At 36.6% G+C, this 120,410-nt stretch overlaps 8 protein-coding genes and 1 long non-coding RNA gene across 10 annotated transcripts; 3 read left to right on the forward strand and 6 right to left on the reverse strand.

Annotated features, from left to right (window-relative positions):
- The first annotated feature begins 6,571 nt into the window (after nucleotides 1–6,571).
- Nucleotides 6,572–10,379, forward strand: LOC147484939 (O-fucosyltransferase family protein). Its single transcript, XM_086571774.1, has 6 exons — nucleotides 6,572–7,396; nucleotides 7,470–7,638; nucleotides 8,247–8,336; nucleotides 8,610–8,893; nucleotides 9,024–9,282; nucleotides 9,705–10,379. Exons 1-6 carry the CDS (start codon nucleotides 6,879–6,881, stop codon nucleotides 9,933–9,935), a joined length of 1,551 nt encoding a protein of 516 aa, XP_086427900.1. The 5' UTR covers nucleotides 6,572–6,878; the 3' UTR covers nucleotides 9,936–10,379.
- A 5,603-nt stretch (nucleotides 10,380–15,982) lies between these two features.
- LOC147484940 (linoleate 13S-lipoxygenase 2-1, chloroplastic-like) lies at nucleotides 15,983–25,646 on the reverse strand. Its single transcript, XM_086571775.1, has 9 exons — nucleotides 25,207–25,646; nucleotides 20,377–20,648; nucleotides 19,860–20,091; nucleotides 18,812–19,126; nucleotides 18,596–18,681; nucleotides 18,112–18,222; nucleotides 17,733–18,034; nucleotides 17,036–17,302; nucleotides 15,983–16,859 (listed from the first exon to the last, which is right to left on the reverse strand). Exons 1-9 carry the CDS (start codon nucleotides 25,568–25,570, stop codon nucleotides 16,100–16,102), a joined length of 2,709 nt encoding a protein of 902 aa, XP_086427901.1. The 5' UTR covers nucleotides 25,571–25,646; the 3' UTR covers nucleotides 15,983–16,099.
- Nucleotides 25,647–28,741: 3,095 nt separating this feature from the next.
- On the reverse strand, nucleotides 28,742–35,311 carry LOC147484941 (linoleate 13S-lipoxygenase 2-1, chloroplastic-like). The gene is made up of 9 exons (XM_086571067.1): nucleotides 34,871–35,311; nucleotides 33,609–33,877; nucleotides 31,976–32,213; nucleotides 31,489–31,806; nucleotides 31,261–31,346; nucleotides 30,761–30,871; nucleotides 30,360–30,661; nucleotides 29,993–30,259; nucleotides 28,742–29,667 (listed from the first exon to the last, which is right to left on the reverse strand). The coding sequence occupies exons 1-9, from the start codon at nucleotides 35,232–35,234 to the stop codon at nucleotides 28,908–28,910; spliced, it is 2,715 nt and encodes a 904-aa protein (XP_086427193.1). The 5' UTR covers nucleotides 35,235–35,311; the 3' UTR covers nucleotides 28,742–28,907.
- An 8,986-nt stretch (nucleotides 35,312–44,297) lies between these two features.
- Nucleotides 44,298–47,002, reverse strand: LOC147484942 (Thioredoxin superfamily protein). The gene is made up of 2 exons (XM_086572970.1): nucleotides 46,760–47,002; nucleotides 44,298–44,774 (listed from the first exon to the last, which is right to left on the reverse strand). Exons 1-2 carry the CDS (start codon nucleotides 46,902–46,904, stop codon nucleotides 44,521–44,523), a joined length of 399 nt encoding a protein of 132 aa, XP_086429096.1. The 5' UTR covers nucleotides 46,905–47,002; the 3' UTR covers nucleotides 44,298–44,520.
- Nucleotides 47,003–48,053: 1,051 nt separating this feature from the next.
- On the reverse strand, nucleotides 48,054–52,758 carry SYN3 (Rad21/Rec8-like family protein). Its single transcript, XM_086571072.1, has 14 exons — nucleotides 52,539–52,758; nucleotides 52,131–52,395; nucleotides 52,004–52,050; nucleotides 51,858–51,907; nucleotides 51,708–51,775; nucleotides 51,283–51,629; nucleotides 51,070–51,181; nucleotides 50,833–50,969; nucleotides 50,268–50,740; nucleotides 50,059–50,088; nucleotides 49,893–49,957; nucleotides 49,653–49,788; nucleotides 49,050–49,192; nucleotides 48,054–48,289 (listed from the first exon to the last, which is right to left on the reverse strand). The coding sequence occupies exons 1-13, from the start codon at nucleotides 52,657–52,659 to the stop codon at nucleotides 49,097–49,099; spliced, it is 1,947 nt and encodes a 648-aa protein (XP_086427198.1). The 5' UTR covers nucleotides 52,660–52,758; the 3' UTR covers nucleotides 48,054–48,289; nucleotides 49,050–49,096.
- Nucleotides 52,759–53,610: 852 nt separating this feature from the next.
- On the reverse strand, nucleotides 53,611–56,110 carry PSRP2 (RNA-binding (RRM/RBD/RNP motifs) family protein). The gene is made up of 4 exons (XM_086573234.1): nucleotides 55,726–56,110; nucleotides 55,056–55,157; nucleotides 54,627–54,926; nucleotides 53,611–53,817 (listed from the first exon to the last, which is right to left on the reverse strand). Exons 1-4 carry the CDS (start codon nucleotides 56,047–56,049, stop codon nucleotides 53,779–53,781), a joined length of 765 nt encoding a protein of 254 aa, XP_086429360.1. The 5' UTR covers nucleotides 56,050–56,110; the 3' UTR covers nucleotides 53,611–53,778.
- Nucleotides 56,111–65,209: 9,099 nt separating this feature from the next.
- Nucleotides 65,210–65,752, reverse strand: LOC147484945 (uncharacterized). Its single transcript, XM_086571075.1, has one exon. It carries the CDS (start codon nucleotides 65,750–65,752, stop codon nucleotides 65,210–65,212), a length of 543 nt encoding a protein of 180 aa, XP_086427201.1.
- A 2,629-nt stretch (nucleotides 65,753–68,381) lies between these two features.
- Nucleotides 68,382–107,467, forward strand: TOP6B (topoisomerase 6 subunit B). 2 transcript variants are annotated; one of them, XM_086571946.1, is made up of 19 exons: nucleotides 68,382–68,654; nucleotides 68,733–68,785; nucleotides 69,140–69,237; nucleotides 69,361–69,466; nucleotides 69,639–69,776; nucleotides 69,972–70,023; nucleotides 70,206–70,270; nucleotides 70,561–70,667; nucleotides 70,773–70,875; nucleotides 71,050–71,135; nucleotides 71,234–71,430; nucleotides 71,591–71,706; nucleotides 72,653–72,738; nucleotides 72,913–72,985; nucleotides 73,678–73,769; nucleotides 74,034–74,172; nucleotides 74,271–74,365; nucleotides 106,879–107,054; nucleotides 107,178–107,467. In XM_086571946.1, the coding sequence occupies exons 1-18, from the start codon at nucleotides 68,561–68,563 to the stop codon at nucleotides 107,039–107,041; spliced, it is 1,863 nt and encodes a 620-aa protein (XP_086428072.1). In that variant the 5' UTR covers nucleotides 68,382–68,560; the 3' UTR covers nucleotides 107,042–107,054; nucleotides 107,178–107,467. The 2 variants fall into 2 exon arrangements, with proteins under 2 accessions (XP_086428072.1, XP_086428071.1); XM_086571945.1 differs by lacking the exons at nucleotides 106,879–107,054; nucleotides 107,178–107,467 and adding exons at nucleotides 75,112–75,283; nucleotides 75,407–75,847 and having other exon boundaries at nucleotides 68,393–68,654.
- Nucleotides 88,869–90,099, forward strand: LOC147484947 (uncharacterized). Its single transcript, XR_015201647.1, has 2 exons — nucleotides 88,869–89,534; nucleotides 89,658–90,099. It is a non-coding gene; the product is annotated as an uncharacterized LOC147484947 (long non-coding RNA).
- Nucleotides 107,468–120,410: the final 12,943 nt, after the last annotated feature.

A 120,410-nucleotide genomic window follows, 5' to 3' on the forward strand; every position in this document is an offset into this window, starting at 1 on the left:
GCGTTGAAGAAGGTCATTGTGGATGACTTAGTAGGAACTTTATGGTTATTTGATTGAATTTTTTAAGGGTAATTATGCTGTTTCCTTCAGAGTTGCCCAAAACACTACATCAATAAATTTGCATGTTTCATAAAGCGCTTCAAGCCTTCAAAGGTATATTTTGGTTTTGAGAAATGGGGTTGTATTTCTTGATGTCCATTTGTTCTCAAGATCAGTATCAAGTGTTCAGTGTTCTACGTGAATTCCTTTGTTAACAGCTCACATGATGCTTTCTATTTTACATTGAATTTCTAGTATTTCATAATTGGATCTTTGCAGTAGAAACCCAATCTCCTCTACTTTTGCACTTGGTTTAATGCCATTTTTATAAACTGTTATCAATCTACCAAGAAAATTCCTGTTAACTGATCTAGCGTTTTCTGTCTTTTCCTTTTGATTAGGCACTTTCGATCTTTTGAGCTAAATGAACTGTGATGCTGACTGCTGTGCTCACCACCTTAAACTTTAGTACACGAGGACAGTACCACTGATTATTTCTGATTTACTAACAAAGTCAAGAAAGAAAGTGATTAGCAGGTTGAAAGAAAGCGAATGTAATAACTTATTCAAAAGAAAATCATATAGTGTGAAACCTAACTCAGCTACTTTTCTTTAGCCAAAAAAAGAATGGAAAAACCTAACTCCTTTTGCTGCAAAATTCCAAAGAATGCTCACTGACTCATAACAACTAGATTACGAAGACTATGCGAGGTATTTGAGCTAGACATAAATCTCGAATAGCTCAGCTAGTTTAGCATACTGACCCTGTAGTGGTAAAAATCGTCATTCTACATTTACATAAGGACATAAGTCAAAATGTTTCAGATACAGAGTTCAAAGACGCAAGGAAAATGATGTAGTCACTTTCAAATAAAGTAAATTTCTAACAAACACGATGTTGTTTAGTTGCTCAATCATCTACGGAACCTAACCAACAAAAGTTTTAGCAAAGTTTTATAGTAGGCAGGAACCTTTGAACCTGAATGAACTAATGAAGTTTTCAGCCATGATTGATCACTTTGAAATTATTGGATTCCATTTTTCAACTAACTTATTTGAAGTGCATGAACCTTGATACACACACTAGAAACACATTAAATAACAAGCATGATCTTAGTATATCAACGTATTATTGTAAGATATCATATTATAGACATATGCTCTATCGTAGTATATTGGGTTCTTAGAAAAGAAATCATATTGATACACTTAGTTAACACTTAAGACATCTCTGATGATTGAGATATTTTATAAAAGTAAAACAGAAAGTCAGCTTATATTGGATACCTTACATGGAGCTAGTGGTCATAAAATATGGAGTTCCAACTCCTGATTTCTAATTTTAATCAATTATAAAAAGGAACCTCTATATATATTTTACTTGCTGTATACTGAAGCTGAGGTGTTGAGGATGTTGTAATATAGTTGAAGTCTTGAAGACAACACACGAAGGAAAATGGCGCCTTGTTATGCTGCCAGTGTGGCATGTGTTTGCTAGTAGTGCCGTAGTGGTATCAAACAGTAGTACAAGTATGGTACTAACTTCCTTTGCTAAATTTAGTTATGTATAAATGATATCCCACTTTTAACTGAGAACAAAGCATATGATATTGGGACCGAGAAGGAATTATAGGATCATGATACTTCAGGTCTTCGACACTATCATGATACCTGTGTTTCTTGCTGTGGTTTTGCATGTTAAAGAAGGAATTATAGTAAGTATTGAGGTGACCCACTTCTCAACAAACCAAACCCACTGTGCAATTATGCAAAATGCTCTGTATATATATCTTCTTTGTTTGTTGCATCTGACTTCTTGTTTGTTCACTTGTTGGATGGATATGATATGTCAATGTCCATACCACAGGAATGCCAATATCATCATGATTTACAAGGACAAATTAGTCTGTTTATGTGTTACCTCGAAGATACGTAAATTAAATACCAATGCAAGGACAGAAGTTTTAATTGATTTTTATTTCGAATTCAATTATTTCCTAAATAAAAACCTGCTAACCCAGGATCGTGCTCGTCATTTGAAAAGGCTAAATACTTGGTACCTAAGCTGGAACATTATTTATCTTGAGCTGGTAATTAGCAATTGTCAGTGTTGAAAACGAATCCAAAGTCCGAACTCCAAATTCCAACACTCAAACCCATGTTTTGGTTGCGTTTTGTGATGACATAAATTATCAAAGATGCCAAAAGCATGCTCAGTTGAGCAGAGTTGTCACATTCTTTAACAACTCAATTACCCAAAACAACGCCAGCTGTTTGACAGAGGTGGAGTATGACTTGCTATACACGCCAAGTAATTTGCGTAAGATAGCTTCAAGCTTCATCCACAACCAACAAAGTGTCATTACTCATAACTCCTGAATTATCAAACAGATTTGCTAATTAACAGCTCATGTACCAATGCCACTGCTGAACTAACATAGTATAATACTAACATACGCTGATAGAGAGTCAATTTTGGTGTCCAATGATTCGGATTATTCTACGCCACTTTAAAGTAAAATAATTTTTGGTCATAATAAATTTGGTGGAAAATAAAACGCTACTTGTGATGTGCCAAATCATCAAATTTTGGAATGCAATATCTTTTTTAGGCTGAGTTTTCAATGGCCCAACAAGAATGGTGGATCATCGAAATATTTCTTTATCTCAAATTTTTTTTTTGAAGTTAATTTTCTTTAAAAATTCATTTTCAATAGATGTTAAAAAAATTCATTTTCAATGAAAATTAGCCCATTTAGTCTTTCTTGTATACTTCAAAGTCTCCCGATATGCTTAATACTTAAATGAAGATGAACCATAGTGGTATGTGTCTGCCTTGATGAAGTCACTGCACACTTCACAATTCACAATTCACGCGACAATTTGTAATGTCTGCAATTAAAATATATATACAACACTAAATTAGATTAGATTTGGAATTAAATTGAGTTATTAAAATAATATTTAAGAAAAAAAAAATTGATTTTAATCTCTAACTTACTTGAAGAATAATCAAAAGTTAGTTGAATAATCAAAGTGAAAACTAATACAAATCCACAATTGTAAAGAGAAATTTTGAGAATGAGAGGATACTAGATGATCAGAAGATGAAATGGTGAATGAGGGTTTTTTTTTTTTTTTTTGGGTACTCTTTCTTTTGTATTTGAGTAATTGAGGCAAATAATTAATGAGGTATCTAGTCATTGAGAGAGATATCTAGTTGTTGAGAAGATCTATTTTTTCGATAATGCTTATTTATTATATATCTTATTTTCTATTTTTACGAAATAATTAATGAAGAAAGAGAATATGATGAGATATTTCCGTTGTTTATTGTGATTTGTGAAATTTCTAGTTTTTTTGAGTTTGTGATTTGCCAAATAGATTTTTTCTACTAATATTATTTTTTTAGACCTTGTATATTGGGGGCCATGTGCAGTCACCCACATTGCACCTGCTCAGAGACGGGCCTACTCTCTATATATAGAGTTATATTGAGATAGGGAGAAAAATCACCGCTACTGTCTGTTTTTGAGGGAATGAAAAGCGAAAATCACCGCTACTCTCTCTGTTTTTGAGGGAATGAAAAGCCATTGCACCCAGCATTAAATATCAGATAGACCAATGTCTCCCAGCATTAAATATCAGATAGACCAATGTCTCCCAACGATATTTTACAAGTCTCAACTCTGGTTCACGAAAACCGTCCATTTACAATTCTTGAAGATATGGAAAATTTTACATATTGTATTGCGAATGCAATTCATTATATGGTCTGAATTATGGGGGTATTCAGATTCCAGACCAAACTAATAATCCAAACATGTACTATTTTGTTATTTTGGTTACCCAACCAAAGCAACTGATTGGTGGGCCGAACACATCATCCTGAAATATTGGTGAATAGTGATGAGTCGTCATCTAACACGGGGCAAAAGCAGCCAGCGTGTAAGCTGGGAAAGAATAAAATGGATAAAATAAAAATTATTGGGAGTTGGGTCGACCAAGCTGTCGGAAAAGAGGATTGGGATGGCGGCAGGTCACATGGAATAAGTCAGCCCTGGCTTTAAGGATAGCTTGCTACTGAGAATACGACATGTTCTTGTTCCTCAATATATGCGGAAGACAGAAATGAAGAAAATGAATTTCAAAATCTTGCTTCTGGAAGGGTAATATTAGTCACACCCAAATAAACTGCCACATAACCCAAATGTTTTACAAAGTGCCAATTCTATGATTCCTATCGTCTCTTGTTTCTCTTCTCCACCAATGTCTTTTTTATTCAATTTCATTCTAATACAACTATGTTTAACCCCATTCAATCAAAATTTCCAGTCAATTTTATTTGTGGAGAAACTTAGAAGAAAAACACTTATAAATTAATTTATTGGGCTGCAAATGAGAATTGAAAAGAATAATATTTTTTTGTGGAACTAAAAAACCATATTTCAAGATCCATTTAAAATAGAATAAAGTTGAGAATGAGGAAATAAGAATAATGGATATTAGTGTACGTAGTCCTCGAAATTGGTTAGGTAGGACAAAAAGCATAATTGTAGAAGTGACGGTGCTTTGAAAAAAACTTTGGTGGAGAAATAAAAAACAAATGTATAAATAAAAGAAAAAAATATATTTTATTTTTATTTTTGGCCACATCCCAAGAAATAGAAGATAGAACTGGTAGTTTGTAAAACATTTGGGCTATGCTACAATTTCTTTAGGTGTGACTAAGATTACTCTTCTGGAATTTGAGAATTGAAGAAATTAATTTTTAAGCAGTCAAAACCTTGGTCAACTTTCTTCTTTTCTTCCCTCTTTGATAAATTCACATAATTCGAGAATCTGAAAACCTGTTATTTTAACCTAAATGCACATATATCTGTTTTTTTTCCCCCTTTTGAAATATTAAAAACTTAAAAAAAAAAAAAAAAAAAACCACTTTTGGAACTAAATATAAATAGCTTGGTGAGTATTTGAAGGGTAATCTTGGACACACCCATAAAAAACACTCCCGTACCTCAAATTTAAAATAAATAAATAAAATTATTTTAAACACGTTTAGGTTCCTAATCTTTTTTATTAAGCGTATCCAAGGCAAAAACAAGTCATTTATTAGAATATACATCGTGGGACTATTAACTATCCCATACTAAATCCTATATACTCTACGTTTTTCTTCTTCCTCTTTTTAAATTTAAAAAAAAAAAAAAAAAATCCTTATAATTTACCTCGCTCTGTAACAATTTTTTTCTCACCAATAAGCATGAGCACGAATCAACTATACCAAAGTAATGAAGATGAAGAAAAAAAAAATCAAAATCAAAACCAAATTTTGACGAATAAGATAACTCAGAAGATTATTATACTTTGAATTACTACAATAGACGAATACAAATACCCATGTTTTTTGTCCAATGTAACTTAAGTTTCAATTAACAACTAATGATTTTGAATTATGAAGTGCAAGATTTCAAAATTGTGTGTTGTTGTTGTTTGTTTGTTTGTTTGTTTTGTTTTTGTTCTTATTGGGAATACCCCAAATGAATTTTGGAGATATTATTAGATTGAGGTGGTTATTGGGGCATGACAAAAACTTTAGTTAATTATGGATTTATGGGGTATAGGAGTGTTTTTATGGATGTGTCCAAAATCTACCTATTTGAATTTTATTTTCATACCATTTGGCGAATTGAAATGATTATTTGAGCATTTCTTAACAATATATACCATATCCTAAAACACAAAATTATATGGACAGAAAAACTCACACATTTCACTCTCTCTATATAGTCCACACTTGGCATCTCTAGGCTCCAACTGGTGTCGAAATAAAACGTGCAAATTGTTTTGTTGAAAAGTAAATACTAATTAGGGGGGGCCCCCATATTTTGGCCCCAAAAAAAACCCTAAACTTTAAGTCCATTGGACACAAAATTATAAATTTCACACACCATTACCATGTTAAACAGCTAAAGCTTGTTTAATAATAGCATTGTTACCCATAATAATTCACCTTCAAATCCAAAAAAAATTTAATTTTAATTTTTTCAGTTTAAAATTAGGCCCCCACTTTCGACTAGCCCGTCAACTCAGGGACGCCCCAAATTAATTAGGGAGTTCCAAATTAATAACTAGAATTTATCTCATCGATGGTAGACTTAGCCAATGTTTCTACCTCCCAAAATTATGATAAATTTTATAAGGTTTTAACTTCTAGATAGGCTAAACTTTCTTTGTTGGACCTTTGTGTTATTTACTTTGTCAATGTAGTTTAAAGCATCAAGAAGAAAGATAATTTTGTTTTAAAAAGCATAAGAAGTTTGTAGCTTCAGAATCTGAATTTGGCAAGCCATCCTATTTTTCGACCAAATGGAGTATCACTCATTTTGGCCTTTCTAATTATCTAATACACATTAAATGTGTACCATATGTGTTTATTTTTTCAAATATCCTACAACAAACAAAGTTTCTATTTGCAGAGTATAATAAACTGGCACCCATAAAAACACATATATTAACACCATTCTTCCAAATGATCAAATCCTTATAATAAAAAGTCAAAAAAACAAACAAAAAATAATCCCATAAACTGTCACCTTTCTAGCTGGTGGACTTGTTGAGTGTTGGAGAAAACTTCCTTATTAAAACGCGTTACATTTTCTTTAGTTCCCGCCGCAGTATCGAGACCGCAACTCCACACCATTATTATTATTATTTTTTTTTTCTGTTGACTCATTTTCTCGTTCATCACAAAGAGCTTCTGGGCTTGTTTACACTAATGGCGAAATCTAAAAACAACAAATAACAAGAAGCTTTCGTGTATAACAATATCATCACAAATGATTCCAGCATTATCATCTTCATCTTTGCAATCTCTTCTTCTATCTCCTAAAAAGCCCACACATAATAAACATGCAAACAAATCATTCACAAGCTCTTATAAATACTTGTTCTTTTTTCTTTTCCTGTTTTCATTCATTGGTATGTTGAAGTTAAGCCCTTTAGTACCATTTACACCATACCCTTGCTTTATCTCACCACCTTTAATGCAAGAACCCCAACAAGTTTCATTTCCAAGTTCAAATAATATAGAGGAAAGGGGCAGTGAAGAAGAGGAAGAGTTTTGGAAACAACCTGATGGGTTGGGATATAAACCATGTTTGGGATTTAGTGAAGAGTATAGAGAGATGAGTGATGGGATTGTGAAAGATAGAAGGAATTATTTGATGGTTGTTGTTTCAGGTGGAATGAATCAACAGAGGAATCAGATTGTTGATGCTGTTGTTATTGCTAGAATTCTTGGTGCTGCTTTAGTTGTTCCCATCTTGCAAGTCAATGTGATTTGGAGTGATGAAAGGTAAATTTTTTTTTTAGATGGAATTTTTGTATGTACTACTTTTTTAGATGTTAATTTTTATTTTGATGGGCAGTGAATTTGCTGATATATTTGATTTGGAGCACTTCAAGAAGGTTTTGGCTGATGATGTTAGAATAGTTTCATCATTGCCGTCGACACATTTGATGTCTAGACCAATTGAGGAAAAGAAGACTCCACTTCATGCTTCTCCGCGTTGGATTCGTGCGCGGTACCTCAAGAGGGTATGTATTTCTATAATGATAATTGATTTAACATTTCTAGTAAACCTACAATGTGTAAAGATCCTCACAATGTGAATGCATCCAGACTTACTTATCAATACCTTAGATGTCGTTAGTCTGTTCGCATATTTAAGATCATTAAAAGACTACTATTCTATTTCTCTGTATGCTAGATTCAATAATAAGCGATAATGAGAACCCAAAGATGTTTAGTCAAAGAAATGAATTTTGAGGAAATTTCATGAACATTGGTTAAAGTACTTGAAGGCAGTTCGGGACATAAATATACATGGAAATGTGAATTTCTACTATTTAAGCTAATACTTGCATTCGCTAATCTACTAGTATTTCCAAATTATAACCCTTTTGTAATATCTATACAAATTTCAATACCAATGTGTTAAGTTTAGTGAAGTGGACTGTTGAATGACTTGGCCATCGTTGTGGGACCAAATACAAAAAATCAATTGCTTGATCAGATGTATGCTTCTGCTTATGTTGGTATATAGTTGAGGCTTCCTAATTTTAGAGTGTTTGATTAGATTGCTTAATGGTATTGATCAGTGATTCATTATTGACCTCTTTTTGTTATGTTTTGTTTTTTGCAGCTAAACAGAGATGGTGTCCTGCTATTACGTGGTCTGGACTCTAGGCTCTCCAAGGATCTCCCTTTTGACCTTCAAAAGCTTCGATGCAAGGTAAATTCCAGTTTTATTCGCTTCCATAAGTATATGTAACCATCAATTTATTAGTTAAGAACATTTGCTTAACTTGCTTAACATCTGGTTTCATTTCACACATTTTATTATTATTCTCTAATTGATTCAGTAGAAACTAGAAAGAGATTGTTTTGATCCAAAGACCAAACACTTTGGTTTTTGAGTTCTGAATGGAAACTCAGTTGGCCACATGGCCCTTCATCATTTTCAAGTTTTGATTTTGATATAGTATTATATTAAATTGTGTTATAGGTGGCTTTTGATGCGCTGCGATTTGCCCCACCAATTTTAGAACTTGGAAACAAACTGGCAGAGAGGATGAGGAGCAAGGGCCCCTATATAGCTCTCCATCTACGCATGGAAAAGGACGTCTGGGTGAGAACTGGTTGCCTTCCAGGGCTTAGCCATAAGTATGATGAAATCATTAGCAACGAGAGGAAGTTACGGCCCGAGCTCCTAACAGCAAGATCAAACATGAGTTATCATGACAGGAAACTTGCTGGGCTCTGCCCCTTGAATGCTTTCGAGGTTACGAGGTACAGTTTGAAATATTTATATATTTTCTATATTCAGCCCTTACTCTGTCAGTACTCAGTAATCCAGTACCTATATATATTGTTCTTCTGCTAACCTGCTTAAATGCTTTCTCTTGCTATACGTTTTTAGGCTACTTAAAGCACTTGGTGCCCCAAGATATGCAAAGATCTATTGGGCAGGAGGGCCACCATTTGGTGGACAAGAAGCATTGATACCATTAACCAGAGAATTTCCCCATCTCTACAATAAGGAGGACATTGCCTTCCCTGGTGAATTGGAGCCATTTGGAAACAGAGCCTCTCTTATGGCAGCCCTTGATTATATTGTTTCTGAGAGCAGTGATGTGTTCATGCCATCTCATGGTGGAAATATGGGCCATGCAATCCAGGTATAGTTCCATCTTGATGAAGCACATGGTTTTGCTTGCTAGATTATTGTACTCGAGTTAATTGAATATAAGCATTAAAGAGGAAGATACCTGATAAAAGTTTACGGTTAATGATAGAAGTACTTAAAAAACATTCCACTTTTCCGATTTATGCCCCAAAAGCACATAATCTCAAAGTACTACTTAAATTGAGTGATACATAACTTAAATATCCAAAATGGGGCTCTTTAGGTTAGAAACAGAATCGAGTTTCACCACATTTCAATCTGATTCTGTTTTGGATTAATCATACGTATATATTGATTCTTTTCTACATCTTGAGAAGGTTCCTTGACACATTCGTAGTTTTTATTGAGTTTTTTTTACCAAATGACACAAATTTGTTCTTTTAGCTGACAACTTATACTTTTTTATTTACACAGGGCCATAGGGCTTATGGAGGGCATAAGAAGTATATAACACCAAACAAAAGAGAGATGCTACCTTATTTTATGAATTCCTCCCTTTCTGAAGCAGAGTTTAACAATATCATCAGAGACTTGCACCATGAATCATTAGGGCAGCCAGATCTTCGAACACGCAAGATTGGGAGGGATGTTACAAAGTATCCTATTCCTGCGTGCATGTGCAACGATTCAAACCAGTTCTCCTGAGTCCTGATTGAAATCACAGAGGTTTCTTCACTACATATATGGTGTACACTATAGCTTCATAAGAACTCTGACTATGGCAACCTTGAATTTGTATTGCCCTTTGAAGGAGGAAATGGCATCATCGCTTTTCTCACAGGCATTCTGGCTTTGGACAGCCACTGCAGAAGGCAATTTCTTTCTGAAGACATGCTAAGATGTGCATGCACACACTTCACCATCTATTGAAGTGCATGTGTTACAGGATCTACGCCAGGATTGGAGACAAAATCATCAGTTCATATTCTTTCCATTCTTTACACAATTATTATATTACATTCTTTGTAGCGCCCAGTATGTATATAGTTGTATAAAGAAGCATTTAATTTTATGTTTATATTACCAAGTGTGCAAAGCGGCAGTCATGTTGGATACTTGCTAGTTGCTACATGTTGGTACTTCCTTTTCCGTTCATTGTGTAGTAGTAGAAATGTAGAATACCGTGTTCAACAACTAACTTTTCTACCATTAGTCAAGCCGCCACCATTTTACATCCATCCAGTGGTACTTTCAGATGGTCTAGTGGTTATTTCGAAGTTCATGCTCCTCACCACCTCACCAGCACATGGGACCGGCATTTAGTGTTTCGAAGTCAAATTAGATTTTTAGAAGCTTTCTGTTTCTAATATATAACTCACCATATCTTCTCAACAACGAACCTTGAAAGTTGAAACCCCATTATCTTGTCTTTTCTCATTGTTTAGTGTTGTTAAACAGAGAAACGAAGATATTCTCTACGAAGAAGAAATTTTGAGAAACCCACACAACCTAAAGCTCTGGTGCAATTACTTGAACGCTCAACGCAAAGCGCCATTGAAAAAAGAGAACAGTGATTTATGAGAGAGCGTTGAAAGCCTTACGAGGGAGCTGTAAGCTTTGGAATTCTTATCTACGCGAGCTTCAAAAGACGATCATGGTAAGAAATCTCAACTCAAAACAAGAATTCGAGTTTCTAAATAACACTTTTGAACGTGCACTAGTCACCATGCATAAGATGCCTAGGATTTGGTTAATGTACTCAAAGGCCTTGACTGCTCAGAAACTTATTATTCGAACGCGTATAACTTTTGATCGAGCTTTACCCCTCTTCCTGTTACACAACATGAAAAGATTTGGGATGCCTATATATCTTTTGTTAGTCAGAAGGGAGTCCCTATTGAGACTTATCTTAGGGTGTATAAAAAGGTTTTTGAAATTCGATCCTGGGTTGAAGAGTTCATTAAGTTTCTTTTAGATTCCAAGCTTTGGCTGGAGGCTGCCGATAGGTTAGCTGGATTGCTTAATGACAATTGAGTGATTTAGTGACTAGTTATCCCGAAGAAGTATCTGCTTTGAATGTGGATGCAATTATTAGGTATATGATTAGTAAGTTTACTAATGAGGTGGGGCGGGTTTGGACCTCGTAGGCATATTATTATATTTGTAGAGGTTTGTTTGTGTTGAGGAAAACGATACCAATAGATTCCACTAACATAGTTTGTATTTGGATAATTTACTACTCCAATAAAAAAATATAATATTTCACTACAACTAACAACCAACAACCACAATCTTAATCTATAGACAAACAAGCAATAGAAATATAAAGCAAGTAAAACATACTACAATACAAATATGTACCGTGGTTCGGCCAATAATGCCTACTTCCACAAGATCTAATCCTTTTATAAGTATGAGAAAGAAGATTACAATAACTCCTCTCAAGTCTCTCCACCTTACTAGATCACTTCTCTATCTTTACAAGCTTTTCTCTTTGCAAGAGTTTTCCCTCAATTTTGATTGCTTTCAAAATTGAGTTTCTATTCAAGATTTGGTTTTCCAAAACCTAAATTTTAACTTATAGAAAGGAAAATTCAATAAAATGGGTGGTTCTATGGAAAAAATTAGAAACTGGAGATGTTCGAATGAAAAGGAAATAATTTTTATCCCAAAACTCTAATAGACATGTTTCGTGAGAGGTTGAAAAAAAACTATCTTCTTTTTCACGAAAACTATGCGTGCGGCATCTCAAATTCACAAAGGAAAAAGATTGTTGTTTTCTCATTTTCTTTCATCCTTATGTGAGGGATAACTCCAACAATCTCCCTCTCCCGAACAGTAAGGGGGGATACCTCCCTGCATTCTCAAATCAACAGAAAGAGTGTGCTACCATTCTAGCGGTAGCATAACAAACATAAAACTTACCTTTCGGTAAGATTTTGGTCATCATATCCGACCCGTTCTTGTCGATATGGATATTCTCAATAAACAAATGCTTGCTTTTGAGAACTTATCTAATCCAATGATAATGCACATATATGTGCTTGGATCTAGAATAAAAACTTGGATTCTTGTTCAAATGGATGACGCTCTGACTGTCACATAGAAGTACAAATTGTTTCTGCTTTTGCCATAGTTCATCGAAGAACCTCTTCATTCATAGCATCTCTTTACAACAACCTTTGTGATTGATCTAACCTGACTTTGATACCACTTGTTGGGGTAAACGATACCAACTGATCCCCACTAAGATAGTTTGTATATAGACACTCTAAACTCCAATTGAAATCTAAACTTTCACTATAACCAACAACCTCTATTCTAAGCAATGAAATTAATTATTACAAACAAACAATAGTAATCTAAAGTAAAAACATAACACAATAAGACAAGATTTACTGTGGTTCGGCTAATTATGCATACGTTCACAAAACTCAATCTTTATATAAATATAGGAAGGAAGATTACAGATCGATGTTTTGCAATAGTTTCTTTTCAATTTTTATTGATTGCATTCAAAATTGGTTTCTCTCAAAAACTTAGAGCATCTTTAGCAGAGCAACTTCAAAAACACCAAACAACTACGCTGGTTTTGCAAAACCGCTTTTTCCCACGCGGTTTTGCCAAAATCGCATACCAAAATAACCATTTAACCAATGTTCTTTTTCATTTTTCATGTTCCCTCTCATCTAAACTCATTTCCTTGAGCAAAAAAAAAAAAAAAAAAACACTTGAAAAATCTTCACTATCTTAAAACTTCTTTTTGGCTATTGCTCTATTTTAGTTCGACAAAGCCGAAAAAGCGAGAGTCTTCTTATATAGACCACATGGTGGTTCATATAAGCCTCGTCGGTCTGAGGCAACACCGCTCGTAAAATGCTAACTTATATTTCGTGGACCAATGATTTTCGGCGCCGATTTTCATTATTTACTCATATTTTCAATCATCTTAATCATAATATACCATATTTTCAACAAAAAGTTAATTATCGCGGGTAAGTTTGGGATTAACCCAAAAATAAAAGTAATTGGCGCTATAATTCCTTGCTTTTGCTTGCTTATGGATGATTTGCCATATCTAGTAGATGATGATATGTTACATGTTGTTGAGCCAATTTTCATGAATGCATCGCTATTTCGCGTGATGAAATTATTAGAATTTTTGGAGGTGAATACTTGCGCAAACCAAATGCCGCAGATATTCAACGCTTTGCTTAAAAGAGTCCGAGGAATGCGGATGGCCCGGAATGCTAGGAAGCATTGATTGCATACAATCGGCAATGGAAGAATTGCCCATCCGCGTGGCAAAGGTCTCACACCGCCCATAAGCATAAACCAACAAAGATTTTGGAGGCAATTCCCGATCGTGGACGCATGGATTTGGCATGTTTTTTGGAATGACGGATTCTCCAATGATCTTAATGTGCTTGACCGCCACCAATATTTGATGATATAGTCAAATGAAGCTATTCCTTTGTAACTACACCGTGAATGACCATCATTATGATATGATATTACTTGGTCAACGGTATTTATCCTAATTATGCCACCTTGATTCAAACGATTGCTAAACCGATTGCACAAGATAACATTTTGCAAAGAAGCAACAAAAAGACATAGAGCGGGCGCTTTGGTATATTATAGTCGCGTTGGGCTATTTTAGCGAATCCGTTTGGTATTTGGAGAATATGGCTTATTATTTTACATAATGTGATTGGAAGATGAACGATGAACGGATATCCCGCAGTATATTCCCCGATTTGGAAATACCAAGTATAGAAGGTGCTCTTGAAGATGAACGCCACTTTGTTCTATCTCGTTGGGCATCCGCATCGAGATTGTTCATGATAAATTGAAAATGACTTGGTCGATTTTGTGGAGTAAGAGTGGGACTTGATTTCTATTTTTATTTGCATTCATTTAGACTTTGTGTTTATTTATCGCTTCAATTTCTATGTATTTGTGTTTCAAGTTTATTTCTATGTATTTGTGGTTTTATGAAAGGATTTTTGTATATGAGAATTTTGAAAATACAAATTTTTTAGAATGATAAAAAGTATCAACTTTAAATTTAAAGAAAATATTCAATTAAAGTACATTCTAATTAAAATTAAAATACAAACTTAAATTAAAGTACGTCATTAATTAAAAGACATAAATTAAAATACAAATTAAAATACCAAATTAAAAACATACAAACTCAAATTAGAAGACATATATATATGCACTACTTTGAAACCACTTATTGCCAAGTCGATTCTTCATTTTTTAAATTACGCCCTTTTGAGTAAATTTTCATAATCCTTCTAATTTCATTCCTAATATTTTAGCAACATTTTCATCTTCTCGATTTTCTTCAATTGAAGTTTTTTTTTTTGATTTGAAATTCCATCGAACTTTCTTCAATTGAAAATTCCATCTCATCTTTTTCAATAATCTTCTTTGGAAGTTCCAGTAAAAAATCATCAAGTTTCTTAATTCCTCCAGACAATCACCTTTTCTTTTTTTTGTCTTCTTTTTGTCTTCTTTCTTTCATCCACAAAACCATGAACTTTGTGGATCATAATCCATTGATATGTTGATATTGGAATTGATGAACCTCCTTCCCCATTGATTCAACTTTTTGGTGGGATGCAAATCATTTCTCAATCAGAAGCCTTCTATTTGGGTGAACCATATTATAGCTTGCATCCACTTCTTATGCATCGATATGCACTTTTTTCCTTAACCTACCAATTAAGCAAAAACTAAATTAGAATTGAAAAATTTTTGTTAATCAAAATAACAAATAAAAAGTTTACTTTTCATCATTTTCATTATAGCCATTGCAATTTTAGAAAGAATAGCAAAATTGGTTTATCTCAAAACCTTATGTTGCTCAAAAACCTAACTTTGGTTTTATAGTATTATGAAATTTCAGAGCTGCAAAATTCCAGTTCCATTTGACATGTCAATGTGGAGATATCGACTTTCATTTGTCGCAGTGGCATCGAGCTGCTTCCTTTGGGTTCGATATGCTCAGATCGTTCAAGCTTAATTTCAAAAGCATTAGGTTCAAACGATGTTGGCAGATCGGTCAAACTCCTCAGAGCCGATCCCATGTGGTCGTCCAACAATACACCAGTTCGATGTCACCAGTTCGTACCAAATATAGTGAGGGACCCCAACACATTACTATGTCTGCCAATCTGGTACGGTGTTAATGTGTAGTCAATCGAAGCACTGTGCTGGGTGTTGGTTACTACAAATTTCAAAGTTGACATGTATAAAGCAAATTTTGTGCGTTTTTAGGATACAAAATGTTCTTATTACAAATTTTGTCCCATGTTTTCGTTTGCTACCAATTGGAGTGAAGCAGTGGTGGGCAACGAGGCAGTCTGAGAGTCTGCGTGACTCGTTCATTATTTTAAAAGCATTAGCCAAATTTGGCATTTCTGTCAAGTTTAAATGGGTCGAATAATAAGAGTTCGATGGACCAGTTCGCAAATATGGGGGACCCAACACAATGGGCCATCCATCAGCTGCAAATGGATAGTCAATCTACCCTTTTGTGTTCAGGCAGACAAGATTATCCCTGTTCTGATTTAATGGTTATTAATAATATATTTGGTATTAGCAAAAAAAAAAAAACTAAACTTCCCTTTGTAACAAGAGTTGAGAATCAGTACATACCTTACATACTACAGATTTATTTTTTAAGCATTGTAAAGTTGCTTGGAGACCCTACACAAGGTTCTCAGATGGTGCATCAGTGCATGTAAACATTATATTTTTTCTTGCTATTAATACAATTACCCTTTAGGGAAAAAAAACGTTCTCGTTTGTTGATTACTTTCTTATTACACAGACATTAATATCAATAAAAAACTTTAAATGGAGATACTGTTTGGGACACCCATCCCTGTTACCCCAGGTTCAGATATTGGCTTCAAAAGCTCATATGGCACAACACCAGCTCCATTTCTGTTTCTTAACATTGGATCAGCATTTCTTGCATCAATTATCGCATCCATTTCTTTCAAGGTGTTTGCAAATCTCTCATATGCCAACTTAATAACAGGATTCTCTAACCACGACGGCTCCAATGTATCACCGATATACTCTTCATCTGGTGAGTGACTAGACAGCACGTCCAATACAACCATCACTATAGTTGCTTGGATTTGTGAAGGGAAGCATTCCAAGAGGGCTGCCTCGGGTTTAGCTAAGAAGTTTTTGAAGTTTTCTTTAGAGGGATCTTCATTAGGCATATTGGTTCTTACTATTGTAGGTCTATTGGGGAAGTAACCTGCGAAATGATATTGTCCAAAGTTAACAGCAGCATGATGACCAGATGGCACCCAGATTATAGTTGACAATGTTTGGATTAAACTGTCTGCAGTGTCTAAAACCGGCCACCAAGGTTCATCTTTCTTGTCCGCGTGACCTTTTGTTCGGACTTCTGTCCACCATGCTTGAAGTTCTGTATCGTTTTCAATACTCTTGTCGTCATGATAGTAGTGATTTACATAGTCGGTCACCCAAGACTTGATGGCATCCCAGAGTATAAGGCCGTCGTTGGCAAATGGGTAGTCCTCAATTGTCAATCTTAAACCATGTTTAGCTGATGGATCCTCAACTGCCAAACCCCTGATAACGAGATAAGAATTTGTTAATTTGTTGGATTACAAGTGTGCGTGCGTACACACAAAAGGTCTGTGAAGGACAAGTATGGCCATAGTTTTAACATCACCATAATATGCACTTTTATTAGTAACGAACTATTATGATTTGTACCTATTGTTAATATATACAGGTTATTTTACCTCCTTATCAAGTCTGCTGGCAATGCCTCCATGTCGAAGCGCCAAAGCTTGTCATAGGCAGCAGAACTAAGCTCTGAGGAGTACTTTCCGGGAGCAAAGCAGGTCTCAATAATCCCATTTCCGTTGATAAGATACTCGCGAGCAAGAGCGTTAATCTCCATTGTGTACCGGAAATGAGGATGTAATAATCTAAATATCGGATGCATAGCACTTAGCTGTCTATGTGCCGCAATTATGTAAGGTTCCACGCAGCAATGTGTTCTCAGCCTACGGACACAATGCATAACATGTAAACTTGATTTGTTAGTTTGCAACTTTGCACTCAGAAGGCAGGAATTATGAGCAGAGACAAGTTCGCCATTTTCAAATAATAATTGTTATTCTCAAGTACAATCAGAACTTCAGAAGTCCAAAACAAGTCGATTCGAGGCTTATTCTTTTTCTGTTTGTAATTTTATTTTAGTTTTTTTTTTTTTATTTTCTCATTTTTGGAACAAAACTTAAGGTAGCACACAAGTTAATTCTGTGATTTAGAAGATTTTAGAGTTGAATGTGTCGGTATTTGAATTAAACTAGATTTTCCCTCTTACGCTTGCTGCTAGAATGAATTTGTTCACACTCCTGGCAGCAGCAGAACCTGTACCACATCATGTGAACAAATTCACTCTCGGTTTAATATACGAAAAGGAAAACATACCAATGGGAAACAAGCTGGTGAAAGCCTGCGTCATGAGCAGTAACATGAGATTTAGCAAACTTCCATAACCACGAATTGGTTGCATCCCAGGAAGGGGTGTAGACATGTTTCCACTGAGGGTTACCATCAATAACTGGGCGAGTGAGCTCAATTGCTATGGGCCTTAATGTGCTGTCTTCATTTAAAAAGAATAATGTCCTTGACCCATACAAGGTGCTGTCTTCTAATTCCCTCACTTTTTGGACGTATGGCAACAATAAATCATGATAATCCAGGATAAAAAGTTTCTTCTTCTCCATGGCCTGCAATCCCCCATTATTACAATTCAGATCGAATTTGATATTGTCTACGTTAAAATTTGTGCAAATTTTTACAGTACCTCTTCTAAGGTCATGAATCCTTTGATCTCTCTTTCAATAATTTCCGTTGTGATGGCTGATTCGGATGGACCATAAACTTTTGGGTCAAGTTTACTCTTCAACGGCCATTCCTGGAAAATTCAAATGAACATATAATCAGAATGTAGAATATTCATATTCTAATACTAAACTCTTTGATAATTCTCCATTTGTACCGATAAGTTTACTTTGAAAAAATCACCTAACCCTCAATGTGCAATGGGACACCTTCTAGCTTGGTGCATGTTGTTAGAAGTGGTACACATTAGATGGTAATCATTTTGTAATCTTCACATCTCGGCATTTTGAGGGGCATTGGCTGGTTACTAAACAATTGGCATCAAAGAGAACGCAATGAATGCTGATAGGCGACCTAGAAGCTAAATGAAAATTACTTGGTGCTAAGTTATTGCGTACTGATTGACGTGAGTGGTGCAATGTCCTTTAATCGATGTAAGTATGTACCTTCACCAACTCAATGCTATATGGATTCAAACCAGCGAGAGTCTGACGAGAAAATTCCTCGTCCCGGAACCATGAAAACTTGTCTCCTAAAAAATAAAAGAAGAAGAACTAATGTCATATACATCTTCCAAGACCTACACATAACACATCAGATTGAGTAAACAATAAATTTTCCTAAAACGATATAGGGAAATATAAGAGTAAAAAGAACAGTACTGTTGATCAGTTCAGGAGGCTCAAAGAGCACTAACGCCTCGCGTCCTTCAACTACTGCTTTGATCAACCGTGGCAATAATGCCTTGAAAATCCCTTGTTTTTCAGGTATTTCAATTCCATCATCAAATAAAGAGTCAATTTTTCCGAAGTGTGGGAAGCCAAGGTCAGGATCAACTAGAGTTGTTTGGAGAATGGGTATTATTGCTTTAAACGCTGATCTAACTGTTTTAACCGAAAATGTTAGCCCTTTCACGTCTGAGAACGACTCATCCCTTGGCACATAAGTGGCAGGCGTCCTTTTCTCTGACAATGGATCTGCAACAAGCCATCAATGCATGAGAACATATGGTGTCTCCGTATCAATAATTAAGGAAAACATCGAATAACAACAAAATTTTAAAGCGAAATTATATTCAATTCCGACAATGAAATGCAAGTGCCCATGTAAATCGATACAAATTAGTAGTGATCATTGATCCATTCAGGCATCCCTCTATATATGTATGTGTGCAAATTAAGCTATTTATGTAGGAATTTTTTATATATATATGCTACATTCCAAATCTATCTTAAGCTGAATGCATTAATCGCAGGTGCCGCTAGTCCGTAAAATATAAAAAAATAAAAAAATTCTGATAGTATCAAAAAGTTACTAATCTCATTTAAAACAGACTTACCAATAATAATAAAAAAATGCGTTAATCTAATATGGTTATGGGTTACATCGTAGAGTATACCATATCAAGGTTCAAATAGGAAAGAAGGAAATGAAAATGTCTCTTTTTACTGCCTTCTAGGTCTAATCTACCGTGAATGGTGACCCTTTCGAATGTTTCCATTTGAGGGTGGTCCAAATTTTGGTTCCCATGAAGCCTTGACAACGGAAAGATATAAAATCTCTTTAGATTTTGTAAGAGGCCCACTAAGTACCAGGGGGCCACCTTGATTCCTCTCCTATTTGAACCTTAGGATATGATGTTTCACTGTCACAGGTGACATGACTACAGTGCTTGGACAAAATGAAAACATGGATGATTTTGCCAATTACCTGTCTCGGTTGGACCACATCCTGTTCTACACCGCCTTGGGTAAGGATGGTCTGGGCCACCTAGCACTGGTCTCCCGTCGCCTTTGTCTGGTTCACCGAGGTCGTTGTATTTGTCATAGTCATAAATTCTATCGGGCCTCTTTCGCTCTCCTTCTCCATTCCCACGATGATTCTCAAGTTCTATCTCTCTCAGATTCTTTAACCCACTTGGTGTCTCTGATGGCAAGTAGGACTGACCAACATTCATAGGACCATTAGGAAATGTATGTTGATTATTAAAAATCTTCATTCTACTATGAGTCTATTAACGGTCATAGAGTAGAAAATGTTTAAAAAATTTGCATAGTCCTTTTTCTTTTCCTTTCTAACGCACATCACGTTAGGTGTACGTTTGAAAAGACAGTCACACAACCAACTGAAAGTTTTGGATGGTTTTGGCATGTCCGTAAGTCCATATTCAATTACTCATCATACTGTTCAATGTGAAAGAAATGTAAAGATAATTAAAATAAGTAACCTTATTGGTAAAGAATATCCTGGCTTCTGTATCATCCAACTTGGCACAGACCCAAGATTCACAAGTGAAGGTCACGGGGTCATTAGGAAAGCTATCAATAACAATGTTATTGACGAACATCTCCTTGTGGTGCTCATTCTCCACCAGAACTGCACCTACTTCACCAAAGCTAGGTGGAACTTGAAAAGTGCACTCATACTTTGCTTCATCTGAGTCTTCGCCTGTCTTGCGTGCATATCCCTTCACCCTTTGCGGTTCTGATCCATCCTGATCTTCATTTTTTTACAAGGAGAAACAAAATTTTAGTATACTACTAACCATGAAGATCAGAAGATGATAACAAACTAGTTATCTAAAACTAATGGAAGTTTAGTTGTATCGTTAAGGTTGGAAAACAAGCCGAGGCGCTAGGGGTGATAATTTGGCCCTCAGGCCCTCAACCCTGCTCTCAAAAATGTTTGTCAAAACCTTCAAAAGTTGGCCCTCACAGATTTGAAAGGCGGACTGGCCCGGCCCTCATACTTGTTAGGGGCAGGCTAGGGTCTAGGTTCTGGAGCATGGGCCCAGCCCTCATTTGGCCCTTCCAAACCCTCACTTGGCCTTCAGTACTCATAAGATATATTTTATTTTTTAACATTATATATGCAGGGTACCACAATTATCCCTATTTGAACTAAATATTTTCATTACAAATGATGTTTAATAATGGTAGTTTACCACATATCATATGGGGTATTTTATAATTTGAGTAAAAGAGGTTAAATATAAAAAAAAAAAAATGAACTATGATTATTTTGTGTAAACCCAAAATAGGGGTGATAATTTATGTATTATACTATATATTTGTGTAAATCCTAAAAGAAAACCACGTTTTCTTGTTATTTTATATTATATTTATGTATTATACTATAATTATTTAAATTGTATAAAAAAATAATTAAATTAGTTTTCAATAGGAGATAAATTAGAACATAATATAACATATGCGTTTTTGTAATTGATTTAATGATAGGTAATTAGGTATATAAGTTATACATAAAAGTAAATTCAACTTAACATATCATCTCTTCCACCATCTCTATCTATTTTTTTTCTAAAGACATAAGAATTAGTTTTGTATATTTTGTTAAAATTGATATTCATAATCAAAATATAATAAAAATAAATAAAAAATCACAAAAAAAAAAAAAACTAGTAAAATATAATTAGACCGAGCTCGACCCGGCCCTCATTTGGCCCTCAAAAATGAGGATTGAGAGGCGGGTTAAGGGCTTGAGTTTTCATACTTGACCCTATTCGACCCGGCCCTCAATCATGAAAATTTTTATGGTTTGAAGAGCGAGCTAGCCCGGCCCGCCCTTTTATCACCCCTAAGCCGAGCTACTCGCCCTTGGGGATAGTGAACAAACCTTAAATAAAAAAACGAGCCCAGTTTGGTGATACTGATTACTGAAGCTAGACTTGAACACAAATCCTACTAGTAAACTAAACCAGGCCCGGCCAACTCGTTTTTTGGCTTGATCATATCGTGTTGAAATATGGGTAAGTCATAAGCCATAACAAATTTTAGAAGTTGTTTAAACAAGTCGAGCCTGAATATTAACTCAAGCTCGAATTGTATCAACCTAATGATATTTTGGAAAAAACTTGACAGATAGATAGACTAGTTCATATCAAATTCAACCAAATTATTAATATTTTTCATGCAAGCACAAACCATTAAAAATAGCCGGAAATTGAACTTGTGGAGGCCCATATAATACCATCAAAATTCTTAAATCCCCATGGCCACTTAATTTGGCAACGCAATTGTCATGAGAAGAAAACGACGTATGTGGTCACCAGCAAAATTAGAAGAACTGTCTCATATTGAAATTTCGATCAAGTTAATGTTCGTTTGCATGCCAGAACATGGTCGAATCTAGTTTGTTTGTACTAGCTGACGTCATACTTTTCACATTTTAAGAAAATTTCTCACATGAAAATCGTTTGCATTGCGGGATCATATCTATATTCATTACCACATTTTTTTCACTTTCACTTTCACATGAAAATGTTTGTTTCACTATGTGGGATCATAACTATATTTATGTGATGTGACATATATGATCCTTGATATATGATAATGAAGTTTTTAATCAACTTCAACTAATCAAACACAAATTATTCTACAACCTACAACACCGTACCACATCATATTTTTGGTCTCATATTCATTTTTTATTTATTCATGGAATACATCGGCACATAAAACCTAATAACGAAACTTTTGAATTTTATTATCTTACAAATTTTAACCAAATTATTAATTAAGTACATTAACCAAAGTCAAGATTGAGAAAACCTATTATATAAACGTGATAATTAATTTATTGCGTATCAATTTAGCAAGATTATACTGTAAATAAAGAATTTAAGAGAGTAATCAAACCCGGCCTTCAATTCTCTAAAGAGAGGGCTGACACAATTTTAGCATTGGCCTTCATAGGCCTGCCCCTCACTACATGAGAGGGCCGGCCCAGCCCAACCCTAAAGTCATGCGGGTTTTATGGTTTGAGGGCCGCCCCGGCCCGTTTTACACCCCTAGTACGAGTATAGTATTTTAGTCACACTATTTTCGTATGGTTGAAGCCAGTCACTCTTTTATTGTTTTGTTAAGAGTCGTTAGTCAACATGTTTCACTTCAGTTGACCACTTGACTGTATGTGGACCATAAGTCTACAGTGCTCCAAAAAATGAGTCTCGGTGACTAGATTTATGGCGGTAGTGTGAATAGAGTCCTTATTCAGGAATTGGTGACGTGGAAGTCATGTTTATCTTGTATAGGTGTTTGGTCAGTCTAAATCATTGATACTCTAGTAAGTCTCTTGAATTGCGGGAACACAAAAGTGTGGATAAGCAAATCCAAAAGAAAATGTCAGATTCGCTAAAACGTGTTTTCTATCCATGAGAGAAAAAAAAAATTAATAATAAAAAAAAAACACATCTCTCCTTTTCTCTCTTTCTCTCCTTTCTCTCCTTCCTCTCTATTTCTCTCACTCTCTTTTTCTGGGAATTTTAGTAATGGAATCATAAACTTTATGTATTTTCTCTTTCTCCGTCTTATTTATTTCTTTGCATTAATTTTTTTTTCTCTAAAAAATTGTGTTTAAATCTTCACATTATTCATCAAATTGGGATTTTCCTTTTTTTGGGGATGTTTTTTGTATAAATCAATTGGGTGTTTATGTATTTAATATTTAATTAGAGTTTTTTTTTTTTTTTTTTTTATTTGTTTTTAAGTTTTTATTTGCAAATTTTGTTTATGAGTTGAGTATATAAGTGTGAATGTTAACCAAACAGTAGCGAAGTAAAACATGTGACAGGATAAGAGGCAGTTTATCTCATGACTTGTATTACCTAATCATAGTTAATTAATACAATATCTCTTGCAGCCAAACAGAGCCATTATGATATTGGTTTTAGGTAACTATTTATGGTAAATTCTTTTTTATTTTTTATATTAGCAAACGTATTTTAAGTAAGATTAGTAACTTTGCAATGCTGGCGGGGTTTGAGCCCCGACCTCATCATCCAATGGTTTTAGGAACACATTAAAATAAATAGATTTACCTTTGGTAGTAGATGTTTTATCGCCTCCTCCCATTTCGAATTTGTGTTAGTCGAATTGAGGTAAGCTAAAATAAGGAGACGTGCAAAGGCTTCGCCAACGGATTGGTTTTTGGTCAGTTGATTTCAGTGTGGTGTTACTGGATTATAAGATAATGGCAAAACTTCAATATTAATAAAAAAAATAGATGTATCTGGTTACTTAAAGTCTAAGTAGTTAAAATCGATTTTCGAAACTAATCGGTCGAGGAGCGATATGCGATTAATCGGTGCTAATTGGTAATTTAATCGGTTATAACGGATGTATATATTTGATGTTTTCAAAATATATATTAGTATAATCATACCAAATATTTCTAAACAGTGATCCGAGATACAACAAAAAATATCAAATTCTCATAATCACATCTAACTAGCTCAATTTTGGAGTACTACATATATGTCAAACACAAAAATTACGTTAAATATTTAAAGGAATAAAGGGATTGAGAAGCGATAATATTTATTAGAGAGATAATACAATAATTTGTATATTTAACTTTCGTTAAGGAGGGGAAAATAAGTAAACTCTTAGCTTTGTGTATTAATTGGGTTTTATTATTGTTAATACGGTTTAAGAATCTAATTCGTTAATTTTACGTATTTTTTTGGATGGGAAACCGATATTTTTAATAATTTTTTTTCTCGGTTTAGCGAGAAATCGGTCATCTCGGCCGATTAATCGGTCAATTCGGTGATTAAATCGGTTCAGTGAGAAAAAATTAAAAATTGGTAAAAACTAATCGGTTTACGACCGATACACGATTAATCCGATATCGATAGCATAGCTTAAAGTTAAATAAATTGTCTAATAACCCTATTCAAATAAACAAAAATAGTGTGACTAAACTAAATATCTAACATAACTTATCCAATATTTATATTCAGAAAGGTATTGTAGCTCATTGGGACGCTTGACCTCCAAATTCTTTATATAATTTATTTTAAAATTTTAATAAAATATAATCTTTTGCTAAAAAAAAATTGTTAGTTACACAAATAATTATATTTTTCTTTTCTTCTACTGCAAATGATATTTAACACACAAGTCACAACACAGCATAGCAGATACATGCACGTACCGAAACCTGAAACACACACAACTATGAGTATCGATATGTATAAATTATTTTATATTTTTTCCCTTTTGGACTGAATAAATTTATGTAACAGTATACTTACTAGGATGAACCTCTGAGCTAACTAGCTGTAAAATGAGACTTCTACCAAGCAGGTCAGTAATATCATCTAGTCCTCGGGTCAAACTGATGTCCGATAACGCGCCTCCAATTACTTTCACACTCACTACAGCCTTAATAGCAACAGTTTGTTCTGTACTTGTTGCAAACTTAGTCCGATTTGAACTGGCCTTGGCATTAACTCGAAGAATGCCACCCTTAAACTTCCTAGTAGTGGTAGTAGTTCTAGAAGTACCAGTTCTTGGTCTAATTGGTACTCTTGTGTTTCCATAGGTACTGAAGGAAGGCTGGTTCAAAATCAAGAGGGATAGACCAGACTGAGGCTGATGCACCTGAGGCATCTGCATTTTTTCTGCGAAAAAGGAACTAAGAAGATAAGTTTGGCTAAGAAAGACTTGCTTAGTGAACACTTTGATGTGAACTGGTAGAAGGTTTCATGTGATTTTATAGAAGAAATATTTCGAGATAGATATTATCATTGACAGTCGAGATAGTAAACGTGAAACAAATGAGAACCTCCCGTCTTTTAATTGCAGTGCATTATAATTTGTACACCAAAATTTTTTACCTCTATTTCAAGAAGGGTTCTCTTTCAGAGAGTACGTATAGGTTTGTAATGTTGTGCGCGCTCTTGAATGATTGTAAAGCATGTTAAATGAAACATAAGAAAAAGGTTTTCGAAGGAGAATCTACTACAAAAACATTATCAACAACGAAGGACATATGTGGGCCATAGAAAATGACTTTAGCTTTCCACAACTAATGGTGATCTTTTTTTTTTTTCGATAACCACAAGCTAATGGTGATCACACAAGTCACAAAAATCTCCGATTATATTTTTTAAAACATGTGCGTAGAAAGTCTCCAAATGGGAAATGATTTTTCTAAACGAAGAATAAACAGGACAACTGTACAAGTCTCCAAATTTCTCGATATTTACCAATTTTAGCAATTTTTATGGTGATGGATATGGCCGGGATCGGGTCGGATATGGCTATATCCGAATCCAACTAGTTTCATAATATTCGAATCCGAACCCGATTATATCCCGAAATTTAATATCCAAATCCGATTTGAACCCGGACTAACCCGATCGGATAACACTAAAAATTAAAATAACCCAAAAAATATATCCGAACCCGAACTCGAACCCGACCCAAATAAATAAACGGATATAAAAATCGATCCAAACCCGAACTATTCGATTCGGGTCAGATCGAATTCGGATCAAATCCGACCTAATTCCCTGCCCTAGTGATGGATAGCTTTCTATACAAGTATTTTAATTTTTTTATATTCTAAATTACAAATATTTGTAGGATATTGTAAAGAATAACAATATTTTACACGCATAGTTACAAAATTTGAATTTGATATATGTTCAAAAAAACCCTAACATGATGCACAATCACAAACTTCATAATATTTTATGTTTTAATTACTTATGGTTTTTCCGATTTTTTATCAAATTTGTACAAATTTTACATTTTCATTCTTACTAAATTGACATCAGATTCCAAATTTGTGACTATGGCTTTTTTTTATAAGATAAAATTTATTGATGAAGCCACAAAAGGGCATTAATACAAATTAGGTGAGTGAGCTACTCAGGCCACTACAAATCATGAAGTAGCTAGCTCAAAAAGAGAATCGTAGTGAACCATTAAGTCTTCAAATCAATAATCACAGTTCCTGATCCATCCCCCAACTCAATACCAGACCAAAGCCTTTACACTAGTACACATGTGATCCATCCTAGCTAACATGTTTTTGCCTGAAGACCACATCGTTCCGAGTATTAGTCCATATGGTCCAAATTGTTGCATATGACAAAATATTCCAAATCTTTTTACCAAAGTTACCACCACTAGAGGCGGTTGAATGAATGAAGTAAGTGCTGTAAAAAGTTTGTATTTAACAATACCTTGTATTAGACCAAACAGCTTTCGCCGTGTTGCATTCGAGAAACAAGTGAGAAATTTCTGACTATGGTAATCACCAAACTATACTATACCTACTATATTTAGAAGAACGGCTACTTAGCTATAGAAAATAGGCATTTATACAACTCTGTAACAAAGTGTATGGTAAGAGGGGTGTCAATGGGTACCTGTTTAACCGGAACCGCGAAAAAAAATCATGGTTAAGGTTCTTATTTTTAAGAACTATATATTAATACAAATAGATACTAAAAAAACGAACCATTTAGAACTGGAATTGAGTGTTTTTTTTTTTTAAATAAAGACTTGAATCATAACCGAATGTATTTCATACTTTAATTTTAGCATAAAAATTTTGAAAAAATATATGTAAAAACTTTTAATACATTCATTTATATTTTATAAAAAAAAAATTGTTAATGCGCTATGTAGTTTTCATGGTATTTAACATTATAAATAAGTTAAAATTATAGCTAACAACTTTAAAAATGTGGTTTACTTCAAATTTTATTGAATGCTATAATTACGTATATCAATCTTTGAAAAGTGACGTGTTCATGCGATATTTTTTTTGTTTTTAGTACACATTTTAATAATAAGTACAATTAAAAAAAAATGAGCAAGAGTGGATTTCTTAAGGATCTAGATAAAGAACCAGGACCAATAGATACCCACTAGAAATCGATAGTTATGGGTAAGGTTGTACATAAAAATTGGAATCGCAAGATTAAATGATTTTTTGTTCTTCCATCAATAAAAGCTAGACCATTGACACTCATACTCTAAGTAAGAGTACTTGAGATACATAAAGATCCTTGTCAGTTATGGTAACTGGTAAGGAGGTGCTACTTAACCATGAGCTTTGGGAGCAAACTTCCACTCCTTTACAATTTGTCAATATGGTCTCACCTTTCGAGCTCACAATTCTGTTCCACCCAAAAGAACTGTAAAATGGAAGAGAATTTTGGGTTTGATTTTTTAAGTAAATTTCAATTTTCGATTTCTCTACGAGGAAAGAGAGAGAGATAAGTGCGTGGGGGTTTGATCGCAAAATTGAAAATGAAATTTGGGAGAGAAACAATATATTTACTGATACCGTGAATATTTTACTTGATAATAGGTTTGGGTTTTAGATTTGTTGAATTTAGATTTAGATACAACGATATAAACCGGTTGTAAAATGACAAATGACTGTATGTAAACTGTCAACCTAGCCGGCCTAAATAATCCAACGATATATATATATGGCTTGCCAAAAATAATTGGGCTCAAAGCTCAATGCCCTCAATCACATAATGTATTGGGTTGCCAAAAACTAATATAATTGGGCACAATGCCTCAATCACATCATGCATTTTAAACATGCTTACGAAATCCTAGCGTCGCCAGATGCTCAGATAGCCTAATAATTATTGATGCTCGTTAGATAAATGTAAGATATATAATAAACTAATAAAAAATTATTCTCTTTCTTTCTTTTTGTTTTGGGCACGTGGCTCGTTATCCCTATAAAGATATCCTCGCTAAAAATGTAGAAGTGTTCCTTTCTCCATAATCACTCACTGTAGAAGTGTAGAATGTGTTGAAAAAAAACATCTCATTCAAGCATGTCTCTAAAGATATTTACAATACCATTATTCAACTTGCTGGTACAGACACTGACATTTATTTTTCTCATCAGACACTGACAATTATTTTTCTCATTATTCAACTTACTACTGGTTCAGAGAATGACACATCAGATCTATATGGAGACACTGTTTGGTACACCCTTCCCTGTCACTCCGGGTGCAGAAATTGGCTTCAAGAGCTCATATGGGACTACACCAGCTCCATATCTGTTCCTTAAGTTTGGATCAGCATTCCTTCCATCAATTATCCCTTCCATTTCTTTCAGCTTTCCTTCAAACCTCTCAAATGCTCCTTTTATAACTGGATTCTCTGACCATGATGGCTCTATTGCATCACCTAAATACTCCTCATCTGGTGAGTGACTTGACAACACATCCAATACAGCCATTACTTTAGTTGCTTGAATTTGGGAAGGAAGTAATTCCAAGAGCACTGCCTCAGGTTTGGCCATAAATTTCTCATATTCAGCCACTTCTGGGTCTTCATTAGGCACCTTAGTTCTTGCTATTGTAGGTCTGTTGGGGAAGTAACCTGCATAATGATATTGTCCAAAGTTCACAGCTGCATGGTGACCAGATGCAACCCAGATTATGGTTGACAATGTTTGAATCAAATTGTCTGCAGTATTTAAGACCGGCCACCATGGTTCGTCTTTTTTGTCTTCGTGGCCTTTTGTTCGGACTTCTGTCCACCATGCTTGCAGTTCTGTATCATTTTCAATAGATTTGGCATCAGGATAGTAATGGTTAACATAGTCTGTCACCCAAGATTTTATCGCATCCCAGAGTACAAGGCCATCGTTGGCGAATGGGTAGTCCTCAATTGTCAATTTCACACCATGTTCAGCTGTTGGATCTTCAACTGCCATACCCCTGAATATTACATAAATAACTCTAGCTTGTTAAAATACTCTAAATAAGATTTTCAAGTGTAAAGGGAGAAAAGTCTCCCGAATACATAAATAACAATCATCCGTGAATGTGCATTATTTTTTCACTATTAAAATGAGCTCGAAATTTTTTTCCGAGGTTTATTTAATAAAATCATTCGACAAATAGTGCGAAAAGTTTTCACTTATCAAAATATTTTTTTGTCTATAGTTCCACGTTCTTTGCGTGCATATTGTAACCAAGGGCAAACTCCAATTGGGTTCGCTTGTGGATACAGAATGTTAAACACAATCTAATGCAAATTTACCTCCTTATCAAGTCCGCTGGCAAAGCCTCCATATCGAAACGCCAAAGTTGGTCATAAGCAGCAGAGCTAAGTTCAATTGAGTACTTTCCTGGTGTAAAACAGCTCTCAATAATCCCATCTGCATTGATGAGAGCCTCTCGGGCAAGACCATTAATCTCCATAGTATACCGGAAATGAGGATGCAACAATCTATAAATTGGATGCATTGCACTTAGTTGCCGATTTGCTGCAATTATGTAAGGTTCCATGCAGCAATGTGTTCTCAGCCTGTGGAGATCGACAAAGTCACAAACCAAATTTGAAGACATAAGTTGTTAAAATATAAGTGAAATTCCTGTGTTAGACTTCAGTGGAAAAGCATATATACCAATGAATAACAAGTTGATGATAGCCTGAATCGTGAGCAGCAGCATGAGATTTGGCAAATTTCCATAACCATGCATTAGTTGCATCCCAACAAGGGGTGAAGACATGTCTCCATTGCGGATTACTGTCTATCTGTGGGCGAGTGAGCTCAATAGCTATGGGCCTCAAAGTGTTATTTTCAGAGAGAAAGAACAGAGTGCGTGACCCGTACAAGGTAGTGCCATCTAATTCTCGTACTTTTTGCACATATGGCAGCAATAAATCATGATAATCAAGGACAAAAAGTTTCTTGTTCTCCATGGCCTGCAATCCGCAACAATAGGGACATTATTTTATGACATAAAGCTAGCTTGATATGTCTAATTTTGCAAGCTGGAGAGAAATGCAGAAGATCTAGAATACCTGTTCTAAGGTCATTAGTCCTTTGATCTCTCTTTCAATAATTTCCTTTGTGATGGCAGACTCAGATGGACCATAAACATTTGGGTCAAGTTTACTCTTCATTGGCCATTCCTGGAGAATTGAATATATTCACAAACCAATTATAATCACAACAAAATTATTGCGGGGTGACTAAAAGTATAATTTGAACTAGTTAAGGCCATCTCTTGCCAATTAAAAAAGGGTCTTGTTCTTCTCTATAACTTCCAATACGGAGAACCTTTCGCCACTAACAGTTCTCAATGCACAATAATGACATACACATATGCACTACTCTGAGTGGCTTGTGCCACTTGAAACCAAAGAATGATAATTGGAGATGGAACTTCTTTCAGAGGGCATTGTACTTAACTTCAACTCTGAAGCATGAGTTCCAAATGCTCTTGGAATTGTTATCCATTATCTCTTTAGTGTAACATTCCATATGATTAACAAAAATGTTCATACATGTCCATACATACCTTGACCAATTCAATGCTTAAAGGATTAAGACCAGATAGAGTCTGGCGAGAGAATTCCTCATCGCTGAACCAAGAAAACTTATCTCCTACAAACAAAACACACGGGCAAAAGAAATTGTGGAATATAAATTATGCGGCCAATATTTTAAAAGTAAGTTGAGTTGTTGATACTCTGACAGTGATATTTTAAATAATAGAGAAACTAAAAACAAAGGGTTAGAGCTGTACTATTGAACTGTTCTGGAGGCTCAAACAGCAATACATCGTCCTTTCCTTCTTTTACCGTCTTTACTAACCTCGGCAATATTAATTTAAAAATCCCTTGATTTTTAGGTATTGGAACTCCTTCATTAAACAAAGTGTCTATTTTTGTGAAGTAAGGGAATCCAAGATTGGCATCAACAAGGGCTGTTTGAAGAGACGGTATGAGTGCTTTTAACACTGATCTAAGTGTTTTTGCTCCAAATGTCAACTGCTTAACATCTGAGAAGGCTTCATCCCTTGGCACATAAAACAACAATGTCCCCCTTTTCTCTGATAAAGGATCTACAACAGTGCATAAAAAAGATCGGTATTAATCTTAAAATAGTCTAACATAATTTTTCATAATTCCCACATACACACATCACAGAACTTTACACGCCACAATATAATTTATGATTTAACAACCATGCACAGCATATATATAGCCTATAACGCATATCTATGTGGTCACCTGTACGGGTTGGACCACGTCCTGTTCTGCAGCGTCGCGGATAGGGATGTTTTGAACCACCTAAAACAGGTCTTGCCGAATTCTCACCCTGGTCTGGTTCACCAAGATCGTTGTACTTGTCATAGTCGTAAATTCTATCATAGCTCTTGCGTTCTCCATCGCCATTCCCACGTAGACTCTCCAATTCTTCCTCTCTCAGCTTCTTTAGCCCACTCGGTGTCTGTGATGGCAAGTAGGACTGGGCCAACATTCATGAAACCATTAGATATTATAAAACCTTAAAATGTATTTTTGACACACCGGCACCATTCTACTACTAATGGGATTTTTTTTTTTTGGTGGTATTTTTTGAAGTCACCACAACTTGATCCCATGACCAAATTAGCCAATAGTCAACCAAACACACTACCAACAGATGAATGGGGTCGTGGTACTAGTGGGATTTCAATATTTCATACCGGCTACAAACAATTTTCAATAAAACTTCTTCTGTTCCATGCAAGAAATTTATTTAGTGTCGTTTAGTTCAAAGTTCAAACAACACTAAAAATATGCATAACAACATTCATTTTATAATAAATAAAAAGATTTTTTAGGTTTTGGTTTTACTATTAGTTGGTTTATTAGGTTTTGACCCAGAAAAATTTAAATATTAGTCTTTAGTTTACTTTTGGTATTTAACCGTCAATGGAAAAGACTGATAGTCCAAATACCAAAAATTGAACTAAATACTAATATTTAAGTTTTTCTTGACCAAAGCCAAATTAACATACTAATAGTATGACCACCTAAATAAAATAATCACATGTGACAAAAATATAAAATGTGAATAAGGTTATGTATCACTTATCAGTATCACTATTACTTTTCTTCTTTTCTTTTTAATTACAAAATTTCCTTATTATAATGGTAGATATTGGTCATGGGCGAAATGTGTTGCAGCACGTGTCCTAACGAAAGTTTTTTTTTTCCTCTTTATTAATTAGATCGAAATATTTCTTAGTTGGCCGCAGTCACAGCCATGTTATAAAAATATATATAATATTTTCGCCTTCTTGGTGATCAGAAGCTATCAATTTACTGCGATATGACATGATTACATAGATTATGTTACATCGATAATGCAATAATTATTAACTGAAGTTTTCTCTTTCAAACCACAAAATACACCATTTTTTTTATGTCAACAACTCACTCAGTAACAAATAGTATTATAGGGACTTACTTTTTAGATCTCCTATTGCAACTCACTATTTAGATAACGGTAGTTTGTATTACAATATACACGGACACGTATTTCTATGTAAATCAATAGTTACTATTAGTAGGTCGGTTAAGTCGATCAAATTAGTAGGTTGGTGTATCATTACTGCTCGGTGTATCATTACTGCCCTGCCCAGTAACCCACAACACTGCCGTTGTCTTGTATGTTGGTAATGTAGGAAAGATGTATAGATTGTCCGAACTTATATAGTATGAATACTTTTGTAAATTATGTCAAATATTTTAAATGCGTGTTCCTTTCAAACCAAAAATACACCATTTTAGACTAACATTGATATAGAGTTCGTAATTTTAAATAAAAAAAGGAAGAAGAATTATTAGGAAATTAATAATATGAAATATGGTTTACCTTATTGGTGAAAAATACCCTCGCCTTTGAATTGTCGAACTTAGAACTGAGCCAGGATTCACAAGCGATGGTAACTGGGCCCTGAGGCAAGCCACTAAGAACAATGTTGTTAAGGTACACCTCCTGGCCGTGCCCATTGTCCACTTTAACTGCACCCACTCCACCAAAACTAACTGGAACTTGAAAGTGGCACTCGTATTTGGCTTCGCTAATGTCTTGGCTTATTTGATGTGCATATCCCTTGACAAGTTTGGCTTCCGATCCATCATCTTCAAATTTCAGAAATGAAATAAATTAACTTGTAGATGTTTAAAATAGTTTTTTTTTTTTTTTTTTTCACTTTTTAGCTAGTATTCTTTCATTACGTGAAGGCTATATCGTTAGGGTTGTTGAGGTGTTCCTATAAGGAAACGGAATTGCAGTAACTTTGCTCTAATTTTGGGAACGTGCGGAAAACATGAACACCTCAACTTCGTAATCGAAACCAAATTGAAGAAGAAATGGTGTAAATGAATAATGAGACATGGTTTACGTCATTGGTGAATTAACCCTGACAGGTATTAGCAAAACCTATATAGCCGAAAAGGTCCAAAGCCTAATCGACCCATGGAGTAACTAAAAACAATGTATGTTATGTACCGTTAGGCCGTATTTTTTGTCCACTATCAACTTAGCATCCAACCACCAAAACTTCACTGGAAAAAATTGGAAATTGCATCGTATTTGAAAAACACCAAAAACACCTTATTTGAACACCATATCCCTTGAATATTTGGTTCCGTTTTGGTGTTCCATCAAATCACTCATCGGTTTTCCAAATGAAATAAATTAACTTGTAGATGGGATTAAATTAGTTTTTTTTTTTGAAAACCACTTTTTAGCTAAAAAAAAGTTTATTACGTGAAGGCTATATCGTTAGGGTTGTTGAGGTTTCCTAAAGGAAACGGAATTGCAGTAACTTTGCTTTTATTTTAGGGGTTTTGGAAAAAAATGAACACCTCAACTACTTTATCCAAAACAAATTGACAGAAATTGTAGTGAATAATGAAACATTTGATATTGCCCCTAACAGTTGTTTGGTGTTTTTAGTTCAAATTTTAATCGACCCATTTTTTAACTAAAATCTTCTAAAATGTGCTCTTAGGCACTAGCACCCGAAGTATGTAAACACCTGACTAGCGCATTAGGTATTCCTAAACATCTTTAGGAAATCACCAACGTCGTCGATAGACTATATAAAATAACTCACTCAAAATACTTACTAGCTTCAGAGCTAACAAGCTCCAAACCAAGAGTTAAACCAAGCAAGTCCGTGAGGCTATCGAGCCCTCCGGTCAATCCTACTTTCGAAAGTAAACCTCCTGCAATCACTTTCACACTCACTATTGCCTTAACGGCAACAGTTTGTTCTCGATTTGTTAAGATCTTTAATGGATTTATAATGGCGTTAACACGAAGAGTGCCACCCTTAGTTTTTTGGGCTGAACGATTGGTGGTAGTCGTAGTAATACTTCTGGTTTGAATAAGTGGGTTGGATGTGAGACCATTGCTAGAAAAGGAAGAAGTTTTCAAGATCAACAGAGCTCGACTAGACTCAACTGAAATGTGCACCTGAGGCATCAACATTTTTCTGGGATAGGTACAAATACAAAACTTTGGCTAAAGAAATCAATGAACACTTGCTTAGCGGACAAGAGTAGACTTATGCATGCCTCCTTTTATAGAAGAAGATTGGGGAATTTTTTATTCAAGTGTTGAAAACTTGAGATAAACGTGAACATAAATAGTAAATAGTAAAGTCAGTCTACTTAGCTTTGTCATTTGGTTTCTTTGATTTAATACAATCGGACAATGGGTGTGATTTAATACAATTGGTGTCGTCACACATTATAAAACTCTTTTGGAATAGACTTTTTGTTCCCCCATGCTTCAAATGTCTGATATCAATCGCGTTGATATATATTCACAATTAATGTCTTTGATTAGCATTGAATGTCTTTGATTAAATTTATATACAGGCGGAGACAATTTCTACAAAAAAAAAATCAGCTCTTTTGAATGCCCTACCAAAAATTGAATTTAAATTAGAAATTTATCTGACGGTTTATAATTTAAATATTTTTTTTACAAGATTAAAGACATTCGATTGAATTGATTTTTTTGTGGAAATACTATTCCATGATAAATAAATCATTTCTACCAAAAATTAGCTCTTAGTTTAATGTGCAATTCCATTTTTAAAATACATATGTCATTTCCATATGTCAATTATGTATATTCGACATAACTAGCCCAAGTAACTATATAAAATAATGAATCCAACGTGATAGTTTGGAACACGTACATAATAATATATATCCAACAAACACAATTAAATTTCGCTTTTAATACCACCACTGACCAAGTAACTATACACTTATTGCTAGTATAGTAGTATGTCATTTTTATTTATTTTTTCGATAACCACAACTTGCCAGTATGTCATTGAGGGTATCAATGGCGTCATTACGTGGCAACCCGTAGACTGCCGGTACATGTTTTCTCACATGGTAATGTCCCGACGCCCATAATTTGGGGCTGAAATTGCAAATTTTAATAAGCTCGTGGGCGCCTTAATCTTATCTTACAATTACTCCTGTAAAGAAAACGTGGTGACACCACCGAAAAATTTAAGACACCACCAAATTTCTGTCGTCTTTTATACTCTTATCTGACCGTCTTGAAAATCCTAAATCCTAATGTACATTGCGTATTTACAAAACTAGACGTCCATTTATCAACCATCTGTTTTCTCTCTGACTTCTGAACTGGATTTTCTGGTAAACATTTTTGTTTGCATCATGCTCTATTTTTTTTTTCTCTTTTTTTTTTTGTGGGAGCAAAAGGAGTTAGCCCTTAAAAAAGGCCAACTCTCTAAGATTACAAAATAAGGGTATTATGCTCTGTTGGCATTGGTATTTGTGTATTACCAAGTACCAACTCAAGATAAAGAAAATTTGTTCATAAAAAACACTTTGGTCTTGTGTTCATAGTACAAAATATCGTAATATATCAAGATAAATATTGAGATTTTAACAAAAGATATATAAATATCGTAATAAGTTTAGAGATATATACAACTGTAAATATCGATAATATTTTGATAATATTTTTGATATTTTAGAATATATTGTGATATTTTAGGATATTTGGTGATATTTTGTTTAGATAACAATTTTATTTAATATTTATCATTATATTTTAAATAAATATAAATGATATATCGTTATATATCAAGAAATATCCACGATATTTTAAATATATCAATGATATTTGTATATCAAACAATATAAAATATCCTCAAAGAGGGGGATATATCCACGATACATATCACAAAATTGAATATCGATAAACACCTATATCTTGATATTTTATGCTATGCTTGTTTTAAGATTTGACAAAATTAGGTTGATATATTGGAATTGTGCTGAAATCTACGTTGACACTAGGGCTGGCAATGGGTTGGATCGGTCCGGATATAGGCAAATCCAAAACCGATCCGCTTTTCAACAATACAGACCCAGAATCAGACCCGACCCGAACGGATATTTGAGTTAGAGAACCAGAACCGAATCGAAAACTTTTTTTTGATTCCGGATCCGATCCGTTCCGAACCAATAAGCTCAATTTCAACCCGGTGAACCGAGTTTTTAATAATTTGATCCTAATTTTCGTTATATAAATATTAAATAATTTTTTTTTGCTAAACACAAAAACAATGTACACAAATCAAAAAGGCATAATGAATTATTTGAAATCCAAATTTATAAGAGAGGATTTTCCTTTAGATAGAAACCATCTTTTTATTATGTAAAAAAATATCGTAATATTATATTTTGCATATCTTATTTTGGAACTTTAAATATTGCAATGTTGTATAAGGTAATAGAAATATATGGTAGAGGAAAATTAGAAAGAATAAGACTAAAAATTTTAATTGGATTAGGCCCATAACGGTTCGGTGCATACTTAATCCAGAACCAATCCAATAAGAGTCCGGTTCTGATTTTCAAGATCCAAAACCGGTCCAGTATGCTAACTATCTTTTCCAGACCCGCTTTTATTGGTTCGGACCGGATCGGGTATCGGTTCTTACCCTACCCATTGCCAGCCACTAATATTCTGATGTATGTCTAATACATTCTGAGACATCAACTACATTTGTCCACGACACCACGGTATACCGCTACATTCTTTTACTTTTATGTTTTTGATAAAATATTTGATTTCCATACTATAAAGCACGTTCACGTGGATTTGCAATAATTTGATTTTGTATATAGACAGAGTAGGGGCGGGGTACCTTTAAGTTTTGGAGAAAAAAATAAAAAAATAATACTTATATATACGTTTAGGTGGGTCATTGCATCAACAAGTCATGCTTAAGATTTGAGATCGTAGTAGTAACTATAGTATTTTGTTTCTGCAATTGATTGACCACATGCAAATTTAAGTTATTAGCAAAAGTCACCTACTACATTCACGTTTGCAACTGTATAGGCAGCTATTGTTAACTAAGTCTTGAATGGAATAGGATTACATATATATATTCTGAAAATAAACAAAATATGAAAATAAACCAGAAAGTATATTTGTGAAAACATATTTTAAAATAAATTTATTTATCATTTAAAAACATCATAAAAAATATAATATATATTTTGTTTAACAGAAATCAAGTTAAAAATAGATATAGAAAATTGTCCGATTTATATTCAAAAATTCTAACGACAAAACAAACATCATAAAATTCAAAGATTCAAAGATTCATAGGCCTCGGAAAAACAAAACGACCCTAAGTTTTAGAATGGAATAGAATTACATTAGGTAAATAACCAAAAAATATAGAAACAAAAACATCATAGATACATAAAAAATATATTAAAATACTATTGCAGGACTGTAGCAAAGGGTTACGGATTTTAAAGTATTTTAGATATCACTCTCTCTCTCTTCTTACAAATTATCCAACTTCTATAGCAACCATAGGTCTATAGTACTCTTAAGTGGATAGTTAAGTACACAAACATGTTAGAGATCACACATTTGATTTTATACAATCAAAATAATGGTTTTTATCGAAAACATCAAACAATTTAATTAAAATTGATGTTCCAATCCTACATAAGCTAGATACAATATAATATCGTTAATAACATGGAGTGACTCTCAAGGACAAAAATGCCGAAAAAGTAACTCTCAAGGACACCTTTTTATTTTTGTAACTCACAATGACCGGGTAGATAAAGGTCAAGTATACCCTTGACTCGAAATAAAAAATGGATTGGATAGATGAAATGTCAAGTATACCCTTGACACAAAATAATTAATGTCCCGGCCCAGACGAAACGACCCGGTGTATTTAGTATGAATATTGAATGTTCATAGTCTTTTGGATATGAACATTGAATGTTCATACATGAATATTGAATGTCCATAGTCCTTGGGTATGAACATTCAATGTTCATACATCAATATATATTGTATACGGTACATTCACCTATTTGGATATGAATAATCATTGTTCATACACCAGCAGAAGGTATGAACATTCATTGTTTATAGTAAAATGACATAAAGGGTAAAATCGGAAAATATTTATTTTAAATCCGGACCATTTGTCTTTGAGGGTTATTTTCACAGAAGAGTATAACTGATATTTTAAAAAATATAAAAAGGCGGGGCCAACTTATTTTGTCTTTGAAGATTACTAATTTTGAAATAGTGGATTCGTGAGTTACTTTTCTCCAAAATTTGTCTTTGTGAGTTACTCACAAAAAACCGTGTCCTCTAAACTTCATTTTCCCCAAAATTGGGCCTTGGGAGTTGGGACCAATTTATTGTAATTTAAAACACGATAAATAATTACAGGGCTCGGCTATGAACTTTAGGGGGCTCTAGGCGAGCTTCCTTAAAGGGCCTATATTATTATGAAAATTAGGTCTTTTACACAAGTGGTCGTGCGTCCAATGTTTAAGTGGTCCACTGTAATTACCGGACTAGCTAGACGGACCAGACTACCTTTGGTTGTAGCCCATTGGGTATTACCCTATTAAGTTCTAGTCCAGGAGCCTAAATTTTGACCAAAACATTGGGCCCTAGGCTGCCTAGTTGGCCTGTCCCAGAGACTTGTTGGTCCCTTGCTATATATCACCACCTTTAAAGAAATTTGTTGGTCCCGACTCGACTCAGGACAATAGACTAAATTAATAATTTTGCTAAATTTATAAGATAATAGATTTCAAAACAGCACTTGAAGAGTTTAGTGGGGCTCATTTATCACATAAATAAATAAATAAAAATAAAAATGATGCCAAATATTATCCCTTCCTAAAATATGAGTCCAGTGTTGTTTGTCATTTGGTGAAATTTAAGTCTAGTTGGATCTTATCCAAATCTTTCAAACCTACAAAGAAGTTCTGGTGTTGTGTTTTCATATTGCAAGAGAAAATTATTTAACGTCGTTGTCGCCTCAAATGTTAATTTATTTACATGAAACTAGTTCCATGGTACAACACCATAAACACCATAGATAATTATTTGCAGGACAATCTTTAAAACTCCATAAATATTTGGATAATTGATTAATTAATATCATTATTAATTTACTGATTAATTAAAACCCCACTTAATTAATAGATTTTGCCCCGTGCTAATGGTATTAACTTATCGAGGTTCTACTGTACTTGTTAATATAATGATGCAGTTATACAGATAATAATTTATTTGTCAAGAAGTAATATACTCACCAACGATAAGCTGCCTTAGCATAAACTTCAGCTCGCCTAGTAAATTTTACATTTTTTCTGAAGTTTTTGCTCATCAAATTTTATCAAAAAAATGTTAAAAGTTAACAAATTTACAAATAATTTTAAAAGTGAGTAAAACTACCAATAAATCGAACTATTCTTGGGGATTGAGACCACTTTGCCGGTTAATTTCACTTTTGATTTGCAAAAGTTTTATAGTTGATTAGAATTTTTCTGTACTGTCGAGAAAAATCTTGGGTCCTTCACTGTAATGACAACTAAGTATATTGTGTTTTTGAAGTCCATATGCCACTCCATGACGTTCATATGAGTTTTCGCCCGTGAAACGTTTATCTTCAGCAAGATAGTTTATTTTACCCCAAAAAAGGCAAGGTAGTTTAAAATTTTAAATGTGCTATAATTTGGATTATACTATGAGATAAACTGTGGTTCTAGAAGTGAAGGTGAGAACGAAATACTTTCATGAGTTTCATCAGTGAGTCATTCTGAAAATGCGGTAGGAGCTAAAATAAGTTAAGCGTTTATCACGTGCTATTGCTCTCATGTCAATGACGTGGAATTGTGGAAAACTGGAGGAAAGATATATAGCTCCAGCAGCTACCCCGAGGATATCCTCACAGACATAGTTAATGAAATTATTTTTAGTCTGATGTCACATAAACCATATGGGAATCTATATTGGATAAAACGACACATCAACCATTTATTGGAATGGAGTTAACTTACCGGTCAGTACCGACAAAAATCATGAAAAGGATTGTTTGTAGTAAAGAGAAATAATAACGGTTAATTCCAAAATCAGACGTTGAATGAATAGAAGATTAATACAGACATTAATGTAGTTAATGAAATTGTTTTTAGTCTGATGTCACATAAACCATATGGGAATCTAGATTGGGATGACACTTCAACCATTTATGGGAATGGAGTTAACTTACCGGTCAGTATTAGGGGTGGGAATTTGGCCCTAATGACCCTAACCCGGTCCTGACCGATCCGACCTTAAGTCCTATAAAGCCCTCACAACTAAAAGCCCTCATGAGTTTAGGTAGGGCCTAGTACCCTAAACCTCATGTAGGCATAGCTGTGACTAAGATTCTAAAACATAATTCCAATTCCCTAATTGATCCTCGTTAGCCCGACCCCTAACCAAGCCCCTACCTCTAACCACACTTTCACTTTAAATACAATAAATACATCATAATTGTCCAACTCTTTTGTTAAATATTTTCAATTAAAATAACATTGTCCTTTGTAATTTATCACTTACACCAAATGGTACTTCCAATAACTTGTTTTATATAACAAAAACTTGTCAACTTAATGTGAAAACAACAACGAAGCACTAAAATTTAATAAAAATAAAGACTTTATTCCTTTCGATCATCAAGTCAAAGTCATAACTTATTATTCCAATTTCTTTTCTCACTTATTTCTTATAAATTATATTTTTATTCACATCCAAGCCAAGTCTAAAACTAAAGATTTCCTTCCACACCATTAAAGAAAAATCTGTAGCGGACATTTTTGTAGAACATAGAAACCAAAAACAACCTTTGTTTAAAATGACATTTGTAATCTCAAACCTTTCTCCATCACTGTTTCAAAAGCCAATATTTTCATTTCCATATACAAAGCTTGAATCACTTTTAAATTAGAAGAAAGGTAATATTATATTTGTTTGAATCTATTATAGAAATAATTTATGATATTACAAATAGTTTAACAACTTCCACGACCCTTAACCAAAACTATTATGTTTAACTTTATATCTATTACTTCTTCCTTTTAAAATGATAATATAATTATTTGTCTACATGTATTTCAATTTAAAATGTAATTTTAGTGAGGTTTTGAGTCTGAGGAAGAACAAATTCGAACTCTCGATGTCTTGATTCATTAGATTGTGGATGTGCATTTTAAATTTTTGGACTTATACTGAGATTATTACTTAGATTGGTTGGACTTTGAGTTTGTAGATTATTATGACATTTTGTAATATAAATGAGTTTTAAAACCTGATGTAGTAAAAAAAAAAAAATATATATATATATAGGCCCGGCCCTAAAGCCTTTAAAGAGGGCTTAGGGTAGGGTAAGGGCTTGAGGTTTAGACTTGTGACCCGGCCCGACCCGACCCTATACTGACTTTAGGGCCAGGCCGACCCCCTAAAATTTGAAAGGCTTTAAATGTTTAGGGCCGGGCTAGCCCAACCCGGCCCATTGCCCACCCCTAGTCAGTATCTACAAAAATCATGAAAAGGATCGTCTGTAGTAAAGAGAAATATACGGTGGACGAAAATTAGGAAGAATAAGACTAAAAAATTTAATTGGATTAGGCCCATAACGGTTCGATACATATTTAATCCAGAACCAATCTCATAAGAGTCCGGTTCTGATTTTCAAGACCTAGAACCGGTTCAATATGCTAACTATCTGTTCCAGACCCGTTTTTATTGGTTCGGACCGGATCGGATATCGGTTTTTACCCAACCTATTGCCAGCCCTAGTGAGATACAATATCTTACTATGATCATATTTAGTTCAGTTAAACGTGTATTTTCAGGTTTTCCAAATACGAATGTTACATCACTACATAATGTCGTATATATGAGATACAATATATTTATATATATATATATATATATATATATATATATGTTGTAGAAGGGTATTAGAGGTATTTCATACTAATACTATTATCAAGTGGGGGCTACGTCCGGAAGTGGAATAAATCTTCTTTGCCACATTTAATGGGCTACTCTATCCTAATCTTTAAGTCAATGTCCGATTCAGGAAAATAAAGTTTTGATGTCAATTCATCAACAAATTATCCCAAAATGTATCGAAAGATATTTGTGCATGCAAAAAAAATATATAATTAAAAAATAAATAGGTGGTGATTATGATATGAGAGAAGTACAACCTAGACACCTAGGGCTGTCAATGGGCGGAGACAAGCCCGAAGCCCGATTGAATCTGAACCGATAAGATAAAGACTTAGACTTTAAATTTAGCCCGATAAGATTATTAGGCTAGGTCTGGACTATGTCCGATCCAATAATAGCCCGGCCCGAAATCTATAATAGTTTATGTATTTTATATTTAATATTATTAATATATCTATTATATTTATTGAAAGTTGATATAGAAAATTGGAAGCCATATTGGTTAATATTGTGCCTGTCGCACGAGTTGTGGGTTCAATTCTTGCCACATACAAATTTGATTAAATTTTAGACAAAAATAATAGTTCCTATGTATTGCTAACGGACCTAGGCCTAGCCCGAATCCGAACTTGCCCAATAGGACCTAGGCTAGGCTTGGACTCAAAATATCAAATATGATTTTGGCCTGGCCTGGACCTAGGTGTGTCATGTTTAGGTCCAGCCCGTTTACAGCCCTACAGACACCCAGTAAAGATCATGGTTCATTAGCTCAAACCATTAGATCTCAAGAACTTTTTATTCCATCTCACATCTGCATTGCGCAACTCCTAGTAGTTTCTCACCAAGAATGCAAGAAGGTAAGAATGAGAGGAAATAGTCATATGTAGAGGTACTAAGTTGCTGCTTGCATTGGGAAGTTGCTGCTTGCATTGGGAATGCTCTGAGTGAGCTGTGTATTTCTGCGAGTGGTTGCGATAATATAATATAGAAGAAAAGAAAATATAGAACTTACAAATGAAATATGGAGGTTGATATTGTCATATTGCGCAATGATGTAAAAGGAGTAGATTATTTCGCAATGCAAAACTTTTAACATATCACCTTGAGTTGATTTGGAGACGAGCAAAACGTGAACCAGACAGACGTAACACCAAATACCAGAGAGATGCAGCGCTCTCTCTATTGCAATCGCTGGGACAAACAGAGCCAGAGTAATATTAAGAGGGACACTTCTTTAATGCTGAGACAATTCTGATTGTCTGAATACCAAGGAAGTTCACCAATGGTGACCTCTTTAATCCAACTGAGCAGTAAACATACAAATCCCAATGGCTTGCTGCTATTAACTAATTTGAAAAACAATAAAAAGATTCAACTGTAATACCAAGCTTTCAATCATCCTCTAAAACATGAAAGCGAAAAGTACAAAGAGCACTCAGTTGCCACTAATAAGGGTGTCAATTTTGTGTTCCACATGAGCTTCATGATCTTCAAGGCGGCCAGTGATTGCCTCATTCTCCCATCGAACAAGTGTTGGAACTCCTGTGAGCTTGAACTTGGAGTCAGTCCTCAAAGGGTGGTGTGCATTCCTCCATGTCGGTCGATCTCCAACAAAAGCTCTAAGGAGTGCAACATCATCTGATGACGCTTCCAGTTTCTTATATATCACAGGTTCAGCTCTCACACAATCTTTGACATTCAAGGAAGTAAACAGAGGATTAAAATAAATATTATTACGATATACAATGTAATGAGAGTAAGGTATTTTCAATGAATAACTCAAACGATGGTTGATTGACGAAAGGTTTTCAAATAGGAGACTATTTGGAAAGGAATTATATCTATATTTACTTTTATCGATTATTTAGAAACATAACCAAAGGAATCTAACGATATTAAATTTCTTCCATAAGCATTCATATCCATTATCCAGCAACACAACTAAACTGAAAACACAGATCTGAACTCTTATTAATTTACAGGTGGATGAGTGATGATGTTATGGACGCATGATAAAAAATCATTTGTCATGGATTCATGGTCACCGGTGGAAACTCAACTAGGCGGCTTTTTAACTTTCAGCAATGGTTATTCCCATGGTAAAATACTCTACTGATTAGTACATTTAAGTAATTTATCAATTTATCTGGTTGGACATCGCATCTGTTCTGTATTATGATAAACTTTAACCAGAAATTCAACCCACAATTGAATATCAAAAGCAAACAATTTTGTTCATAAGAAGAAAGTATTTAGTGAAAAATAAATAAATAAAATAAAAAATATTTAGCACAGCAGAAAAACTGATGATGGAAAATAACAAAGATGATACACATGACCAAAGAAAAACACTCAACTGCAATCACATGATAACATTAACCAACTAGAAATGAATGAATTGAAAAAGGCAGAGCACTGGCTAGACCCTTAGAACAGAAAAATTCTACATATGGATTCTAATATGGTCTGTTGGACACTTGGACATGGACATCATAGAAGCTCCTTCAAAGTGTGATTGCACCTACCCTAGTAAGGAGATGAAACTCCACAGCTGCTTCTTCAAACAGTCACATTCTCAAGGATGGTCAAGAGGGACTACAAAGAACCTGAGCATAGCCAGGCCAAGCCAGCCCATCCCACAAAGTAATGCCATATATACCAGGAAGTTGCACCAAAGAGCAACACGGGAACATGAGATTAGGGCAGGGAATCAGGTCGGGTAGACCCGAATCCGACCCGACCCGATTACCGAATATATCAGGTTTGGGTCGATTTTCATATCCGTTTATGTATTCGGGTCGGGTTCGGTATGTCGGGTATGTCGGGTTCGGATTCGATATACTTTTTGGTTTTTTTTTAATTTTTAGTGTTATCCGATCGGGTTCGATATAATCGGGTTCGGATACTGTTAAATTATTCGGATTCAGATTTGGATATAGCCAAACCCGACCTGATCCCTGCCCTACATGAGATGCTGTATCACACACTAACTCGCACAAGAGATGGTAATTATGGTTTCATTTTTTCGCTTCGACAGACTGTCAGAGTTAGAATCTTTTCCAGCAAGCCCTACCATTCGGATTGGTAGTTTGAAAGGCACTCTTGTACTTCAAATCCATTTTCATGGAACAGGGAATCAAAAGGACAATAATTACATGTCTATGGGTCCTGAAAGCTACACTAAATAATGGTATGTCAATCTCACTAAGACCAGACATTCCCCTCCATGGGACAGACCTGAATAGCCAAGGAGTCTATCACCTAGTCATAAAAACCAAAGCCCTAAAACAACTCCTTCCGTTTACTAGGTCCTGAAAGGTACACTAACTGATGTGGGTTTTAGCACTTTGGCTAAATTCTCAACTGATATGGAACCATCGCCTCTTACAAGCAATAAGAGCCTTTCCAAGATACTCTCTTTGGGCTATACTCATGACATATCAAGCTCAGCTAAACTGGAAAAAAAGGTCCTTTTTCTGTTTACTGATTATTATCAGGCTAATTTCATCAAGTATCCTCACCACTGACAAGACAATTAGACAACCCTTTGGATTGGAAAGTACCTTGTCAACTCATTATTCTTTCAAACACTCTATATACATAATAAATGATCAATCCTCAATCCTCAACAATTCTAGTAGTTTAAATAAACAAATACATAAATGAAAATATACCAGGGCACCAACTGAGAGAGGTAGAAGGTTCTTTATCAGCCAAGAAAAGGATGAGATTCACTTTGTTATTCACTGCTTCTGATTTGAACTTCTCAAACACATCATTGAAGTTTGAGATTGTTGCGTCTACAATCTTCACCGGCATTTTTTTTTTTTTTTTTTCCCTCGACTGTTTTTGTTACGAGGGAGGAATGAGGAACGCCTAAAACCTACGATAAAATACAAAAAGGGTCCCACCAAATCCCTGTCTTTTACCGAGTAGTTCCGTGCAGTTCCTTATCTTGGTGCATCTCTAGTAACAGAACACACGTTACACCTTTTAGTACAGACTACAGACATCCACTTATCTTATCTTGGTGCATCTCTAGTCACAGAACACACGTGTCTTAAATTTGTCCACGCTCTTATATGGTTGGGAAATGGTTACTACAGCACAGCAAAGTTATACCACAGTTTCTATTGAGATACACCTAATAGCATTTCCAATGCAAGTCACTATGACCAGGGAAACTTTTGTGGACCGAAAAAGACACGAGAGTAGCATTGCTATTGAGATTGTCATTGAGTTGTGAGCTTTCGGATAGAACCTTTTATTTCGTTTCGTGTGTTTTTTTATATTTTTTTGGTTTTTTTTTCTCTGCATATTTTTTCATTTTCAATTTTTTTTTTTTTTTTCCATCCGGTTATTTTTCGATTTTACATTCCAACAGTTTCAGGATTTTTTTTTGTTTTTAAATTCAGAATATTTGGTTTAAAGTCATTTTTGCATATGTTTAAAGTCAATTTTTCAACGTAAGATACTAAAGTCACCTCTGCATTCACACAAAGATAATAAAGAGGGAAAATAGTCCAACAATCCAACATAGAGGTGAAAAAAAATAACTTGCATTGGGAATGCTCTAAGAGTTGCAAGAACATCAATTAATTAGTTTTGACCCTCAAATGATACTTGTTGTCGACCATTGTCAAACCAGCCAAAGCCAATACAGGTGCAAAGGGTAATGTTCTGTGTTCTTACAGAAGATGCTTTATAATGCCGCAGCTGCAAACCATATTTTGACCCCGCTGAACAGTTTCAGTGGTAGTTGTGAGTAGTGAACCTGTGACTTGCATTGGTCACTCTGTGCACTACAACTCATGAACCTAAACCAAGCAGCCCGGACCACGTCACTGGCAAGTTGCAAGGTATCATTTTCTACCGTTGTATGATGCCACTGAATAGCACAACTGATGTAAAAGAAACGATAAAGAAATGCTCTAAAACAACACCATTGCCTTTTGCAAACACAAAACAGAAACAAAAATTGCCTTTGGCAACAATAAGAGCAAACTGAACCTGTTGCTCCCGTTCCAAGAAAAAGAAAATACACTTAATAAAATTATAAAGAAAAAAGGAGAGAATAATTACAAGCCTTGATTTAGATCTATATAATAAATTACTATGTACGACAATTTCCCTTTCCAGAGAAATGCACGAAGTTCCTCTTGATGAGGGTGAGACCTCCCCTTGCTATCTCTGTAGAAATCTCACTGCAACTCATAAAACAAAGTAGGTAAGTAAAAAATAAAACTACTTGAAGCCACAATTTATACAGATGTTTTCACAACCGCATGCATAAACAAGTAAAATAACAAAAATAAAAATGTTTAAAGCTGCATTGTTCATACATATGCTCCCATGCTCATTGCCCAGATCATGCCAGGTGAGACCTTGTACTGTACCCAAGGACATAAACTATTATACCATCTCTTAGTCTTCTATTACGGATGTTGCCAAATGTATGCTGGAATGCAAGAAAAGAATTGCAAACCATACATCTTTAGCAAGGACAATGTCACCGCCATGGACACTATTCACCAAAAAATCCACCAATTCCATAATGTTGGAACATATGAATAACCACAAGCCATTTCCGGCATATGCTACCATATTGTACAGGAAGTGCTATAGATCAATAATACATTGGTGTCACTGACATTATGGCATCTATTTCAAATATCAACAACATTTTACCTTCAAAAGATGCTAAATTGTAGTGCATAAACATGCACAACAATAGAAGAGGCATAGATCCCATGATAGTTGAGACCATCTTCAACAAAATGTCTAAGTTATATACCAAGTAGGAAAAGTATGTTCAGATATCATCCAATCATAGAAGGGAGCATTGTTTGTCATGACAAAAACAAAGATCCTAACAAAATTATAAGCAGACATAACCCAAATCAATCACACCCAGCAAAAGATTAACAAAAATCTGTGATTCATAGGACTGTCTTTTAACCTTACCTAAGAACATGAAGCCCCGACAGGCTCATTAGAGAATGAATGAGAACTCAAAAAGTGGCATTTGAAAGTGGAGCCAACAACAATGTGATGTCACCATAGGCTTCTTCCTGTTCTACGTCAATAAGCCCGTGACTCTTCAGAACCTGCCATCAATTAGAAGTAAGCGACTGCAAACAGACCTAGAATGCAAATTTTCATAATGAGTAACTCTTAAACCTATTGAACAACTAGTGATTATTCCAATACGTGACTGTTCAAATAAACCAAAAAAGAAAGTGTGTTTACGTCTGTCTGTGCGTCTGTGTATAGAGTGGCTATAGAAGATATCTGATTCTGTCCAAAATCAGTATAGGCACACAGGTGAAAAGACTATTCTTATGTGCAAAATTGATATAGGTATGAGGTGCACTAACTTAAAGTGAATTACACACACGTGTGATGCAAGATGCATTTACAAATTTCAACCTCAATCAGATCAAAGAGTACACTGATTATTACTAGTCTCAACTCTCGAATGCAAGCAGACACAAGGACGGCAGAAAAGTAAGGAACGGAATAGATGCCAATATACACGAGGTAGAAATTAAGTGAATATAAAATTACCAGTGTTTCAAAGAACATCCGGGCACATTTTCTTCTAGTTTTTCCTTCTAGAATCTTGTTCAAAATGAGTTTTTCTAACGGACCTTTTGAACCTTCAGTTGTAGGAGATTGATCTTTTAAATATTGAGCCACAGCCCTGCAGAATTAATATAAATTTAAATCAAACAAGATGCACTGAAGTACCAAATAAACTACTTGAAAGATTTAAATAAATAAAAAATATATAAACCTATGCAGTACCTGGTCCTCACAGACAGCGTATGCACTTGAGACGATGTGCCCACTTCATTTTCCATGCGTCCGTGCTATAAGTACGGAGACACATATACCAGATATTTAATTTGACTCAAAAAAACAACAAACGAAAAGAGGAAAAAGGACAGGAAAACTAGAGCTGCTTACTAGCAGGAGTGTCTGCATCCAGAAAATACAGGTCCTACATGAGGGAGATAAAAGGCATCAAACAAAAATGTTCAAAGTAGAGCCTAACATAAGTATTCTTTTCTATATTCCATCATCAAAAATACAAAATCAGGAAGGTTGGAAACTGGCCAAAAGACCAGTAGAACAAACTCGATTCAAGCTTCTAAATTTGCATTTAAAAGAACTCCTCACCTCTCCTTCAGTAGAATTCGACCGTTCTGGAATATCTGAGAGACCACTTCTCTCCAGATGAGATTGCTGCTCCAAATGAGTCATTGGCGTTTCCATCTCAGATGCAATGGATAGGCTGGGAGTTGTTCGATCTAATGATGGCAGAGGTTCAGTGTCCAAAATTGTAGTACCCGGCTCTGTGTCTATGTTCCCTCCAGAAAAAGGAGTGAAGTCATCTCCCCGGAATGGGCTACCATAATCATTGCCTCTCTCAAATAGAGGATGTTCAATTTCAACCATGGAAACAGGAGAATTTGCGCCCCTGGTTTCCACATGAGTATCATCTATAGGAACTGTATTATCCACAGGAACTGTAACCTCTACATGAGTATCGTCTACAGGAACTGTGGCCTCTACATGAGTATCCTCCACAGGAACTGTATGGGCTTTGGAAATTTCCTTTCTGAATATATCTTGAAGATCCGGACACAACCCTACAAAATGTTATAGAGACACGTTTCATTCCCAGGTCCTCATATATGAATATCTCATTGTTTTCTGTGTTGCAATGGAGGAATCCACTCACCAGAGATAGAAGAGTCGAGAAAAATTTGTTCCTTTCTTGCTCGCTTTTTGTATTTCCAAACATCTAAAGCTGAGCAAGGAAGATTCTTCTGCCTGCGTACCAGTCCACTAGTATTGTTCAGCCCTTCCCTAATAAACCTGTGAAATCCGTATATGTCATTACTATCCATGTACCAAAATTGATATAGGAGCTTGGAAAAACATCACATAAAACACGAGTTAAATCACTCATACGTACTCATTCAACAAAACTACTGATGTATCAAAGAATAATTTCCTTTTCCTTGGATTTGCTTTCTTCTTCTCAACGGATGGAGTTGGCTGAAGTACCAGTCCAGGTGATACATATCCTATTAACAGAAAAGAAAATCTTTAAATTCCAAAATACAACTGATGCTTGTCCTAAGTAACAAAACACAAGAATGTTTATGATAATGAGAAGGTTTCTCACCCAGTGAAGCAGAGGGAACAAAATTGTTGAGAGACTGCGCTAGTGCACCAAAGCTCAGAGGATCTGTGTCTATTCTAGGTGGAAGAGAGTGCACTTCAGCATCTCGTCCATCCTCCATAATTGGAGTAAGGTTCTCCTTCTCGATAATGTTCCGATTCGATGGCCCACTGATATCATCCATCAAATCGTGATAGTTGTCTGACCCATAATCACGACGAGGATCATTGAGCATCGTTTCAATTTCAGGGAAGTCTTGGAAAGTTTCATTTTGATTTAGATCTTCTCCCTGATCAACTGGAACATGATCTGAAAGGCCCTGACCACTACCAGCATGATTTGTAGGGACACTGAAACAATAAGAAATACATTATTTCAAGCTTATAAAATAAAACAAAAGAAAACTTCTAGGAAAACAAGAAGCATACTCTTCATCCATTGGTTCAACCCCAGCATCTGGAATCTCTCCTGGACTTGATACGTCCATTCTAATTTCCTGCACCAAACACAAACTAAGTTAATTTGACAACGACAATGCAAATATCTAGACAAGGTATATGACTGAAAAAACATCTCACCCCGTCAAGAAAGATAGGAATGTAAGGATCCACATCACCAGGAATCTGATCTGTGCACACATCAAATCCCAAATACACAACCATAAATACCTATTCAACAATTCATATAAATGTATATCATGAACGCAAACAAGTTAGTGTAAGACCTGTCATTGTAATCTCCTCAATTGTCCTTAAATGATTATCTTGAACCCTGAAAACCATAAGTTACAAAACATCTCAAATAGCCAGCAACATAATATATACAACCAATAAAGCAATATCAAACCATACCCCTCATTATATGATCCATCATCCAAATCGAAATTATCGAGATCGAAATTCTCTGGCAAAGTGATAGTATTAGACGGTGCACACATTGCTTCTTCTGGTAGATTAATTTCTTGCAACGCCGCAAAGGCAGTTACAACATAGTTCCGGAATTCATTGCAGTCTTGTAAAAGAAACTCTACTTTCTTTGAATATATTCTAACGACACCCAAGAGAAGGTGTGCTGACAATCTCAACGCAATCGGCACTTCCGGGAACATAATTTTTTCTTTACACACAACAAAAAAGCACATCTTATTAGCAACCAATTCAAGGAAACAACTTGCAGTGACTTTACACAAATGAAATTTTATCTTTTAAGGCTTAAAAATTAAATCTTTTTTACATTATATGAGATACAGAAAAACGTACCGACTATATCAGGGATAACTGCAGCAGAAACAAGTGGTTTACGAAGCTTTTGAAGATGAGCAGCAATCCAAACAGTACCTAATGGGGTCTTTCGAGCAAGAAACGCGTGTGAGTAAAACATCTTGGTTTCTTCTTCTTTATTTTTTTTTTTTTTTTTTTCTTCGTCTCCTTTCCTTGATTTTTGTTTTAGCTTCTTTGAGAAGATTTAGAATTTGTAGTGAAAAGTAAAAGAGCGGGAAGAGCGAAGAGGCGCGAAGTTATGGAAACAAAGAGTTGGGTTGAAACGGGAAAGTGAGTGTGTAGTTACTAAAAGAGTATTTAGAGTATTCCCAATGCAAGCCAATTTTTGCCTCTCTTATCACCTCCACCTAGACAGTTTTTCCTAAACTGTCCAATACAAATGTGGAAAAAAACTCGGATGGGATATTAGATTTTGTTTTGATCGAGACGAAATGTAACATTCCGTCTAATATTTTATCTGAAATTAAAAAAAAAACGAAAACGCAAGACAAAATGAAACATTCCATCTGAAAAAATACCGATTTTTTTTAAAAAAAAACACACGAGATGTAATCCAACATCCCGTCCGAAAGTTCACAAATCAGCCACTATCTTGGTTGAAAGTTTCACCCTGTGAATGACTTGGGAAAATAATCACCATTTTTTCGCCTCTGGATTGGACACTGGTTTTGAACCAAAAGGAGGTGAAAATTTTCACTTATCCCTCTTTTTCACCTTGTTTTCAAGGAATGTGTTGATAGAAGGGTTTTGTTGTCATTTAGAACGTGATCGGTATATTTACGCGTTTTTTACCGAAGATGTGAAACGACGTGATGTTACAAGCTTACCGCGTAGAGGCAGCGATATTTCGGATACCAATAATTGATATATCATAATTCTGAAGTACATGTGGATTGTCTCTATCTTCAAGAATCTCGTAAAGAACAGTTACCACTTATCAGCACCAGATACAGTGACTGCTCATGCCAATTCTTAAAAGCAGCCAGTATCATCCATGGAACACCTGCTATAAGTACTTAACAACAACATACTAATAGTTCTAATTCCTAAATAAACTAAAAACCGAATTTATTCACACTGAATAATGGACCTTTTGGTCATGGTAAGGAAAATTAATTTGATTAACTGAAGATTACAACAAAAAGCTATTGCTTGTTTGGAAAGCACTTTCATATCTTCCTAATTGTTACCATCCTAATCTTCGCTGACTTTCCTGACCTCAGGCTTTATTTACGCGAATCTTCTGCCCTTCCAATACCTGCAAGAAACAACAAACAACATTATATGAGAAACAAATCTATTCAGTCTTCACTTGAAAGAACATTACACTCTGAGTCTTATTTTTTAGATCAATAAAATTTGCACTCACTGAAAATAAAATCTACGGTATAATATCCTCTGGTAGTCTGGTTCATATCCAAGTGCACACCACAAAATATTGAAATTGGTAACTGTGTACAAAGTGTGTGCGAGTGTATTAAGATGGTATAAGTGCTTCATATCCTCAATCCGAGCTTATACAATAATAATGATTGTACTAATTATTCGAACTTGACAAATTTACACTCCAAATCCAGCAAGGATATATTGATGAGGGCAAACCACAGGTCAGGATAGAAACTTGCCACTCGCTACAAAGGGATTTTAAATCGTAGGCAAGGGTCAACCTGCAGCTGCGAGAGCTTGCATTTTTACAGAATGGCCATAAACAACTCTCGATCATAGAACATAAATGTGAATAGGAGTGAGTGCTTGGGAGGTATAAAAATAAGCGTATACCAAAATGGCCTTTTGTTAAGGCTGAATGAGCCCTCGTGGTCAAAACCATGGGGCTCTTTTTGTCACTAAGTTCCGATCTCATCTGAACAAATGAGAGGCATCATCCATTCTCCTTGCATATACTGATGTACTCATTCATAGGAATCATAAAGGGCAAGTAAACATGCAGACAAATAAAGAAAACAAGAAGCTGGCATGGCTCCCATGAGAATATCCAATTGCATCTATATATAAGCATGTCTAGTACTTCCAGTTGAACGCAGCCCAGATAATGGAAGAAGAACTTACAGCATTGTTCAGTGATGAAATGGAAGCTTCTACGTCTTCATCTGAAGAGAATGAAACAAACCCGAATCCACTGGACTTCGAAGTCCCTGGCACCCGTGAAATTCTGGCACCAAGAACCTTTCCTTTCTCAGAGAAGAACTTGCTGAGCATATCTGAAGTCACCGTTTTTGCAAGATTACCAACATACACTTTATAAGGACTATCTACAAATTCAGATTCCTCGGCTTGCAGGAGAGACGTATCGACACTCGACAAAGGTTTCTCGGTTATATTTACTTTGATTGTTCGACCTCCGATTTCCTGTTAGTTATTTCAAAAAAGATGAATTAAACCAATTTCTAGTCCCTTACTTTACAATATAAGAGACGTCTGTAAGAAGTGAAAAACGGACTACAACTACTTGTTGCTTAATCTATAATTATATCTTACCGTTCCATTCAGCTTCTCAACAGCTGCATTTGCATCCTCAATTGTTTTCATTGCAACAAAAGCAAAACGCCGACTCCTTTTAGAGTACTTGTCATACATGACCTGCCAAAGAAACCAACATTGTCAACAGTCCTCTGCAACATTAGTAGGTTTTTCAAATAGACTCTACAATATTGACACTTTACAGTTTACACCTACTTTGGATTTGCAAAAAAAATACATTTGGTTAGATACTTCCTCTTTACTTTATTAAATGAAGTAAAACAATTTTAAGCAATGCCCACGAGGTAAATTCAGAACAATGCAAACAAAAGCAATGTGCCTATTAGAATGATATTCAAAAAATCAAACTGTTCCAAATTGAAATCAGATTTAGGCCATTTCAATATCAAATCAGAAATCGACCGGTATCACTCTAGAAACAAGTCATTGTGCAATTCATTTTCAATAACATATCTATCCAATAAAGTTAACTACCCATTTCATCAGATTTTAACTCTTTTTTTCCCTGTGAAAATACCATCAATTATATAATAATTACTCTTTCCATAGTAGTACTTGCATTTGCTCAAATTCTTCAAAATGAACAAATAAAAAATTAAAAAAACACATCTTTACTCAAAAGAGTGTGAAAATAACTAGTGGAGTAAACAAGTTGAATCATTTATACCTCGGCTTTCTCAACAGCACCATGCTCTTCAAAAATCTTCTTAAGTTCATCATTACCAACATTTCTCGGAATGTTCCCAACATACAATCTCCTTGCCACTTCAGAAGAAGGGTCTTGAGTAGACACTGAAGTTTCTTCAGCAACAGCAGAGACTCTTGAACTCTCTTTATGGTTGAAGAAGAATGGAGAAACAGATAAGCCATTTCGAAGAAATGTTTGTTTGGAAAGTTGTAAAGAAGGTTTTGAGGATAGGACTTGGATGTTGAATGAGTTTTTGGGTTGTGTCAAAAGATTTGAAGTTGAGAAGTAAGAAATTGTTGCCATTTTTCAGGAAAGGGTTTTAGAAGAGAGAGGTTTTAGGATAAGACATTGGCACTCCCGTTATCTTGTTTCTCTGTTGCCATAAATACCGACTTGTTTGGCATAGAACGAAATGCCGGATGTCTCTAAAACCGATTTTTTGTGAATAATACTTAATATGGTCTTTTCGATATTTTGTCATGATGCAAATTTGCAATGTTTTACTGATAGTCTTTGTGGATTGTGGACTGTAGGGGTGGAATTTGGGTCTGGTTATCCCAAGTCAGATGGACTAAAATCTGATTTTGGTTGGTATTGGGCTAACATGTCAAATCTGTGGTCTGGGCTTGATTTTGTAAAATCAAAACCCGATTTGGTTTTGGGTTGGACTCGGGTTAGAATATCAAAAAACCAATAACCCAAGCCCGTTTGCATATATGTACGTATATCTTTTAATTGCTCTAATATTGTAAAAAATAAGGTTGATAATCTCTATTTTATAGAGAATAATGTAATCAACAATGTTAGTTTCTCTTTCAAACAATTAAATATATTTGATTTCATTATAAGGTTTCAATTTTGGTGTTTTTTATCTCGTAATTCCAAAAAAATCTAAGAAGTTTGACCAACCCGACATAATCTGACCCAACCCGAATTAGTCGGGCTAGAGTTTGAACTGAAAATTTAAGTACCAACTGGGGCTTGGGTTGAAACATTTTAAACTCGAATTGGACTCAGATTATGCCACGACCCGACCCAACCCACCCAAGTTCCACCCCTAGTGGATTGTGCTCCGAGCAGCACCTGCATATGATGTTTCTTCCTGTCCAAAAACTAGTATATTGTAGTGGCAGTGGGGCGTGAGCGGGAAAGATTTGCTCATAGTGAGTGAGGAAGAAGAGGTTTTTTTAGACATAAACAAATTGTATTTAGTCTGATAAAATATAATTCCAAGAGTTTATGGTGCTTACTGTGTTGACAAATTTTCTGATCCTCTCTGATACAATCTCTCTCCTATAGTCTAATCTCCCTTCTTTCGTTTTTTTTCTTCTCTCTCTTCTAAACTCCCTCTCTTTTTATACTTCTTTTTCCCTTTCCTTCAACTGCCTCTTGTCCGTCGTTCATCTCTCCTTCATCTTGCGTCCTCGGTACCTCCACTGTCCCGGATTCCGTGCGATTCGAATCTTGTATCACTCACCCCTCTTATTCTTCGTTGATCACTCCTTGATCCTACGGTTGTCATCCTCCCAACCGTCAGCGGTAGTTTCTAGCGGTTCCCGGCCAGTTGGCATTCCGGGCGTGATCACCCGGCATCGCGTCTCCTCCACCTTAACTTACTTACGGCCCATTTATCACCTATAACCTTCTATGTCATGAATATGACCCTCACGATGCCCCTCTCGGTTCCTTTGCCGTCGTGGGAACTCTCTGTAATGTTCGGGGCGACCCAATGGGACCGAAACCTCTCCTCATTCCTCTCTTCCCTTCGCGGTATTCTGCATTGTGTTAGTTCAATTAACTTCCTTTTCTTCGTTGGCTCAGGTTTCATCATGGCATCCAGCTGTCCCACGTGCACGCGCATTTGCTCTGACATTCACCATTCCGAGGCCCCGTGTGTCTTCCTCTCTATGGTCCCTTGTGCTGAATTTACTTCTTTACCCCACCGCTTAGACTCCGCTTAAACCGCTTCTCTCTTCTCCAAATCGACCATTTCAACCTTTCATTTTCTTCTCCGGCCTCTCCAACTTCTTCTCTTTTTTGTTATTTTCACCTTGGGCGATCTTCAAACTCCGATCGGATTTCTTTAGAATTTTGCTCTTTGTGCTACCTTGTATTGAGTTTTGTTTCCTCTTTTTCCCTTCCGCTTCTCTTGTTATTTTCTTTGCATTCACTTGCTTCCTTTGTTTCACTCTACCCTTTATCACTCGTTCCCCATTGTTGCTTCCACTTCCTTCTTTATTTAGTCCGTCATGTCGGCGTCGAATCGGCGGATACCTCGACCCACTCGATCCGAAGTTCATATTCGGATCTAGCCGACACACTTCTGAATCCATCGAATCCTCGAACCCTAACTCTTACGATTACGCGGCGGAACCCTCTACCTCGGGCGGAAGATCGCTCTTCCCCAATCATCATACCACCTGTGAGACCTAATCTCGATGCCATCCGCGGCCTTTATGGCATTCCGATGATTTGGTCCTAGAACATGTTCCCGGTGTCACCCATTTTCCACATCTGGTAAAGCCCCGGCCTGGTTGTCTCATTGCTACTGTAGGTCAGATAGCAGCAGGCTTGCGCTTTCCTTTAACCCTTCTAGATGTCGAGGTGTGTAATCACTTCAATATTCCGCCCTGTCAAGGCATAGGCAATTTTTGGCGTGTCATGTATGCCGCGAACCATTATAATGAGACTCAATCCCCTAAAATCCAACTCCGCGATATAATTACTCATTTTTATATCAAGAAGAGCACCAAATTTGGTAGTGTAGGGTATCGGTCATACGTACTTTCGTCCACGAAAGAAATCCTTTATTCTTCACGACCACCTCGACAAAGTGTGGCATTACTATCCACTATATGTGTTGCGGGAATTTTCTCTCCAGCGGATCTCCCCTCAGACGTTTCTCTAAAGGCATCTCGGTTTTCTTTCAAATTAGTGCGTCTGCCTTTTTACTTCAAGTTGTGCTCCTTTCTAACTATATTTTTAACTTGACTTTACTTGGTGATCCGGGTTGGAGACCCGATTCAGCGATCTCGAATCTACACCGCCTTTCTTCGAAATTTTTCAACGCCTCCGCGATTTGGGTAGTGCTCAATGTGCCCTTCTCGGTATTGATCCAGAAAAAGGTAACCCTCTTTTACTTGATCCATCCTTGAAAAACATCGGTGACTACCAAGGTCCCCTCTATCGTTTGCCGCCACCCAAAGAAAGAAAACCCAAATCCTCTCCAGTCCCTAAAAGAAAACCCCACAGATCTTTCAAATACACTACCAAGATCTCCCACTCTAAAGGCTTTGTTGCCTGAAAGGGCTGCCGCTAAAGCACCCTCCACCGCTCCCCTACCGCCCCTCTTCTTATTACTGCGCTAGCGGTGGGAAGACGACATTAACCCTCATCTTACCACCACTTCAACCGCTGATATGGCCGCCAGCAAACTCAAGCTTTGGGATAGTGACTCCGACGGTGATGACTCCGTGGAAGTCGTTCTCAGAAGTCCGCCCCCAAAGAAAGCCAAGTCCGCTCATCCCTCTGTCTCTCAGGTTACCAAGCCACGGCCCCCCGCTCCAGGGCGTCGGCATGGGAAGGAAACTACCGCGTCTGGTTCCTTGCCCTCTGGACCTGTTGAAGTCTGGCGACCTCGATTCAAGGTAAAGGACCGCGAAGTTAATACCCGAGATTCAGCATTGGACAATCCAGCTGTTGCAGCCTCTCTCTTCTTTGGTTCCCATCTTCCGAAGGATCAAGCCTACGGCGATGCTGGTTCTCTAGCTTCTCACAAAACCTCTATATATACTGGTTTGGAAAAGGTAAGTTCTCTTCTTGTATATCCACATCGATTTCCTAGATGCGCACTCTTTACTCGAGTTTTTTTTTTTTTTTATTTAAGCTAAGCCTGGATATTGGACATCTGGTCCGCGGATTGACTAGCACTCTGGACTCCTTGGAATAACGAAGCGAGGAGATTAACGGTCACGATGGTGGAAAGTGAAATATGCCTGGCCCGAAAGGGCCGGGATGATCTGCGTCGTTGCCATGAAGTCGCCTAAAGCACTTCAGCAAGCGAAGATCAACATAAAGACTCACGTAGCTGGGGTAAACCCGGCTGGAAAGCCAACGGGAGGCGGATAAAGCGGCTACTCAAGCTGCGTGGACAAAGCGGCTGCGAGGAAGCCGTGACGCTTCGAGGCTTAGCCGAAGAAGATAAACCGTGCATTAAAGCATCAACTTGATGAGCTCACTGCTTCGGGCCGACTTCTGCCTCCATCACCTCCGACTATTTCGTCTCCACTCATTGATATCCTTCCGATGGTGCCCAGCTGAAGGCGATATGCACCTGCCTGACCCATTCACGCCCATAAGCGGTTACTTCCCCCATGGCCGAGGATGGTGATCCTATACTTGTCGGGGAGGCGCCTGAAGTTTCTTCTCAGAAGGATGGGAATGACAGCCAACCTAGAAGTGATAACCCGCCAATGGGCGAAGTTGCCTCTGAAGACATGAACAACTTTTTTGAATATCATTTGCATTCTATGAATTTGCTCTGTACCATAATACAATCTAAATTTCTCTGTTGGCGTCGTATATGTGAATGTATCACGGTTTTCGGGTAAGCCCGGCGGGGTTTTCTTTTAAACTCTTTTTATATGGGGTTGCTACTCGTTTCTTCTTTAGTGTTTGATATGGAGGCATAAGTCCATTAACGAATGTAACTTGTCGAAATCCTTTGCTTTCTTTCATTTGTCGTTGTGTGGCTATGAAGCTTTGTGGGGGCAGATCTGCTTGCAACCAGTTTGATTAGGACTACTGTCCGCGAAGGCTTCTTCCCCATTTGTCTTTGGCGGCTGTGAAGCCATGTGGGGGCAGCTCAGTTTGCCCCCAGTTTGATTTGGACTATTGTCCGCGAAGGCTTCTTCCCCCCCGCTGCCTTTGGTGGCTGTGAAGCCTTGTGGGGGCAGCTCAGTTTGCCCCCGGTTTGATTTGGAGCCTTGTCCGAAGGGCTCTTCCCCCGTATCATTGGTGGTCTGTGAAGCGCTTGTGGGGCAACTTCGGTTTGCCCCGTTTTGATTCGGACCATTGTCCGCGAAGGGCTCTTCCCCCTTGTCTTTGAGTCTTTGTGAAACTTTGTGGGGCGGCTCGGTTTGCCCCATTTGATTTGGACCGTTGTCCGCGAAAGGCTCTCTTCCCCGGCTGTCTTTGATTCTTTGTGAAGCCTTGTGGGGGCAGCTCAGTTGGCCCCCGGTTTGATTTGGACCCTTGTCCGCGAAGGACTCTTCCCCCCCGCTGTCATTGGTGGCTGTGAAGCCTTGTGGGGCAACTTCGGTTTGCCCCGTTTTGGTCGGACCATTGTCAGCGAAGAACTCTTCCCCGCTGTCTTTGATTCTTTGTGAAGCTTTGTGAGGCGGCTTCGGTTTGCCCCGGTTTGATTTGGACCGTTGTCCGCGAAGAACTCTTCCCCGCTTCTTTTTGGTGGCGGTGAAGCCTTTGTAGGGGCTCGGTTTGCCTCCGGTTTGATTTGGACCGACCGTTGTCCATGAAGGGCTCTTCCCCCGCTCTTTGGTGGCGTGAAGCCTTGTGGGGAAAACTCGGTTTGCCCCGTTTTGATTCGGACCATTGTCCATGAAGGGCTCTTTCCCCGGCTGTCTTTGATTCTTTGTGAAGCTTTGTGGGGCGGCTTTCGGTTTGCCCCCAGTTTGATTTGGACCGTTGTCCGCGAAGGGCTCTTCCCCCCCGCTGTCTTTGGTGGCGGTGAAGCCTTGTGGGGGCAGCTTAGTTTGCCTCCAGTTTGATTTGGACCGTTGTCCGCGAAGATTCCCCAGCTGTCTTTGGTGGTTGTGAAGCCTTGTAGAAGCGACTCGGTTTACCCCGGTTTGATTTGGACCATTGTCCGCGAAGGGCTCTCCCCCCGGTGTCTTTGGCGGCTGTGAAGCCTTGTGGGGGCTGAGTTCCCCCCTCTGCTATGCGGCGGCGATATGCCTATCGAGGCCGCTTTATTCCTTTATTCTCATTCATAAGACATACACTTTAATATATGACAAGTAACAAAAGATTGACAAAAACTTTGATTCATACATGGAATTTCTTTAACATTCTAATGTTCCACGGTTTCTCAACATTTTCCCCTGCTAAAGTTTGCAAGCGATAAGTTCGGATGTACCCTTTTCTCTCACAACATAGGGTCCTTCCCAGTTGGGCCCTAGTTTTCCTTCATTTTCCTTTCTCGTGGCTGGTGTAACGCGCCGCAGAACTAAATCCTCCACCTCGAACGTCCGCGGTCTCACTTTCTTGGCATATTGCCGCTGTAACTTCCGATGATACTCTTCCAACCGTATGCGTGCAATTTCTCTTTTTTCTTCTATCAGACTCAAATCATCGGCTAATATTCTTTCATTTCTTCCTGTTACTACTGCATTGGTTCTGGTGGTGGAGACTATCATCTCCACTGGTATGACTGCTTCTACTCCGTAAGTCATTGCGAATGGTGACTCCATAGTCGATGTTCGCGGTGTTGTCCGGTATGCCCAGAGTACATGGTTCAGTTCATCGGCCCATGCCCCTTTCCTTGCTTCCAGTTTCCTCTTTATATTATCCATTATGATTTTGTTGGAAGACTCGCTTGCCCATTTCGCCGGGATTATATGGTCTTTGAGAACCCTGTTTCACCTTAAATGCACGAAGGAACTCTCCGGACCTTTTTCACGTAAAGCGTGTTCCGTTGTCTGCGATGATCGTATGTGGTAAACCCGAACACGCATATGATGTTCTCCCATATAAACTTCTTTACATTGTCTTCTTTCACCTGCTGTAGCGCCACTCCTTCTACCCATTTGGTAAAATAGTCGGTAGCTTTGCCAACATAAATCGTCTTTTGCCGCTCGGCGTGGGCGGTATTAACAATATCCAACCCCACATGGCGAATGGCCAAATTTGAATCGTTATGTAACGGCTCTCCGGGCGTGTATGAGTGGCCCAAATCTCGACACTTCTCACATTTCTTGGCGTATGTGGTGGCGTCTCTCTTCATATGTGGCCAAAAGTACCCTGTGATATCAATCGTGGGTTGTCGTTAAATACCGCCGGTGACCGCCAATCTCCTTCGTGTATCTCGGCCGAATTTCTTGTATCTGCTGCGACCCTACGCATTTCAGCATAGGTCCGTTGAAATTTCTTTTTATACAACTCTCTCGCCCGAAGCAGCGTGTACCTTTGACTAGTTTGTTCCATCTTTTCGTCTCTCTTGTTTTGTCTTCTATTTCACGACCCATCGGGGAAGGTTTTAATGGGCATCATCCAACCCCGCTCCTGTTCACTTGTAAAGGCAAACAACGTTCTCTTCGACCACAGCGTGATTGCAATGTCTTTGGGTATGCTTAGGACTCTCACCTCAATTGTCCGTCCCTCGTCCCGGCAGCGACTGCCGCCACATAAACCAAAGCGTCGGCGTGTCTATTCTCACCCACGGCCTAGATGTGCAAAGCTAATTTTCTCGAACTTGCTTGCTCTCTGTTGCAGGACCTCTAAGTATCTCGCCATCCTTGGGCAACGGGCCATAAATCCACCGTTCATCTGACAAATTACTAAGTTCGAATCAGAGAAAACAGACAATTCTCTCACCCCCAAATCCCTTGCAAGATCCAAACCTCGCTATTACGCCTCATATTCGGACTCATTGTTGAAGCCGAATCCGGTTTCATCGGCTCCGGCTCCTATTGTTCTCCGGGCGTTACGGGGCGACTCAATTCCATTCCACAATATGCATCAGGCGGATCCATCTGTGAACACTCTCCACCCGTTCAGCGGATCCCGAGGATCGATGGATCTTGACATGATTCCCCTTCGGTTCCATGACCATTTCTTCTCCCCATGTTGGGTCTTGGTAGGGAACTTCGGCTAGGAAGTCAGCCATGGCTTGCGCCTTTTCGCCGCGATCGAATCGATCTTTGGATCTCATAACAAGCGAGCATCAAAACATTCGGCTGATTTATCTGCCTTCAACGCTTGCTTTAATGGTAAATTAGTTATTACCACCACTTTAATGTGACTCGAAGTAAAGCCCGGCCGGTGTTGAAAATATTAATGCCAAAGCGTATTTTTCAATTCTGCTGTATCGGGTTTCCGCGTCCAGCATGGTCTTACTTTGGAAGTAAACCGGCTTTTCTACTCTTTCTACCACCCGAACTAGAACTGAACTCACGGCGTATTCTGACACTCCAAGATACAAATCTGACTTTTTTCCCCGATTCGGCGGCGATAGTAAAGGTGCCTTTCCCAAGTAACTTTTTAATTCTTGAAAGGCCCCCTCACATTCCTCTGTCCATTGGAAATCCGGCGTTTTTCTCAACAAACGATATAACGGTCGGCACTTATCCGAAGATTTTGAAATAAATCTGTTCAATGCCGCGACTCTTCCAGCCAACCTTTGTACTTCTTTTACATTTTGAGGGGACGGCATCTCCGTCAGTGACCTTATCTGTTCGGGGTTAGCTTCTATTCCGCGATGGGTTACTATGTATCCCAAGAATTTGCCCGAAGTTACCCCGAAGGTGCATTTCTCAGGGTTGAGCTTCAGTTTGTACTTCCGCAGTATGAGGAACGTCTCTTGCAGACCCTCTAGATGTTCTCGTTCTGACATGCTTTTTTCCACCATGTCGTCAATATATATTTCCATCCCCTTCCGAATCTTGCCCTCAAACATTTTTTCTCCTAACCTCTGAAATGTGGCCCCAGCATTCTTTAATCCGAATGGCATTCTCGTGTAGCAATAAGTTCCACCTTCCACCACGAAGGTTGTCTTTTCCTGATCTGGTCCGTACATCGCGACCTGATTATACCCCATAGAAGCGTCCATAAAAGAAAATAATTTGAACCCCGCGGTTCGGTCCACCAGTTCATCCACCCGTGGCATTGGATAGCAATCCTTAGGACATTCTTTGTTTACGTCTGTAAAATCCACGCACATCCTAACCTTGCCATTCTTCTTTGGCACCGCGACTACATTTGATAACCATTCCGTGAATTCAATTTCCCTGATTATCCCTGCCCCTTTCAGTCTGATCACCTCTTCGCGTATACCCTCCGCATACTTCGGCCTGACACTTCTCATCTTTTGTCTTACTGGCTTTGCATTTTCGTTCATGTGCAAGCGATGACATGCAAACTCAGGATCTAACCCCGTAATATCTTCTATCGCCCAAGCAAATATATCTTTGTTTTCTGCCAAAAACTGTATTAACTTACTCTTCCATTCATCCGGCAATTCCGAACCCACCGAAGTAAATTTCTCCTCGTCTCCTGCCCCCAGATTCACAATCTCAACTTCATCCAAAGTTTTCGGTCCAAGTGGCGGCTCGTACATTACTGTCGCAGCCGCCTCTTGTAATTGCTATGCCGCCCCCGGCTCCTGCTCTGCAATCTCTCCTTTAATTCCGCGGACCGTATTTCTCAACATCCCTTCTTTGAATATTACTCATACGGCTACTTGATCTCCTTTTATCTCATACGTACCTCCCTTTGTGGGGAAACGGATTACCTGATAATAAGTTGATGGAATTGCCCTCATCTCATGAATCCACCGTCTCCCTAGGATTGCATTGTATTGGGATTTAATGTCCACCACCATGAACCTTGTGAATACGGTCGTCGGACCAGCAGTTACTGGTAACACTAGTTCGCCCACAGGCTCGGTCATACTGCCGTTGAATCCAAACAAATTGGTTCGCGGTGCTTTCATCTGGTCTCTATCGATATTCATTTCTTCCATGGCTCCTTTAAACAACAGATCTACCGAACTTCCGCAGTCTATCAAAACCCTCTTTACCAAATAATTCCCCATTGCAATGGTGATTACCAAGGCATCTTCATGTGGCGAAATGGTGACTCGGTCGCCCGGATTGAACGTTATGGTTTCCTCTCCGCCCGCGGTTCCACTAACTAACCGCGGAATGCTCACCACTTCATTGACACTGCCGCCAAACTTGCCGTCTTTTCGGATCTTATCCGCGGTGTACATTTCTCCCCGGTGTTTCCCGCTAAAAATAATGTTGATGGTTCCTAAGATTCTAGGCGGTGCCGCACTCTTTCAACTTAAGCCCCTTTTGATAAATTCTCTAAGCATCCCCTTTTCAATCATCCTCTCCAACAACCATTTCAAGGCATAACATTCATTGGTTGCGTGATTCTGGACCTGATGATAGGCGCAGAATGGCTTTCCCTCTATTTCTCCGGGCGTATTTCGCGGACCTTCATAGTACTGAAGTCCCTTAATTAGTGGCAAGATCTCCTCCAACGGTCTGTTGAGGGGAGTCTGCTCTATTTCGCGGTACGGCTTCCTTTCCCGAACTTCTCTCCTACCACGATCCCCAGTCCTCTCTGGTCCGCGATTCTGCCCACTGTATGATATCTTATCCCTTTCTTCTCGACTGCTCTTACCCCTCCGATCATCTTTGTCCACTGCCTGTATCGCCTTCCCTGATCTCCTCTGTTCCTTTGCGTTCCTCTGCATTATGTCCTCATATCGTATGTACTTTTCCACCTTCGGATACAAAGCATGTAACGTGGTGATTTCAATCTTGGATACCGACTCGTGGACTCTAGTTCCTTGTCTCAAACCATGCTGGAATGCTATTACTGCTGTATGTTCTTCCAAATTTTCTACCCTCAACGTCTCTTCCTTGAACCTACATAAAAACTCCCTTAACGATTCCGCTGACCTTTGCTTGACATTGAATAGAGCCGCGATATCGACCACTCTCCGCTTCTGATGTATGAAATGATCGACAAAGGCACGCTCTAGTTCTTCAAACTTGTTGATGCTCCTCGACGCTAATCTATAATACCAATCTGACGCTCCCCCTTTAAGGCTAGCCGGGAACATCATGCATCGGAGTCCATCATACTTGCTTTCCTGCCATAATGGCATCTGTTGTCGGAAGTGATGTAAATGATCCGTCGGATCACCTTTCCCATCATATCTTTCAAACCTGGGTTGACTGAACCTTTTTGGCACCTCAGAATTCCATACCATATCTGCCAGTGGATTCTTATTGAGACTCGCCACCTCTTTCTGCGCTGCGCTCTGGTTCACTTTCTCCACCCCTTTATTTGCTTCCCTATCTTTCTCAATCATCGCCTGCACCACTTCCATCGTGATGCCCGCTATTTGTTCCTCCCTTATGGATGGAAAATTTTCATTCTCTCCCTCCATTCCACTATCTTGTAGATCCCTCCGCTCTGTTTCCACTTGGGTGTCCTCCTTTTCTTTTCTCAGATCGTCGTTCTCATTGCGTAACCTGACTATCTCCTCTTGCAATAGTCTAGTGGTGTCCGCCGCTACCTCGGATGTTTCTTCTTCCCCCACTCCTTCTATCTCTGCGCTCGCTTCTTCTTCTTCTGGCTCTCGAACTGCTTCTTTTCTAGGTCTCCCTACCGCTCTTTTCGCTATGGTGGCCATTTTCTCTCGGTCCCCACAACGGGAAAATGTGTTGACAAATTTTCTGATCCTCTCGATACAATCTCTCTCTATATAGTCTAATCTCCTTCTTTTTTTTTTTCTCTCACTCTTCTAAACTCCCTCTCTTTTTATACTTCTTTTCCCTTTCCTTCAACTTGCCTCTTGTCCGTCGTTCATCTCTCCTTCATCTTGCGTCCCTCGGTACCTCCACCTGTCCCGCAGTTCCGTGCGATTCGAATCTTGTATCACTCACCTGCCTCTTATTTCTTAGTTGATCACTCCTTGATCCTCTTTGTCTGTCCTCCCCAACTGTCAGCGGTAGTTTCTAGCGGTTCCCAGCCAGTTGGCATTCCGCGGACGTGATCACCAGCATCGCGTCTCCTCCACCTTAACTTACTTACGGCCCATTTATCACCTATAACCTTCTATGTCATGAATATGACCCTCACACTTACCTTACCAAGGGTTCAACCTAACTTCATGGAAAGTTTAACCATACAAACATAAAAGAATAAAAATATTGCTCAACTGCAAGTGTACCAATAAACCCCAAACATAAGGGGTTTATGTTGTTGCGCTACTATGTATAAAGAGTTGATTGAGTTGATTGTTATTTGTTATTATCTTAACACATTGTATCCCACCTTAGACATTTTGTTTTCAAACTAACACGAAGATCCATACGATTAGTTATTGTTATTTGGTTATAATGGTCTATTCTCTCTATTGATACAATATGAAGAAATATTGTATATGTACACTACAAGAGATTCGTTTGGATAGCTTCAAAATGTATCAATTGGTCGTATACACAAAGAGATTTAATGAGAGATAAAAGTTTGATTGGTAATGAATATGAATAATTACCAATAGTTGATTTACCACATTTCCATTGTGGTAGTCCCTATTATAAGGATTTCAAGAATGGCCATTTCAAATGTTTATAAACCATATTATGTTTTCAATTGAACATTTATAACTAACTAGCCTACGAAAATTTATTTGATGCGAAAATAACAACATCCACACAATATTTTTTTTCATTCAGTATCCTATAATTCTTCACATATTTTAAAAATAGCCCCATTTAATCATCATCCCTACTTACCACTTCTAACAAATAAGTAAAAGGTTATCAAATCCCTTATTAGTTATTTGACTTATTTCCATGGAAAAGAAAAAAAAAAGTTAAAAGGGGAAAATACGCATTCCACCCTAAAAAATACGAGGGAAAATGAAAAAACAGACACCCGCCAAGTGTCGTCTAACCATTGCGCCTCTATTAATTTCCAGACACTCTCACAAGTCACAACACCAAAAAAAAAAAACCTAACTTATTTTCGATCCTTGAGTTTAACTTTTAAAAAAATGGATACTGCTGGTAGCAGCGAAAGTCCAATTGAACCGAAGAAGAGAAATTCCAAGACACCCAAAAAAGCTAAAGAAAGCGTTCTCAAGCAGAGTTAATTTTATTACTTTATTTGCCTATTTTTTCCTGCATTTAAGTATTCGCCCGTAACTTTTTTTTTTTTTTTTTCAGAGTCACCCGCGGAGTTTTTTGCAGAGAACAAAAACATTGCAGGTTTCGATAATGTGAGTTTTATTACAAGCATTTTTTAGAATATTGTTTTTAGGCCCGAGGATTCTATATTGTAGTGTTGACATTGTTTCAGCTGAATGCCGATTGAAAGGGTTGGCTATTTTTAATAATGTATCAATGTTGCTGCCTTGGTTATCGAAACAAATAAAGAAAAGCAGTGTTCTTTGGTAGTAATGCCGGTAGCTTTGATGTTTCAGACTATGGCGTTTAGTCTGAAAATAACTTCTGTGTGATTAAATATTATAATTATGACCACTCTGCTCCTTTATAGAAGTACATACAGAATGGTTACCTTATAGTTCGTGGTTTGATTACATGGTTTTAAGTTAAAGTATTGTGAATTGCAGCCTGGGAAATCTCTTTACACGACAGTCAGAGAACTTGTTGAAAATTGCCTCGATTCAGCAGAATCAATATCCGAGCTTCCTATAATTGAAGTAACAATGTGAGCAGGGTTTTCTACAACGTCTATGTATAATGTGTACATACTGGATTAGATGCATATGCATATGTTATGGTTATGATGCATGTTCTGATTATGATGAAATGGTGGAATTTTTATTGACAGAGAGGAGATTGGGAAAATCAAGTTTAACTCTATGATTGGTCTTGTTGACCGTGAACGTGTTGATGAGGCACTCTATGACGATTTCGAATCTGTCAAGGCTCGTGAGGTGCGTGTAGTATGCAGTCCTCATTAACTATATTACGTCTTGTTGTTGTTTTTAGTACTGTTAGATAGCTTTATCATCAGGATAAAGTAATTTATATTGTTTGATTACAGAGGTAAACACCTAGTGGATGAAATTTAACTGTTTGTGCCTGTGTTAAACTTTTCCATTGTAGAAACGTCTTGCCAAGGAAACTCGAAATCAAGAAATTCAAGCAAAAAATGCTTCTCTTGGGAAGAAGACCAAAGAGCCTTCAGCTCTAAAAGGAATAAAGGGACGAGGAGAGGCTTCTTTTTTCAGGGTCACCTGTAAGGTCAGTTTTGCTATCCATCCCAGGTTTTTAAACTGTGATGTTTGTGTTTAACTGTTTATGAATGGGAATAGTTATTTTTTACTGATCAATTTTTTCCTATGATTTCCTATAGCTATAAGATGAAGATTGAAAATTAGATTTGTAGTGTTCTGATATGATAATCTTACTTTATGTTATTGTATAATTGTAATGCAGGATAATGGAAAAGGAATGGCGCATGATGACATCCCAAATATGTTTGGACGAGGTCTCCCGTTGGTTCATTCTATTCATCTCCATTTGACATTATTTGGTCCATTGTGCATTTGGATAAGCGTTGTGATCCAGTAATAAGGAAATTGCTTGCATGATAATAAGAGTTGCAAAAGATGTAACGTGTGTACGTTTAGTTTCACAAATTTCTAAGTCTTCTTATGTGTGTTTGTGCAGTTCTCTCTGGCACAAAATATGGCCTGAAACAGACCCGTGGAAAATTTGGACTTGGTGCGAAGATGGTATGTCATGATTTCTTTGACTGTGGTATAATTTTTTCTTGTCAAGGATGTTGATTCAAGTTTGTTAGAGCCAACAATGGTGCTAATTCTTAATTTTAAATTAATTAATACTTGTTTGGGAAACAAATAAAGCTGATACTGGTTTATTTGTTAAATTGGATGCATCTTACAAAATCTGCCACTTTATGCCACCATGTCTTTGACGTCCACAATTGATGTTCACCTAAACTTATTTCCTAGATGCCTTTGGCCTCTTTTATTGTGGTTACTGACTATGAACTATTTTGCAGGCTCTGATTTGGTCTAAAATGAGCACAGGACTTCCTATAGAGATCTCATCATCCATGAAGGGCCAAAAGTATACCACGTTCTGCAGACTGGATATAGATATCCATCGGTATAATTTCAAACGAGATATACATACAGTAGTTTTACCATGCTTAATGAGGGTTTTTCATCATCATAAAAGTAGGTCTAATTATTATCTCTTTTGATCTTTAAGGAACATTCCACATATACATTTACATGAAAAACGAGACAACAAGGAACAGTGGCATGGAGCAGAAATTCAAGTTGTTATTGAGGGGAATTGGACAACTTACCGTGTAAGTGGTACTTACTGGCCAGATCTATGCGCCTATAAAGCTTTTACAGTAGGCCATGGTTGCTTGAAGTTTGATATAAAAGTGCATTAGAATAGCCTTTTGGTCTTGAATAATCGTAGTTTACACTTATCTGTTCAATTGTATTGACCTAACAGATTTTCCATTGTTGTGTAGTCAAAGATATTACATTATATGCGTCAAATGGCTGTAATTACCCCTTATGCACAATTTCTCTTCAGATTTGTTTCAGATGCAGTTGAGTAAGTTTTTTTTCTAAATAGTTTTGGTAACTATTTAAAAAAAAAAAAAAAAAAAATTGTTTGTATTTTTGTTTTCTGATCACTTTCTTTTGCTGCAGCAAAAATGTTACCATACGATTTGCTCGAAGAACAGATGTAATGCCCCCCATTCCTGTTGAGACAAAGTACCATCCTTCTGCTGTGGATTTACTACTCATCAAACGCCTTATTGCAGAAACTTCGAAGCAGAATCTTCTGCAGTTTCTTCAGCATGAGTTTATAAACATAGGCAAATCATATGCACAGCGCTTAATTGGTCAGTGTTTATTTGATAAGTAAATTTGTTATCCAAGAAAAATATATCTACCCTGGGAATTTCTTGTATAGTTGTAATACTTTCATAACTCAAGTATTTGAGCATCTATTCACACCAAGCGACTGTATTATTCACCATAAGCACGGTTTTTCTTATGTAGAGGAAATGGGACCAGATTTTAGTCCGAAAACTGCCGTCAAATCCTTAACGTCTCAGCAAATTGTTCGTATTCAACAGTTATTTCGTCAGGCAAAGTTTGATGATCCTAGTGGTGATGTAAGTTGATTTTTGCTTTCCATTGTTTCCTTGTATTAAACTATACTAGCTTAGTTGGTAGAACCTTTGGGTGATGATTACCAGATGTATAGGTTTGAACCCCGCCACCACGCCACCATTACTGAGTTACTGGTCTCATTTAAAACAGGTTTGCCAATCAAAATAATAAAAATAAAAATAAAAACAAAATAAAAACAAAATAAAAATCTATACTAGTCCATGGGCTTCTCACAAAAAAAATTCTTGAGCAAAGTAAGGTTCATTTGATGTGTCATGGGCCATTGGGCCTTACCAGAAAAAGGCACTAAATGCTGTATAGAAAATGTAATAATTACTACACAGAAAAATAGTTTGATCAAGCAATTGCATGAAAACACCTGTCAATAAAGTCAAAGTTTGTTAGATTTTTAGTAAATACCACAGTTACCCCCCCAGCCCCCCAAATGACAAATTAGTGTTTTTTTTTGGCAAGGGGCAGAAACGTCCTTCAAAGACAAAAAATATGGTGGGAAATCACTGGAGCTCACTGTGATCCTATTACAGTATTACGATATATGCCCATTGTGAAAATTATAGTTTATCTGTGCAGTTGGTTATTGCAACTACAAAGATTATCTGATAAGAGATGGTTGGAATTGCAAATCTTGAATTAACAGTAATTGGACGGCCGGGAGTTTCCGATTTCAAGCAAAACACAACCTAGATGTGTAAGAAACTAAGAATGAATCAGTAATAATAGGCATGACATATGAGTACCAAAGACGGGATGAAGATACACCGAACACTCCAGTGCATGCAGTTTATAAGCCCGGATTTTTTTGGTAAAAGAAGAGGGGTGAGAAAGGCACTCACCAATACAAGAACTCCACACTATATATTCCTACTATATGTTCATGCTGTTATATATATTGCATTGGATTTTTAATATTCACTTTCTTTTTTCCAGTGTCTAAGTCCTGCTGGTGAATACAATCTTCGCCTGGGAATCGTTAAGGAGCTGCATCCTGACATGGTTGCCACTTATTCTGGCAGGTCTGTGTGTAGAATCTCATTTTACAAGATCTAACAGGAACCAAAGTTTATAAAATTCGGGATTATTCGAAAGTTCATTTTTTTGTCTTGTTTTTGAAAACACATAGTTGGTGGTGTTTGTTGATATACATGGTTACTGTACATGAATGTTGTTTTGCTATCTTCTGGATGCAGTGCTCAGGTTTTTGAAGGCCACCCTTTCATTGTGGAAGCTGGTGTTAGCTTGGGAGGAAAAGATGTTAAGCAAGTAAGTACGATCATCCTAATGTGAGTAGTTGATTTTTAAGTGCTACGATTTATATAGAAGTCTTCTTTGCCTTCATTTTGAATGGTTTCTTCAGGTGCTTCCTATTTTATATTGAGACGTGTTCTTCTTTTGGGATTTTCCCTATAGATTACATTGATTTTGTTTTTACCTTTACAATAAAATTGAAGAAGACATCTCTGTTCTTACCTCTGGATCATGATTGCACTACACCTACATAAATAAGTAGCTTGTGATGAGGTCTGCTGTTCCTTATTAAATAGTACATAACATGGTCACACCACTTGCTGTTTTTGTTTCCATGTATTCAGAGTGTGCACCTACCGAAGCGTATAAACTTACCTGCCGATGCACACATTGTTTAATGAAAGTAATTAATCACGTAGTTGTAAAGGATCAAACTGCATTACTTATAAAAGCAGTCTCTGTTTCTTCCCTGAACTAGTATGATAAGCACCAGAACAGTAGTTGCGACGGTGAGAGGGCATAGTTCCAACAAGACTGGAATCATATATATTCTCTTAATGTGGCATCCATTGCTGAATCATATTCACTAGCTTGTGCACTTGGCCAAAATAATAGAGAGAGCAAGGTGTTCTTGTCAATGTTCTGCTCATTTCAGTATTACTGTCAAGACGAAATTTTTGTAACATGATATGCTGTCTAAATTGCAGGGACTAAACATTTTCCGGTTTGCAAATCGAATACCACTTCTTTTTGAGCAAGGGGCTGATGTTGTCACAAGAACTGCCCTAAAGAGGATCAAGTAAGAGAGGAAAGTTAGATTTTACTTTTGTTTTTTGTATATGCCTATTCTAAGATTATTATTATTATTATTATAGTGTGTTTACGATTTTGTAAATAATAATAGCAATAACAATACGAACAATATTGTCATAATGTTTATTATTATTATTATTATTGCTGTTGTTGTTTTATTATCATTATTGTTATTATTGTTAACATTATTATTTATAAGAGAACAAATTTTGAAAGCCTGACCGTGATGAACATTTTATGAGCTTGGCAGTTGGAATAGCTACAAGATAAACCAGACACAAGATAAGATTGGTGTGTTTGTGAGCATTGTAAGCACGAAAATACCCTTCAAGGGGACTGGAAAGGAATATATTGGAGATGATATAAAAGAAATAGCTTCTGCAGTCAAGGCGAGTGTTTCTTAGTAGTTAGTCTAACTGTTTCTCAATGTTGTGAACAAACAAAAAAGAAAAGAAGAGATTTGGCTTACAACATTAATCTCTTTCAGACATCAATTCAGCAGTGCTGTGTTCAGCTAAAATCCAAAATAGTGAAGAAAATTCAGGCGCGTGAGCAACAGGAGAGAAAGCGTAACTTAAGCAAGTAAGTTATACTTCTCAATTTCTCATTGTTTAGTATATCCAGTAAATCATACTACTCATTGTTCTATCTACCTAGACAATGTAATAATGATGTATAAATAGTGCACTACTTTTCTAATTTTGTTATTTGGACGGAGTGTTTCTCGGCAGAGTATTTCTCCCTGAGTAAATCTCTCTGCCTGTGAGCGTTAAGATCTTGTTGGTGGTCTCATACTCGTCAAAACAAGGTGTTAATCAGGTTCAACCAGCATAAATTTCTGCCAATCACTTGGATCTGAGCTTGTTAATTTTGAGAATCACAGAACAGGATTCATGTTAACTGTGAACCCACTATCCCATATTCATCAATGAGAATCTCCTTTTCTTGGAATTCATTGATATCGTATTTTCCGTACTCAAGAAAATTATTATTAGATAATACCGAGTTATGATATAATTTTGTTTGTGATTCCATTGCTGATCTGAATGGATTTCTCTGACCTAACTTCGAGTTGGTGGCCCTTTGAACACCCCACTGTATAGAACTCTTCATGCAACCCAGAATGCGACCACCATCTCTCCCCCCCCTGGTTAGGGACTTGTCCCGTCAAGTAGGTCAGAACCATCTAATAGTGTAGTGGTGTACTGGTGTCATTCTTCCCTTGGTTTAAGTATCATATATGAAGGTGACCGGTGAGCCCATGGCGAACATTTTTGGCGGGCGTACCAACAGTTTGCACACTATTGACGTGTAACTGCTATCTGAAGGTACATACCTGACGTCACGAATGCCATACACGGTATCTTGAGTGATACCGCTCAGCAACATGCAAAGAAGAGACGCTATGTGGGAGAGGAAGCTGAAGTGCTAAAGAAAGTGTCGGCAAAGGTCCTTACTAAAGAAATGCTAAGAGAAGAACTCGCTAAACATGTTGAGCAGGTGACTTATTTTGTCAACTCTTATGTATATCTAATGCAAGAAAGTTCATCTGTCTTTATAGTCTGTAGAAGAGATAGGATAGACATCTGTCTTTACTAAAGTATCGGTTTCTTGAAAATGCAGGTGGATTATGAAATGGCATTGGATTATGCTATGCAGAGTGGAGTAAGTGAGGAACCCAGAGAAGCCATATATATACAGGCACTGGAAGGTGGACATAACTTCACTGATTTACACAGTTCTGTCTGTGTCTTGAGACTCTTCCCGACACGTTTAAGAGTTGATTCATTATTCTTTCTATGGTCTCCACTGTCCAAGATTTCATTGATACTGTAGGTTTAGAAATGTAGCATTACAGTGCCAGTGAGCCATATATTTCCCATTAAGATTTCCTCGTTTTTTCAATTAAGGGAACTTGAGGTTGGGACAATCCAAATTCATTGTTGTATTTCTTATAGAGAGATTTATTGACCTCGAATTCATGTAAACATTCAATTACTTTGTAAACAAAAACATTCAGTATGGTCTATCGAAGAAAAATAAATCAGTATGAATTTCTTGCCATTGCACTATTGCACCTGAACTCTTCTATTTGTGCAGCTACTTTCTGATGCAAGATTTGGTTAAGACTCGCCCATAAAAAACAGGAAGAAAATTTGGAAATCAAACGCGCTTTTCCATCTACTACGACCACACTAACCGTTCGCAAATTAGTGTATCTCGAAGCATCTCAAACACAAAGACGAGATCAATCTAAGTTTTACAATGCTGGAGAAGAAGCATAGTGGCTTCGAAATTTCTTAGAGGATATTCCAAACTAGGCTAAACTTATGCCAGCAGTATGTATTCACTGTGATAGCCAATCTGGTATTGGTAGAGCACAGAGTAGCATGTATAACGGAAAGTCTCGACACATACGTCCTAGACATAACACCGTTAGACAATTGCTCTCAAATGGAGTTATCTCAATCAACTGTGTAAGGTCTAAAGATAACATTGCGGATCTGCTTACAAAAGGTTTAACAAGAGAGCAAGTGAAACGATTATCTAGGGGAATGGACTTGAAGCCTTTGAGATATTCAACCAGAAGTCCTCATAATAGAAAAACCAACCTAGTTGACTGGAGATCACAAAATCTAGGTTCAAAGAGCCAACTGAATTATGTCTGTGACTCAACTAGCACTGGAGAGTAATATTATACTCTAACCTATTCCTATAATAAGAAAGTGCATATATCTGTCACGCGAACCAGGATAAGTTATGCTTTTAATGATTTACTATATCTTGAAAAGTTATGTTATCCAAGTAGAGTATTACGGGATAGTCTTTAAAAGAAATCACCTATGTGAGTGTGAAGTGGGGCCACTTCTATGAGAATGTTAAGACAAATGTGTCTCAAAAGCACTCACCTTTGAAACCAAAAAAGTGTTCAAGGCCAATATGAACACAAATGTGAGAACCAACTGTGTTCGAGAAGGTATTACGTGTAGATGATTGTCTAGGTTTATATAAATAGCTGACAGTTCAAGGACATTAATTGAAGTCTACTGATCGTCTAATTAAATCCGATCATTTTTCACTAAGGCAAGTTCAAGGCCTCCCCATGCAACTTGACCTGATGTGGTAACTTTTCATTTGAAATAGAACAAATATCTGATGTTTATAATAGAAGAAGCCAAATCATCATTCATGTGGGGAATTGTTAGAAAAATGGATATGCAATTGAAAGTTTATAGTGTAGTGAACACATGGAACTTGGATTTGCACAAATCCATTGAGAAATGAATGAGTAATTTGTCTCCCAAGTTACCCCACTTGAGATGAAATGGGTTTCACTTGAAACAGTACGTAAAGAGAGAGAAAGAACCTTTGGAAAGAGGCAACGGTTCAAAATGTTGTTTTATGCCGAAAAGATGTGTTCTTTCGAAAAGTCACTATGGTGTTTCGAAAAGACATTGTGTTACTTCGAACAGTTGTTTCGAAAAGTCACTATGTTGTTACGAAAAGACACTGTAAGTGTTGGTTCGAACGATTCTTGTTGGTTCGAAAAGACAATTATGCGTGTTGGTCCGAATGATTCTTGTGTTGTTTGAAAAGACACTATATGTGTTGGTTCGAAAAGGCACTGTGTTGTTTCGAAAAGACAAGGTACATGTTGGTTCGAAAAGACACTTTGGTTCAAAACGTCACTGTGTTGTTTCAAAAAGGCACCACTCTCATATAAATATCGGACGTTTTTGCATGAAGAAAGATTTCGGAAAAACCTCTCTTCTCCTCTTTGTTCTTAGTCAAAACACAATGTTGAGTTCGCTGATTCTTTGGAATTGAAGTGTTGCTTTCCAAAAAAGGAAAAATCCATTCTATCTTGGGATTGGGAGACAGTTTCCCATCCAACCTTGAAGCACCGTGAGGGGGAAAATCTGTCTTAAGGACATAGTAAATCTTCACTAGACTCGGATTGAAGTTTTCGTATTTGGTACATAAAAGATAAAGTTTTGCACTATTGTGGTAATTGGTAAAGTGTAAGTATAATTGGGTTGTGGCTCTTAACAATCAATTTGGATATTTGAACTTCCCAATCAAAGAATTTCTGACATGCTTATTTATGATATTGAGTTGAAGTGAACTAGGAATCTTTATATAAGATAAGGGTTGTGGTGGTTAGTGAGCACTTGTATATGCTTGATTGATGTGTAGGTAGAAATAGAGCATAATTGTGTGAATGTTGTGGTGCTGATTTTTGGTTTTTGGAGGAAGTAATATGCATATATACTTAGTGAATGACATTTCAAAGAACTCAAGAAAGAATGGACCGTAGTGGCTGGAAATATGGCCTGCAGTGACTGAAATAAAAGCCTAGAAGTGGCCTCGGGCCTAGAGAGGCCTCGGGCGGTCAGGCAAAGACCTTGCAAATGGCCTATGAAGCAGTTTAGGACTTCAAATTTTATGAAGTATGAAGCTTGGGTATTTTGTACCATTCTAGAACTATTGTTTGGAACCATAGGAACTTTAGAAGCTAGTTTCTTAGTTAGTAATCAACGCACAAATTTATTAGCGGGATATGAATTGGATTTGGATATGAGTAAGGCTTCCAGATGCACCTCCATACCCTTGAGATATGAGTTGGATTAGGAGGCGTTACACTTTTCCAACCTATTTTTTTCTTTGGCATGGTGAAAGTATCCAACAGATCGACTAACAGAGTATAGGAGACACATTGGTTTGATTTGCATGCTCAATAAACGCGGACAAACATCATAGTTTCATCTTATTTTAAAACCAAAGTGTATATAGAAACACAGTACATATTGCGTTACAATACAACGAGTGACACAATCTTATTTTATTGTCCACAATCTTATTGTATTGCGCTACAATATAACGGAATGTTGGCATAGAGCTGCCGCTGCATATCAGCTATAGTGTGTAGTAGGCCTAATTTTTTTTCATATCCTACTACGCACTGATATGCAGCCGCAGCTACATACCAACATTCCGTTGTATTGTAGCGCAATAAAATAAGATTGTGGGCAATAAAATAAGATTGTGTCACTCGTTGTATTGTAGGCCTAATGCGTTTACTAGCGGTGCGATTATTTAGCAATTACGAAAGAAACAGACGCATCTATGACTCGGAAATCTATAGCGACAAGTTCCACCAAATGCTCCCTCAACTGATTTGCATGCGCATTAGCCACGGACACACATCATAGATCATAGATCATAGATTCATAGCTTCATCTTATTAGCACCAAAGTGTAGTACAAACAAAAGTCCATGTAATAGATGGGTCACTGTGGAGTGACACAAACTTATTTTATTGCGATACAGTACGTACGATTGTACGAAAGTGGCATATAGTTTATGCTGGCTGCACCACAGCAGCTTACTAACGGTCCGATGATTTAACATGGTTTGGTACAGAAGCATGCAAAGCTCTTACATGTTCCACGAAGGGCTGCCTCAGACGCAATGCATTGATTGTTACAAGCGAGAGAGTTGAAACAGGGTCCAGACCACGTCCCGCTTGGCCTTTCACATTCAGCCGCTTCCACCATAGTTGGTGTCTCTGCATCACAAACAAGTAACAATTTGATACATGCACACTTCAAGCTAGTTAACACATACCAGTTGATAAAAATAAAAAAATAAAAAAATGTAGTAGTACTTTTATCACATGTACCAACTACAAAGTATAGTAGACAGTCCTACTTGTTTTGGTATATTCATCTTTTCTTTCTTACAACTGCGTGTGTTCTCACGCAAAATTTGGCCACAAGTACGAAGAAGAATAGAGGGATGAAACGTTCTAAATATAATCTAAAATCTATTTTTTTCCGAAAGTCAGGAGATGTGGCAACAGGGCACAGTATATCACAGGGAACAAAAGAACCACGTATACCGTATTACTAAACTTTTCCAATGTATCAAGGCCGGTAAGTAAGCATATATATATATTATTTGTTACTTGTTAGTGAGATTAAACAATTGTAGATTGGTGTTGTGTACGTGCAATGGAAGCAGGTTGCAAACTAGCTTGCATGTCCTAGCTAGAAACTTGGGAATACGTACTCACCAAAAGGGTTGGACAGGACAAGAAATATTACAAAGAGAAGAGCAGAGAGTGAAAAAGCTTGTAAGAGACTTGGCCATTTTTGTGTGCAGTGTATTTTCTAGCTAGTTTCTGTATGAGCAAGAGATTGTGATAACCTATTTATAGCAAGAGATGATCCAAATGATCGATTGGTCATATATTCTAGTGAGTTCGTCTACCCGGATATTCTCATAGAGACGACACCGATCCAACGGTTCGAAAATCAAAAACATATTCACATTTTCTCTCTTTCTTTTTATTTTTGATTTTCGAACCCTTAGATTTCGGATCCAACCATATTAGCACACTCGTTCTTATGAGGATATCCTCGGATAGCCCAGGCTTATTCTAGCAGGTTGCAATCTTGGGTGACCTTACATAGTACAAGTATCAACATCATAATCATATCATGTATGTGCGTGGCCTTACATAGTTACATCATGCATGTGTGTGGCCTTTGATTTTTGTGCCGTGTTTTTTCTAGCTAGTTTCTGTATTATTGAGCTGATGATATATATAAATTAAAGGCCATGGTTAACCCCTATCTATAGCGGCCAGGGGCGGACCCATTTTTAGTGCTCTTATTTGTTAAAGTTGTACGGATTATATTCTTGTTTTTCTTGTTTTCAGCTTGTTGGCCCGAATGTAATGTTTTTATTTTTGAATGAATATAATCAGGCAATTATCGAAAATAAAATAGTAGCCGAAGGGGGCGGACTCATAATTGCCACTCAAGAGAATTACTACAACTAATATACACCACAAATATCTAGAATTGCTTTTCAAGGAGGGCTGCTATAGCTAATATACACTATAAATAAATTTTTTGGGAAAAATTATATACACTATTATAATTAGTATTTATTTTTTGACGGAAAAAAAATTAGATGTGCTATACCACACCCCCACCGCCGCTTAGATCCGCCCCTGTATGGCAGGAACTAGATGATCAATTGGTCTTCTGGTACTTATCGATCGAATAGCTGGATTAATCTTGGACTTTGATTTTCGGAACGTATACCATACATTCATAACGATGTAAATATCTAGTGCATGCGCTGCCGTCATTCATGAATACGATCCGCATATTCGATGTTTCGATGGTTCGATGGTCATATTTTCTAATGTCAGCTAGTGTCAAAACCTTATACGCACTTTAATATAGATTTTCATCATGTGGTGCCGCACGTTCGTTTCTTTTCAATGGAATTGGAGTTGCCATCAGGACAATGAGTTTGTCTTTAGACGGTTTGTGTGGTCCAAATATTGTACATACCGATATTTGTCATTATTTTATTAATTTCTAATATAATATCGGCTAAAGAGCGATATATTCATATAAATTTCAGGTACAAAGGAAAAGAGACAAGAATGGATACATGTTTTTTTTTTTGCAGGCAAAATGTGAATATATTAATATTAATATAAAGTTACATAGAGAGGATTCCACCATAAGTAACAAAAGGAGATCTTTCTACTCTCTAGGGGATCTAAAGTATAACTGATCCGATTTTCCAATTAAGCAGCAAAGGTAATAGGATATTCATTTCTTATGTGGTGGAGGTTTTCGTGCCCTTGTGGATGGCGGAGAGTAGTCCTGCAGCATCCATTGAGGTTTGGATTTTTTTTTTTGGGTATCGTCTGCCATGGTTCATCACCATCCTCCGATATATCCTCATCATCGGCAAAGTCTGCCCAATTGACCGCTCTCGAAATAAAGTTGGTTTCGTTCAATACATTGGAGAATGAAGACTCTGCTCTTGTTGTCGATGAGGAAAATGAATCTAGCACTCTCCTGGCCTGAGCTCCAACATCCTCTTCATTCCTAATAGCCACTGGGGAAACAAATGTTTCACCGACTGTAGATACATTCAGGATCTGTAAACCCACCGTCTCTTCGTCAGGTTGGAAGTTAGACACTGGGTTCAGTGTAGAGCCATTTGAGTCTCGAGAGATTGGGATCCCCTCTACTGGATAGTTTGTCGGTGTTGTTTGAGTCACTTTCTGCACCATATCCTCATCCAATAAAGCCACTGTTTCAGTCGCTGCTGGACTCACATGTACAGCTAGACTCACAGGCGCTGCTGACTTCCCATGCCCTGGTGGGCTCACATCCAATGGATGCAAAAGCTATTTGATGAAGCCATGTGGAACAACTATAAAAATTGGATGCAAAAGAGAGAGGACCAGATTCATTTCTCGCACTTTATTTTTCTATTTCTCAAATGTAAACCAGAGAAAGAAATGAGAGAACATTGTAAAACAGCATTAATGAATAAAAAACTTTAGTGATCTTTATCTTTCTCTTCTTGTATTTCACATTGGCGTCGTCCGTTCTTTAAGAAACACATTCAAGTTTTCTTGGTTGAGCGAAACTGATGAAGAGGAGATTGATTTGTCAATTGAGTTTTTTCTTATTTTCCACCATTAATGCTTCATGAAAAAGCTTCAAACATGAAGTTCAAAGAGAGAAACGAAAACAGAGAAGAAGTGATGAAGATGTGCTCGACCTTCGAAACAACCGAACTATCGAGATAAGTTTCTTGAACTCATTTTGTTATAAGTTTCTTGAACTCATTCTTTAATTCGTTATTGATTTTAATTAGCTTATCTTGTGATGATGATTCTTGGATGAGAAAATGGGTATTGAAAAATCCGATTGGTTATATGATTATTGGTGGTGAAGAGGGGTATATGATTGTGATTATAGTAGCTAAACTCCATGTGTCGTTGGTGCTGGGTGCATGATGTTTGTGGTTGTCATTTGATTGACATTAAATTTTGAGGAGTCTTTGCGTGCTAGGAGTTCTAAAAGAAAAGAACTAATAACAGACCAATTTCGATACCGAGGGTCGAGTTATACAACCCAAGTTCGATACAGATACCGAGTCAAGTAGCAATAAAAATTTCGATACCGAGGTCGAGTGCGACAACAGAAACCAACCAACCAAACTCAACAGAACACAATTATCCGATACCAACAGCACAACTTCGATACCCAACCCGACTTCAATACCGATACTAATATTTGGATACATGGATATTCCGATACTTGGTATCGAAATTGATCACTTGGAGGTACAATAGATCATTTGGGCTGACATTTCATTGCCGAATTAGAGATAATCACTTGGGGGGTTGATATGTCGATATCCGATATAAACAAACCATTTGGAGCCAATGGTAGAGAAATTCGTGGAGCCTAATATCATTTACATGGAGTGACTCTCAAGGACAAAAATGTCGAAAAAGTAACTCTCAAGGACACCTTTTTATTTTTGTAACTCACAAGGACCGGGTAGATGAAAGTTCAAGTATACCCTTGACGCGAAATAAAAAACGGATCGGGTAGATGAAATGTCAAGTATACCCCTAATCTTGAAATAATTAATCCAATGCATCGAAACGACACGGTGTATTTAGTATGAACATTGAATGTTCATACATGAACATTCTTTGGGTATGAATATTGATTGGGTATGAACATTCAATGTACGTTCATAGTCCTTTGGGTATAAACATTAGATGTTCATAGTCCTTGGGTATGAACATTCAATGTTCACAGTCCTTGGGTATGAATATTGATTGGGTATGAACATTCAATGTTCATAGTCCTTTGGGTATGAACATTCGATGTTCACAGTCCTTGGGTATGAACATTGATTGGGTATGGACATTTAATGTTCATAGTCCTTTGGTATGAACATTCGATGTTCATAGTCCTTGGTCCTTTGGTATGAACATTGAATGTTCATAGTCTCTTTTGGGTATGAACATTCGATGTTCATAGTCCTTGGTCCTTTGGGTATGAACATTAAATGTTCATAGTCTTTGAGTATGAACATTGATTGGGTATGAACATTGAATGTTCATAGTCCTTTGGGTATGAACATTCAATGTTCATACATCAATATATTGTATAAGGTACATTCACCTATTTGGATATGAACAATCATTGTTCATACACCAGTAGAAAGTATGAACACTCATTGTTCATACACCAGTAGAAAGTATGAACACTCATTGTTCATAGTAAAATGACATAAAGGATAAAATTGGAAATATTTATTTTAAATTCGGGCCATTTGTCCTTGAGGGTTATTTTCACGAAAGGGTATAACTGACATTTAAAAAAAGTAAAATGGCCGGGCCAACTTATTTTGTCCTTGAGGGTTACTAAATTTGAAATCGTGGGTTCGTGAGTTACTAATTGTTAGAACTTGTCCTTGTGAGTTACTCACCAAAAACCGTGTCCTCTAGACTTCATTTTCTCCAAAATTGGGTGTTAGGCCCAATTTCTTGTACTAATTGCTTGGAGCTGGGCTGATATAGAAAATTCACTTGGGGCCACAATAGATATGCCAATCAGGACCAACATAAATAGATCACTTGGGGACAAAAAATTTATTGATGATGTAAGGCTATTCACCTCGATATTTCATTGATGATTTAAGGTGAGGAAGGATATTTTAAATAACCGATATTTGCAATTATCACTTGGGGGCGACATATCAAATACTGATATGAAATTATCGCTTGGGGGCAACTTTTTAATGATAATATGGATCGATGAATTGGAGATTGGATAAAGAGCTCAAATTTTTTTTTTTATCAAAAATTTTCATTTATCAAATCCTATTTTGAATTCAAAAAATTTCATTGCCAAAATCCTAATTTTGGATTCAAAAATTCCTTTGATCAAAATCAAATCCTATTTCGAATTCAAAATTTTCTTTTATCAAATTTTATTCCAAATTCAAAAAATTTAATTGTCAAAAATTCTTTATATCAAAATTCTACTTCAAATTCATAATTTCCAAGTTGTGGAGAATCCTTGTGAGTGCTCTACGCATCGTCTCTTATGTTATTCAAGAACGATGTATGGCCAAAGGCAAAATCCTAACTAAAGTTCAAAAAATTTGTTGAGTTGTGGAGAATCCTTGTGAATGCTCTACGCATCGTCTCTTATGTTATTCAAGAACAATGTATGGCCAAAGGCAAAATCCTAAGCTCAAAAATAAAAATAAAAATGGCATCTCGAATTTCCAAAAATAAAAATAAAAATGGCATCTCGAATTTTCAAAAATTAATTGCAAAAATTGCCATCTCGAATTTCGAAAAATTACTTACAAAAATTCCCATCTCGGATGAACTGTGTCGATGAACAATGTCGATGCACAGTATCGGATAAATAGTGTATCGAGGTACAGCTAGTATCGAATGAACAATACCGATGCGCAGTATCGGATAAATAGTGTATCGAGGTACAATATCGAATGAACAATGCTGATGACTAGTATCATGTGAACGATTAATCGATGGACGATGTCGATTACGCGATCGGTCGCATAATCGAGGTGAACAATGTCGGACGAACAATAAAAAATCAAATCAAATCATCGATTTTCAAGTTTATTTTCTATTGCTTCTCGAAATCTTCAAATTTTCACTTATAATACAATTTTCACCGATATTCGCCATTATTTCACTAATTTCTAATACAATATCGGCTAGAGAGCCAATATATTCATATAAATTTCAGGTACAAAGGCAAGATACAAAGATGGACACATGTCACAAAATTATTGGATGAAGCCATGTGGAGCAACTATAAAAAGATTGGATGCAAAAGAGAGGGGACCAGATTCATTTCTCACACTTTATTTTTCTATTTCTCACAGGTAAACCAGAGAGAGGAATGAGAGAACATTGTAAAACACCATTAATGAATAAGAAAAGCTTAGTGATCTTTATCTTTATCTTCTTGTATCTCACACTTAGTTTGACAAAAAATGTTGGATATTGGTCGATCAAGATCTACACTGCTCCAATTATCGACAAAGTCAGAGATGAGGACCAACGTTTGAGTTGTATGCCTTGTTAGCAATTCGGGATACGGCAAAAATATGGTATGGGAATAATTCAAGAATTATTCGGTGACTCAAAAAAACGGTACGGTCAAACATTCGCAATACGGCATTTATGCGGTGTTTAATTAATACGCGTTTTAAACATTTGGTTGCAAAAATTCGAAAGTCAAAAATTCATGATATTATGTTAGTAAATATTAATAATAGTTGTCATTCTCTACAACATAACAAACATATCCAAGCAATTTAGCTATGAAAACATTGAAACCAATTGAACGGTCTATATAGGTACCTTCATTTATTTGTTTTTTATTTGAAATTACAGTTCAAACTTCAAAATACACACACCATGGCATGACAATTTAAATATTGCTCAAAAAGTATAAAAACAAAGCTTTTGGATTAATTTATCACTAAGAATGTAAGAGTAGGGGACTTAAAGTAAGAGTTAGAACATAAAGTACATAAAAAATAACAAAAGCGCAACCGAATTTTCATTCAATTTTTTATTTTTTATTTTTTATTTGTAAAAAACCGTATTATATTTTTCAAGGCAAAAAATCGCAAATTATTTTAAAATTTTCAAACATTCGGAAGTATTAAACGTATGACCCTTCAAAAATTCGATTCGCGAATAATTCGACAAATTACTAACAAGGGTTGTATGTTGTCCCGTCAAACGTTTCCCTGAACTACTACTACATTGTCATTGTCCAGATACTTCCCACCATGTTACCATGTTACCGACTCTCTGGCATCATATTATATATATGTGACAAGACATATGTGCTTAGAACCATAAAAAAAAAAATACGTATGTCCTCATCTTTCCTTGGTGGAATTTTTGGTATGATCGATGATTTTAGCTAGCTTTAAGAAATGAAGTCAATTGGCAAATTAAAGAACTTCTTGATCTTCCTTATTTGTAGTCTTGTTAGTATTTGCCCGTGCCGTACGACACTGTTGCAAAAAATCCATCCCAAATCCACCGCTTAAAAAGCCCAACAATCCAAATGGTGTAAAGAGGCTAAAAAACAGTGTTCTAAAAATCGGTCTGAGTGGCCGCCAAAGCAATCTCTAGGCCCTAGGCAGTGCCCAACCGACTTGTCTATCTAGGTCCAAAGTCGTTTAAAAAATCGGTGGACCGATTAGGCGGACTAATCGGCCTCTAGGCGGTCCAGTCATTTTTTTTTCCGAATGATTAAATGTCAAAAATTAAAGACCCGTGTAGGCTTAAGATTTGAATGAATTTAAAAAACTAAAGTCTAATGTGAATTACATGTGACTATAAGAAATAATATGTTTTTATATGAAGTCGATTTTCTTCAAATATTACGCATTTTTGTAATAAGTATATTTGTCTGTGTTTATTTTTTGAGTTATGGTAAATGATTTTCTTCATTTCTTATAATATTAATATAGATGTGTATTATTATATATATTATAAGATATATTAGGAAAAAAAACCCGCCTAGCCCGTCTAGGCGCTCTCCCACCGCTCGACTACCGCCTAGCGTTTTTTACAATATTGCTAAAAAGCACATCCCAAATAGTTAAGAGTGTTCAGGTCACAATGTAAATGGCCTAACGTTAAAAGCCTAGCCCGCGCAGTAGCCTTTGTTCACCAAATGGTTATGGATTGACTTAATAAAATTGCACACACCCATCATCCTTCAGATTTTCCATGTCGTAACTTAATCCAAAAGTTAGGGGGGTGGTGTGGTATATATTGTCGACCACACCTAGTTTGTTATAGAGATGATGTCCGTGATCTATGGAAAATATATATCGTAGAAAAGGAAGATGTGGATATCAGTCAACAATCTATACAATTTTAAAAAAGATAAAATCTAAAGATGCGCATGTTGTACCGGTACTCTCTCATCGGCCCGGGCCTACATCGAGGCGGGGATTCGTTATTATTGCATGGCAGAGTCTTTATTCAAGGCTCTAGATGCTAGCACACGACCATACAAAGAAAGACTCTAGAACTGCTATTAAAAAAAAGGGAAGGGTTCTATGGACATATTTTATCTTGACGCGTAAACAAACTCAAAATCGTTAGGGCATTTATAAGTTTCGGATTAGGTTAATATTTTGTAGATATGATCTTCTAACTATTCTAAATATTGTCACAAATAATAAAAAATAATAATAATAATAATAATCTAAACTTACCAAATATAGTATAAAAAATGGTGAAAATGAACGATCTATAATTAGCCAAATTCTGTAAATTGTTAACTGCATTTGGCAAGTTTGGAATTTTTTGATTTTTTTGATTATTTGTGACAATGTTTAGAATAGCTAGAAGATCATATCTACAAAATATTAGCCTAATCCAAAACTTATAAATGTCCTAACGATTTTGAGTTTGTTTACGTGTCAAGATAAAATATGTCCCTAGAAACCTCTCCCTAAAAAAAAACGTATTTATAGATTGTCGGCAATAGTATTCTAACTTTAGTGACTATAGTATACGACAATCTATCAGTCCACAATAGTATTCTCACGTTAATGACCACTAATCACTGTACACGTGGTACCCACGTGGGGCATATTGAAGTTTTTTATTTTATTTTTTTTATTAATTTATACATTTAAAATTACTATTGTACCCTTAGGTACGAACAGGACCGACCGAAGCCCACATATTTATAAAAAAACTATTTTTAAAATAGCAAAATTACCATTTTATCCCTCCAAAAAACAAAAAAAAATTAAAAAATTAAAAAAATTGTAAAATGACAAAACTGCCCCTGTAACATACGTGAAACAGTATTCATCATACCCAATCTTTTTCTATATAGTAAGATACATCTCGATGCAAAATCAATGGTTGGCTACAACTTAACCTGTACTAATTCCCTCTCGAGTCTCAACTTGACACTTGCCAAATCCCATTTTCTCTCTCTTGTCCCGCAACATTATTTTTTCTCTACTCTCTCTCATCTAGGGGGTATAACGATGTATAAATAGTGCACTACTTTTCTAATTTTGTTATTTGGACGGAGTGTTTCTCGGCAGAGTATTTCTCCCTGAGTAAATCTCTCTGCCTGTGAGCGTTAAGATCTTGTTGGTGGTCTCATACTCGTCAAAACAAGGTGTTAATCAGGTTCAACCAGCATAAATTTCTGCCAATCACTTGGATCTGAGCTTGTTAATTTTGAGAATCACAGAACAGGATTCATGTTAACTGTGAACCCACTATCCCATATTCATCAATGAGAATCTCCTTTTCTTGGAATTCATTGATATCGTATTTTCCGTACTCAAGAAAATTATTATTAGATAATACCGAGTTATGATATAATTTTGTTTGTGATTCCATTGCTGATCTGAATGGATTTCTCTGACCTAACTTCGAGTTGGTGGCCCTTTGAACACCCCACTGTATAGAACTCTTCATGCAACCCAGAATGCGACCACCATCTCTCCCCCCCTGGTTAGGGACTCGTCCCGTCAAGTAGGTCAGAACCGTCTAATAGTGTACTGGTGTCATTCTTCCCTTGGTTTAAGTATCATATATGAAGGTGACCGGTGAGCCCATGGCGAACATTTTTGGTGGGCGTACCAACAGTTTGCACACTATTGACGTGTAACTGCTATCTGAAGGTACATACCTGACGTCACGAATGCCATACACGGTATCTTGAGTGATACCGCTCAGCAACATGCAAAGAAGAGACGCTATGTGGGAGAGGAAGCTGAAGTGCTAAAGAAAGTGTCGGCAAAGGTCCTTACTAAAGAAATGCTAAGAGAAGAACTCGCTAAACATGTTGAGCAGGTGACTTATTTTGTCAACTCTTATGTATATCTAATGCAAGAAAGTTCATCTGTCTTTATAGTCTGTAGAAGAGATAGGATAGACATCTGTCTTTACTAAAGTATCGGTTTCTTGAAAATGCAGGTGGATTATGAAATGGCATTGGATTATGCTATGCAGAGTGGAGTAAGTGAGGAACCCAGAGAAGCCATATATATACAGGCACTGGAAGGTGGACATAACTTCACTGATTTACACAGTTCTGTCTGTGTCTTGAGACTCTTCCCCGACACGTTTAAGAGTTGATTCATTATTCTTTCTATGGTCTCCACTGTCCAAGATTTCATTGATACTGTAGGTTTAGAAATGTAGCATTACAGTGCCAGTGAGCCATATATTTCCCATTAAGATTTCCTCGTTTTTTCAATTAAGGGAACTTGAGGTTGGGACAATCCAAATTCATTGTTGTATTTCTTATAGAGAGATTTATTGACCTCGAATTCATGTAAACATTCAATTACTTTGTAAACAAAAACATTCAGTATGGTCTATCGAAGAAAAATAAATCAGTATGAATTTCTTGCCATTGCACTATTGCACCTGAACTCTTCTATTTGTGCAGCTACTTTCTGATGCAAGATTTGGTTAAGACTCGCCCATAAAAAACAGGAAGAAAATTTGGAAATCAAACGGCTTTTCCATCTACTACGACCACACTAACCGTTCGCAAATTAGTGTATCTCAAGCATCTCAAACACAAAGACGAGATCAATCTAAGTTTTACAATCTTTGGAAGAAGCATAGTGGCTTCAAATTTCTTAGAGGATATTCCAAACTAGGCTAAACTTATGCCGGTATGTGTGTATTCACTTTGTGATAGCCAATCCCGGTATTGGTAGAGCCGCAAGTAGCATGTATAACGGAAAGTCTCGACACATACGTCCTAGACATAACACCGTTAGACAATTGCTCTCAAATGGAGTTATCTCAATCAACTGTGTAAGGTCTAAAGATAACATTGCGGATCTGCTTACAAAAGGTTTAACAAGAGAGCAAGTGAAACGATTATCTAGGGGAATGGACTTGAAGCCTTTGAGATATTCAACCAGAAGTCCTCATAATAGAAAAACCAACCTAGTTGACTGGAGATCACAAAATCTAGGTTCAAAGAGCCAACTGAATTATGTCTGTGACTCAACTAGCACTGGAGAGTAATATTATACTCTAACCTATTCCTATAATAAGAAAGTGCATATCTGTCACGCGAACCAGGATAAGTTATGCTTTTAATGATTTACTATATCTTGAAAAGTTATGTTATCCAAGTAGAGTATTACAGGATAGTCTTTAAAGAAATCACCTATGTGAGTGTGAAGTGGGGCCACTTCTATGAGAATGTTAAGACAAATGTCTCAAAAGCACTCACTGAAACCAAAAAGTGTTCAAGGCCAATATGAACACAAATGTGAGAACCAACTGTGTTCGAGAAGGTATTACGTGTAGATGATTGTCTAGGTTTATATAAATAGCTGACAGTTCAAGGACATTAATTGAAGTCTACTGATCGTCTAATTAAATCCGATCATTTTTCACTAAGGCAAGTTCAAGGCCTCCCCATGCAACTTGACCTGATGTGGTAACTTTTCATTTGAAATAGAACAAATATCTGATGTTTATAATAGAAGAAGCCAAATCATCATTCATGTGGGGAATTGTTAGAAAAATGGATATGCAATTGAAAGTTTATAGTGTAGTGAACACATGGAACTTGGATTTGCACAAATCCATTGAGAAATGAATGAGTAATTTGTCTCCCAAGTTACCCCACTTGAGATGAAATGGGTTTCACTTGAAACAGTACGTAAAGAGAGAGAAAGAACCTTTGGAAAGAGGCAACGGTTCAAAATGTTGTTTTATGCCGAAAAGATGTGTTCTTTCGAAAAGTCACTATGGTGTTTCGAAAAGACATTGTGTTACTTCGAACAGTTGTTTCGAAAAGTCACTATGTTGTTACGAAAAGACACTGTAAGTGTTGGTTCGAACGGTTACTGTGTTGGTTCGAAAAGACACTGTACGTGTTGGTCCGAACGGTTACTGTGTTGTTTCGAAAAGACACTATATGTGTTGGTTCGAAAAGGCACTGTGTTGTTTCGAAAAGACAAGGTACATGTTGGTTCGAAAAGACACTTTGGTTCAAAACGTCACTGTGTTGTTTCAAAAAGGCACCACTCTCATATAAATATCGGACGTTTTTGCATGAAGAAAGATTTCGGAAAAACCTCTCTTCTCCTCTTTGTTCTTAGTCAAAACACAATGTTGAGTTCGCTGATTCTTTGGAATTGAAGTGTTGCTTTCCAAAAAAGGAAAAATCCATTCTATCTTGGGATTGGGAGACAGTTTCCCATCCAACCTTGAAGCACCGTGAGGGGGAAAATCTGTCTTAAGGACATAGTAAATCTTCACTAGACTCGGATTGAAGTTTTCGTATTTGGTACATAAAAGATAAAGTTTTGCACTATTGTGGTAATTGGTAAAGTGTAAGTATAATTGGGTTGTGGCTCTTAACAATCAATTTGGATATTTGAACTTCCCAATCAAAGAATTTCTGACATGCTTATTTATGATATTGAGTTGAAGTGAACTAGGAATCTTTATATAAGATAAGGGTTGTGGTGGTTAGTGAGCACTTGTATATGCTTGATTGATGTGTAGGTAGAAATAGAGCATAATTGTGTGAATGTTGTGGTGCTGATTTTTGGTTTTTGGAGGAAGTAATATGCATATATACTTAGTGAATGACATTTCAAAGAACTCAAGAAAGAATGGACCGTAGTGGCTGGAAATATGGCCTGCAGTGACCTGTCAAAGCCTAGAACTGGCCTCGGGCGGTCTAGAGAGCGGCCTGCAGCACCTTGCAAATGGCCTATGAAGCAGTTTAGGACTTCAAATTTTATGAAGTATGAAGCTTGGGTATTTTGTACCATTCTAGAACTATTGTTTGGAACCATAGGAACTTTAGAAGCTAGTTTCTTAGTTAGTAATCAACGCACAAATTTATTAGCGGGATATGAATTGGATTTGGATATGAGTAAGGCTTCCAGATGCACCTCCATACCCTTGAGATATGAGTTGGATTAGGAGGCGTTACACTTTTCCAACCTATTTTTCTTTGGCATGGTGAAAGTATCCAACAGATCGACTAACAGTATAGGAGACACATTGGTTTGATTTGCATGCTCAATAAACGCTGACAAACATCATAGTTTCATCTTATTTTAAAACCAAAGTGTATATAGAAACACAAGACATATTGCGTTACAATACAACGAGTGACACAATCTTATTTTATTGTCCACAATCTTATTGTATTGCGGCCAATATATAACGGAATGTTGGCATAGAGCTGCCACGCATATCGGTATAGTGTGTAGTAGGCCTAATTTTTTTTCATATCCTACTACGCGACCGATATGCAAACCGCAAGCAGCTACATACCAACATTCCGTTGTATTGTAGCGCAATAAAATAAGATTGTGGGCAATAAAATAAGATTGTGTCACTCGTTGTATTGTAGGCCTAATGCGTTTACTAGCGGTGCGATTATTTAGCAATTACGAAAGAAACAGACGCATCTATGACTCGGAAATCTATAGCGACAAGTTCCACCAAATGCTCCCTCAACTGATTTGCATGCGCATTAGCCACGGACACACATCATAGATCATAGATCATAGATTCATAGCTTCATCTTATTAGCACCAAAGTGTAGTACAAACAAAAGTCCATGTAATAGATGGGTCACTGTGGAGTGACACAAACTTATTTTATTGCGATACAGTACGTACGATTGTACGAAAGTGGCATATAGTTTATGCTGGCTGCACCACAGCAGCTTACTAACGGTCCGATGATTTAACATGGTTTGGTACAGAAGCATGCAAAGCTCTTACATGTTCCACGAAGGGCTGCCTCAGACGCAATGCATTGATTGTTACAAGCGAGAGAGTTGAAACAGGGTCCAGACCACGTCCCGCTTGGCCTTTCACATTCAGCCGCTTCCACCATAGTTGGTGTCTCTGCATCACAAACAAGTAACAATTTGATACATGCACACTTCAAGCTAGTTAACACATACCAGTTGATAAAAATAAAAAAATAAAAAAATGTAGTAGTACTTTTATCACATGTACCAACTACAAAGTATAGTAGACAGTCCTACTTGTTTTGGTATATTCATCTTTTCTTTCTTACAACTGCGTGTGTTCTCACGCAAAATTTGGCCACAAGTACGAAGAAGAATAGAGGGATGAAACGTTCTAAATATAATCTAAAATCTATTTTTTTCCGAAAGTCAGGAGATGTGGCAACAGGGCACAGTATATCACAGGGAACAAAAGAACCACGTATACCGTATTACTAAACTTTTCCAATGTATCAAGGCCGGTAAGTAAGCATATATATTATGTTGTTACTTGTTAGTGAGATTAAACAATTGTAGATTGGTGTTGTGTACGTGCAATGGAAGCAGGTTGCAAACTAGCTTGCATGTCCTAGCTAGAAACTTGGGAATACGTACTCACCAAAAGGGTTGGACAGGACAAGAAATATTACAAAGAGAAGAGCAGAGAGAGTGAAAAAGCTTGTAAGAGACTTGGCCATTTTTGTGCAGTGTATTTTCTAGCTAGTTTCTGTATGAGCAAGAGATTGTGATAACCTATTTATAGCAAGAGATGATCCAAATGATCGATTGGTCATATATTCTAGTGAGTTCGTCTACCCGGGATATTCTCATAGAGACGACACCGATCCAACGGTTCGAAAATCAAAAACATATTCACATTTTCTCTCTTTCTTTTTATTTTTGATTTTCGAACCCTTAGATTTCGGATCCAACCATATTAGCACACTCGTTCTTATGAGGATATCCTCGGATAGCCCAGGCTTATTCTAGCAGGTTGCAATCTTGGGTGACCTTACATAGTACAAGTATCAACATCATAATCATATCATGTATGTGCGTGGCCTTACATAGTTACATCATGCATGTGTGTGGCCTTTGATTTTTGTGCCGTGTTTTTTCTAGCTAGTTTCTGTATTATTGAGCTGATGATATATATAAATTAAAGGCCATGGTTAACCCCTATCTATAGCGGCCAGGGGCGGACCCATTTTTAGTGCTCTTATTTGTTAAAGTTGTACGGATTATATTCTTGTTTTTCTTGTTTTCAGCTTGTTGGCCCGAATGTAATGTTTTTATTTTTGAATGAATATAATCAGGCAATTATCGAAAATAAAATAGTAGCCGAAGGGGGCGGACTCATAATTGCCACTCAAGAGAATTACTACAACTAATATACACCACAAATATCTAGAATTGCTTTTCAAGGAGGGCTGCTATAGCTAATATACACTATAAATATATTTTTGGGAAAAATTATATACACTATTATAATTAGTATTTATTTTTTTGACGGAAAAATTAGATGTGCTATACCACACCCCCACCGCCGCTTAGATCCGCCCCTGTATGGCAGGAACTAGATGATCAATTGGTCTTCTGGTACTTATCGATCGAATAGCTGGATTAATCTTGGACTTTGATTTTCGGAACGTATACCATACATTCATAACGATGTAAATATCTAGTGCATGCGCTGCCGTCATTCATGAATACGATCCGCATATTCGATGTTTCGATGGTTCGATGGTCATATTTTCTAATGTCAGCTAGTGTCAAAACCTTATACGCACTTTAATATAGATTTTCATCATGTGGTGCCGCACGTTCGTTTCTTTTCAATGGAATTGGAGTTGCCATCAGGACAATGAGTTTGTCTTTAGACGGTTTGTGTGGTCCAAATATTGTACATACCGATATTTGTCATTATTTTATTAATTTCTAATATAATATCGGCTAAAGAGCGATATATTCATATAAATTTCAGGTACAAAGGAAAGAGACAAGAATGGATACATGTTTTTTTTTTTGCAGGCAAAATGTGAATATATTAATATTAATATAAAGTTACATAGAGAGGATTCCACCATAAGTAACAAAAGGAGATCTTTCTACTCTCTAGGGGATCTAAAGTATAACTGATCCGATTTTCCAATTAAGCAGCAAAGGTAATAGGATATTCATTTCTTATGTGGTGGAGGTTTTCGTGCCCTTGTGGATGGCGGAGAGTAGTCCTGCAGCATCCATTGAGGTTTGGATTTTCTTTTTTGGGTATCGTCTGCCATGGTTCATCACCATCCTCCGATATATCCTCATCATCTAAGAAGTCGCGCCTAATTGACCGCTCTCGAAATAAAGTTGGTTTCGTTCAATACATTGGAGAATGAAGACTCTGCTCTTGTTGTCGATGAGGAAAATGAATCTAGCACTCTCCTGGCCTGAGCTCCAACATCCTCTTCATTCCTAATAGCCACTGGGGAAACAAATGTTTCACCGACTGTAGATACATTCAGGATCTGTAAACCCACCGTCTCTTCGTCAGGTTGGAAGTTAGACACTGGGTTCAGTGTAGAGCCATTTGAGTCTCGAGAGATTGGGATCCCCTCTACTGGATAGTTTGTCGGTGTTGTTTGAGTCACTTTCTGCACCATATCCTCATCCAATAAAGCCCATTTGTTTTGGTCATTTCACATGGACTCACATGTACTGACTAGACTCACAGCGCCGACTTCCCATGCCTGGTGGGCTCACATCCAATGGATGCAAAGCTATTTGATGAAGCCATGTGGAACAACTATAAAAATTGGATGCAAAGAGAGGGACCGATTCATTTCTGACTTTATTTTTCTATTTCTCAAATGTAAACCAGAGAAAGAAATGAGAGAACATTGTAAAACAGCATTAATGAATAAAAAAACTTTAGTGATCTTTATCTTTCTCTTCTTGTATTTCACATTGGCGTCGTCCGTTCTTTAAGAAACACATTCAAGTTTTCTTGGTTGAGCGAAACTGATGAAGAGGAGATTGATTTGTCAATTGAGTTTTTTCTTATTTTCCACCATTAATGCTTCATGAAAAAGCTTCAAACATGAAGTTCAAAGAGAAACGAAAACAGAGAAGAAGTGATGAAGATGTGCTCGACCTTCAAAACAACCAACTATCGAGATAAGTTTCTTGAACTCATTTTGTTATAAGTTTCTTGAACTCATTCTTTAATTCGTTATTGATTTTAATTCGTTAATACTGTGATGATGATTCTTGGATGAGAAAATGGGTATTGAAAAATCCGATTGGTTATATGATTATTGGTGGTGAAGAGGGGTATATGATTGTGATTATAGTAGCTAAACTCCATGTGTCGTTGGTGCTGGGTGCATGATGTTTGTGGTTGTCATTTGATTGACATTAAATTTTTGAGGAGTCTTTTTGTTTAGGAGTTCTAAAAGAAAAGAACTAATAACGCACCAATTTCGATACCGAGGGTCGAAGTTATACAACCCAAGTTCGATCTGATATCCGAGTCAAGTAGCAATAAAAATTTCGATACCGGGTCGAGTCGCGACAAATGAAAACCAACCAACCAAACTCAATGAGAACACAATTATCCGATACCAACAAAGACAACTTCGATACCCAACCCGACTTCAATACCGATACTAATATTTGGATACATGGATATTCCGATACTTGGTATCGAAATTGATCACTTGGAGGTACAATAGATCATTTGGGCTGACATTTCATTCTTAGAATTAGAGATAATCACTTGGGGTTGATATGTCGATATCCGATATAAACAAACCATTTGGAGCCAATGGTAGAAATTAGGTGGAGCCTAATATCATTTACATGGAGTGACTCTCAAGGACAAAAATGTCGAAAAAGTAACTCTCAAGGACACCTTTTTATTTTGTAACTCACAAGGACCGGTAGATGAAAGTTCAAGTATACCCTTGACGCTGAAATAAAAAGCGGATCGGGTAGATGAAATGTCAAGTATACCCCCAATCTTGAAATAATTAACGGCCCCAATGACGAATCGACACGGTGTATTTAGTATGAACATTGAATGTTCATACATGAACATTAGCCTTTGGGTATGAATATTGATTGGGTATGAACATTCAATGTGGTTCATAGTCCTTTGGGTATAAACATTAGATGTTCATAGTCGCGGGTATGAACATTCAATGTTCACAGTCCTTGGGTATGAATATTGATTGGGTATGAACATTCAATGTTCATAGTCCTTTGGGTATGAACATTCGATGTTCACAGTCCTTGGGTATGAACATTGATTGGGTATGGACATTTAATGTTCATAGTCAACTTGGAAGTATGAACATTCGATGTTCATAGTCCTTGGTCCTTTGGGTATGAACATTGAATGTTCATAGTCCTTTGGGTATGAACATTCGATGTTCATAGTCCTAGTCCTTTGGGTATGAACATTAAATGTTCATAGTCTTTGAGTATGAACATTGATTGGGTATGAACATTGAATGTTCATAGTCCTTTGGGTATGAACATTCAATGTTCATTATCAACATAATGTTCATAAGGTACATTCACCTGAACATTGGATATGAGCAATCATTGTTAAAGACATTCGCCTATTTGGATATGAACAATCATTGTTCATACACCGATGAAAGTATGAACACTCATTGTTAACTCAACACTCATTGTTCATAGTAAAATGACATAAAGGATAAAATTGGAAATATTTATTTTAAATTGGGAAAAATTATATACACTATTATAATTAGTATTTATTTTTTGACGGAAAAATTAGATGTGCTATACCACACCCCACCGCCGCTTAGATCCGCCCCTGTATGGCAGGAACTAGATGATCAATTGGTCTTCTGGTACTTATCGATCGAATAGCTGGATTAATCTTGGACTTTGATTTTCGGAACGTATACCATACATTCATAACGATGTAAATATCTAGTGCATGCGCTGCCGTCATTCATGAATACGATCCGCATATTCGATGTTTCGATGGTTCGATGGTCATATTTTCTAATGTCAGCTAGTGTCAAAACCTTATACGCACTTTAATATAGATTTTCATCATGTGGTGCCGCACGTTCGTTTCTTTTCAATGGAATTGAGTTGCCATCAGGACAATGAGTTTGTCTTTAGACGGTTTTATTGTGGTCCAAATATTGTACATACCGATATTTGTCATTATTTTATTAATTTCTAATATAATATCGATTAAAAAAGCGATATATTCATATAAATTTCAGTCTGAAAGGAAAGAGAGCGAGAATGGATCGTGTTTTTCGGGCAAAATGTGAATATATTAATATTAATATAAAGTTACATAGAGAGGATTCCACCATAAGTAACAAAGGAGATCTTTCTACTCTCTCAGGGGATCTAAAGTATAAGCGATCCGGATTTTCCAATTAAGCGAAAGAAAGGTAATAGGATATTCATTTCTTATGTGGTGGAGGTTTTCGCCCTTGTGGATGGCGGAGAGTAGTCTGCGCTAAAGATCCATTGAGGTTTGGATTTTCTTTTTGGGTATCGTGCGCCATGGTTCATCACCATCCTCCGATATATCCTCATCATCGGCAAAGTCCGCTTCCAATTGACCCTCTCGAAATAAAGTTGGTTTCGTTGATCAATTGGAGAATGAAGACTCGCTCTTGTTGTCGATGAGGAAAATGAATCTAGCACTCTCTTTTCGAGCTCCAACATCCTCTTCATTCCTAATAATATTCGGGAAACAAATGTTTCACCGATCGTAGATACATTAGGGATCGTAAACCCACCGAATCTCTTCGTCGGGGTTGGAAGTTAGACACGGGGTTCGGTGTAGAGCCATTTGAGTCTCGAGAGATTGGGATCCCTCTTTGGATAGTTTGTCGGTGTTGTTTGAGTCACTTTTACGCACCATATCCTCATCCAATAAAAGCCTTTGTTTTGGTCGGACTTGGACTCACATGCTGACTAGACTCATGCCGACTTCCCATGCCCCGGTGGGCTCACATCCAATGGATGCAAAAGCTATTTGATGAAGCCATGTGGAACAACTATAAAATGGATGAAAAAGAGAGGACCGGATTCATTTTCTTGACTTTATTTTTCTATTCTCAAATGTAAACCGAGGAGAAAGAAATGAGAGAACATTGTAAAACAAAGCATTAATGAATAAAAAACTTTAGTGATCTTTATCTTTCTCTTCTTGTATTTCACATTGGCGTCGTCCGTTCTTTAAGAAACACATTCAAGTTTTCTTGGTTGAGCGAAACTGATGAAGAGGAGATTGATTTGTCAATTGAGTTTTTTCTTATTTTCCACCATTAATGCTTCATGAAAAAGCTTCAAACATGAAGTTCAAAGAGAGAAACGAAAACAGAGAAGAAGTGATGAAGATGTGCTCGACCTTCGAAACAACCGAACTATCGAGATAAGTTTCTTGAACTCATTTTGTTATAAGTTTCTTGAACTCATTCTTTAATTCGTTATTGATTTTAATTCGTTAATACTGTGATGATGATTCTTGGATGAGAAAATGGGTATTGAAAAATCCGATTGGTTATATGATTATTGGTGGTGAAGAGGGGTATATGATTGTGATTATAGTAGCTAAACTCCATGTGTCGTTGGTGCTGGGTGCATGATGTTTGTGGTTGTCATTTGATTGACATTAAATTTTGAGGAGTCTTTGCGTGCTAGGAGTTCTAAAAGAAAAGAACTAATAACAGACCAATTTCGATACCGAGGGTCGAGTTATACAACCCAAGTTCGATACAGATACCGAGTCAAGTAGCAATAAAAATTTCGATACCGAGGTCGAGTGCGACAACAGAAACCAACCAACCAAACTCAACAGAACACAATTATCCGATACCAACAGCACAACTTCGATACCCAACCCGACTTCAATACCGATACTAATATTTGGATACATGGATATTCCGATACTTGGTATCGAAATTGATCACTTGGAGGTACAATAGATCATTTGGGCTGACATTTCATTGCCGAATTAGAGATAATCACTTGGGGGGTTGATATGTCGATATCCGATATAAACAAACCATTTGGAGCCAATGGTAGAGAAATTCGTGGAGCCTAATATCATTTACATGGAGTGACTCTCAAGGACAAAAATGTCGAAAAAGTAACTCTCAAGGACACCTTTTTATTTTTGTAACTCACAAGGACCGGGTAGATGAAAGTTCAAGTATACCCTTGACGCGAAATAAAAAACGGATCGGGTAGATGAAATGTCAAGTATACCCCTAATGCGAAATAATTAACGGCCCGACCCAGACGAAACGACCTGGTGTATTTAGTATGAACATTGAATGTTCATACATGAACATTCGTCTTTGGGTATGAATATTGATTGGGTATGAACATTCAATGTACGTTCATAGTCCTTTGGGTATAAACATTAGATGTTCATAGTCCTTGGGTATGAACATTCAATGTTCACAGTCCTTGGGTATGAATATTGATTGGGTATGAACATTCAATGTTCATAGTCCTTTGGGTATGAACATTCGATGTTCACAGTCCTTGGGTATGAACATTGATTGGGTATGGACATTCAATGTTCATAGTCCTTTGGGTATGAACATTCGATGTTCATAGTCCTTGGTCCTTTGGGTATGAACATTGAATGTTCATAGTCCTTTGGGTATGAACATTCGATGTTCATAGTCCTTGGTCCTTTGGGTATGAACATTAAATGTTCATAGTCTTTGAGTATGAACATTGATTGGGTATGAACATTGAATGTTCATAGTCCTTTGGGTATGAACATTCAATGTTCATTATGAACATTCAATGTTCATAGTCCTTTGGGTATGAACATTCAATGTTCATACATCAATATATTGTATAAGGTACATTCACCTATTTGGATATGAACAATCATTGTTCATACACCAGTAGAAAGTATGAACACTCATTGTTCATACACCAGTAGAAAGTATGAACACTCATTGTTCATAGTAAAATGACATAAAGGATAAAATTGGAAATATTTATTTTAAATTCGGGCCATTTGTCCTTGAGGGTTATTTTCACGAAAGGGTATAACTGACATTTAAAAAAAGTAAAATGGCCGGGCCAACTTATTTTGTCCTTGAGGGTTACTAAATTTGAAATCGTGGGTTCGTGAGTTACTAATTGTTAGAACTTGTCCTTGTGAGTTACTCACCAAAAACCGTGTCCTCTAGACTTCATTTTCTCCAAAATTGGGTGTTAGGCCCAATTTCTTGTACTAATTGCTGGAGCTGGGCTGATATAGAAAATTCACTTGGGGCCACAATAGATATGCCAATCAGGACCAACATAAATAGATCACTTGGGGACAAAAAATTTATTGATGATGTAAGGCTATTCACCTCGATATTTCATTGATGATTTAAGGTGAGGAAGGATATTTTAAATAACCGATATTTGCAATTATCACTTGGGGGCGACATATCAAATACTGATATGAAATTATCTTGGGGGCAACTTTTAATGATAATATGGATCGATGAATTGGAGATTGGATAAAGAGCTCAAATTTTTTTTTTTATCAAAAATTTTCATTTATCAAATCCTATTTTGAATTCAAAAATTTCATTGCCAAAATCCTAATTTTGATTCAAAAATTCCTTTGATCAAAATCAAATCCTATTTCAATTCAAAATTTTCTTTTTATCAAATTTTATTCCAAATTCAAAAAATTTAATTGTCAAAAAATTCTTTATATCAAAATTCTACTTCAAATTCATAATTTCCAAGTTGTGGAGAATCCTTGTGAGTGCTCTAACGATCGTCTCTTATGTTATTCAAGAATCGATGTATGGCCAAAGGCAAAATCCTAACTAAAGTTCAAAAATTTGTTGAGTTGTGGAGAATCCTTGTGAATGCTCACGATCGCCTCTTATGTTATTCAAGAACAATGTATGGCCAAAGGCAAAATCCTAAGCTCAAAAATAAAAATAAAAATGGCATCTCGAATTTCCAAAAATAAAAATAAAAATGGCATCTCGAATTTTCAAAAATTAATTGCAAAAATTGCCATCTCGAATTTCGAAAAATTACTTACAAAAATTCCCATCTCGGATGAACTGTGTCGATGAACAATGTCGATGCACAGGATCGGATAAATAGTGTATCGAGGTTTTACTAGTATCGAATGAACAATACCGATGCGCAGATCGGATAAATAGTGTATCGAGGTACAATATCGAATGAACAATGCTGATGACTAGTATCATGTGAACAGTGTCGATGGACAGTATCAGTGCACAGTGCCGGTGCGCAATATCGAGGTGAACAATGTCGGACGAACAATAAAAAATCAAATCAAATCATCGATTTTCAAGTTTATTTTCTATTGCTTCTCGAAATCTTCAAATTTTCACTTATAATACAATTTTCACCGATATTCGCCATTATTTCACTAATTTCTAATACAATATCGGCTAGAGAGCCAATATATTCATATAAATTTCAGGTACAAAGGCAAGATACAAAGATGGACACATGTCACAAAATTATTGGATGAAGCCATGTGGAGCAACTATAAAAAGATTGGATGCAAAAGAGAGGGGACCAGATTCATTTCTCACACTTTATTTTTCTATTTCTCACAGGTAAACCACAGAGAGGAATGAGAGAACATTGTAAAACACCATTAATGAATAAGAAAAGCTTAGTGATCTTTATCTTTATCTTCTTGTATCTCACACTTAGTTTGACAAAAAATGTTGGATATTGGTCGATCAAGATCTACACTGCTCCAATTATCGACAAAGTCAGAGATGAGGACCAACGTTTGAGTTGTATGCCTTGTTAGCAATTCGGGATACGGCAAAAATATGGTATGGGAATAATTCAAGAATTATTCGGTGACTCAAAAACGGCACGGGTCAAACATTCATAATACGGCATTTATGCGGTGTTTAATTATCTGGCGTTTTAAACATTTGGTTGCAAAAATTGAAAAGTCAAAAATTCATGATATTATGTTAGTAAATATTAATAATAGTTGTCATTCTCTACAACATAACAAACATATCCAAGCAATTTAGCTATGAAAACATTGAAACCAATTGAACGGTCTATATAGGTACCTTCATTTATTTGTTTTTATTTGAAATTACAGTTCAAACTTCAAAATACACACACCATGGCATGACAATTTAAATATTGCTCAAAAAGTATAAAACAAAGCTTTTGGATTAATTTATCACTAAGAATGTAAGAGTAGGGGACTTAAAGTAAGAGTTAGAACATAAAGTACATAAAAATAACAAAAGTTTAAACCAATTTTCATTCAATTTTTATTTTTTATTTTTATTTGTAAAACCGTATTATATTTTTCAAGGCAAAAATCGCAAATTATTTTAAAATTTTCAAACATTCGGAAGTATTAAACGTATGACCCTTCAAAAATTCGATTCGCGAATAATTCGACAAATTACTAACAAGGGTTGTATGTTGTCCCGTCAAACGTTTCCCTGAACTACTACTACATTGTCATTGTCCAGATACTTCCCACCATGTTACCATGTTACCGACTCTCTGGCATCATATTATATATATGTGACAAGACATATGTGCTTAGAACCATAAAAAAAAATCGAGATGTCCTCATCTTTCCTTGGTGGAATTTTTGGTATGATCGATGATTTTAGCTAGCTTTAAGAAATGAAGTCAATTGGCAAATTAAAGAACTTCTTGATCTTCCTTATTTGTAGTCTTGTTAGTATTTGCCCGTGCCGTACGACACTGTTGCAAAAAATCCATCCCAAATCCACCGCTTAAAAAGCCCAACAATCCAAATGGTGTAAAGAGGCTAAAAAACAGTGTTCTAAAAATCGGTCTGAGTGGCCGCCAAAGCAATCTCTAGGCCCTAGGCAGTGCCCAACCGACTTGTCTATCTAGGTCCAAAGTCGTTTAAAAAATCGGTGGACCGATTAGGCGGACTAATCGGCCTCTAGGCGGTCCAGTTTTTTTTTTTCGAATGATTAAATGTCAAAATTAAAGACCGCGGTAGGCTTAAGATTTGAATGAATTTAAAAAACTAAAGTCTAATGTGAATTACATGTGACTATAAGAAATAATATGTTTTTATATGAAGTCGATTTTCTTCAAATATTACGCATTTTTGTAATAAGTATATTTGTCTGTGTTTATTTTTTGAGTTATGGTAAATGATTTTCTTCATTTCTTATAATATTAATATAGATGTGTATTATTATATATATTATAAGATATATTAGGAAAAAAAACCCGCCTAGCCCGTCTAGGCGCTCTCCCACCGCTCGACTACCGCCTAGCGTTTTTTACAATATTGCTAAAAAGCACATCCCAAATAGTTAAGAGTGTTCAGTCACAATGCGTAAATGGCCTAACGTTAAAAGCCTAGCCCGCGCAGTAGCCTTTGTTCACCAAATGGTTATGGATTGACTTAATAAAATTGCACACACCCATCATCCTTCAGATTTTCCATGTCGTAACTTAATCCAAAAGTTAGGGGTGGTGGGTATATATTTATCGACCACACCTAGTTTGTTATAGAGATGATGTCCGTGATCTATGGAAAATATATATCGTAGAAAAGGAAGATGTGGATATCAGTCAACAATCTATACAATTTTAAAAAAGATAAAATCTAAGGTACGCATGTTGTACCGGTACTCTCTCATCTGGCCTGGGCCCTACATCAGGCAGGGGATTCGTGTGTATTGCATGGCAGAGTCTTTATTCAAGGCTCTAGATGCTAGCACAGCCATACAGCAGGCGCACTCTAGAACTGCTATTAAAAAAAAGGGAAGGGTTCTATGGACATATTTTATCTTGACGCGTAAACAAACTCAAAATCGTTAGGGCATTTATAAGTTTCGGATTAGGTTAATATTTTGTAGATATGATCTTCTAACTATTCTAAATATTGTCACAAATAATAAAAAATAATAATAATAATAATAATCTAAACTTACCAAATATAGTATAAAAAATGGTGAAAATGAACGATCTATAATTAGCCAAATTCTGTAAATTGTTAACCGTGATTTGGCAAGTTTGGAATTTTTCGATTTTTTGATTATTTGTGACAATGTTTAGAATATTTAGAAAGATCATATCTACAAAATATTAATTTAATCCAAAACTTATAAATGTCCTAACGATTTTGAGTTTGTTTGCGTGTCAAGATAAAATATGTCCCTAGAAACCTCTCCCCTAAAAACGTATTTATAGATTGTCGGCAATAGTATTCTAACTTTAGTGACTATAGTATACGACAATCTATCAGTCCACAATAGTATTCTCACGTTAATGACCACTAATCACTGTACACGTGGTACCCACGTGGGGCATATTGAAGTTTTTTATTTTATTTTTTTTATTAATTTATACATTTAAAATTACTATTGTACCCTTAGGTACGAACAGGACCGACCGAAGCCCACATATTTATAAAAAAACTATTTTAAAATAGCAAAATTACCATTTTATCCCTCCAAAAACAAAAAAATTAAAAAATTAAAAAAATTGTAAAATGACAAAACTGCCCCTGTAACATACGTGAAACAGTATTCATCATACCCAATCTTTTTCTATATAGTAAGATACATCTCAATGCAAAATCAATGGTTGGCTACAACTTAACCTGTACTAATTCCCTCTCGAGTCTCAACTTGACACTTGCCAAATCCCATTTTCTCTCTCTTGTCCCGCAACATTATTTTTTCTCTACTCTCTCTCATCTAGGGGGTATAACGATGTATAAATAGTGCACTACTTTTCTAATTTTGTTATTTGGACGGAGTGTTTCTCGGCAGAGTATTTCTCCCTGAGTAAATCTCTCTGCCTGTGAGCGTTAAGATCTTGTTGGTGGTCTCATACTCGTCAAAACAAGGTGTTAATCAGGTTCAACCAGCATAAATTTCTGCCAATCACTTGGATCTGAGCTTGTTAATTTTGAGAATCACAGAACAGGATTCATGTTAACTGTGAACCCACTATCCCATATTCATCAATGAGAATCTCCTTTTCTTGGAATTCATTGATATCGTATTTTCCGTACTCAAGAAAATTATTATTAGATAATACCGAGTTATGATATAATTTTTGTTTGTGATTCCATTGCTGATCTGAATGGATTTCTCTGACCTAACTTCGAGTTGGTGGCCCTTTGAACACCCCACTGTATAGAACTCTTCATGCAACCCAGAATGCGACCACCATCTCTCCCCCCCTGGTTAGGGACTCGTCCCGTCAAGTAGGTCAGAACCGTCTAATAGTGTACTGGTGTCATTCTTCCCTTGGTTTAAGTATCATATATGAAGGTGACCGGTGAGCCCATGGCGAACATTTTTGGTGGGCGTACCAACAGTTTGCACACTATTGACGTGTAACTGCTATCTGAAGGTACATACCTGACGTCACGAATGCCATACACGGTATCTTGAGTGATACCGCTCAGCAACATGCAAAGAAGAGACGCTATGAGGGAGAGGAAGCTGAAGTGCTAAAGAAAGTGTCAGCAAAAGTCCTTACTAAAGAAATGCTAAGAGAAGAACTCGATCGCTAAACATGTTGAGCAGGTGACTTATTTTGTCAACTCTTATGTATATCTAATGCAAGAAAGTTCATCTGTCTTTATAGTCTGTAGAAGAGATAGGATAGACATCAGTCTTTACTAAAGTATTGGTTTCTTGAAAATGCAGGTGGATTATGAAATGGCATTGGATTATGCTATGCAGAGTGGAGTAAGTGAGGAACCCAGAGAAGCCATATATATACAGGCACTGGAAGGTGGACATAACTTCACTGATTTCCACAGTTCTGTCTGTGTCTTGAGACTCTTCCACAACACGTTTAAGAGTTGATTCATTATTCTTTCTATGGTCTCCACTGTCCAAGTTTTCATTGATACTGTCTGTTTGGCTGCAAGAGATATTGTATTACTTAACTATGATTAGGTGATACAAGTCATGAGATGGAGTACTTGTGTGTCTGCCTCTTATCCTATCACATGTTTTACTTGGCTACTGTTTGGTTGACATTCACACCTATATACTCATTTTTTATATCATACAAAAGAAAAACTAAAAAAAAAAAAAAAAACATATACAAAATTTGCAAATAAAAACTTAAAAACAAATAAAAACTAATAAACAAATAAAAGGGAAAAAAAAAAACTCTAATTAAATATTGAATACATAAGCACCCAATTGATTTATACAAAAAACATCCCAAAAAAAAAAAAAAAAAATCCCAATTTGATTAATAATGTGAAGATTTAAACACTACTTTTTGGAGAAAAAAAAAAGTTTTAATGTGAGAAAATAAAAAAGGTGGAGAGAAAAAAAAAAATACATAAGATTTATAGTTCCATTAATAAGATTCCCATGAAAAGAGAGAAGGAGAAAAGAGATAGGGAACACATTCTTTATGTGTTTTTATTATTTTTATTTTTTTCTCTTTCATGGATAGAAAACACGTTTTAGTGAATCTGGACTTTTCCTTTGGATTTGCTTATCCACACTTTTGTGTTCCCGCAATTCAAGGGGCTTACTAGAGTATCCACGTTTTAGACAGACCAAACACCTATACAAGATAAACATGACTACCACGTCACCAATTCCTGAATATGGACTCTCTAAATGTAGCATTACAGTGCCAGTGAGCCATATATTTCCAATTAAGATTTCCTCGTTTTTTCAATTAATGGAACTTTAGGTTGGGACAATCCAAATTCATTGTTGTATTTCTTATAGAGAGATTTATTGACCTCGAATTCATGTAAACATTCAATTACTTTGTACACAAAAACAGTCAGTATGGTCTATCGAAGAAAAATAAGTCAGTATGAATTTCTTGCCATTGCACAATTGCACCTGAACTCTTCTATTTGTGCAGCTACTTTCTGATGCAAGATTTGGTTAAGACTCGCCCATAAAAAACAGGAAGAAAATTTGAAAATCAAACGCGCTTTTCCATCTACTACGACCACACTAACCGTTAACCGCTCAAATTAGCGTATCTCAAAACATCTCAAACACAAAGACGAGATGAATCTAAGTTTTATGTTTGGAGAAGAAGCAAGTGGCTTCAAATTTCTTAGAGGATATTCCAAACTAGGCTAAACTTAAATGTGTATTCACTGTGATAGCCAATCTATTATTGGTAGAATAACGTAGAGTAGTATGTATAACGGAAAGTCTCGACACATCGTCAGAGGCATAACACCGTTAGACAATTGCTCTCAAATGAAGTTATCTCAATCGATCAGTATAAGGTCTAAAGATAACATTGCGGATCTGCTTACAAAAGGTTTAACAAGAGAGCAAGTGGAACGATTATCTAGGGGAATGGACTTGAAGCCTTTGAGATATTCAACCAGGAGTCTTCATAATAGAAAAACCAACCTAGTTGACTGGAGATCACAAAATCTAGGTTCAAAGAGCCAACTGAATTATGTCTGTGACTCAACTAGCACTGGAGAGTAATATTATACTCTAACCTATTCCTATAATAAGAAAGTGCATATATCTGTCGCGAGAACCAGGATAAGTTATGCTTTTAATGATTTACTATATCTTGGAATGTTATGTTATCCAAGTAGAGTATTGCAGGATAGTCTTTAAAGAAATCACCTATGTGACTGTGAAGTGGGGCCACTTCTATGAGAATGCTAAGACAAATGTCTCAAAAGCACTCACTGAAACCAAAAAGTGTTCAAGGCCAATATGAACACAAACGTGAGAACCAACTGTGTTCGAGAAGGTATTACGTGAAGATGATTATCTAGGTTTATATAAATAGCTGACAGTTCAAGGATATTAATTGAAGTCTACTGATCGTCTAATTAAATCCGATCATCTTTCACTAAGACAAGTTCAAGGCCTCCCATGCAACTTGACCTGATGTGGTAACTTTTCATTTGAAATAGAACAAATATTCGATGTTTATAATAGAAGAAGCCAAATCATCATTCATGTGGAGAATTGTTAGAAAAATGGATATGCAATTGAAAGTTTATAATGTAGTGAACACATGGAACTTGAATTTGCACAAATCCATTGAGAAATGAATGAGTAATTTGTCTCCCAAGTTACCCCACTTGAGATGAAATGGGTTTCACTTGAAACAGTACGTAAAGAGAGAGAAAGAACCTTTGGAAAGAGGCAACGGTTCGAAATGTTGTTTTATGCCGAAAAGATGCGTCCTTTTGAAAAGTCACTATGGTGTTCCGAAAAGACATTGTGTTACTTCGAACAATTGTTTCGAAAAGTCACTATGTTGTTACGAAAAGACACTGTAAGTGTTGGTTCGAACAGTTACTGTGTTGGTTTGAAAAGACATTGTACGTGTTGGTCTGAACGGTTACTGTGTTGTTTCGAAAAGACACTATATGTGTTGGTTCGAAAAGGCACTGTGTTGTTTCGAAAAGACAAGGTACGTGTTTGTTCGAAAAGACACTTTGGTTCGAAACGTCACTTTGTTGTTTCAAAAATGCACCACTCTCATATAAATATCGGACGTTTTTGCATGAAGAAAGATTTCGGAAAAACCTCTCATCTCCTCTTTGTTCTTAGTAAAAACACAATGTTGAGTTCGCTGATTCTTTGGAATTGAAGTGTTGCTTTCCAAAGAAGGAAAAATCCATTCTATCTTGGGATTGGGAGACAGTTTTCCATCCAACCTTAAAGCACCGTGAGAGGGAAAATCTGTCTTAAAGACATAGTGAATCTTCACTAGACTCGGATTGAAGTTTTCGTACTTGGTACATAAAAAAGAAAGTTTTGTACTATTGTGGTAATTGGTAAAGTGTAAGTATAATTGGGTTGTGGCTCTTAACAATTCGTTGGGATATTTGAACTTCCCAATCAGAGAATTTCTGACATGCTTCATTATGATATTGAGTTGAAATGAACTAGGAATCTTTATATAAGATAAGGGTTGGGGTGGTTAGTGAGCACTTGTATATGCTTGATTGATGTGTAGGTAGAAATAGAGAGCATAATTGTGTGAATCTTTGTGGTGCTGATTTTTGGTTTTGAAGGAAGTAATATGCATGTATACTTAGTGAATGACATTTCAAAGAACTCAAGAAAGAATGGACCGTAGTGGCTGGAAATATGGGCCTGCAGTGACTGTCAAAGCCTAGAACTGGCCTCGGCAGGTCACGGAGAGCTGCCCCGCAAGCACCTTGTAGATGGCCTATGAAGCTTTTTTTAGGACTTCAAATTTTATGAAGTATGAAACTTGGGTATTTTGGACCATTCTAAAACCATTGTTTGGAACCATAGGAACTTTAGAAGCTAGTTTCTTAATTAGTTAGTAATCAACGCACAAGTTTATTAGCGGGATATGAGCAGGATTTGGATATGAGTAAGGCCTCCAGATACGCCTCCATACCCTTGAGATATGAGTTGGATTAGGAGGCGTTACACTTTTCCAACCTATTTTTTTCTTTGGCATGGTGAAAGTATCCAACAGATCGACTAACAGAGTATAGGTGACACATATTGGTTTGATTTGCATGCTCAATAAACGCGGACAAACATCATAGTTTCATCTTATTTTAGAACCAAAGTGCATATAGAAACAGAGTACATATTGCGTTACAATACAACGAGTGACACAATCTTATTTTATTGTCCACAATCTTATTTTATTGCGCTACAATACAACGGGATGTTGGCATAGAGTTGCCGCTGTATATCAGCTATAGTGCGTAGTAGGCCTAATTTTTTTTCATATCCTACTATGCACTGATATGCAGCCGCAGCTACATACCAATATTCCGTTGTATTGTAGCGCAATAAAATAAGATTGTGGGCAATAAAATAAGATTGTGTCACTCGTTGTATTGTAGGCATAATGGGTTTACTAGCGGTGCGATTATTTAGAAATTACGAAAGAAACAGACGCGTCTCTGACTCGGAAATCTGTAGCGACAAGTTCCACCAAATGCTCCCTCAACTGATTTGCATGCGCATTATAAACGGACACACATCACACATCATAGATTCATAGATTCATAGCTTCATCTTATTAGCACCAAAGTCTAGATACTAACAAAAGTCCATGTATTAGATGGGTCACTGTGGAGTGACACAAACTTATTTTATTGCGATACAGTACGTACGATTGTACGGAAGTGGCATATAGTTTATGCTGGCTGCACCACAGCAGCTTATTGGTTCACTAACGGTCCGATGATTTAACATGTTTTGGTACATAAGCATGCAAAGCGCTTACATGTTCCACGAAGGGCTCCCTCAGACCTAATGCATTGATTGTTACAAGCGAGAGAGTTGAAACAGGGTCCAGACCACGTCCCGCTTGGCCTTTCACATTCAGCCGCTTCCACCATAGTTGGTGTCTCTGCATCACAAACAAGTAACAATTTGATACATGCACACTTCAAGCTAGTTAACATATACCAGTTGATAAAATTAAAAAAATTAAAAAATGTAGTAATACTTTTATCACATGTACCAACTACAAAGTATAGTAGACAGTCCTACTTGTTTTGGTATATTCATCTTTTCTTTCTTACAACTGCGTGTGTTCTCACGCAAAATTTGGCCACAAGTACGAAGAATAGAGGGATGAAACGTTCTAAATATAATCTAAAATCTATTTTCAGGAGATGTGGCAACAGGGCACAGTATATTACAGGGAATAAAAGACCCACGTATACCGTATTACTAAACTTTTCCAATGTATCAAGGCCGGTAAGTAAGCATATATATTATGTTGTTAGTGAGATTAAACAATTGTAGATTGGTGTTGTGTACGTGCAACGGAAGCAGGTTGCAAACTAGCTTGCATGTCCTAGCTAGAAACTTGGGAATACGTACTCACCAAAAGTGTTGGACAGGACAAGAAATATTACAAAGAGAAGTGTAGAGAGAGTGAAAAAGCTGGTAACAGACTTGGCCATTTTTGTGCAGTGTTTTTTCTAGCTAGTTTCTGTATGAGCGAGAGATTGTGAATTTGTGATAACCTATTTATAGCAAGAGATGATCGAAATGATCGATTGGTCATATAGAAAAAACACGGCACAAAAAGAGACAATTACATCATGCAAGTGCGTGGCGAGACAATTACATCATGCAAGTGCGTGGCGAGACAATTACATCATGCAAGTGCGTGGCCCTTTTTGTGCCGTGTTTTTTCTAGCTAGTTTCTGTATGATTGAGCTGATGACATATCTAAAACAGTTTAAAGAAGGCGCTGGCTGTTAGCTACAGTCCTGCAACAGTATTTTATTAATTTTTTATATAATTTTTGGTCTCTTTAACCATTTTGATTAAATTACAAAACGCTCCATCAAAAAGTTAAGTCAATTTGAAATAATAATAAATACAGTTATGTCATTTAGACTTAACACACTTTTTCTACACCACCAGCTAAGACAGGGAATTGGTTCGGATAGACTCGAATCCGACCTGACCCGATTACTGAATATATTGGATTTGGGTTGCTTTTTATATCTGTTTATTTATTCGGGTCGGATTCTGATTCGGGTTCAGATATAATTTTTTGATTTTTTTTTAATTTTTAGTGTCATCTGATCGGGTTAGTTGGGTTCGGATATTCAATTTCAGTTTTAATCAGGTTCGGATTCGGATTCGGATCCTACCGAACCCGACCTGATCTCTGCCCTCATAACAGCTACTAAGCAATTAAAGACCATGGTTAACCCCTATCTATAGCAGGAGCCAGATGATCAATTGGTCTTCTGGTACTTATCGAATAGCTGGATTAATCTTGGACTTTGATTTTCGGAACGCATACCGTACATTCATAACGATGTAAATATCTAGTGCATGCGCTGTCGTCATTCATGAATACGATCTGCATATTCGATGGTCATATTTTCTAATGTCAGCTAGTGTCAAAACCTTATACGCACTTTAATATAGATATAGATTTTCATCATGTGGTGACGCGCGTTCGTTTCTTTTCAATGGAATTGGAGTTGCCGTCAAGACAATGAGTTTGACCAAATATCGTGATATTTGCCATTATTTCACTAATTTTTAATATAAAATCTTTATCGTACCGCAGCCCAAATTGATCGAATTATATCTGCAGAATTTCCCGACCCAGATAAGGATCCCTTGCTATTTGATACAATAAAGAGTTGTATGATCCATGGGCCGTGTGGTGTTAAAAATATGAACTCACCGTGTATGGAAAATAGCAAGTGCACAAAGCATTTTCCACATGAGTTTACAGACGCGACAACCATACAAAAAGACGGTTATCCACTTTATATGCGTCGCAACACGGGACGTGTCTATATAGTGAAAGACAAAGAGGTTGACAATAGGAACGTTGTCCCATATAATCCACAATTGGTGAGGATGTTTAATTGTCACATTAATGTCGAAGTGTGTGCGGGATTGCAATGTGTTAAGTACATCCACAAGTACATCTACAAGGGCAATGACAGAACAACAATGGTGTTGGGCCGGTGGAAATGAGATTAAACAAACATTGATGCGGATATATTGGACCACCGAAGCGGCTTGGCGGCTATTTGGGTTTTCCTTACATGAAGAGTTTCCAACTGTTGTAAGGTTATCTCTTCACTTGCCAGGTATTTAACACTTGATTAAATAATTTCCATCAATATACTATTAAGTTATACTAGAATGTCATACTGTTAAGTTATGATTTGTTGCCAAGTATGCATCATGTTGTGTTCAACCCTAAGGAACCGATGGAGAATATTCTTGAGAGGGCGAAACGACAAAAGTCGAGTCTCACTTCATTCTTCGACTGTTGTGCTTCAAATCCAGATGCTCGGGCCTATACTTACCAAGAATTCCCCGAGCACTTTGTTTGGCACAAAACAGAAAAGGTATGGACTAAAAGAAGCAGTGGTTATGCTATTGGCAGGATGTATTTTGCCAAGCCCAACGAGGGAGAGAGGTTTTACTTGCGTCTACTATTGACCATCGTAAAGGGCCCAACATCATTTGAGGATCTTCGCAAATTTGAAGGTATTCCTCATCCAACATTCAAGGCTGCGTGTGTTGCACGTGGACTTCTTGAAGATGATGGAGAGTGGATACATTGTTTAGAAAGCGGCGATAATGAATCTTGGATATCGCTAAGGAGATTGTTCGGCATTATTCATTTGGAATGCAATCCAAAGTGCAACCACATCCGTTGTGGGATAGATTCTCAATAAGTATATGTGATGACCTAGCTTACAAATTACTTAACTATCTTCAACATTCCTAATCCATCAAAAAGCGGTGATAGATATTATATTAATGCCTCCTTCATGTAGCCTATATTATATTATTAATACATAATTTTCCTCAAGAGGTGATGATTACGGGTTGCATCTATTGGAGCAGTTCCTCATGGAATCTAAAAACAAAACTCTAGAAGACTTTCCCCCGATGCCCCGACCACTAAAAAAATGGAACAAAGGGATTGGAAATAGACTAATTTGGGAGCAACGCCAACTCCAGTTTGATTTACAAGATGAACAAATCAATCGTAACATTGATCGTCTTAACAATGAGCAACGCCATGCGTTTGATACTGTGGTTGATTCAGTCATGCAAAATGCAGGGGGAATTTTCTTCTTAAATGGAGTTGTAGGTACATGAAAGACATTTGTGTATAATACAATTGCAGCTAAATCTCGTCATCTAGGACATATTGTGATTATTGTGATTGCAGTTGCCTCATCTGGTATTGCGTCACTTTTATTAGATGGTGGTAGAACAGCTCATTCAACTTTTTCTATTCCTTTTGATGTGTTGGAGAACTCTATGTGTGGCTTCAAAAAGGATTCGCTCCAAGCAGGTCTGTTTAAAGAAACAAAACTGATAATTTAGGATGAAGACTCGATGCAGCATAGGTTTTGTATTGAAGCAGTTGACCGTTCACTCCGGGATGTTTTTAATAATGAAAGACCATTTGGTGGAATCACTGTTGTTCTAGGCGGTGACTTCCGACAAATTCTGCCAGTTGTACTACAAGGTGAACGTGAGGATATTGAAGGTGCATCACTGAGAAGGTCTTTGCTCTGGAAACACGTCAATGTTTTATCTTTGGTGCAAAATATGATATTAGATAGTGACTTGCCAGAGAACGTGTTGTTCTCCAATTTCTTGATGGAGGTATTACTTAATTTCTTGAAAAAAATAATGCTTTTTGCTGACCATTTTAAATTATACACAATTACTCATCTCATATGCTCTCATTTGAAATTTTCAGGTTGGAATGAAACCAGAAGAAAGTGTTCAATTGCCGTCAGAGATTCAAAATTGTAGCAATCTTCATGACTTGCTAAATAATGTATATCCCGGTCTAAGTGGGCAGTATGAAGTTGACCCAAATTATTTGACCGAGCGGACTATCCTTTCAGCACGCAACGATGATGTTAGCACTATAAATGAAACTGCACTAGATATGTTTCCTGGGGAAGAAATTGTTTGCTTAGGTGCTGACAAGTTAGGCACTGCTAGTGTTGTTGATAGTGGAAACGCAAATAGCTATCCGACAGAGTACTTGAACTCACTCGATCCTTCTGGGTTGCCTCCATTCAAGCTTACTCTCAATAAAGGATGCCCAGTAATGTTGCTGAGAAATATAGCACCAACAGGTGGACTTTGTAACGGCACGCGCTTGATGATTGTGTGCACAAAGCCACATGTGGTGCAAGTTCTAATCTTAACTGGAGAAAAAGCAGGGAATGTACGCTTTATCCCGAGAATATCATTAACGCCTTCAACCAATGAAATACCATTTCAAATTACCAGACGACAGTTTCCGATTCGATTGTCATTTGCAATGACGATAAACAAATCACAAGGGCAGTCTGTTAAGTACGTTGGTATTGATTTGCAAAACCAGGTATTTAGCCATGGTCAATTATATGTGGTGTTATCAAGATGCACTTCTTCAAAACGAATCAGTGTTATCCTCCCTCCTGATTCTTCAAACCACACAACTAATATCGTGTATCCTGAAGTCCTACTTTAGTTTGACAAAAGGTGTATTTCGTAACTTATAAGCTTTGATGTTTATTTATCAATTTCTTTTTATACACACTACTACAGAATGACACATATACCACGGTCAATAAGAACGTTTATACCACGTTTATTCCCAAAACCGTGGGAAATACTTATATACCACGGCGGAAATTTCTTTGGTCATTGGTTTACTAGTATATGCCACAGTTACATGAAAACTGTGGGATAAGTTGGGCCATATACCATGGTTAGTTTTTTTTAGCATGAGAGTACTCCACATCCCCACTACCTTAAACATAAAACAGTGGTATATAAATTTTCCACTTTCTACCGTGGTTTATGACTTTATGCCAAATAGTCAAATATGAAAAAAAAAAAAACGCGATCATTTTAAACTCATTCAAATTGGATTCCCGCTATTCTCTCGGTCTCTCCCCACAACTTCTACAGTTCTCGACTCTTAGGATTCCCGCGGCGATTGAGAAAACCCACCGTCACTACACCATAACAGTGCAAAAGAATTGATTTTTTCTCGACCTCAACTCAAGAACACAACAAAGAGAAACCCTTCCCTCTTAACTCCGCATGATGTTTTCTCCATGTTTCTTGATATATTCGAATTCCACCTCATTTTCGTTCATCTTCCCCAAATTTCAATGAAATTGAACTAAAGGAAGCAGTTTTTGTTCATCTCAATTTCTTCATCTCAGACAAAGGTACCATCTTTCCAATTTTTTAAGGTATCCATACTACTACTTTCGACGAACACTACATCATAATAGGATATTTGCAACACGCACCTTTTTTGCTTTACAATGGTTATTTACCGTTAGTAAGTTGCCAACGCTATATCAGCGTTGGTAATGTTGTAAAACGTTACTTTATTTTGGTGAATTTCTGGAATTAATTGCTAACACTTGAAAATCGTTTGAAAAGTGTTACAAATCCAAAAAACCAAAACAACATTGAAATTTCGAAAAGAGGAAAAAAAAAAGAAATCGCGCTCGGTATATAGAAAACACCTCTCTCTCTCTCTCACAGCCGCTAGGTTAGGGTTTTCCTCTTTCTCTCCTTCAACCCTCTGTGAAATCTCCATTCTCAGAATGCTTTCTCTAGATCCTTCCGTCGTCAGGTATAAATAATCAATCTTTATTTAATTAGGCTTGTTTTATTTATTATTATTAGGGTTTAATTAGTTTTTTTTTTGTTCAAATTAGATTGTTGGATCTGAAGCTTCAGAATCTTCTCATGGACCCAAAGACAATGATGCTTAAGATAGCTGACCTCAGTCTTGCTCGAGCGTTCACTTTGCCAATGAAGAAGTATACTCATGAGGTACTTAATACATATAGTCCTGTGACTATGATGTTAAAATTTGTTAGTTAGATGGTAATGTTGAATTTGAATGATTGACCTTTAAATCTTGTCATTACTCATAGCCTCGCATGTTTTGATATCTCAAGAGGTTTATTTGGCAAATTGGCGGTGAAGGGAGTTGGGCCCGATGTGATCGCGTATGAACCAATTGTGATAAGGTAAATGTCTAAGAATAGTTTATCTGACCATAAATCTTTAGAGGAAGTTGTTGTTGTATGTTTTTTTTTCCAATGATCTTTATGTTATTTTGCTATTGTTGAAATTCTTAATTCCTTACACGGTTACACCTCACCCATAGCTGCAAATGTGTCGTTGCAGTTTCAATAGTTCTGAACTGCTAGGTTGCTTTGTCAGATGGAGAATTGAGTTGTTCTGATATTTGTACATTGATTTATTCTTAAGCGAAAGGACATGCTCGAGTACGGGTTGAAAATTATCTTAAATATCATTTTAAATTTCATACCATTCCAAGCTTTAGTTATGCAAGTCGCTTTGATTGCACTGAGGAACAAATAATATAAAAGTTGAAAATGAGCTCCCCCTTGTTTAATAAGACTGTTGGAGTCCAACTTATGCCTTACATGACCCTTTTTCTTCTTGCCATACACTTGCTAGAATAAAGTTCTTGCACTTTGTTTGTTATCGTGACGATCATTTGTTTTTGTATATATCCAAATAATCCTTGTATCATGTTTATGGATTCAGCCCTTTTAGTGAAAGCGCAAGGATGTAGGAGCTGGTTTAATCTGTTTCTCGCCATGCAATCTGGATGCATGCAGATGGCTGATGTTTTTAAACTAGCAGTCTTAAGCTTCAAGGTCCAAGAGGGATCTTTTTCGGTTCGGGAGAAAGTCGTTTTAAACAATATTCCTTATGGTCTTCTTCTTTGTCTTGAATTTGGATATTATTTTGTTTTGCCTAGTTGATTAATTTCCTCTTTTAATTGTTCTCAAGTTTGTTCGTGAAAAGTTTTCATGTGGCATAGGCCATGATTTTGTTCAAAACTGCTTTTGTTCAAAACTTCATATTTGGTCACGAATTTGGTTTTTTGGGGAGTTGGGCCTAGTAAATGTTGGGTTCTTTGTGCTTGGTATAGAGAAAAATATTGCATACACATGTTAGATCAATGAGGTTATGAGGTGAGTTTGCGTCTTCAGCTTTTGGCAGTCGGTCCCTTGAGGACAATATGGATTCCAAGCTGATTTGAGAAGTCACAAACTAGATGGGAGGTTTTGATGTTATAATGCAGCAATGGCTCAATGAGAGTTTTATTACCACCCTTGATAAACATTGGCAAGGTGACTAGGTTTTGCTCTTCTGGTTGCAAATACTAGGAAGGGACTTGATGTTATTAGGTTATTGATTGCATGCGGATGATGGTTCTTCACCACTCCAGATTATTTTTATCATATGAAATTTGGCAAGACATAGATTCAAATCCAGATTCCTCCCTTAGTATAGGGGACCAGTAAGTATGAAATTGGTGTGGTAACTGTTGGAAGCAGGGGAATGTTGAGCAACAAAAGGCTACAATGGAAGGTATGGTAGAGTCTCCCACAGGCCAAATCTATCTGCATTATAAATGGGGAGCAGTAAAAGTAACATTGGGCAAAGATAGTAATCTTGTTAGCATGTTACCTCAGGTTTAAAACCATTGTTCCCTACTTGGATTATTTCCTGCTCTTAGGAAGTGGTAAGTTGAGCGTAAGCAATCCTTATGCTGTTCTATTTACATGTTTATGCATATCAAGTTCTACAATGAATTTGCTGCTATATACCGGCCAATATATATTATATTTTTGTTTCAGAAGTTTGACATTTCATTTTGTGATGTTACTGTAGCTATGTTTCGAAAATATTTTCACAATCACTTTCTTCTTCTCATTATATGCAGAAGATTACTTGTTTGTTTGTTTGTTTGTTTCCTTCTTTCTTTAGGTTTGATTTCCTTGTCATGAAATATAGGCATTGTTAAGAATAATGTAGTGTGTAGTGCTGTTTACCATTCAAATGTTTTTAATAAATCCAAAGTTAATTGCTTCTTCCATTCTTGATAATGTATAAAAAAGCGTGTAGTAATAGCCTTGAAATGAGTTTTAAAGCTAAAATCAAATATCTTGAGGTTTGAAATACAAGATGTGGCGGAACTTAATTCTAAGTTCCCATCCAAAAAAGAGTATGCTATGAGTTTAAAAACTATTTCAATAACTTTGAATCACTTATGTGTGAAATTTATTATTATTATCTTTTTCTGAACAATTCTTTAATCAATATATTGTCCACTACGCGTTAGTGGATTCATTCAGGAATTTAAATCTTTGTTCGTTCACAATAACTAATCCCGTATAACATGCATAAAAGCCTTACTGCTTTCTGATTACATGAATCATATAGCTTTGCATTATTATATTTTTTGCTCTTTCTGTCTAAACATATCTTTGAGACACTAGCTTCTTAGAGAAAATATATGGTGAACCATGCTGTTACCTAACTTGCCTCGATATTATGTATAGATAGGATCAACACACAATAAGTTTAGTGCATCCATGAAGTGCTTAT

The sequence above is a fragment of the Coptis chinensis genome, chromosome 7 (assembly GCF_015680905.1).
Source record: "Coptis chinensis isolate HL-2020 chromosome 7, ASM1568090v1, whole genome shotgun sequence".
Classification (NCBI taxonomy): domain Eukaryota; kingdom Viridiplantae; phylum Streptophyta; class Magnoliopsida; order Ranunculales; family Ranunculaceae; genus Coptis; species Coptis chinensis.

Coding starts and splice junctions, on each gene's coding strand:
- SYN3 (XM_086571072.1), bottom strand. CDS start 52,659: ATGTTTTACTCACACGCGTTTCTTGCTCGAAAGACCCCATTAGGTACT. Junction 50,089..50,267: donor CGAATTCTACTGAAGGAGAG/GTGAGGAGTTCT, acceptor TCCCTCATGTAG/GACCTGTATTTTCTGGATGC. Junction 49,789..49,892: donor ACGCTGTCTGTGAGGACCAG/GTACTGCATAGG, acceptor TTAATTCTGCAG/GGCTGTGGCTCAATATTTAA.
- LOC147484945 (XM_086571075.1), bottom strand. CDS start 65,752: ATGTACACCGCGGATAAGATCCGAAAAGACGGCAAGTTTGGCGGCAGT.
- LOC147484940 (XM_086571775.1), bottom strand. CDS start 25,570: ATGCAGATGCCTCAGGTGCATCAGCCTCAGTCTGGTCTATCCCTCTTG. Junction 19,127..19,859: donor ATGTGGTCCAACCGAGACAG/GTAATTGGCAAA, acceptor GGCTTGTTGCAG/ATCCATTGTCAGAGAAAAGG. Junction 18,035..18,111: donor GATTCATGACCTTAGAAGAG/GTACTGTAAAAA, acceptor GGGGGATTGCAG/GCCATGGAGAAGAAGAAACT.
- LOC147484941 (XM_086571067.1), bottom strand. CDS start 35,234: ATGTTGATGCCTCAGGTGCACATTTCAGTTGAGTCTAGTCGAGCTCTG. Junction 33,878..34,870: donor GCTTGTTAGCTCTGAAGCTA/GTAAGTATTTTG, acceptor TGAAATTTGAAG/ATGATGGATCGGAAGCCAAA. Junction 30,872..31,260: donor TAAGCATTGAATTGGTCAAG/GTATGTATGGAC, acceptor TCAATTCTCCAG/GAATGGCCAATGAAGAGTAA.
- LOC147484939 (XM_086571774.1), top strand. CDS start 6,879: ATGATTCCAGCATTATCATCTTCATCTTTGCAATCTCTTCTTCTATCT. Junction 8,337..8,609: donor TTCAAAAGCTTCGATGCAAG/GTAAATTCCAGT, acceptor ATTGTGTTATAG/GTGGCTTTTGATGCGCTGCG. Junction 8,894..9,023: donor AATGCTTTCGAGGTTACGAG/GTACAGTTTGAA, acceptor ATACGTTTTTAG/GCTACTTAAAGCACTTGGTG.
- LOC147484942 (XM_086572970.1), bottom strand. CDS start 46,904: ATGCCGGTGAAGATTGTAGACGCAACAATCTCAAACTTCAATGATGTG. Junction 44,775..46,759: donor CTCTCTCAGTTGGTGCCCTG/GTATATTTTCAT, acceptor TGAATGTCAAAG/ATTGTGTGAGAGCTGAACCT.
- TOP6B (XM_086571945.1), top strand. CDS start 68,561: ATGGATACTGCTGGTAGCAGCGAAAGTCCAATTGAACCGAAGAAGAGA. Junction 72,986..73,677: donor GAGGAAAAGATGTTAAGCAA/GTAAGTACGATC, acceptor TCTAAATTGCAG/GGACTAAACATTTTCCGGTT. Junction 73,770..74,033: donor ACTGCCCTAAAGAGGATCAA/GTAAGAGAGGAA, acceptor TGAGCTTGGCAG/TTGGAATAGCTACAAGATAA.
- PSRP2 (XM_086573234.1), bottom strand. CDS start 56,049: ATGGCAACAATTTCTTACTTCTCAACTTCAAATCTTTTGACACAACCC. Junction 54,927..55,055: donor TTGAGAAGCTGAATGGAACG/GTAAGATATAAT, acceptor AATAACTAACAG/GAAATCGGAGGTCGAACAAT. Junction 53,818..54,626: donor TTTCATCACTGAACAATGCT/GTAAGTTCTTCT, acceptor TGTTTCTTGCAG/GTATTGGAAGGGCAGAAGAT.